We start from the raw sequence: 130000 nt of genomic DNA on the forward strand, positions 1-130000 counted from the left end.
TAAGGAGAACCTCACATAGCTATCTACGTAAAGCCCGAGGAACTTAGCCGAAAAGAGAAGTATCTTTTAGACACAAAACAGGCCAATGCAGTGAACAGAAGTAATACAACTGTTACTTAGAGAAAAATTGTTGTTAGACAATAGATCGCGCGATACCGCCACCAACTATTATTGTCACATTTTTATGATAGATTTTTGCCGACAGTACCGTCAAATGGTTGCGCTCGTAGTTTTAATGACGCCGGAGCACATGGCCTCTGGCGTAGAACCGTAACAAACAGCCGTATTTGAACACAAATATGTTTGTATAGTTAGTCCGTGATAAGTAGATAACAGTTTTAATGTAATTCAAAAAGCATTTTTTTCATTTAGACAGCAGGGGGCAGTTGTGTTTATTCAGTAGATGGAGCTTAAAGAATGTTTGTTTTTTAAACATCCCTTTGATTTCTGTTGTTTTTTTATTCTTATTTTTATTTTAAACAACATAAAAAACACAAGATACACTTACCATTAGTGCATCAACCCCAAAAAACCTCCCTCCCTCATCCACACTCATTTACACAAAAAGAGTCTGTCTCTTTCTGTTATTAAAAACTTCTGGTTCCTGCAATATAGAATAATATAGTCTGCAAGGGATACAGTCCTTAAAGCACACATCATTGTGTGTGCTGCTGGTCCATTAACATTTTCATTATTAATTACTATTTTTTATCTAATTGTTTTTATAATGTTTTACTTTCTTTTTTTATTCAACAATAAGTATTTATTTATTTTTATTTATTTATCCTATCTTATTTTATTTAAAAAATAAAATAAAGGACCTTATCTTCACCAGACCGGGTTGTCAATGTAATCAGATTGTTCAAAAGGGTTCTTAAAACCAGGTCCAGTTCAGATTATGTCCAGATCTCTGTTGTGTGTTTAAGATAAGGCCATAGAGCAGTGATTCTCAAAGGGCCTTCAATGGAAATGGTTACAATTTGACTACTGTAGTGCCGTAGTCCACGCCAAAATAAACCATTAAGACAGAACTGTATTACTCTGTAATTTCTATCATTCATAGAAATTTTTCTATGTTCAAGCGGTCCACAAATATGAAATATACTTGTTAGATAAAACCTCTGCCTTGTTTTTATTGAATACGTAGGCCAACTACGCTACTGTATTTTAATGTTGGCCATTAGAGTGGTTCTTAGAAAACACAAGTGTTTTTTGAGGTGGTACTTGGTGAAAAAAGTTTGAGAACCACTGTCTTGGAGGAAATACGCTATTTTGAGGACTGAATAGTAACCTGTCATTCACATGTGACCACGCCCCCTTAATTAACGCCCAGCCGAGAAAATATTTAGAAAAAAATATAGTTTTAACTTCAGTGCTTTTGAGCGGAGCAGCATGGCTCTCGTCTCCCTGGTGAGCATCCATGAAAGGTTGCCGTGGCAATAGTTTCCAAGGTGATTGATAGGTTACTTGCATAACAGCTCAGCCAATGACAATGAGCTTCATTTGCATATGTGAGTTCTCGTCATATTTGTATCTTTGAAGAGGCTCAGTTTGTGTACACTTTTAAAAAGTTGACAGTCGTAAAGCATCCTATTGATTTTATTTCATTTTTTTGTGCCTGGCAGCCATGGACCCGTCCATCACGCTCTGGCAGTTTTTGCTCCACCTGCTGGACGACCAGCGCCAGCGTCACCTGATCTCGTGGACGGGCGAGGACGGCGAGTTCAAGCTGCTGGACGCGGAGGAAGTGGCCCGCCTGTGGGGGCTCCGCAAGAACAAACACAACATGAACTACGACAAACTCAGCCGCGCGCTACGCTACTACTACGACAAGGTACTGCCATGGCGACGACTGTTCCCAGGAGGGCGGAGTGCTATGAGCTTTCCACTTCCTCTTGCGTTTTTTTCAGAACATCATCAAAAAGGTGAGCGGACAAAAGTTTGTGTACAAGTTCGTCAGCCAGCCCGACCCATCCCTGCCTGACGGGACGCGCACCCCAGAAGAAGGCCAGAGGAGGGACAACGTAGATGCCAATGGCCAATCGAAAGGGGGCGGGGCATTGAGCTGTCAGTCAAAGGGCATAGCACAGGTACGCAAACTCGCCAATGTCGTTGCAGCGACCGGAGCGTGGCTGATGCGTTGATTTGTGTATTGGTGGTCAGAAGTCGTCGCCCGGCGGCTCCTACAAAAGTTCCCGTAACGACTACATGAAGTCCGGCCTCTACTCCACTTTCACCATCCAATCGCTGCAGGCCCCGCCCAACCCTCGACCGGTCAAAGCGGAGCTGATGCTCGACCCCGCCCCAAGAGAGGTGAGGGAAATGGCCGCAGGAAATGTCAGCACGCCCGTCCTCATGGTCCCCCCCCCCCCCCCCCCCCCCCCCCCTGTTCCCTGCAGGTTTCCTCACCGCCAGTAGGCGCCGCCATCGATCCTTCTCGCCACGTGATCGTCACTCATGCTTCGCCATGTTCCACACCTGTTGTCAACCAACCCCAGCCGGCCAACACCCCCGGCCAATCACAGGTCAGTACTTGCTGTTAGCACGTAGGCAAGCACGCTACTTTGTGTCTCCGCCCCCTGCTGACGACTTGTCCTGTTTGTCCCAGAACCCGTCCGGCCCCCCGCTGGGTGACCCTCCCCACATTTACCTCACCAGCGTCAGCGACCCCTCCTCCCTCACGCCGCTCATCCCCATAGGTTCCGTCGGGGGCGCCGTGAGTCCTGTACCGCCACAGCCAGACGGCGGCGGCATGGCTAGCGTTGCCAGTTTCCCTCCCCATCCCAACCCCACCCCTCACCCAACTCACTCCCCGCCCGTCTTCGTTATCATCAACCCCCCTCCCTCGCAGCAGGCCGCTGTGGCGTCCGCACCCCCCTCTGTCACCCCGCCTCCAACACGACCGCCCCTGCCCCCCATCGTCATCAAGGAGGAGACCCTGCCGTTGGAGGAGGACCTCCTGGAGATAGTGACCCTGGAGGAGAAGCAGGTGGAGGAGGTAAGACCACGCCTCCTCTCACACGCCGTCATCTAACGTCGTGTGAGTGATCGGCGCCTGTCTTTGCTCCGCCCCTTCCTCAGGTTCCTCAGCTCATTGGTGGCACGGGTGGAACACAGCCTCAGCTCACCATCATAGAAGCCACGCCTCCTCCCAGCATCGACGCTGAGGTCAGAGATCAGCATTCGGGAGACGAGGAAAAGGACACGCCAACAGGTAACGTGCTGAAGATAGAAGATGAAATATCACACTTTCTGTCTGCTAAATGTTATTTTCCTACCAATATCACTATTCAGTACTTTACTACATGTACTATTACTCCTACTTACTATTACTCTTACTTTATTACATGTACTATTACTCCTACTTGCTATTACTCTTACTTTACTACATGTACTTTTACTCCTACTTACTATTACTCTAACTTTACTACATGTACTATTACTCCTACTTACGATTACTCTTACTTTGCTACAAGTACTATTACTCCTACTTACGATTACTCTTACTTTGCTACAAGTACTATTACTCCTACTTACTGTTACTTTTACTTTAGTACATGTACTATTACTCCTACTTACTATTACTCTTACTTTACTACATGTACTATTACTCCTACTTACTATTACTCTTACTTTACTACATGTACTATTACTCCTACTTACTATCACTCTTACTTTACTACATGTACTATTACTTCTACTTGCTATTACTCTTACTTTACTACATGTACTATTACTCCTACTTACTATTACTCTCACTTTACTACAAGTACTATTACTCCTACTTACTATCACTCTTACTTTACTACATGTACTATTACTTCTACTTGCTATTACTCTTACTTTACTACATTTACTATTACTGTTACTAATCATACTATTACTATTAATTACTACACATACTATTGCTGTTACTTTACTACACTTACTATTACATTACTACTTGTACTATTAATGTTACTTTACTAAATGTACTACTACTGTTACTTTACTACTATTACTATTACATATACTATTACAGTTACTTTACTACATTTACTGGTATGTTACTACACATACTGTTACTTTACTACACTTACTATTACTCTTACTTTACTACACTTACTATTATTTACTACACATACAATTACTGTTACTTTACTAAATGTACTATTACTTTACTACAGTTACTGTTATGTTACTACACACACTGTTACTTTACTACACTTATTATTACGCTTACTTTACTACACTTACTATTATTTATTACACGTGCAATTACTGTTACTTTACTAAATGTACTACTACTGTTACTTTACTACACTTACTATTACATTACTACATGTACTATTACTGTTACTTTACTACATTTACTGGTATGTTACTACACATACTGTTACTTTACTGCACTTACTATTACTCTTACTTTACTGCACTTATATTATTTACTACACGTACAATTACAGTTACTTTACTAAATGTACTTTTACTGTTACTTTACTTCATTTACTGTTACTTTACTACACATATTACTGTTACTTTGCTAAATGTACTATTACTGTTACTTTACTACATTTACTGTTGTTACTACACATACATTTACTTTACTACACTTATTATTACTCTTACTTTACTGCACTTACTATTACTGTTACTTTACTACATTTATTGTTATGTTACTACACATACTGTTACTTTACTACACTTACTATTACTCTTACTTTACTGCACTTACTATTACTGTTACATTACTTGACTTAATATTATTTACTACATGTACAATTACTGTTACTTCACTACACTTACTATTATTGTTACTTTACTACACTTACTATTATTGTTACTTTACTACACTTAATATCACTGTTACTTTACTACACTTACTATTACTTATACTTTACTACTTGTACTATTACTATTACATTACTACATATACTATTACTGTTACTTTGCTAAATGTACTATTACTTTTACTTTACTACGCTTACTATTATTGTTACTTTACTACACTTAATATCACTGTTACTTTACTACACTTACTATTACTTATACTTTACTACGTGTACCATTACCGTATTTTCCGCACTATAAGGCGCACCGGATTATTAGCCGCACCTTCTATGAATTACATATTTCATAATTTTGTCCACCAATAAGCCGCCCCGGACTAAAAGCCGCGCCTACGCTGCGCTAAAGTGAATGTCAAAAAAACGCTGCGCTAAAGTGAATGTCAAAAAAACAGTCAGATAGTTCAGTCAAACTTTAATAATATATTGAAAACCAGCGTTCTAACAACTCTGTCCCAAAATGTACGCAAATGTGCAATCACAAACATAGTAAAATTCAAAATGGTGTAGAACAATAGCAACATAATGTTGCTCGAACGTTAATGTCACAACACACAAAATAAACATAGCGCTCACCTTCTGAAGTTATTCTTCATTCGTAAATCCTTCGAATTCTTCGTCTTCGGTGTCCGAATTGAAAAGTTGGGCGAATACGGGATCCAAAATGGCCGGTTCCGTCTCGTCGAAGTCACCGGAGTCAGTGTCGCTGTTGTTGTGCAGCAGTTCTGTGAATCCTGCCTTCCGGAAAGGTCGGACCACAGTTGTGACCGAAACTATCTGCCCAGGCATTTACGATCCACTGGCAGATGTTGGCGTATGTCGACCGGCGCTATCTGCCCGTCTTAGTGAAGGTGTGTTCGCCTTCGGAGCTGCGTGAAAAAAGCCACCCGGCCTCTTCGCGTAAACTTCCCTTAACCACTCGCTCATCTTTTCTTCATCCATCCATCCCTTCGAGTTAGCTTTTATGATGACGCCGGCTGGAAAGGTCTCTTTTGGATGGGTGGAAGTTAGCATGGCAAGCTAGAACCACAGTGAAGGATGACTTCTCATTCCCTGTGGAGCGAATATTCACCGTACGTGCTCCCGTTCCACAGTGCGGTTCAGTTGCTGTGAAATACGGTAGTAATCCGTGTGCGGATGGAGAGATTGCGTCTTTTTATGAACCGGATCGTTTTGTAGGAGCCATTTTGTGGTCTTTACAGATGTAAACAGGAAATGAAACGTACGGTGATATCCGCGCGTTTTTTCTTCTTCTTCCGGGGGCGGGTGAAGCGCTTCCTGTTCTATGGGGGCGGGTGAAGCGCTTCCTGTTCTATGGGGGCGGGTGAAGCGCTTCCTGTTCTATGGGGGCGGGTGCTTTCATTGGCGGTTGCTTGCGTAGAAGAAGAAGCGCTTCCTGTTCTACCGGGAAAAAAGATGGCGGCTGTTTACCGAAGTTGCGAGACCGAAACTTTATGAAAATGAATCGTAATAAAGCGCACCGGGTTATTAGGCGCACTGTCAGCTTTTGAGAAAAATTGTGGTTTTTAGGTGCGCCTTATAGTGCGGAAAATACGGGTACTATTACATTACTACATATACTATTACTGTTACTTTGCTAAATGTACTATTACTGTTACTTTACTACACTTACTATTATTGTTACTTTACTACACTTAATATCACTGTTACTTTACTACACTTACTATTACTTATACTTTACTACATGTACTATTACATTACTACATATACTATTACCTTGCTAAATGTACTATTACTGTTAATTTACTACACTTACTATTACTGTTACTTTACTATACTTACTGTTACTTTACTACTCTTACTATTATTTGTTATTTTACTACACTTACTATTACTTTACTATACTTATAATTACTGTTACTTTACTACACTTACTATTACTTATACTTTACTATGTGTACTATTACTATTACATTACTACATATACAATTACTGTTACTTTACTACACTTACTACTATTGTTGCTTTACTACATTTACTAGTACTATTACATTACTACATGTACTATTACTGTTACTTTACTACATTTACTGGTATGTTACTATAAATACTGTTACTTTACTGCACTTACTATTACTCTTACTTTACTACACTTCATATTATTTACTACATGTACAATTACTGTTACTTTAGTAAATGTACTATCACTGTTACTTTACTTCATTTACTGTTACTTTACTACACATATTACTGTTACTTTGCTAAATGTACTGTTACTTTACTACATTTACTGTTATGTTACAACACATACTGTTACTTTACTACACTTACTATTACTCTTACTTTACTGCACTTACTATTACTCTTACTTTACTAGATTTAATATTATGTATTACACGTACAATTACTGTTACTTTACTACACTTACTATTATTGTTACTTTACTACACTTAATATCACTATTACTTTACTACACTTACTATTACTTATACTTTACTACGTGTACTATTACTATTACATTACTAAATATACTATTACTGTTACTTTGCTAAATGTACTATTACTGTTACTTTACTACACTTACTATTATTGTTTCTTTACTACACTTAATATCACTGTTACTTTACTACACTTACTATTACTTTTACTTTACTACGTGTACTATTACTATTACATTACTACATATAATATTACTGTTACTTTGCTAAATGTACTATTACTGTTACATTACTACACTTACTATTACTGTTACTTTACTATACTTACTGTTACTGTTACTTTACTACACTTACTATTATTTGTTATTTTACTACACTTACTATTACTGTTACTTTTTTATACTTACTGTTACTGTTACTTTACTACACTTACTATTATTTGTTATTTTACTACACTTACTATTACTGTTACCTTTTTATACTTACTGTTACTGTTACTTTACTACACGTACTATTATTTATTTTACTACACTTACTATTACTGTTAGTTCACTACATGTACTGTTACTGTTATTTACTACATGTACTAATACTGTTACTTTACTACACTTACTATTACTCTTACTTCACTACAATTACTATTACGGTTAGTTTCGACATACTATTGCTATCAGGTTACTACACTAACGTTACTATAATTACGACACTTACTATTACTGTTATCTTACAACACTTAATATTACTGTTATTTTACTACACTTACTATAACTATTACATTACTATATGTACTACTACTTTACTACTCTTAGTACGTGTGGTAACGTAATAGTATTATTTACTACACCTACTATTACTCTTACTTTACTACACCTACTATTACTCTTACTTTACTACACATACTATTACTATTACATTACTACACATAGTATTACTGTTACATTACTATACATACTATTACTGTTTCGATTGTTAAATTACTGCACATACTATTACTGTTACGTTACTACACGTACTATTACTGTTCCACATGTTAAATTACTACACAAACTATTACTGTCCCGTTACTGCACTCACTCTTACTATTACTGTTTTGTTACTACACATACTCTTACTATTACTGTTATGTTACTACACGCATGCTTACTGTTTTGACTGTTACATTACGACATGTACTCTTACTGATACTGCACAAACTTTCTGTTACATTAAATACTATTTTATTGTTATTTTACACATACTCCTATTCCTACTGTAACATCACTACTGCACATACTCTTGTTGTTAGGACTGTTACATAATTACTACATATACTGTTACTGCACATAATATTACTGTATGTGTAGTTGACATACTCTTACTCTTATGACTATTATGTTACTAGAAATACTCTTATTACCACTGTTACGTTACCACACAAACTCTTACTCTTAGTGTTACATCACTACTACGCATACTCTTACTGTTACGGCTGTTACAATACTACATAAACTCTTAATGTTTGTTACTACACATTATTACTGTTACGTTACTACACATACGCTTATTACTGTTATATTATGACACATACTCTTATGACTGTTACGTTACTACAAATAGTCTTACTCTTACTGTTGTATCACTACATGTACTCTTACTGTAACTGTTAATTACTAGACATACTATAACTTTTTCTTTATTACACCTACTCTTATTACTAGTGTCCCGCTATTACACATAGTACTGCTCTTACTGTTACGTCACTACATTATTTATTACTGTTACATTACTACACATACTTTTACTGTTACTGTTATAATACTACACATACTATAACTGTTCGTTTACTACACCTACTGTTACAGTACGTTACGACACATACGTTACTATTCTTGTTGCATTACTACACTGCATTACGAAACATACTTGTTTCTATAACTGTTACGTTATTAACCTACTCCTATTATTATTAATAAATGCATTGCTACCTTTACTACTCTTACCATTACATCATTACACATACTGTTACATTGCAATATGTATCTACCCTGTTATTATCACTGCTTTGTTACTTTGTGTACTGTGTTACTGTGTTACTATTACTATTACGTTACTATGTGTACTGTGTTACTATTACTATTACGTTACTATGTGTATGGTGTTACTATTACTATTATGTTACTATGTGTACTGTGTTACTATTACTATTATGTTACTATGTGTGCTGTGTTACTATTATGTTACTATGTGTACTGTTACTGATACTATTATGTTACTATGTGTGCTGTGTTACTATTACTATTATGTTACTATGTGTACTGTGTTACTATTGCTATTTTGTTAATGTGTACTGTGTTATGTTACTATGTGTACTGTGTTACTATTACTGTTATGTTACTATGTGTACTGTTACTATTACTATTATGTTACTGTATGTGTACTGTGTTACTATTACTGTTATGTTACTATGTGTACTGTTACTATTACTATTATGTTATTGTATGTGTACTGTGTTACTATTACTGTTATGTTACTATGTGTACTTTTACTATTACTATTATGTTACTGGATGTGTACTGTGTTGTTTCTATTATGTGACTGTGTACTGTGTTAGTTATTATTTTGTTACTATGTGTACTGTTACAATTATGTTACTATGTGTTTACTGTGTTACTATTACTATTATGTTACTATGTGTACTGTTACTATTACTATTATGTTACTATGTGTATACTGTGTTACTATTACTATTATGTTACTATGTGTATACTGTGTTACTATTACTATTATGTTACTATGTGTACTGTGTTACTATTACTATTATGTTACTATGTGTACTGTTACTATTACTATTATGTTCATGTATGTGTCTGTGTTATGTTACTATTATGTGACTGTTACTGTTATTATTTTGTTACTATGTGTATACTGTGTTACTATTACTATTATGTTAATATGTGTACTGTGTTACTATTACTATTATGTTACTTAACTGTGTTATGTTACTAAAAAGGTGGTGTGTGTGTGTATTTGCCTTGTAGACCCATCCGTGTCTGCGGTGACGTCATCGACGCCACTGGTGGCGGCGAGGTCGGCTTCAGACGTGGTTCCTCCCAAACCGAAGAAGCCCCGAGGCTTGGCGCTGCCGTCCTCCCCCTCCCTACCCCCCGGCCTCTCCCTAGACAAGGTGCAGTCCTCAACGAGCACGACACGCGAATGTACAGCCTCTGGCCGGCAACATCACTTCCTGTTCATTTGTCTTTGTCTGCAGTTCAACGCCGCCGTCAACAGTCTGCTGGCGCCCGGCTCGGCCGCCAACACGCTGACGCCCGGCGTCATCACCTCGCACGCCCTGGTAAGCGCTCGATAGCGACGCGCCCGCCTGACTCCTCCTTACGCTGACTTTGTTTGTCCCCAGACGCCCGTCCTGTTGACCCCCAGCCCGCTTCCGTCCACCATCCACTTCTGGAGCACGCTCAGTCCCATCGCTCCCCGCTCGCCCGCCAAGCTCTCCTTCCAGGTGACTGCCATGTTTTTCCTCCCAAGTCCGCCATGTTCTAAATGACAACCTGTCTCCTCCAGTTCCCCACGAACGGCAGTAACCAGATGCACATCCCGACGCTGAGCGTGGACGGACTGTCCACCCCCGTGGTGCTGTCCCCCGGTCCCCAGAAACCCTGAACCTTCCTGGCCTCTTGTTTGCTCTCCACGCCAGGGTCCCAAGATGGCGGCCTCACAGTCATGGCTAGCTTGGAGGACCTCAAGGACGACACTCCGCCTCCTGCTCATTAATATTCATGAGGAAGAAGGGAAGTCAGACGTTTATTTATTTCCACTTCCTGATTTTGGAGGATGGTTTTCTTCTAATGTTAATGAGCGCCATGTTTTCCTGGAAGGTGAGTGCACCTTTCAAAACTTTTTGACTTCTTTCATTTCACATTCCTTGGAACTTAACGAGGACATTCCTCGCTTCATTCTGTTCGAGGAGGTTCGCGTCCGTCGCGCCTTCTTCGTCCTTGAATAAATGACGTGTACGTGCAGATGGGACACGCCTACTGGACCTCAGCGCAAAGACGCGCAGAAAAAAGAAAACCCTGCTGTTGACAGTGTCCCTGAATGCATCGCGACCTGGACATGGCAGCAACACAGTCAGTGTGTTGTTATTTTCATGCTCTGTGGTTTCCATAGCAACCTGACATTGACTGTTGTGTTTCTATGCTTGTGCACATGACACACATCTTTGGACACAGTTTTTGTGTCTTTTTGTTCATTTTGAAGGGGGCTAATTATCGATCCCCTCTACCCCTCCCCCGACAAATGATGATTGGCTGCCAAAGATGTTCCGTTAGAGGGAAGTGCCACTCCGAAAATCTCGGCGAGCGACACGTCGCCCCGTGACCGCAGCACCTAAGCCATCGTATTCGACTGTTTCTATTTTTCTAGCAGAGAGCCACTGCTTTATTTTGTCTAAGTAAAAGAACAAGCGAAAGAGAAAAAAAAGCCTTAAAGACGCTCTTAAAAGTCGTCTTTCCCAGTGGGCGTGGCCTACACAAAGCCATTTGTCGTTGGAACGCTTTCCTCTCACCAGCAGAACAGGAAGAATGTTTTTATATGGAGGATAAAGTCCAGTCAGCCTCTCCAGGGACCGCTGCCACCCGAGAGACCACGTTTCCTGTCAGATTTTCACAATAAGAGCTTTTTGTGTACAAAGTTGAGTATTGTGTATCAAGTTGTGTCAAGTCAGAGTCTCTTTGGCCCCGCCCTTCTTTACCTGCCATTGGCTGAGGAGTTTATTGATGTAAAGGGGCGGGGCCTGACTTTATTTTTCTTATTGGTATTTACTGGAAACATAAAGAAAACAATATTTTTTATTGATGTTTTTTACCTCTGGTGTTTGTTAATGTTAGGGTTGTCCAAATTGTTTCCACTGAGGGCCGCACACTAAAAAATGAACGCATGCAAGGGCCATTTTGTTATTTTTCATTTCCAAAACAAAAACAACATAGATTTGTTTTAACCTTTAGGGCTCACCTCAAGTTTGGATATCAGTCATAAAAATCACTTTAATCTCTCCATCAACTTCAGATCGAGCTATCAATATAAAGTTAGTACATTTTTCAATGTTTTATGCCCTTTTTGTTCAAGAAAATCCTGTTTTTCATGGCAAAAACACAAAATATGTAATATTTCCCCCCAAAAAATATTTGATGTGAAGTACTTGGAGCCTTAAATCGATAAATATGTCATAACAACATTGATTTGGATACCTGACTATTTTTTGAGAAATGACAGTTTAGAAAAAAAAATCCCGCTAAAATTTTTACGAATCCAAAAGGGTCCCACTCATAAAAAATTTCAAATAAGTCATACATTATTTATTTGTTTTTACTTTAAACCCTTAAATATCTAGATCAACTTGAGATAAATCCCAATTTTTTTTTTGTTATTATTATTATTCTGGTTTGATTTCTTTTTGTCATGGAACACACAAATACAAAATGTTTTATATTTTCCTACTCAAAAATGACAAAGTGGAGTATTTGACATGAATCAATTGAAACCTTTAATAGGTCAATAATTTATAACAATATTGATTTTGATGCATTATTATATTTTAAGCAATGAGTTTAAAAAACAAATCCAATAATATCCTCAGGGATCCACAAGGGTCCCACTCATAAAATTCCAACCCTTAAATCTCTAGATCAACTTTAGATTTATCTGTCGAAGTTTGTTTTTTTTAAATGTTTTTTGTGTGTTTATTCCCTTTTTGTCATAGGAAACATAGTTTTTTGTGGCAAACACAAAATGTGCAATTTGAAATAATTGGAGCCTTAAATTGATAAATAATTCATAACAACATTGATTTTGATTCCTAATTTTTTTATTTTAGAAATGACAGATCAGGAAAAAAAAATACCACTAAAATTCTCAAGGACCCAAAAGGGTCCCACTCATAAAAATAAGTTATATTTTTTGTTTTGTTATAATATCTTATGTTATAGAACACTTTGTTTTTGTATGGCAAACATGCAAAATATGTAATATTTTCCCCCCAAAAAATTTCAAAGTGGAATATTTGACGTGAAGTGATTGGAGACTTTAATTGGTCAATAATGCATATGAACATTTGATTTTGATGCATTATTATTAGTAAATCAAATAACATTCTCAGGGATCCAAAAGGGTCCCACTCATAAAAGTCATAAACAAATGTTTTACTTTCAACCCTTAAATCTCTAAATAAACTTCAGATATATTCGGTGACTTAAAAGTTTTTTTTTGTGGGGGGGGGGGGGGGGGGGGGGGGGGGGTGTTATGTTTTAATGTTGTTGTTTTTTTGCTCGTCTTTTTCCCTTTTTTGTCATAGAAAACATGTTTTTTTCCAAAATGTGCAATATTTTCCACAAAAAATATTTCACAGTAGAATATTTGATTTGAAGTACTTGAAGCCTTAAATATGTCAATAATTCATAACAACATTGATAATATTTCATAATTAGAATTTTTATTTATTTATTTTTAGAAATTACAGTTTAGAAAAAACAATCCCACTATTATTCTCAGGGAGCCAAAAGGGTCCCACCCATAAAAGTCATAAAAACAATTGTTTTACTTTCAACCTTTAAATCTCTAAATAAACTTCAGATATATCCGTTGATTTTTTTATTTTTATTTTTTTTTTATATTTTAATGTTTTTTTTGCTTGTTTTTTCCCCCTTTTTTGGTCATGGTTGTTTTTTCCCCCACAACGTGCAATATTTTCCCCCAAAAATATTTCAAAGTGGAATATTTGATTTGAAGTAAATGGAGCCTTAAATATGTCAATAATTCATAATAGAGTCAACATTGCAACATATTCTTGTTACATTTCACCTTCTTTTATTTCACTTTTTGATGTTTTTATTTTTTGTATTAGTATTTTTAAATTGTACCACGGGTTGTACAAAAATGGCCCCCGGGCCGCACTTTGGACTCCCCTGATCGACAGTCTCCTTTACTATGACACACGCCCACTCGGGGTGGGTAAGGAGTAATAAAAGTGTCAATTGGAGCTGATGTCACTCTTCATCAAGTCAACATTCTTATGTTCACAGGTCCAAGCGTCGCCATGACAACCGAGTGAAGGTCACTGCGGTCGCCATGGCAACCAAATGTCACAAGGAATGATGCTGACATGGCTGTGTGTGGCGGGGGGCGTGGCCAATGCACGTGCATGCTCCTTATGGAGAAATGACATCACTGTGGCATGTCCAACAATGACATCATACCTGGTGGTGACGTCATCACTTGTGTTTTCAAGGTGGTCTGGTAATCATAATTGCCGGTTATGACGTCATCCCTCAGCAGTAAATGATCTCAGTGAAAGTCACGTGGTTCCTGTGCCTCAATATCATGCTGGTAAAAAAAAAAGATTGGACACTTGCCCCAGCAGGAGAATCTGGAGCATGACGTAATGCAGCCAAGCTCTCATTGGTCCGCTGCTCGGTGGCACGTGACGCTCCGGGGACCTGACGGAGGACTATGGGGGAGCACGGGTGCCCGGGTTAAGAACGGCACGAGTCGGAGCGCCTCCATTTGGACACCTGAACCGAGCCTCGCCGGTGGACTCTGGTGCGGGTCTCTGATTGTCGCTGGCGGGTCCGGTGCAGGCGCGAGCGCGGACGCAAGGTGAGGCGCGCGCAACACAACAACTCTTAAGTGTTTGGATTTCTGCCGACGGCGCGGGAAGAAAAAAAACCCCAAACATTCCGCAATGTTCTACTGGCATCTCGTGACATCGTTCGCTGACATTCATGAATATTCATGAGGACGACTTCATTATTTATTGACGACATTAAGTTAGCTTAGTGCTCGTGATGCGTTCGCGGACAGACTGGGTTGTTACCATGTTTTAAGGCGATTGTTTTCCTCTCCTAGAGAAAAAGTTGTTTACGTAATAACTCTGCGGCACTGTAGGTTTGGAGGTTTCCACGGTAACCAAAGTCCGACTGCTACGGCTCCGGGAAAGCGAAAGTATAAAGTCACGTTAACTCCATTAAAGCGACTAATCGGGTGTTGCCGCTCCCCCACCCCAATGATGACGTCACCTCCGTTTACAGTGCATCATGGGACGTGGCCTCTTTGTGCTCGGTGCCTTCCTGCTGACGTCATCGCTGCCACCAGGTCCGACATGACGTCACCAAGTGCAGGTGAGGTGGGGAATGCTGGCGTGTTCATGAGAGCGTGTGTGTGCGTGTGCGTGTGCGTGTGGCAGCAGGGGGCGCCGTGGAGTGTCCCGTGCAGTGCGTGTGCGAGACGCGACCGTGGTACACGCCTCAGTCCGTCTTTCAGCAGGCGGTGACCGTGGACTGTAACGAACTCCACTTCAACGACATTCCTGGGAACATCTCCTCCGACACGCAGGTAGGCACACGCGCGTGCGCGCACGCAATCACGCCTGCAGCCTGACGTGAACGTGTGCGTGTCAGGTGTTGCTGCTGCAGAGCAACAACATCTCGTCCGTCTCAAGGGAACTTGAACGCTTCACCAACCTGACGGAGCTGGACCTGTCCGAGAACCAGCTGACCCAGGTATCGTGCGCGCGCGCACGCACGCACGCACGTGGAGATCTGGAGGTGAAGGTGTATGTGTGTCAGGTGCGTGGCGTGGGGGCGTGGTCTCTGGTGACGCTGTACCTGGAGGAGAACCGCATCGAGGAGCTGGATGACGAGAGCCTGAAGAACTTGAGCAGACTGGAGGAACTCTACCTGAACCACAACCGAATCTCCTCCATCACGCCGGGCGCCTTTGTGGGCGTGGCCAACCTGCTGAGGTGCTCCTCCTCTCCGCAGCGGGCGTGGTCTCTCTTCCGCCCTCTGACGCCTCCCGTCTTCTCCCCCAAGGCTCCACCTCAACGCCAACCGGCTGGTGGCCGTGGACAGCCGCTGGTTCCAGTCTCTGCCCTCCCTGGAGATCCTGATGCTCGGGGACAACCCCATCCTGGGTCTGGAGGACAACAACTTCCTGCCCTTGTCCCGCCTCCATAGTCTGGTTCTGGCTGGGATGGGACTCACCTCCGTGCCCACCGCCGCCTTTGTGGGCTTGGACTACTTGGAGAGTCTGTCCCTGTGTGACAACCGCCTCAGGTGAGACTAAAACCTGGAACAGGAGTCCTTCCTGGTCCGCTTATTGATTGTCCACCTGTCCTCTGCTAGGTCTGTCCCCCAAGACGCTCTAAACCTGCTCCCCAACCTCAAGTTCTTGGACCTCAACCGGAACCCGATGGAAAGATTACAGCGAGGAGACTTTAAGGGCCTTCAGCATCTTGAGGAGCTCAGGTGACACATGGGCCCTTAAACAAGTCAATGTCCTACTGTCTCTAGTGCACCTGAACGCACCACAAACACTTCAATGTCCTACTCATTTCACAGACTGTGAAGTAACCATTGAGCTACTAAGTTGTTAGCTAACAATACTTCATAATGTACTTCAATGTCCTACTTTGTTGGGTGCACCTGAATGCACCACAGACGCTTCAATGTCCTACTCATTTCACAGACTGTGATGTAACCATTGAGCTACTAAGTTGTTAGCTACCAATACTTCATAATGTACTTCAATGTCCTACTTTGTTGGGTCCACCTGAATGCACCACAGACACTCCAATGTCTTACTCATTTCACAGTCTGTGAAATAACCATTGAGCTACTAAGTTGTTAGCTAGCAATACTTCATAATGTACTTCAATGTCCAACTTTGTTGGGTGCACCTGAACGCACCACATACACTTCAATGTCCTACTCATTTCACAGTCTGTGAAGTAACTATTGAGCTACTAAGTTGTTAGCTAGCAATACTTCATAATGTACTTCAATGTCCTACTTTGTTGGGTGCACCTGAACGCACCACATACACTTCAATGTCCTACTTATTTCACAGTCTGTGAAGTAACTATTGAGCTACTAAGTTGTTAGCTAGCAATACTTCATAATGTACTTCAATGTCCTACTTTGTTGGGTGTACCTGAATGCACCACAGACACTCCAATGTCTTACTCATTTCACAGTCTGTGAAATAACCATTGAGCTACTAAGTTGTTAGCTAGCAATACTTCATAATGTACTTCAATGTCCAACTTTGTTGGGTGCACCTGAATGCACCACAGACACTTCAATGTCCAACTCATTTCACAGTCTGTGAAGTAACCATTGAGCTACTAAGTTGTTCGCTCGCAATACTTCATAATGTACTTCAATGTCCAACTTTGTTGGGTGCATGTTCATGCACCACAGACACTTCAATGTCCTACTCATTTCACAGTCTGTAAAGTAACCATTGAGCTACTTAGTTGTTAGCTAGCAGTACTTCTTAATGTACATCAATGTCCTACTTTGTTGAGTGCACCTGAATTCACCACAGACGCTTCAATGTCCTACTCATTTCACAGTCTGTAAAGTAACCATTGAGCTACTTAGTTGTTAGCTAGCAGTACTTCTTAATGTACATCAATGTCCTACTTTGTTGAGTGCACCTGAATTCACCACAGACGCTTCAATGTCCTACTCATTTCACAGACTGTGATGGAACCATTGAGCTACTAAGTTGTTAGCTAGCAATACTTCATAATGTACTTCAATGTCCTACTTTGTTGGGTGCACCTGAATGCACCACAGACACTCCAATGTCTTACTCATTTCACAGTCTGTGAAATAACCATTGAGCTACTAAGTTGTTAGCTAGCAATACTTCATAATGTACTTCAATGTCCTACTTTGTTGGGTGCACCTGAGCGCACCACAGACACTTCAATGTCCTACTCATTTCACAGACTGTGAAGTAACCATTGAGCTACTAAGTTGCTAGCTAGTAATGCTTCATAATGTACTTTAACGTCCGACTTTGTTGAGTGCACCTGAACACACCACAGACGGTTCAATGTCCTACTCATTTCACAGACTGTGAAGTAACCATTGAGCTACTAAGTTGCTAGCTACCTATACTTCATATTGTACTTCAATTTACTACTGTCTCTAATGCACCTGAATGCACCAGAGACACTTCAATGTCCTACTCATTTCACGGACTGTGAAGTAACCATTGAGCTACTAAGTTGCTAGCTAGCAATACTTCATATTCATACTATTATGTTGGATCCACTTTGGACTGGACTTTCACAATATTATGTCAGACCCACTCGACATCCATTGCATTCGGTCTCCCCTAGAGGGGGGGGGGGTTACCCACATATGCGGTGCGGTCCTCTCCAAGGTTTCTCATAGTCATTCACATCGACGTCCCACTGGGGTGAGTTTTTCCTTGCCCTTATGTGGGCTTTGTACCGAGGATGTCCTTGTGGCTTGTGCAGCCCTTTAAGACACTTGTGATTTAGGGCTATATAAATAAACATTGATTGATTGATTGATTTATATTGTATTTCAATGTTCTACTGTGTTGAGTGCACCCGAACGCACCACATAACTTTTTTCAGTGGCCTATTTATTTCACAGACTGTGAAGCAACCATTGACCTACCAAGTTGCTAGCTCCCAATATTTCATAATGTAATTCAATGTCCTACTGTCTTCAGTGCACTTGAAGGCACAACAGATACTTCAATGTCCTCCTCATTTCACAGACTGTGAAGGAAACTTTGAGCTACCAAGTTGCTAGCATAGAGATTAATTTGTGTCTCTATTACGAAAGCTTTTTTGACACCGAAATTATTCAACTGAATTTGTTATTTGTCTGAATTTTGTGAATTGAATTTTTTTTACATCAAATTATGCTGACAATTTAATTAGAGTTTTAAAAAATTCAGTGTAAAAAAAGTTCAATGTGAAAAAATTCAGTGTATAAAAATTAATTGTATAAAAATTCAGTGTTTTTAAATTGAGTGTATAAAAATTGCAGTGGAAAATCTTCAGTGTTTTAAATTTCAGTGTTTAAAAATTCAGTGCAAAGAAATCAGTGTGAAAAAAGTCAGTGCAAAAATTCAGTGATTAAAAATTCAGTGTAAAACAAAATTCAGTGTAAAACAATTCAGGGTATACAAATTCAGTGAAAAAAATCTGGGTGAAAAAATTCAGTGATTAAAAAATCAGTGTTTAGAAATTCAGTGTAAAAGAAAATTTGGTGTATAAAAAATTCAGTGTACAAAAATTCAGTGTAAAACAATTCAGGGTATAAAAATTCAGTGTAAAAAAAATCAGTGCTGAAAAATTCGCTGCTTAAAAAAGCAGGACTGACTTCCGGCAAAATAAGACTGAAGCAATCGATTATGTCTCAGAAGCAGCCAATGAGGTGTCAAGTTTGAGGTCAGTTAACTGGTCTCCCTGGGCATAATACAACATAATGAACATTCCAATGGTTGGAATCTGCACTTTTGAGTGACATACGAAGCTTTGCTTCATGCAGACCGGCACGAACAGAGTGGGCGGGGCTTGTTTAAGGAGCAGCGAGTGTTTGAAGGAGGCAGAATTCTGCAGCAAAGTTCTGCAAAACAGTGATATTCTATCCAATTTGTTGATGTTTTTTACCCTTTGTCTTTATATTTCACAGTGGGTGTTGCATCTTTGTTGCTTTGTCAAACAAAATTGTCTTTCTGAGATTTTATTGAAAAGAAAAGCAAGTATGGAAGAAATGCGTGCTGAGGAAGGAGCGCTTGGCTCTTTTTACACAGACTACAAAGTTGGAGGAAGTAGGTTGAGTTTGGAGAGCACATGACACAACAACAGGGAAGTAAGTACCAACCGTTAAGACAATGGTGCACTGTTAACTGGAATGAAGATGTCGAGCAACGAGAAGGGAGAGGAGATACTTTCACAGACATACAAAGGTACATAATGTAGATGTTTCCCTTCAAACTTGACACCTCATTGGCTGCTTCTGAGACAGGATAGATTGCTTCAGTCTCAATTTACCAGAAGTGAGTCTTGCTTTTTGAAGCACTGAATTTTTTTACACTGAATTTTTATGTATTGATTTTTTTTACACTGAATTTTGAACCACTGAATTTTTTACATGGAATTTGTAACCACTGATTTTTTTACACTGAACATTTATTTACACACTGAATTTTTATACACTACATTTTTTTTCACTTAATTTTCATACAGTGCATTTTAAAACACTGACTTTTTTAACACCAAGTTTTTATACACTGGTTTTTTTACACTGAATTTGTAACCACTGAATTGTTTTACACTGAACATTTACACACGAAATTTTTATACAGTAAATTTTTTTACACTGAATTTTAAAACACTGACTTTTTAAACACCAAATTTTTAACCACTGATTTTTTTTACACTGAACTTTTAAACACTGAACTTTTAAACACAAACTTTTTTTACACTGAATTTTAAAACACAGACTTTTTAAACACCAAATTTTTAACCACTGATTTTTTTACACTGACTTTTTAAACACTGAATTTTTAACCACTGAATTTTTTCCATGGAAATTTTAAACACTGAATATTTTTACACTGAACATTTACACACATAATTTTTATACACTAAATTTTTAAACTTAATTTCCATACACTGAATTTTAAAACACAGTCTATCAATAAGGTACTATCTATCTATCTATCTATCTATCTATCTATCTGTGTTGGCCCTGTGATGAGGTGGCGACTTGTCCAGGGTGTACCCCGCCTACCGCCCGAATGCAGCTGAGATAGCCTCCAGCGACCCCCCGCGATCCCGAAAGGGACGAGCGGTAAAAAATGGATAAACACTGAATTTATAACCACTTAATTCTTATACACCAATTTTTTTATACATTGAATTTTTAACCACTTAATTTTTTACAATGAACTTTTAAACACAGAAACATTTTTTTACACTGAAATTTTTTACATTGAAATTTTAACCACTGTATTTTTATACACTATTTTTTTTTTTTTACGTATAATTTTTAACCACTGAATTTTTTTCTACTCTAAAATTGTAAACACTGAATATTTATACACTATTTTTTTTTTACACTGAATATTTTGACACTTAATTTTTATACACTGAATTTTAAAACACAACATTACTAAACACATAATTGTCAGCTTTATTTGTTGTAAAAAAAAGTTCTGTTAAGAAAATTAAAACGCAAATACATTTTTCTTCCGCTTATCCGAGATCAGGTCACGGGGGCAGCAGACTAAGCAGACAAAAAAATTCAGTGTCAAAAAAACCGCTTTGGTAATAAAAGCACAAATGTACCTCCATAGCTCTCACTAATTGTGTGTGTGTGTCAGTGTGAACAACATGGACGCTCTTGTGCTGGTGGAAGCTGAGACTTTCCAGAACCTTCCTGGCCTTGTCAAGGTGGACCTGAGCAACAACGCCATCTTGTCTCACCTGCACGCTCGCGCCTTCAGGTGAGTTGGTGGCGACCATTTGACACATCAAACCCGACACTGATCCACATGCTTCCCCCCCTCAGGGGCGTGTCTTCCCTGCGCACGCTCCTCCTCCACAACAGCAGGCTCCGCCTCCTGTCAGGTGACCTGCTGGAGACCCTCCCCTCCCTGGAGGAGCTGTCCTTGTACTCGGACCCGCTGCGGTGCGACTGCCTCTCCGGGTGGGCTCGTCACCTGGGTAACGAGTCGCACGTCAGACTGCTGGAGTCCTCCTCCACGCGCTGCTCGTCCCCGCCCAGCCTGATTGGACGAGAGCTGCGGGAGGTGGCGGCGGTGGCAGGAGGGGGCGGGGCCGACGCCTGCCTGCCGCTCATCGACGTCGATTCGTTCGTGTCGGAGCTAAACGCCAGCACGGGGGAGACCATGACGCTGAAATGTAGCGCTGACGCTGACCCCGCCCCTCAGTTTTATTGGGTGACGCCCACTGGAGACAAGGTGGGCGGGGCCACGCATGTGTCACACAAATGTGAACACAAACAAAGTAACGCTTTTCTCCCTTGCCCAGGTGAGCCCGGAGGCCTCACCAATCACATCCGAGGAGGGGCGGACCCCAGACAGGAAGTACCAGGTGACACATCTGGGCACGCTGGTGATGCAACATGTGGCGCCGTCAGACGCAGGTGAGCACCAAGAGGCGGGCGGCGTCCTGCGCTTGTCGCCATAAATGGGCTAACTAGCTTGTGACGCTCGCGCAGGCGCGTACACCTGTGTGGCGTGGAACGTGGCGGGGGCGGACACAAAGAGCGTGACCGTGTCGGTGGACGCTCCCGGTTCGCCGCGGCTCCCCGGTAGGGGGCGAGGCGAGGCAAGGGGCTCCTGCGCTCTGCTGGTTACGGCCAAGGTAGCGTTAGCGTGTGCTAGCGTGTGTTAGCCGTTTAGCTCATGTGCTGACATCACGTGCAGGCAGTGAACGTGCACTCGATGGTGCTGGCGTGGACCTTCGATCCTTGGGGAGGCGGAGCTTCCACCCCGCAGGACACGCCTCTTCCTTTGCCACGCTGGAGCAGCGCCGCCGTGCACATCAACAACGCTCACATCAGCTACACCGCCAAGGTGACCTTTAGCATTAGCATTAGCATTCTGCAGGACAAAAAGTCAAACGTGGTTTTGTCCGGCAGGTTCCCGTCGACGTGCAGGAGTACAACCTGACTCACCTACTTCCTGCCAGCGACTACCACGTCTGCCTCACCGTCGTCGCCGCCCCCTCCTCCCTTGGCCACACCTCCTGCCTCAACGTCACCACCAAGGGGGCGGGCTTCACTGTGGCGCCAGTGCCGTCCCGGCGCAGCGGCGTGGCGCTGGCGGCCGCCACGGGCTCCGTATTCGCCGTGTCCATCATGGCGCTGCTGGTCTTCTACATGGGGCGCCGCCGCATGTCGTTCGCCCCCTCGCTGAAGAAGTACATGCAGCACGCCGCCGCCGCCATCCCGCTGCACGAGTACCCGCCCCTCATCACGCTGTGGGAGGGCGAGAGCGACAAAGACAAAGAGGGCAGGGCGCCGACAGGAAGCCACATTGACACCACCAAGACGTACACGTGGTGAAAACCTTGTCACGTTGTTGTTAGCATTATCTCAGACCTGGAGGGGGGGCTATTGCATGTTTGCACTCCTTTTTTGGACTTTTGTAGGTCAAACACGGTCGAGCACCGAGTTGTACACGTGATGACGAGGATGAAGAAGAAGAGCGTGAACGTCAACAAAGCTGCAAAGGTTGGCATCACGTGATTAAGCAGCGCCTCTTGTGGTCACCCGGGGCAACAGCAGTCGTCTTTTTGTACAAAGTTTATATATTTGTATTTAAGTTGCACATTTATGAAGATGATTGCTAGAAGACACAATAAATATGAACACTGAACACATGAATATATTCGTCTATCACAGGGGTCGGCAACCCGCGGCTCCGGAGCCGCATGCGGCTCTTTGATCACTCTGATGCGGCTCAGCTGCATACTTGTCGACCCCCCCCAGAAGAGTTGGGGCTGCATGGGATTCTGGGTATTTGTTCTGTTGTGTTTATGTTGTGTTACGGTGCGGATGTTCTCCCGAAATGTGTTTGTCATTCTTGTTTGGTGTGGATTCACAGTGTGGCGCATTATTAATAAGAGTGTTAAAGTTTTTTTTATACCGCCACCGTCAGTGTAACCTGTGTGGTTTTTGACCAAGTATGCCTTGGTGTCACTTATGTGAGCAAGCAGAAGCCCCATACAACATTTGACTGGCGCGGCACGCTGGTTGTAGTGGGTGCTAAATGCTGTGCCATCACGTCACGTTAGAGAGAACAGTTGACCTGACGTGAGAACAGTTGACCTGAAATTCGCAGTCTGCCGGAAAAATCGGGGGGGGTTGACAAGTATGACGCTTTTAAGCAACATTCATATAAAACCACCCGCTTTGTGCTATGTATAAACTAAGGGTCTCAGACACGCGGCCCACACCTCAATATGAAAATGTAATGTTAGTGTGGCCCGCGTGTCTGAAACCCTTAGTTTATACATAGCACAAAGCAAAAAAAATATTTTGTATGCAGTGTTATTTCATTTAAAATTTCAAAAGATTTTTGTGGCTCCCATTGTTTTCTTTAATTTTTGAAACTGGTCAAAATGGCTCTTTGACTGGTAAAGGTTGCCGACCCCTGGTCTATCAGATCAAAAGTAAACCCATTGGAACAAAACCACTGCAGAACAGTGACACCCAGTGGGCATACGCTGTAATGACTTCCGGGCACCCGAAAGTGTTTCTGTCATAAAAATATTACAAATAAGTATTTTTTTTCCAACGCTTAAATCTTTAGATCAACTTAAAAAATCTATCTGTGAATATAAAGTTAATTTTTTCTCTGTTTTATGCTCTTTTTGTCAAAGAAAACATATAAGTGTTAAAAATAGGTCATTTTATTTGATTTGCTTTCAATGCTTAAATCTATAGATCAACTCACATCTATCTGTTGTTATACATACAAAAATATGCCCTTTTTGTCAAAGAAAACCCTTTTTTTTAAATAAATGACAAAAGACACAAAACATGCAATATTCCCCCCCCCCCAAAAAAAAATATTTTAAAGTGGAATATTTGAAGTAATTGGAAAATACGTCATAACATAAGTGTTAAAACAAATCATAACAACTTTGTTTTTTATTCTTTATTTTTATTTTTATGCAATGACAGTTAAAAAAAAATCCACAAAAATTCTTAGGAATCCAAAAGGGTCCCACTCATAAAAGTGTTAAAAATAAATCATTTTATTTTTTTTACTTTCAACGCTTAAATCTCTAGATCAACTTAAAATCTGTCTGTCGATATGAAGTAAAAATGTTTCTATGTTGTATGCTCTTTTTTCGTCAAAGAAAAAATAAGTGTCAAAAATAGGTCATTTTGTTTAATTTACTTTAAACGCTTAAATCTTTAGATCAACTCACATCTATCTGTGGATATAAAATAAAAAATATCTATCTGTGTTGGCCCTGTGATGAAGTGGCGACTTGTCCAGGGTGTACCCTGCCTTATGCCCAAATGCAGCAAGATAGGCTCCAGCACCCCCCGCGACCCCGAAAGGGAAAAGCGGTAGATGGATGGATGTTTATACCCTTTTTGTCAAACAAAACCCAGTTTTTTTAATGACAAAAGACACAAAATATGCAATATTATCCCCCCCTCCCCAAAATATTGTAAAGTGGAATGTTTGAAATAATTGGAGCCCAAAATAGGTCAATAATTCATAACAACATTGTTTTTATTCACTATATTTCTTTATTATTATTTTTTCCTCATCATTTTTATGACAGTCAAAAAAATGCACTAAAATTCGTAAGAATCCAAAAGTGTCCCATGTTAAAAATAGGTCATTTTATTTAATTTGCTTTCAACATCTCTGGATCAACTTCACAACTATCTGTGGATATAAAACAAAACCCTTTTTTTTAAATGACAAAAGACACAAAATATGCAATATTTCCCCCCAAAAATAGTTTTAAGTGGAATATTTGATGTAAACTAACTGGAGCCTAAAATAGGTCAATAATTCAATGATTTTGATTGATTTATTATTTTTTAAGCAATGACAGTTAAAAAAAATCTCACCAACATTATTGGGTATCCAAAAGGGTCCCACTTTTAAAAGTGTTAAAAAATGTATTTAAAAAAAAAAAACTTTCAACGCATAAATCTGTACCTCAACTTCAGATGTATTTGTCCATTATAATTTTATTTTTTTTAATGTTTTTTTGCTTGTTTTTATGCCCTTTTTGTTGTAAAAAATATTTATATTTTTATAGTAGACACACAAGATATGCAATATTTTCACCTTAAATATATTACAAAGTGAGACAGGCTCCAGCGACCCCAAAAGGGACAAGCGGTAGAAAATGGATGGATGGATGGATGGAATATTTGATGTGAAGTAATTGGAGCCTCCTATAAATAGGTCAATAATTCATAACAACATTGATTTTGAATCATTATAATTTTTTGAGCAATGACAGTTTTAAAGAAAAAACAGCCTTTGTGTTATTAGAGTCAACATTGCAACTTTTTCACGTCACATTTCACCGGTTTTCTCTTTCATTCCACTTTTTTTTTGCAACAGCATTTTTAGAATGTATAGCTGTCGGCCGCAAATGGCCCCCGGGCCACACTTTGGACACCACCGGTTTATGCCAAGACATTAATAACAACTTAAAAAACTGAAGCGCTGGATAGCAAAGGTCAGAGGTCAGTTGAGCATTTTCTTCTAGAACACAGAAGTCCTTTAAAGGGAGTTTCAAATCAGAACCATCACGTGATCATAGTCCATGTTTTTAATAACTAATATTACTTTTGTAAGTGATATCTGCATGAAATGTTTGCATTTTTTATTTATATTTTTTTGCTATTTTATTTATTTAAAAAAAAAGTTTGAAAATGTTTTTTTTATTAATTAATGTTTTTTTTAAATTGAAATGTTTTTTTGCATCCGTGTGGAAGAAACTACAGAAAAAAGTTTCTCTGTAGGCGCGGTGGCAACAAAAGCGACGCCGTGACGTCACCACGCCGGTCTGACCCGGAAGTGACGTCAGCAGGCCGTCAGACTGTGTTGATGTTTTGTGCTCAAGCTCTCGACCGGGAAGACGAGACGGTTTTTTTCTTTTTTTCTTCTTGTTTGTGGCTTCGGCGTCCAAAAACGTCGACGAGGATCTTCGTCCCGTCCGCTGCTTCTTCCTCCACGACGTTAGCTCCATGTTTAGCGGCTAGCGGCCCGACAGCAGGCCCGAAGCAGCGAATCTTTTGATCCAAAAAGGCAGGACTCGTCGCCCTCTGGCCCCCCTCCCTCCCTCCCTCCCCGCACCACCATGACGATCCTGCCCAAAAAGAAGCCCAGCTCGGGGGTCGGGGGAGCGGATCACGCCGATGACAGCGACCGGCGGAGCGGAGCGGACTCTCACCAGCACCCGCACCCGCACGCGGGGAGGACCGGAGCTCGGCCGCGGGCTTCGCCTCCGCCGTGGTCCTACCAGCCCGCGCCGCCCTCGGCTAGGGACGAGCGGCGGAGCATCGAGGCGAGCTCGCGGCCGCAGCAGGCCTCTCCGCCGCCTGGCGGCTCCGTGGCCTCCGTGGCACCGGGCGACGTCCGGGACGGTGGCGGCATGGTAGCAACATCTCGCGGGGACCTGGTGGTGCAGGCGGGCGTCGTGGGCTGCGGAGGGAGCATCGGCGGCTGCTGCTCCGGGCCCGGGCTAAGCAAGAGGCGGCGGCAGGCGGGCACCTGCTCCGGTGCCGTGGTGGCAGCGCTGGCCGGAGGGGGCCAGCCCGGCGTGAGCGTCCCCGGCGGGGTGGGATCCAGCAAGGAGCAGGACGAGGGAGCCGGAAACAACAGCGAGGACGAGTACGAGAACGCCGCCCGCTTGCAGGCCGTGGACCCGGCCACCGCCGAGCAGGTGAGGCTGGGGGTGAGAGGGCACTTAATTCTTCATGTGGGTCACGCCAGTCACGTGGTTGTCATTTACAAGCTTGTTTGATGATGTTTTCTAAAAAAAAAAAAACTAATTACCGTATGTATCATGCAGGAAATCACAATGCTATCATAACAATAATAATCTGTAACAGGGTCAAACTGTGGCCATCATAAAACAACTTGAAGTTAACTGCAGACTAAGTAACATTTAAATCAGATTATTAATAATAACGTAACGAAGGTGAGCGCTTCTAACTATCTATAACAAGCATAATTAAGAGTGCAATACATTTTAAAGGTGCAATATACACATCACATCTTTCATATCATCAACAGTATTACCGGTTTTCTACATTTTTTTCTCTTCATAACATGGTCACTACTGCCTGGTTTCTCTTGTTATATTCCTATTTTTATTCTAATTGTTACTTTTTATTTTTTATTCTTATTGTTATATTTTATTTACATTTATACCTCCATTATTTACTTTTTAAATTATTTTTAATTTTATTTCAAATCTGTGCACAGTTGCTGGAATTTTAATTTTCCTGAGGGAACTCTCCTGAAGATAAAAAAAAAAAGAACTAATTATGCATTTTGTCACTTAAACCAGTGGTTTTCAACCACTGTGCCGCGGCACACGAGTGTGCCGTGGGAGATGATCTAATTTCAGCTATTTGGGTTAAAAATATTTTTTGCAAACCAGTAATTATCCATCCATCCATCCATCCATCCATCCATTTTCTACCGCTTATCCCGATAATCTGCTAATTATGTGTAGTTGTTGAGTGTCGGTGCTGTCTAGAGCTCGGCAGAGTAACCGTGTAATACTCTTCCATATCAGTAGGTGGCAGCCGGTAGCTAATTGCTTTGTAGATGTCGGGAACAGCAGGAGGCAGTGTGCAGGTAAAAAGGTGTCTAATGCTTAAACCAAAAATAAACAAAAGGTGAGTGCCCCTAAGAAAAGGCATTGAAGCTTAGGGAAGGCTATGCAGAACGAATCTAAAACTGAACTGGCTACAAAGTAAACAAAAACAGAATGCTGGACGACAGCAAAGACTTACTGTGGAGCAAAGACGGCGTCCACAAAGTACATTCAAACATGACATGACAATCAACAATGTCACCACAAAGAAGGATAAAAACAACTGAAATATTCTTGATTGCTAAAACAAAGTAGATGCGGGAAATATTGCTCAAAGGAAGACATGAAACTGCTACAGGAAAATACCAAAAAAAGAGAAAAAGCCACCAAAATAGGAGTGCAAGACAAGAACTAAAACATTACACACAGGAAAACACCAAAAAACTCCAAATAAGTCACGGTGTGATGTGACAGGTGGTGACAGTACACCTACTTTGAGACAAGAGCTACAGTGATGCATGCTTGGTTATGGTTTAAATTCATATCCAACAACTGCGACAACAACTTTTTACTGTCAACTGAGTTTCGTTTTTTAATTATTTCTGCTGATGGCGTGCCTCCGGATTTTTTCAACGCAAAAAATGTGCCTTGGCTCAAAAAAGGTTGAAAAACAATTACTTAAACCACAACGTTTTGTTTTAAATAGATATACAGTAAACCCATGTTTATCTCCATTATTAGTTCTAGGCTTGACCGTGGAAAATGAATTTCAACATAGTAGGATTTATTAGACTTAGACAAACATAGACTTAGACAAACTTTACTGATCCACAAGGGAAATTGTTCCACACAGTAGCTCAGTTACAAAGGATGGAAAGTGTAAGGATGGAAAGGATAATGCAGGTATAGAGTAGACAAAAAATTTACCGTAGTAGCAATATAAAATAAAACATATATGTAATATTTACATAATATACATACAGTATATGATATATACTGATGTATTATATTATGTTGTCTTTTTATATAATTTATCCAATATATAACCATTACCATGTACAATATTACAGTATATGTAACAGCTGCAGCATAAAATGGAGAGTAGATCTAGCAGAAACTATACATTATAATCTAAGAGAGGTAGCTAACATAGAAGGTCAGGTAATAGACAGATATCGTCTATTGCTGTATGGCGAGTGATTATACAGCTGGATGGAGTGCGGAATGAAGGAGTTCTTGAATCGAACACTGTGGGAACGAAGCTGAAGGAGCCTGTTGGAGTATGAGCGCCACTGTCCCTCAATTGTCTGGTGGAGTGAGTGGGCAGGATTGTCCATGATGGCGAGCAGTTTGTCCAGTGTCCTCCTGTTCTTCACTGACACAAACGCCTCAAACTGCGTGCCAATAGTTTGGCCGGCTTTCCGGATCAGTTTGTCAATCCGGTTTAAGTCCCTTTTGCTGGTGCTGCTCCCCCAACAAACCACTGCAAAGTACAGGGCACTGGCCACAACAGACTGATAAAGATCTCCAACACACATTAAAGGACCTAAGCTTCCTCAGGAAAAAGAGTCCGCTAATGCCCTTCTTGTATACAGCTTTGCTGTTGTCTTTCCAGTCCAGTCTGCTGTTCAAGTGGACTCCCAGGTACTTGTACTGCCCCACTAGTGCCACCTCCCGGCCCTGGATCTTGATGGGCTCCACAGGGGTCATTATATTCTTGAAGTCGATGACCAGCTCTTTGGTTTTGTCCACAAATATTATTTCTAAATCAAATATTTGTATAGCTAGGATAATTATAAAAAAAACTGTTTACCACCTTCTAAATACTTTTGAAACATAATTAGAGCCCTGTAGACATGAAATAACACCCACAGTGTCACCTTTACACTTTTTTATTCCAATATAATAATGTTGCGGGCAGCGCGGTGGCGCTCGTGCCTCACAGCGAGAAGGTCCCGGGTTCGATTTGTGTCTTTCTGTGTGGAGTTTGCATGTTTTCTCCGGGTAAGACCGACTCCAAAGGCTGATTGGCGACACTAAAAATGTGTGTTGGCCCTGCGATGAGGTGGCGACTTGTCCAGGGTGCACCCCGCCTTCCGCCCGAGTGCAGTTGGGATAGGCTCCAGCTTAGCTCCAAACCCCGAGAGGGACAAGCGGTAGAGGATGGATAGTAATGTTGCATGAGGAAAAACGCAAATTGATTGGTTTGGTTTCATCTAGTGGCCAGTAATACTCGAGTATTGATATTTTCAGTACATTTAGACATTTTATACGCTTGTAAATGTTTGATTTAGGCAAAAAATCTATAAGATAGGCTTTAAAAATACGAAAAAAGGAATCAACTGTCTGTTATTAGCATATTTTATTTTTTACAAAATAAAAACATTGCAAAATGGCTGCCACTAGCGTTGACTTTTCAGTGTGCGTATGTTTCCTTGGTGGAAAACATGTGGACACCCCTGATCTAGAGACTAAAAATAACCACTCTTTGTTTTCACGTAGACCGAGGGCTGGGCGATACGACTGAAATCTGTATCTTTGTTTTATACGGTCGATATCGATAGTTATTGATATTTTTTATGACAAAATAAGGAGCAGGAGAAAGTTATCTTAGATAAAAACGTTTTTATTTAAAATGTGACCTTTCTCTGATTAGAATCCCATCAGCTATCAAGGCAGAAAGGAAACGTCAACACAAGCATGGAAAATGTAAAAAAAAATATTTGAAATAAGCTCTTAAAATGAATCTGCGTGGATCTACTCTCTATTTTATGCTGCAGCTGTTACATATACTGTAATATTGTACATGGTAGTTGTATATTGTATTTATTATATAAAAATATAATATAATATATCAGTATATATCATATACTGTATATATAATATGTAAATATTACTTATATGTTATATTTTATATTGCTACTACGGTGCATTTTTAGTCGACTTTATACCTGAATTATAATTTCCATTCTTACACTTTCCATCCTTTGTAACTGAGCTACTGTGTGGAACAATTTCCCTTGTGGATCATTAAAGTTTGTCTAAGTCTAAGACAAGTCTAAGTCTAAGGAATATGTAAGAAATGCTTAATAAACCCGAGAAGAATCATTCTCTGCAGGTTTAGTGGCAGGAAGTTACAGCTGTGCTCTAAAGGGTGAGCGCAGCTCAGGTAGTGTGATCTTTGGTCTGACTACGCTCCATTTGGAAAAAAGTAAATATAAAAACTACCATACTGTGGAGGTGACGTCCTGTTTTATCCACACCCAGGCAATAGTTGATAATGTAACCGGATCGGCTGTTAGTGCGTCACTCCCGCTGATCAGTGATCACTTCCTGCGTTGCTAGGCTACCAGAGAGTGAGTGCCTTTGTTCATGCAACCAACCTTGCTTTGCAACTTCCAGGTTTCTATCGACAAAGAAAAAAACATATTCGGTGACAATCTACAATGTAAATAGTCATGAAAATTTAAAAAACGCATTGAATGAGAAGGTGTGTCCAAACTTTTGGCTTGTACTGTATATATATATATATATATATATATATATATATATATATATATATATATATATATATATATTAAGGGTGTGGGAAAAAATCGATTTGAATTCAAATCGCGATTCTCACGTTGTGCAATTCAGAATAAATTTTCATTTTTAAAAAATCGATTTTTTTTATTTTTATTATTTAAAAAAGTTATTATTTTTATTTTTATTTTTTTTAAATCAATCAACCCAACAAAACAATACACAGCAATACCATAACAATGCAATTCAATTCCAAAACCAAACCCGACTCAGCAACACTCAGAACTGCAATAAACAGAGCAATTGAGAGGAGACACAAACACGACACAGAACAAACCAAAAGTAGTGAAACAAAAATGAATATCATCAACAACAGTATCAATATTAGTTACAATTTCAACATAGCAGTGATTAAAAATCCCTCATTGACATTATCATTAGACATTTATTAATTAAAAAAAAAAAAAAAGAACAATAGTGTCACAGTGGCTTATATTTGCATCGCATCTCATAAGCTTGACAACACACTGTGTCCAATATTTTCACAAAGATAAAATAAGTCATATTTTTGGTTCATTTAATAGTTAAAACAAATTTACATTATTGCAATCAGTTGATAAAACATTGTCCTTTACAATTATAAAAGCTTTTTACAAAAATCTACTACTCTGTTTGCATGTCAGCAGACTGGGGTAGATCCTGCTGACATCCTATGTATTGAATGAATAGAGAATCCTTTTGAATCTTGGCAAAAATCTTAGCCACACGATTATCAAATGTAATAGGAAAATTAATTCATACTGACCAAACTGGCTTCATGGAAGTTCGACAATCTTCAGACAATACAAGGAAATTGTTTGTTATTTACTATGCCAGAAGTCTCCCTTATCCCACAGCAGTATATACTGTTGATGCGGAGAAGGCATTCGACCGCATAAACTGGTCATTTATGTTTTGCACATTACATAAATTTGGATTTGGAGATCATTTTATACAATGGATTAAGATGCTTTATACAAGACCCATGGCATCAGTCAAAACCAATAATCATATTTCAGAACCTTTTTTGTTAAAAAGAGGAGTAAAACAGGGATGTCCTGCATCTGGATTATTATTTAATTTGGTTATTGAACCCTTAGCTGCAAAAATAAGAAGTGAAAATAATATTCATGGTATAAAAATTGTCTCTCAGTATAATAAGCTATCGATGTATTGTGACAACATAATTCTCTACCTGTCACATGTTAACTTCTCTCTTCACTATATCAATAATGTCATCACTGAATATGGCTGTTTATCAGGGTATAAAGTCAATTGGGACAAATGTGAAATATTACCACTTAATAAACACTGCAAGAAATCACAAGTTCAGAACTCCAAAATTAAATGGAAAGAGGCAGAAATCATGTATCTAGGACTACACATTACACCAAACCTTTATACAAGCAGAGATCTAAATCTTAAACATTTAAAAAATAAGATAGAATCCAAAATGGAACGCTGGTCACGCCTTCAAATATCACTTTGGGGTCGAGTGAACATAGTAAAAATGAGTATACTGCCAGCAGTTAATTATATACTGAAAATGATGCCTGTCCTAATTAATAAAAGATGGTTTAAGAAAATACATACAATGATATCACATTTTATATGGTGTGGAAAGAAGGCCAGTTGTTCATACTTAAGGTTATCTTGTACACAAGATAAAGGAGGACTACAATTTACATTATTATATCTCCTTCGGTTGTGAACAAGCAAGCCACTTATTTCATTCTTCTGCAGTTAAGGACTGGATAAACATAGAAAAAAATATGTTAATGAATTTGGACATTGATGTGGGGAGTTTATATTATATTAAAAAAATACCTAATGAATTGAGGCAGAGCCCAATAGAAGCCACCTTTAACATTCTAAAACTGTGCCAGAAAATACTAGGAATCAAGTCAATGACATCTGTAAATCAACAGCTTTGGTACAATCCTAATATCATAATTAATAAAAATGTGGTTAAATGGACAACATGTAAAGACAGAGGTATTACTAAACCTCATCTTTTAAACTGTTCAATGATTTAGTTGATCAATATAATGTACCCAGAAATCATTTTTTAAAATTTTATCTCTTTAAAACACGCTGTAAATAAATGCATATCCTCTGAAAGTATGTCCTTAAATAGCCATGAACTGGAAGACGCACTTTTTAATCAAGATACATTTAAGAAATTAATTAAACTATTCTATGGAATAATAAATGAACACCACACTAGAAATGCAAATGATGCATGTGTTCGGAAATGGGTGATGGACATTTTAGATGAAAGAGACATATCATGGAATGATATTTGGCAAAATGCCAATAAGCCCTTTAGAAGAATTAATGATAAGCTGACTCAATTTAAGATATTGAATAGATTGTATTTTTCATCTTCTCAGCTGTTTAAAATTGGTGTAGTAGATAGCAAGTTATGTATGAAGTGTCGGGCAGCCGAGGCAACTCTTGTTCATTTATTGTGGGAATGTCAGAGAATAAAAGAGTTATGGTTGAAAACAACAAAAGAAGCAATCTCAGTCCTTAATATAAATATCCCAATGACACTGCAAACTTGTATTCTTGGGGATCTCCATCAATTTAGTAACGTGTTATCAAATAGTAAAAATAAATTTCTTTCAATATGCATAATAACCAAAAGGGTAATATTAAAAAAATGTATAGATGTTGATAGTCCAACTCATACTGACTGGTACACACAAGCTATGGAGATGATATCAGTAGAAAAAACTGCATTTAGTTTAGATAATAATGAGTCATATATTGGAGTATGGGATCCATTATTTAAATTTGTTTTAACTATTAAATGAACCTAAAATATGACTTATTATATCATTGCGGAAATATTGGACACAATGTGTTGTCAAGTTTATGAGATGCAATGCAAGTGTAAGCCACTGTGACACTATTGTTCTTTTTTTCTTAATTTTTTTTGTATTAATGTTTCTAATGATAATATCAATGAGGGATTTTTAATCACTGCTATGTTGAAATTGTTACTAATATTGATACTGTTGTTGATAATATTAATTTTTGTCTCACTACTTTTAGATTGTTCCGTGTCATGTTTGTGTCTCCTCAATTGCTCTCAATTGCTCTGTTTATTGCTATTCTGAATGTTGCTGGGTCGGGTTTGGTTTTGAAATTGTATTGCATTATTATGGTATTGTTGTGTATTGTTTTCATTAAAAAAAAAAAAAAAAAAAAATAATAATAATAATAAAAAAATCGTTTTTGAATCGAGAATCGTGTTGAATTGAAAAATAAAATCGATTTTGAATCGAATCGCGACCCCAAGAATCGAATCGTGACCCGAAGAATCGATTTATATAAATATATATATATATAGCTGAGATAGGCTCCAGCGCCCCCCGCGACCCCAAAGGGAATAAGCGGTAGAAAATGGATGGATGGATATATATATATATATATATATATATATATATATATATATATATATATATATATACTCCTCTCTGAGCTGCCACCTTAACGTGGTAGAGGAGTTTGCGTGTCCCAATGATCCTAGGAGCTATGTTGTCCGGGGGCTTCCATGCCCCCTGGTAGGGTCTCCCAAGACAAACAGGTCCTAGGTCAGGGATCAGACAAAGAGCAGCTCGAAGACTTCTATGGAAATGCAAGAACCGAGACTCAGATTTCCCTCGCCCGGACGCGGGTCACCGGGGCCCCCCTCCGGAGCCAGGCCCGGAGTTGGGGCACGATGGCGAGCGCCTGGTGGCCGGGCCTGTCCCCATGGGGCCCGGCCGGGCACAGCCCGAAGAGGCAACGTGGGTCCCCCCTCCAATGGGCTCACCACCCATAGCAGGGGCCATAGAGGTCGGGTGCAATGTGAGCTGGGCGGTAGCCGAAGGCAGGGCACTTGGCGGTCCGATCCTCGGCTACAGAAGCTAGCTCTTGGGACGTGGAACGTCACCTCGCTGGGGGGGAAGGAGCCTGAGCTAGTGCGCGAGGTAGAGAAGTTCCGGTTGGATATAGTCGGACTCACCTCGACGCACAGCAAGGGCTCTGGAACCAGTTCTCTCGAGAGGGGCTGGACTCTCTTCCACTCTGGCGTTGCCAGCAGTGAGAGGCGACGGGCTGGGGTGGCAATTCTTGTTGCCCCCCGGCTCAGAGCCTGCATGTTGGAGTTCAACCCGGTGGACGAGAGGGTAGCTTCCCTCCGCCTTCGGGTGGGGGGACGGGTCCTGACTGTTGTTTGCGCTTACGCGCCAAACAGCAGCTCAGAGTACCCACCCTTTTTGGATTCACTCGAGGGAGTACTTGAGAGTGCTCCCCCGGGTGATTCCCTCGTTCTACTGGGGGACTTCAACGCTCATATTGGCAACGACAGTGAAACCTGGAGAGGCGTGATTGGGAAGAATGGCCGCCCGGATCTGAACCCAAGTGGTGTTTTGTTATTGGACTTTTGTGCCCGTCACGGATTGTCCATAACGAACACCATGTTCAAGCATAAGGGTGTCCATATGTGCACTTGGCACCAGGACACCCTAGGCCGCAGTTCTATGATCGACTTTGTAGTTGTGTCATCGGATTTGCGGCCTCATGTTTTGGACACTCGGGTGAAGAGAGGGGCGGAGCTTTCTACCGATCACCACCTGGTGGTGAGTTGGCTGCGATGGTGGGGGAGGATGCCGGACAGACCTGGCAGGCCCAAACGCATTGTGAGGGTTTGCTGGGAACGTCTGGCAGAGTCTCCTGTCAGAGAGAGTTTCAATTCCCACCTCCGGAAGAACTTTGAACATGTCACGAGGGAGGTGCTGGACATTGAGTCCGAGTGGACCATGTTCCGCACCTCTATTGTCGAGGCGGCTGATTGGAGCTGTGGCCGCAAGGTAGTTGGTGCCTGTCGTGGCGGTAATCCTAGAACCCGTTGGTGGACACCGGCGGTGAGGGATGCCGTCAAGCTGAAGAAGGAGTCCTATCGGGTTCTTTTGGCTCATGGGACTCCTGAGGCAGCGGACAGGTACCGACAGGCCAAGCGGTGTGCGGCTTCAGCGGTCGCGGAGGCAAAAACTCGGACATGGGAGGAGTTCGGGGAAGCCATGGAAAACGACTTCCGGACGGCTTCGAAGCGATTCTGGACCACCATCCACCGCCTCAGGAAGGGGAAGCAGTGCACTACCAACACCGTGTATGGTGCGGATGGTGTTCTGCTGACCTCGACTGCGGAAGTTGTGGATCGGTGGAGGGAATACTTCGAAGACCTCCTCAATCCCACCAACACGTCTTCCTATGAGGAAGCAGTGCCTGAGGAATCTGTGGTGGGCTCTCCTATTTCTGGGGCTGAGGTTGCTGAGGTAGTTAAAAAGCTCCTCGGTGGCAAGGCCCCGGGGGTGGATGAGATCCGCCCGGAGTTCCTTAAGGCTCTGGATGCTGTAGGGCTGTCTTGGTTGACAAGACTCTGCAGCATCGCGTGGACATCGGGGGCAGTGCCTCTGGATTGGCAGACCGGGGTGGTGGTTCCTCTCTTTAAAAAGGGGAACCGGAGGGTGTGTTCTAACTATCGTGGGATCACACTCCTCAGCCTTCCCGGTAAGGTCTATTCAGGTGTACTGGAGAAGAGGCTACGCCGGATAGTCGAACCTCGGATTCAGGAGGAACAGTGTGGTTTTCGTCCTGGTCGTGGAACTGTGGACCAGCTCTATACTCTCGGCAGGGTCCTTGAGGGTGCATGGGAGTTTGCCCAACCAGTCTACATGTGCTTTGTGGACTTGGAGAAGGCATTCGACCGTGTCCCTCGGGAAGTCCTGTGGGGAGTGCTCAGAGAGTATGGGGTTTCGGACTGTCTGATTGTGGCGGTCCGCTCCCTGTATGATCAGTGTCAGAGCTTGGTTCGCATTGCCGGCAGTAAGTCGGACACGTTTCCGGTGAGGGTTGGACTCCGCCAAGGCTGCCCTTTGTCACCGATTCTGTTCATAACTTTTATGGACAGAATTTCTAGGCGCAGTCAAGGCGTTGAGGGGATCCGGTTTGGTGGCTGCAGGATTAGGTCTCTGCTTTTTGCAGATGATTTGGTCCTGATGGCTTCATCTGGCCAGGATCTTCAGCTCTCACTGGATCGGTTCGCAGCTGAGTGTGAAGCGACTGGGATGAGAATCAGCACCTCCAAGTCCGAGTCCATGGTTCTCGCCCGGAAAAGGGTGGAGTGCCATCTCCGGGTTGGGGAGGAGATCTTGCCCCAAGTGGAGGAGTTCAAGTACCTCGGAGTCTTGTTCACGAGTGAGGGAAGAGTGGATCGTGAGATCGACAGGCGGATCGGTGCGGCGTCTTCAGTAATGCGGACGCTGTATCGATCCGTTGTGGTGAAGAAGGAGCTGAGCCGGAAGGCAAAGCTCTCAATTTACCGGTCGATCTACGTTCCCATCCTCACCTATGGTCATGAGCTTTGGGTTATGACCGAAAGGACAAGATCACGGGTACAAGCGGCCGAAATGAGTTTCCTCCGCCGGGTGGCGTGGCTCTCCCTTAGAGATAGGGTGAGAAGCTCTGTCATCCGGGGGGAGCTCAAAGTAAAGCCGCTGCTCCTCCGCATCGAGAGGAGCCAGATGAGGTGGTTCGGGCATCTGGTCAGGATGCCACCCGAGCGCCTCCCTAAGGAGGTGTTTAGGGCATGTCCGACCGGTAGGAGGCCACGAGGAAGACCCAGGACACGTTGGGAAGACTATGTCTCCCGGCTGGCCTGGGAACGCCTCGGGATCCCCCGGGAGGAGCTGGACGAAGTGGCTGGGGAGAGGGAAGTCTGGGCTTCCCTGCTTAGGCTGCTGCCCCCGCGACCCGACCTCGGATAAGCGGAAGAAGATGGATGGATGGATTGATATATATATATATATATATATATATATATATATATATATATATATATATATATGGAACATTTTATGAAACACATTTTTTATTGATATGGATTACGTGTCTGTCACACTTTTTATTGTTATAGTTTTATTGCCCAGTCCGACGTTGACCATTAAGTACGATGTAAAAATGGGCATGATTGAACTCGTTTAACTGGTGTGAGTTTGTGTATCCGTGCTCAGGCATGGTGCCCATCCCTGGCCCAAAACCGACGCGTCGTGTAACTGATGCGAGTTGTTGATGACCAACCACCACCGTGCATCACTGAAAGAAACAAAACGTGTGATGAAAGTGATGGAAACGTTACGCAACACAAAGACACATTCTAGAACCGAACAAGCCGGGATCTAAACAAAGCACAAGTAATATTGAGTCAGCATTTCTGCAATAAACTAATGCTTGTTCTAGCATTTGATTGTTTGATTTTAAATATCATCACTAATTGTCAAATATAGTGTGTTATTTTACACCTCCTGCCCGAATGCAGCTGAGATAGGCTCCAGCACCCCCGCGACCCCAAAAGGGACAAGCGGTAGAAAATGGATGGATGGATAACTCTGGTAATGTCATGTTTTTTCTTCAACTAAATCAACCTTTGACAAATGTGATATTTTGCACCGTGTTTTCCGGACCACAGAGCGCACTGGGGCTAGAAGCCACACTCACAAAATTTTAGAAGGAAACATTTGTTTTCCGTATATTAGCCGCACCGGACTATAAGCCGCAGATATATACGATGTGAAATTAGTTATTTACACATAAATATTTTGTAAATGTTTTGTTTACATACCATTCCATTCCAAACGGTGTCTGTAACACGGCAGTAAAACGGCTGATCAAACAAAACAGAAGTCATCGTCATGGACCCACTAGCTGCGCAAGCTAGCTCTCCAATCAGCTAAACAGACTCAATAATTCCACGGTGAAGTTTTGGTGAATATACTGAGGAATTAGTGAAATTGAAACAATACAAAAAGAATGCCATTGTAAGTTAATAATACTAACACAGACACTCGTAAACCTGTTAGCATATTATCTAATGCTAACGACACTAGCTTCATTAAAATTACGGTGGCACGTACAAATATGCATGAAAACACTCCTACAGACATCACACATGGGACCGTTTAGTAAGTAAGAATTGTTCTAGTTATATTGTAAAACTTACAAACGTTGCTTGGAATGATTAGTGCAGAATCCTTTCGAGCAAAAATGTTATGGACAGTTTCACTTCCGGTTTAAGGCATTCAAATGGCTATACATCTCAGTAACTCCATGGTTTTACAGCAGTTTATCATGAATTATTTATCGTTACAACCCTACTGAAGACAAAAGGATAAAATCATTGTGGACATTATTGATCATAAATCTGTTTTTACCTGACTGATTTCATGCTAGTCCTGCATTTCCCGCTCAAATACTCCTGAGAGCTCAATCAGTTTTATACACATTTTTATTTTTGCCTTTAGTCCAACCACCTCATGTGTTGTTTTGTAGTTCCTTTCCCCTGTAAAGCCTTGTTGTTTTGGCAGCTTTGCTAACAACGCTTCAGACGTCTGCGCTTGTTCCTCGTCAGTCAGGTTTTTTAATTTCCCTGCGTGTGTGACTAGAACTGTTCTCCCTAAACACAGCTTGTCTCTTAATATGGAGTGAAACTAGTGGGCGCTACAGTACTTTTTTGTTTATTTTAAGGTAAAACTGCATAAAAACTATATACTATACATGGCCTGTAATAATGTTTCATGTAGCAGATGCTTTTTAGCAACCTCAAATAGTGTACACGTCATCATTTTCCTAAAAAAAAGCTTTTGGTTCGATACTTTGTCATTTCTCATCTGTCAACCCTCCTCAGTGTAGTTGCTTTGTGTCATTGTTGGATTGTTCTGTAGCAAGACTCTTATCAACGTATTTTCCAAACTATAGAGCGCACCGGTAAAGTTAAAGTAAAGTTAAAGTTAAAGTACCAATGATTGTCACACACACACTAGGTGTGGCGAAATTATTCTCTGCATTTAACCCATCACCCTTGATCACCCCCTGGGAGGTGAGGGGAGCAGTGGGCAGCAGCGGTGGCCGCGCCTGGGAATCATTTTTGGTGATTTAACCCCCAATTCCAACCCTTATATAATATCCGTATATAAGCCACACCCACTAAATTTTAGAGGAAGAAAACTATTTGCCATATAAATTAGCCGCACTGGACTATAAGTCGCAGATATATACGTTGTGAAATGAGTTATTTACACAGAAAGGTTTTATAAATGTTTATTTACATACTTTAATTGTTTCCAAACGGTGTCTGTAACACGGCAATAAAACTGCTGATCAAACAAAACAGAAGTCATTGTCATGGATCCGCTAGCTCTCCAATCAGCTACACAGACTCAATAACTCCACGGTGACGTTTTGGTGAATTTACGAAACTGAAACAATACAAAAAGAATGCCATTGTAAGTTAATAATACTAACACAGACACTCATAAACGTGTTAGCATATTTGTTAATGCTAACGGCGCTAACTTCACTACATTATGATAGCACGTACAAATATGCATGAAAACACTCCTACAGACATCACACTTGGGACACTTTAGTAAGTCAGAATAGTTTTAGTTATATTGTAAAACTTACAAACGTTGCTTGGCGTGGCGAATGAAGAATCCTTTCGAACAGTAACGCTATGGACGAATACTTCCGGTTCAAGGAACAAAACAGGAAGTACATTTTCATTCGGCAGCACCTGCAGTGAGCGAACTTGTCCAAAAGATCCTTTTGGCATCTTTAATATACAACATTTATCAAAGTATTTGTTTGTAATAGGTTTGCACACCCCTGTATTATACAGTCAGAAATTATAGGAGGTGGTTGCCATGGAAACATCCTGAATTGGATCGCTTGTACACAACTTGTACACGAACACATTGAATTGATGGGTGCCTGTGTGTGCGCTTGTCAACACATTGATTTGATGTGTGTGTGTGTGTGTGTGTGTGTGTGTGTGTGTGTGTGTGTGTGTGTGTGTGTGTGTGTGTGTGTGTGTGTGTGTGTGTGTGCGTGCGTGCGTGCGTGCGTGCGTGCGTGCGTGTGTGTGTGCGTACGCGCAGCAGGAGCACTGGTTTGAAAAAGCTTTGCAAGACAAGAAAGGTTTTGTCATCAAGAAGATGAAGGAGGACGGTGCGTGTCTCTTCAGAGCTGTGGGTGAGTCAAGCGCTTCTTCTTATGACCACTAGGTGTCCCTCTGTGGAACCTTCACTGTGTGTGTGTGTGTGTGTGTGTGTGTGTGTGTCAGCTGACCAGGTGTATGGAGATCAGGACATGCACGAGGTGGTGAGGAAACACTGCATGGACTACCTGGTGAGTGACATCATCACCTTGGGAAAAGGGCCCCTGTCAGCAGGGGGCGCCACTGGTCGCAACAGGGAAATAAAATACAGTGGCGAAGCTCTGACCTGCGCACATGTCTGCCAGTAGTGGGCGCTAGCGAGCTTCATGTAGCTGTTTGTCATCCAACAATATTAAAGGCCTACTGAAATGCGATGTTCTTGTTTAACGGGGATAGCAGGTCAATTCTATGTGTCATACTTGATCATTTTGCAATATTGCCATATTTTTGCTGAAAGGATTTAGTAGAGAACATCGACGATAAAGTTCGCAACTTTTGGTCGCTGATAAAAAAGCCTTGCCTGTACCGGAAGTAGCAGACGAGTAGCGTGACGTCACAGGTTGTGGAGCTCCTCACATCCGCACATTGTTTACAATCATGGCCACTAGCAGCGAGAGCGATTCGGACCGAGAAAGCGACGATTTCACCATTAATTTGAGCGACGATGAAAGATTTGTGGATAAGGAAAGTGAGAGTGAAGGACTAGAGGGCAGTGGGAGCGATTCAGATAGGGAAGATGCTGTGAGAGGCGGGTGGGACCTGATATTCAGCTGGGAATGACTAAAACAGTAAATAAACACAAGACATATATATACTCTATTAGCCACAACACAACCAGGCTTATATTTAATATGCCACAAATTAATCCTGCATAACAAACACCTCACCCCTCCCGTCCATATAACCCGCCAATACAACTCAAACACCTGCACAACACACTCAATCCCACAGCCCAAAGTACCGTTCACCTCCCCAAAGTTCATACAGCACATATATTTCCCCAAAGACCCCAAAGTTACGTACGTGACATGCACATAGCGGCACGCACGTACGGGCAAGCGATCAAATGTTTGGAAGCGTACTCACGGTACCGTGTCTGCGTATCCAACTCAAAGTCCTCCTGTTAAGAGTCTCTGTTGTCCCAGTTCTCCACAGGCCAATGGTAAAGATTGACTGTCATCTTTCGGGAATGTACACAATGAAACACCGACCGTGTTTGTGTTGCTGAAGTCGGCCGCAATACACCCCCTCCCACCTACAGCTTTCTTCTTTGCTGTCTCCATTGTTCATTGAACAAATTGCAAAAGATTCACCAACACAGATGTCCAGGATACTGTGGAATTTTGCGATGAAAACAGACGACTTAATAGCTGGCCACCATGATGTCTCAAAATGTCCTCTACAATCCGCAACGTCACGCGCAGGCGTCATCATACCGAGACGTTTTCAGCAGGATATGTCGCGCGAAATTTAAAATTGCACTTTAGTAAACTAACCCCGCCGTATTGGCAAGTGTTGCAATGTTAAAATTTCATCATTGATGTATAAACTATCAGACTGCGTGGTCGGTAGTAGTGGGTTTCAGTAGGCCTTTAATAGAAGTACTGTAACATTTGTAATAAGTGGACTTTTTTCCCGGCAGATGAAGAACGCCGATTATTTCTCCAACTACGTGACGGAGGACTTCACTACGTACATCAACAGGAAGAGGAAAAACAATTGCCATGGCAACCACATTGAGATGCAGGCCATGGCGGAGATGTACAACAGGCCAGTGGAGGTGTATCAGTACAGCACAGGTGTGACTTCTTCTTCTTCTTCAAGCCTGACAATCTGCCGGCGCCTCCTCCTCCGCGCTAAACCCCGCCTCTCCACCCCACAGAGCCAATCAACACCTTCCACGGCATCCACCAGAACAACGACGAGCCCATCCGAGTGAGCTACCACCGCAACATCCACTACAACTCCGTGGTCAACCCCAACAAGGCCACCATCGGCGTGGGCCTCGGCCTGCCCGCCTTCAAGCCAGGGGTACGCGACTGTACACACACACACACACACACACACACACACCAAATGTGTTAATGAAAACTACAACTATGATGCACGTTACAATCTAACAGCTGGTGTGTAATAAGCACAGCCCTTACAGTATTAACACTGTTTAGGGCGCAACAAAAGACTAGTATTAGCAGAAACAGAACTGGCTAGCAGATACACCATAAACTATACACTACTGCCACCTAACGTCTTGGACTTGCAACTGTAATTCCAACTTAATCTTATACAAATGAGACTCAGAAATGTAATAATTAGATAAGATACAACAACTGGACAGCAATTATCATAATCAGCTCATTTTGCTATAAAAAAATATTTTTTATCATAAACAACTTATATTTATTAACACACACAAAAGTATGGAAAATTGGTACCGTTGAGTACCAGAATTAATACCCAGGTACCAATAATTGGTACCGTATTGGTTCAAATAGGAACCGCTGATGGTATCCTAAACTCGCTGGTGGTTGTCTTGTTATACTTTTTGTTTGAAAAATGCAACTTTAAGCAGGTTGCAAACAGCTCCTTTATGTTGAAGTGGAGTGGTAATTGTTTATTTGGCGACATCGACTGATCACAATAATTCACAAAGCTAAGCTCATGACGGAGTAAGTTGAATGATGCGGACACGTTTGTTACTGGATACTTTCTAACACACTTCTGCCTTGGAGACTTTGTATGTGTAAGTAATATGCAAATATACTGATTTGATACTTGTTTATGTTGACAATGTCATGTTTTAGACTGCAGTATTATTATTACGTATGTCTGGCTTATGTGCTATTGTGTGCTTAGCTGTTGCGTAGCTGCTAGCTCCTAGCATGTTAACCTTTTGTATATGACTTAACTAAAATAGAAGGAAAAATTGGATTTACTGGTCTTTGAAGGGAGCTGAATTTTGAGGAGCCGTTCCTTTCAAAGAGCCGTTCGAAAGTCTGGCTCAATTTTATAGTTAGTTGTTTTTAGGAAACAATCGATCGTATCGCTTATAAGATAAGATGTTAGAACGAGTTAATTTACACTAATTATACTTTATTGCTTGTATTCCGACACGTAACTTCTTCCTGGAAGTGGAAACAAGCGGTGGTCAATCAAGCTAAGGTTGCAGTTGTGCAGCAAGGAGCGTGCGAGCTATCTGAGTACACAAGGGGCCTCGATCTTCCTGCAAAAATAATCTAACTATGCAATAGGGTTGCACAGTATACTGGTATTAGTATAGTACCGCGATACTAATGAATCATATTCTGTACTATACCGCCTCTGAAGAATAAGTGATTATTACATTTTAACAGAAGTGTAGATAGAACATGTTGAAAGATAAAGTAAACAGATATTAACAGTAAACGAACAAGTAGATTAATAATTCATTTTCTACCACTTGTCCTTAATAATGTTGACAAAATAATAGAATGATAAATGACACAATATGTTACTGCATATGTCAGCAGACTAATTAGGAGCCTTTGTTTGTTTACATACTACTAAAAGACAAGTTGTCTTGTATGTTCACTATTTTATTTAAAGACAAACTTCCAATAATAAACATACGTTTAATGTACCATAAGATATTTTGTTAAAATAAAGGCCAATAATGCAATTTTTTGTGGTCCCCTTTATTTAGAAAAGTACCGAAAAGTATCGATATGATTATGGTACCGGTACCAAAATATTGGTATCTGGACAATATTACTATGCAATGGAACAAATCTCTATGCTTTATCAAAATAAGAGTGGTTGAGGGATATCAAGGATTATATATCAAGGATTATACGTCTGTGGAAATTACTGTTAGCGTTGTCGCCCTCTACTGGTCAAATTTAGTGTTACGTGTCTTGTGGAGGGTGCTCCAGGAGTACGGGGTCCAGGATCCGTTGCTACGCGCCATTCGGTCCCTGTACAAGTGGAGCAGGAGTCTGGTTCGCATTGCCGGTAGTAAGTCAGACATGGACTCCGCCATGTCACCGGTCCTGTTCATTATCTTTATGGACAGAATTTCTTGGCGCAGTCAGGGTGTGGAGGCTTTCCAGTTTGGTGGCCAGAGGATCGCATCCCTGCTTTTTGCAGATGATCCTGTTGTCTTCATCGGGCTGGGACCTTCAGCGTTCACTGGGGCGGTTTGCAGCTGTGTGAAGCTGCTGGGATGAGGATCAGCACCTCCAAATCTGAGGCCATGGTTCTCAGTCCGAAAAGGGTGAACTGCACCGCTTGGGTCGGGAGTGAAGTTCTGCCTCAAGTGGAGGAGTGCAAGTATCTCGGGGTCTTGTTCACGAGTGAGGGAATAATGGAACGCGAGATTGACAGACGGATTGGTGTGGCGTCTGCAGTGATGCGGTCACTGCACAGGTCTGTTGTGGTGAAGAAGGAGCTGAGCCAGAAGGCGAAGCTCTCGATTTACAGGTCGGTCTACGTTCCTACCCTCACCTATGGTCATGAACTTTGGGTAATGACCGAAAGGACAAGGTCGCGAATACAAACGGCAGAAATGAGCTTCCTCCACGGGATGTCTGGGATTACCCTCAGGCCCCTTCTACACTAAGCCGGCTATGGTTATCCAGGGTAAATCCCACCAAACCTTATCCGTGTCCACATACACACAATGGTCGTTTAAGACCCCCTCCTCCCTCCGTCAGCCGGCGCAACGCGACCTAATACGCATGCGCGGAAAATGCGCACGTCATAGTCACCTCCAGTGTTGCTTTGTGTGTAAGTTCTTAAATTTAACTTATCTGAACAATATCCAGTGTTGTGGTATTTCAATTAACTGGAATCCAATGTGTTGTGGGGCCGTATTGTAGTGAATCACACCTGACACATCATAAATTAATCAAATCTTTATTGGACTCGTAAAAGTACACTATGTGACAAAGAACATTTTACAACAATCAATCTAGGGATTTAGATATCTGGTCAGGACACTCCTCACTCTTTTGCCTTCACCTTCATTGTCCATTCGTTGTTGGTGACTTTATATACTCCGGACCTGGACGTTGAGTCCGTGACATACATGGCGGACAAAAACTGATACAGTCTGCTTTGCCAGTCCAAATGCATTCGCCGTTTTCTGTAGTCTTCACTCGAGGGCCAGGTAATACAAAGCCCACGCTACCTTTTTTATCACATCCACGGGAGCCCGCATTCTCGTTGACTCTCCTTCCACAAATGGACAAAGTTTTTCGCTAAGTAGAATCACAGCTGATCTGGACAATCGAAAGTTCTCTTGCTGTCTGAGAAGTGTTGTATCCCAAATAGCTGCAATCGCTTTCTCTAAAGGTATTCATGTTTGATTTCCACAAGCATCTGTATGGACGGAAGGAGTAACACGGGCATGTCTGGATGACTCGCCTTCATATTTCCAGTGGTTAGCTCCGAATTACGAAACCGCTTTATTGTGAAGCTGGCTGTGGCGCGTTCTTTCTGACGTCACTTCCTGTGTGGGGCACGGTCTTTCTGGTGTCACTTCCTCTCCGAACTCAGTTTGTAAACAATCAATGAGTCCATACAAAGCTAAGAGCCGGAGATTCAAGAAATACACGGCGCACTTACCCATGTAAAAATTTGTCCGAGGAGGGGGGACCTTAAACGATAATTTAGTGTGGCTGAAACGGGGCTTAGGCTAAATAATTATTCGTTTAAGGGGTTATCCGGCGTGTAAACATAGCCTCAGAGATAGGGTGAGGAGCTCGGTCATCCGGGAGAAGCTCGGAGTCGAACCGCTGCGCCTTCACGTCGAGAGGAGCCAGCTGAGCTCGGACATCTACTACGGATGCCTCCCTGGTGAGGTGTTTCGGGCATGTCCAGCCAGGAGGAGACCTTGGGGCAGACCTAGGACACGTTGGAGGGACTACGTCTCACAGCTGGCCTGGGAACACCTCTGTATCCCCCCTGTAGAACTCGAGGAGGTGGCCGGGGACAGGGAAGTCTGGGCATCTCTGCTTAGACTGCTGCCCCCGCGACCCGGACTCGGATATGCAGCGGAAAAATGGATGGATGGATGAATTAATAAACGAGGTTTGATTGTTGCTCTCAGACAAAAAAACAACACAACCACTAATACAAAAGACATCACAAAGTCAGCAATTTCAATACAAAGCAAATTAAATATATTTATACACAAACAAAAAATTGTGATGAAGCCTAAATGCCGGGATTTCTACCACTGTTGCTGCTTGTCTGGATCAATGTGTCCGTCGCTTAAAATTTCCGCCAGAAAACAATGACTCGGTCACTTGCTTGGTGTAAAACATTTATACTTTGTTGTCCAGTCGTTTACCCCGCCTTCCGCCCGATTGTAGTTGAGATAGGCTCCAGCGACCCCAAAAGGGAATAAGCGGTAGAAAATGGATGGATGGATGGATGTCCAGTCGTTGTTAAAAGTCAGATTTTTGCTATTTATTTGGATTTTTTTTCCAGGGTTGAATGAGTAGCCTTCTTCTACTCACCCCACTGCTGCTTCACTGTGACACACATGCCTCACTGTTGCCCCCCGCGGGGTGGCGGGAGCACTCCACACATGATCAACCCAAGTTTAAAAAAAAAGTTAAAGTACCAATGATTGTCACACACACACTAGGTGTGGTGAAATTAAATGGTTTCATCATGCCTATTTGGGCGATGTTCAGCGGGCCAAATGAAAAGCATTGGCGGGCCGGATGTGGCGTTAAATAGGCCTGGTTTAGGAAGTACGAATTGTTTTAGATATATTGTAAAACTTAAAAATGTTGCTTGGAGTGATAAACGAAGAATCCTTTCGAGCAAAAACGCTATGGATGCCTATTTCCGGTTTACGACATCAAACAGAAAGTACATTTCCAACCCGCAATACCTGCAGTGAGGAAACTTGTCCAAAAGATGGCGCCATAGCCCAAACAATAACACACTATATCACTCCTCTGCTTGGGTTTAATGTAAACCATTGAACACAAAACATTATGGGCATTAGCGGAAGAAAATCCATAATTTAGCCGCTCCATTTTATAAGCCGGAGGGCTCAAAATCTAGGAATAAAGTAGCTTTTTATAGTCCAGAATTTACAGTACTCATTCTCCTAAACTGATGTACTATAACATCGTGTGGTTTGTTCTGTACATATGTAGCAACGTGTTAATTTGGACACATTTCTTTAATCACACATGAAGTTAGAAGGGGATACATAATATTTCAACATATTTACGTGCGCCCAGAAAATGTGTCCCCAGTTGTAAGTACAACACAATTTACAGATGATCAAAAACATTTATATGGGTATAAATGTCACAGGTTACATTACTAACAACACCTTTGACAACAAAGGCATGAACGTAACAATCGACATTTTGTATGTTATCACCAATGTTCCCTCTAATTGTTCATGTGTATGAGCAAACACAAAAACTCCCTGAGCATTCAGTGGAGCACATGTGAGCAACATCACATGTGGCAATACCAGCAGCACACCTGTCTCAAACCAATCTTTTATAATAACACTCAAATGAGAGGAGTCATTTTCATGAGATTGTTTTGTAATATTAAAGTTAAAGTTAAAAGTTAATGTACCAATGATTGTCACACACACTAGGTGTGTTAGTGATTTGGCCCACTTGTAATGAAAATAAAAGAAATCTTGTTTTTCATAAGCTACGGATTACTATTGTACAATATGTCTGTGTGGGGGTCCTGCTTTGGAAATCATCTGTACCCCTTTCAGAGATCACATTTAGTTCCCCTTAAACATCCTCATGTTGCACAATGAAATGTAAGCATAGGATGAAGTGTGCATTCCTCTAACTTTCTCTAGTAACAGCATTCCATGATTGATATCAATAAATTAACATTGATAATAAATGACAGTAGAATAAGCACACGTATGACTGAGGAGTCATAGTGTAACTTTGTGTGGTGTTTGAGTTGTCCGACTTTTTGTGTGGCCATAAACGCACCAGTGGCTTAGTGGTATGCGTGTTGGTGACAGATGACAAGTTGGTTTTGGCCTGGTTTGTACGGCAGAAAATTACTAGTTTTTCGAGATATAAGTTTTTTACTCATGTTTTTGGTGTGGTTATGGCCGAATATAAACAGTTTTGCTCAATAAAGTGAGCGATATAATTCCTGTCCTCGAAGCATCTCGATAGACGTTCCAATAATTGGACAGTGTTCAATTGAACGGTGTTGACGAACACCGTTAGGGCCGCTTGTTGTCACTGTCACTCAGAGTTGCATTGCAAAATTACACAGAATAAATGGGTTTATTTTGTTTAGAATTCAGATGGGATTTGATTTGGTGCGCGGCATATATTTGTTGTGCGCTTGAGCAGTGCGCAATTGTGCAGGCGCGCACCTTAGAGGGAACGTTGGTTATCACTGATAAGCAGCGTATACAGGTATCCAAAATGTTGCCTTTAGCTTAAGGCACATAACTCCGCCCCCTCTGATAGCTCTCTGGCAGGGGATACAAAGATTGCTACTGTGACATCTAGTGGACAAATTTAAAACAGCAGTTTCTTTCACTCAAAAATTTCAGCTCGTTTTTATATTTAGCAAACTCATCTCGCGGACCGGATACGACCCGTTCACAGGCCTGACCCCTGCTTTAGACTAATGAACCCCAAAAGTAAATCACAAAAATAAATACAACAATAAAACAATTATAATTTTAAAATATATATTAGTTTTTTTTATGTACAAATAGATATGTTTTCTAATATGAAACAAAAAGTTGTTACGTTTCCTTTACCTTTGACTCAATTTTCTAGTCCAGTTTCCAGTCCAATGACACGCACGTTCAGAGTGGGCAATTGCCGTCGCTAAATTTACATGTTCATAAGAAACAACTCCGAAACGATTGGCTACTACTGGGAATCAGATCTCATCGTTCACTTAAAAGAGTCGTTCAAAGGACTCCCGAACGTCACATCTCGAGTTGACTTGTAGCATGAAGCTAGTTGGTGCTTAGTGCTTGTAAATAAAGACGGGCTTTTTTCCATTAAAGCCTCACGTACGCTGCTTTGGAGAGAATATTGTTCATTATGAACCAAAAAAAAAAAAGATTTGAAAATGGAAGAAAACATTTTTTTGGGCCAAAATAGTTGCACATTTTTTTGGTTAGAAATCCATTTTTGGTTGCAATTCTTTAAATTATCCCACTTGGATGATGGTGTGACCATATATGGGCGTGGCTGCTGACTACTTCCGCCCTAAACACATTTGAAAGGAAAATACCAAAGACTAGGCCATTGTTGACCAATAAAAAAGGCTTTTGGCGTACTATTCTGTCCACAAGACTGAAATTGAGTCAGAGGTTAATTTGTGTCTTTATTATGAAAGATTTTTTGGACACTGAATTTTGTGAACTGATTTTTTTTCTACATTAAATTATGCTGACAATTTCATTGAATACAAATGTGTGAAGTAAATGTGTGTGTTTAAAAATTCAGTGTTTTAAACCTCAGTGTGTGAAAATCCAGTGTATATTAAAAATTCTGTATATAATTCAGTGGCCTTGTGGTTAGAGCAGGGGTGGGCAATTAATTTTTACCGGGGGCCGCATGAGCAACCCGAGCACTGCTGGAGGGCCACATCGACAATATTTTAATTACATTTTGCTCAATATTATTTTTGATATACCGTAAGATTAATAATAATAATAATTAATAATAATAATAATATTTTCATTTAACCTAATTTAACTTTATACCAAAAGCAGATTGCTTTTGATGGTTTTACTTTTAACACTGTCTTACACAACACTTTCTGATGTATAACACAATGCAAAAATGTCAATCTCTGCACAGGGTTAATTTAAAGTTTATCCTGCATCCTCTTTAAAAGTCCAACATTTTTCCCTGTCAGATTTGGACAACCATCTGTTGTCACACCTGCCAGCTTGTCCCATTTCAGTCCTAACATGTCCAAACACGCATTTACCTATGTGAACAAGTCATTACCTGTGGTTGTCCCTTTTAATTAACTGCATGGCTGCCAGCTCTTCCGTGATTTGAAAGTCTGCAGTTATCCCACGTAAGAAGATGAGCAGCTGAGCGGTGTCACGTACATCACAGCTCTCATCCAAAGCCAGCGAAAAACAGTCAAAGTTGGCCGTTCTGTTCTTCAGCTGAAGCTCCAAATTACAGGTGTTGTGCCGGATAATGCACCCCCCGGTGTAGAATGCACCCCCTGACGGGAGTGTTATATCAACTAAAGCCCACACTTAAAGTTTCCACGTGCAAGATTGAATCTATTTAAAAAAAGTTATTTAATAAGAAGCCAAAAGTGCAAAAAGAACAATGTTCGTGTTGGAGGAGTTGTGAATGAATGAAATATGAAATCCGTGCTGCAGTCTGCAGGTGTACCTAATGTTGTGGCCCAGCAGCGACTGCAGCACAGATTTTTTTAAATATTTTTATTGCGAATCCCATGTTCTAGTTTGGTTGCACAAAAGACAGATTTCTCTTCAGACGCTGCCATCTATTGGATGGACTTGTAATGACAAGTCGTTATGATGAAGGTGAGACAATCGAGCCAAATGTTGAATTACAAATTCATGACGGCGCCAAATCCTTCTGTGGCGGTCCAAAAGGTATTTGTGGCGGCCCTCAACAAATAAATAAGAGAATGGAAAGCCTGCTAATGTAGCGCATGCTAACGGGTTCATATTCTGAATATTAGTCCAAGTTATTCCAACTGTTTCCATTGTGGCTGAGTGTCACAGTCAGGAGATTGAGGGTTTGAATCCCCGTAGGAACATAAATTGCCATAGGTGTGAATGTAGGTGTCATGTGACCCGAAAAGGGACAACGTATTTGTACTTCAAATAATGCTTCTCTGCCCCCCCCACCCCAGTACGCGGAGCAGACTCTGATGAAGTCGGCCATCAAAACGTCGGAGGAGTCGTGGATCGAGCAGCAGATGTTGGAGGACAAGAAGCGAGCCAGCGACTGGGAGGCCACGTGCGAAGCCATCGAGGAGCAGGTGGCCAGGGAGTCGTACCTGCAGTGGCTGCGCGACCAGGAGAAGCAGGCCCGACAGGTCAGCCCCCGCCTTCGCCACCGCCGGCCCTTTTATGTTTTTCATCTCCTCTCTGCTCCCGCCGCAGCCCAGAAAAGCCAGCGCCACCTGCAGCTCGGCCACGGCGGCGGCCTCTAGCGGCCTTGACGATTGGAGCGCTCGGTCGCCACGGCAACGGGATGCCGACCCCACCCACCCGGACCTGACGAGCGCCACGTCGACCGCCATCAAGCCCCCGTCCCCGGCGGGCGCCGCCCTCATCCTCAGCAAACCGCCCTCGCCGTGTGCGCCAGGTAATGCTTGCCACGGACACACCTACCTGAACCACTTCCGTTTGGCGGGCACCTCAATAGTGTGTGCTTGTGTGTGTGTGTAGGTCCCAGTAATCCAAGTCGGCATCATTTAGAGTACAGAGCCATCATGCAGGAGATGTCACCTACAGCGTTTGGTAAGACTAAGGTCTAAGGCAGGGGTGTCCAAACTACGGCCCGCGGGACGTCACAAGTTTAAATAAGTCCCTCGCTGTATTTCAAATTTAATTGTAAATACCTGACAGGCGAACTGCTGCAAATTTGCCGCCATCTTGCAGACAATGTGAGTAAATGAAGTGAACGACCATGAATTGTACATTGAAGTGTATACAGCACATTAGATACTTATATTACCCAATCCAAGCAACCTTTCCTACTCATTGCACAAAAAATTTAAATGCAACAGACACAAAAAGTCAACACACGTGGTCACAACCTGCTCACTGAACTTTGTGGATATTATTCAAAAGAAATACACACACACACACACACACACACACTCATACATATATATATATATATATATATATATATATATATATATATATATATATACAAACCCCGTTTCCATGTGAGTTGGGAAATTGTGTTAGATGTAAATATAAACGGAATACAATGATTTGCAAATCCTTTTCAACCCATATTCAATTGAATGCACTACAAAGACAAGATATTTGATGTTCAAACTCATAAACTTTTTTGTTTTTTTGCAAATAATAATTAACTTAGAATTTCATGGCTGCAGCACTGTGTTACATGGCCTTTCCTTTTAACAACAATCCGTAAACGTTTGGGAACTGAGGAGACACATTTTTTAAGCTTCTCAGGTGGAATTCTTTCCCATTCTTGCTTGATGCACAGCTTAAGTTGTTCAACAGTCCGGGGGTCTCCGGTGTGGTATTTTAGGCTTCATAATGCACCACACATTTTCAATGGGAGACAGGTCTGGACTACAGGCAGGCCAGTCTAGTACCCGCACTCTTTTACTATGAAGCCATGTTGATGTAACACGTGGCTTGGCATTGTCTTGCTGAAATAAGCAGGGGCGTCCATGGTAACGTTGCTTGGATGGCAACATATGTTGCTCCAAAAGCTGTATGTACCTTTCAGCATTAATGGCGCCTTCACAGATGTGTAAGTTACCCATGTCTTGGGCACTAATACACCCCCATACCATCACAGATGCTGGCTTTTCAACTTTGCGCCTATAACAATCCGGATGGTTCTTTTCCTCTTTGGTCCGGAGGACACGACGTCCACAGTTTCCAAAAACAATTTGAAATGTGGACTCGTCAGACCACAGAACACTTTTTCACTTTGTATCAGTCCATCTTAGATGAGCTCAGGCCCAGCGAAGCCGACGGCGTTTCTGGGTGTTGTTGATAAACGGTTTTCGCTTTGCATAGAAGAGTTTTAACTTGCACTTACAGATGTAGCGACCAACTGTAGTTACTGACAGTGGGTTTCTGAAGTGTTCCTGAGCCCATGTGTTGATATCTTTTACACACTGATGTCGCTTGTTGATGCAGTACAGCCTGAGGGATGGAAGGTCACGGGCTTAGCTGCTTACGTGCAGTGATTTCTCCAGATTCTCTGAACCCTTTGATGATATTACGGACCGTCGATGGTGAAATCCCTAAATTCCTTGCAATAGCTGCTTGAGAAAGGTTTTTCTTAAACTGTTCAACAATTTGCTCACGCATTTGTTGACAAAGTGGTGACCCTCGCCCCATCCTTGTTTGTGAATGACTGAGCATTTCATGGAGTCTACTTTTATACCCAATCATGGCACCCACCTGTGCCCAATTAGCCTGTTCACTTGTGGGATGTTCCAAATAAGTGTTTGATGAACATTCCTCAACTTTATCAGTATTTATTGCCAACTTTCCCAGCTTCTTTGTCACGTGTTGCTGGCATCAAATTCTAAAGTTAATGATTATTTGCAAAAAAAAAAAATGCTTATGAGTTCGAACATCAAATATGTTGTCTTTGTGGCATATTCAACTGAATATGGGTTGAAAATGATTTGCAAATCATTGTATTCCATTTTTATTTACATCTAACACAATTTCCCAACTCATATGGAAACGGGATTTGTATATATATATATATATATATATATATATATATATATATACATATATACACAGACACACACACACACACACATATATATATATATATATATATATATATAATATATATATGTGTGTGTGTGTGTGTCTCTGTATATATGTATATATATATATATATATATATATATTTATATACATATGTGTGTATTTATGTATATATACATATATCCTATATATATATATACTGTACATATATGTGTGTATACATATATATGTATGATTGTGTATAAATATAAATATATATATGTATACATATATATATATATGTATATATATATATATGTATATATATATATATGTATATATATATGTATACATATATATATATGTATATATATGTATACATATATATATGTGTATGTATATATATATATATATATATATATATATATATATATATATATATATATATATATATATGTATATATATATATACCGTATGTATACATATATGTGTATAAATATATATATATATATATATATAAAGATGTGTAAAAATATATATATAGATATGTATATATATATATAGATATATAGATATATATATATATATATATATATATATATATATATATATATATCTATATATATATATATATATATATATATATATATATATATGGGCTGGGCGATATGGTCTTTTTTAAATATCGCAATATTTTAAGGCCATATCGCGATACACGATATATATCTCGATATTTTGCCTTAGCCTTGAATGAATACTTGATACATATAATCACAGCAGTATGATGATTCTATGTGTCTACATTAAAACATTCTTCTTCATACTGCATTAATATATGCTACTTTTAAACTTTCATGCAGAGATGGAAATCACAACTAAAAAAAATCACTATTTTTTTCATACGGTGTTGATCTGGAAATGTTGCCTCAGCATTTTGATGGTGTGGACGTGTGGCACCGAACGGAGATATTGACGTGCAGAGTAAGCCCTCTTCTTTGTCTAGCGGGTGACTTTTCAAATGATGCTATATATTAGCAGTGTAGCCGAGTGTCCTGGGTTCGCCTATACAGTGTACTTATCTAATAAAATAATAAACGGGAGACATTAGAACAGGTTCGGTAGCCACCGCTTCTTTAATGTCAACATCACACACCTCCTTCCACAACCACAGACACCCTACGTCACAGCCCTACGGCAACAACTCTGGAGGGACAAAACTCCTCCTCCTTACCTAACACACTCCGGTAACTTGGGACACCCTGAACTGTTTGTTACAGCCGTACTGCTACTTTTTATAGCAACGCTTTTGCCCCACACTTGACAAATTATGGTTGTCTGTTCCACATATTCCCACTAAAAGCCAAACCACCGCCAGACGATGGACCCCCTGCTGTTTTTTTGGGGAATTAATTATTCCTTCATTTGTTGCCAGATTCGCACCTTCTTTCTCTTGTATTAGCGCTCGCACCACTCCGCTAGCATCACAGCTAACGTTAGCCATGCTGCTTCCTCTCTGCTCGGGGAGGGCGTATACGTTTGTGACGTGTGTAAGAAGGTGCGGTTGTCTGTCTGTGAGAAGGAAAGAGTGAGTAGAGCCTGTAGTGTAATGCCCGCAGCTAAAAGCAACTGCGTGAGAACGTATGCTCGATATCACGATACAGTCATTTTCTATATCAAACCCGCGATATATCGCGTATATCGATATATCGCCCAGCCCTAATATATATATATATATATATATATATATATGTATACACACATACATACAGGACTGTCTCAGAAAATTAGAATATTGTGATAAAGTTATTTTATTTTCTGTAATGCAATAAAAAAAATAAAAAAAAGTCATACATTCTGGATTCATTACACATCAACTGAAATATTGCAAGCCTTTTATTATTTTAATATTGCTGATTATGTACTGAGTGCATTAATTGACATTTTCAAATGTTTGATTTTGTTTTGCTGTTATAAATATATATATTTTTTTACTTGGTCTGAGGAAATATTCACATTTTTTGAGATAGGATTTTTGAGTTTTCTTAAGCTGTATGCCATAATCAGCCATATTAAAATAATGAAAGGTTTGCAATATTTCAGTTGATGTGTAATGAATCCAGAATGTATGACATTTTTGTTTTTTGAAATTGCATTACAGAAAATAAAGAACTTTTCTAATTTTCTGAGACAGTCCTGTATATATAGTTACTTTACATGCAGTCGGCTTTTGGACAAATATTTTTAGCCCAATGCGGCCCGCAGGTCAAAAAGTTTGGACACCCCTGGTTTAAGGTCTTCTGTGACCGCTGTGGGCGTGTCATCTAAACTCTGTGTGTGTGTGTCTCTGTGTGTGTGTGTGTGTCTCTCTGTATGTGCGCGCGCTGAAGGTTTGACCGACTGGGAGGACGACGAGATCCTGGCGTCGGTCCTGGCCGTGTCCCAGCAGGAATATTTGGACAGCATCAAACATCAGGGTGGTGCCGTGCAGCATCGAGAGCGTGAAGCGTCACCTGACAGCAGCTGATGGACACAACACACGCACGCGTGACCTATGACCCCGACCCCACTCGTCACCTCCGACCCCTCAGAAGACCGCCAGGGATACATTCGACCCGAAAGAAAGAAACGCAGTCTCTCCCTCCTCGTCCCTCCATTCCTTCTCTCCGTCGCCATCATGGATCCTCCCAGCTTGTCTTGGTTTTACGAGCCACCCGCCAACCCCACGCTAGCCGACCGCGCCATTTACGATTGCCGATCACTTTGTCGAAGGAACCGCTCCGTCGGCGAATACGCGTCACACGTTGCGTCCGTGATGGGTGTGGTCACATGACCTCGCCTTCAATCATATTTATTTATTCTGGTTTGCACATGTGCAGTGAAAGCGCTATATTCACACACGTTTCCGCGGCCTTAGCCGCTAGCAGTTAGCCGGGACAAAGGGAACTTCATACCAGGTTAAAATGTTCGCGCGAAACGATCGAACGCCTTCGTAAAAATGTGGAAATACTTTTTACCGAGTTAGCGTAAGCACTCCGCTTATGGGCTTGTTGAGGTCACATCCTGGCGGCCTTCAGTGCTAATCGCTATCGACCACGCAGCACAATGGCGTGTGAGTGAGGCTAACCCAAAAGAAAAGACAGCGGCGAGTCCGACGCCACATGCTATGTTAGCATGTTGTCAACGCTAACGCCTGAAGTCTTACTGTCGTACAATTGAGAAGTACTTCCTGTCTTCAGCCAGTGTGTTTACGTTCCATCGTCCGCTTTGAGACTTTTTTTTTTTTTTTTTAATATATAACATCTAGCTCTTCCTCTTCTTACCGCCTTCATCATCATCATCATCATCGCCACAGACTTCTTAGCAGCATGTTTGATCACGACCAATATCGCCATGGAGACAAAAGCGACAAACAAAAAAAACGAAGAAAAAAAACGTAGAGAATTGTCATACTTATCCTCTTGATGATTGATTATTGTTGTTATTATTATTAATAATATAAGTTTGTTTTATTTCATCGCTTGGGATGAAAATATTTTTTTTCTTGGAATAAAAAGAGGAAAATGTTTCGGACAAGACGTGCCGAGTGGTCTTTAAAAAGTGACGACGTCGAACTTGTTTTGTGACGAAGCGCTCGGAGTTGAGGTCCGCACACTGAAAAATTAAAGCATGCGGGGGCCATTTTCATATATATTTTTTATCTTTAGGGCTCCCCTAAAATCCCGAAAAGGTCCCATTAGTCAGATATATATTTTTTTATTCAATGCTTGAATCTCCAGATCAGCGATGCCCAAAATGGGCAATTTGGCTCGTCGTGTCATTTTGTTTGGCCGGGGTGGCTACCAAGTTGAATACATATCACTGTTACCATGTTTCCATTTACAGTAAGGCACTGTGAAAACAGTAATTGTAGATTTTACGGTAAAAATAACAGTGCGACAGTTTTTCAATTTATAGTGATGCACTGTATTGCATAGATTATACAGATTTTTTTTTTTTTATAGCAGCTCACTCACCAAGATTTTTACGTAAAAACAGTGGTACAGTTTTTCATGATTTGTGTACTTTTTTGATAATATGAGCACATAATTTACTTATATGACCCAATCCAGACAACCTATCCTAGTCATGGGGCAGGAAAAAAAAAGTCAACACACAAAAACAAACCGCTCACTGAAATTTCTGGATGTTATAAGAAAAAACTGTCCCATCACCATAACTAATTAAATCCATTCCTAGGCATGAAAATGCAAAATCCTCCACACATGTCCATGTTTAACTTTTAGCTGATTAAATACAAAACTTTAAAGAGGTCGTCAAAGAAGTAAAACAATTTGGAGTTGATCTTTTAATTATTCATAATAACCAATCAATTATATTAGTATAGTATGTAAACACACACACATATATACATATATATATATATATATATATATATATATATATATATTACACACACACACACACACACACACATACATACACTGTAAATATTGGTTTCATTTTGAAAGCAAGTTACCCGTCAAATTGTGCACTGAGTTACGGCCCAGGCCTGGTGGGAGTCTCGTATGAGGGGTTGAGATCTTGGCCACAGTTTCTCTCTCTCCCTTGTGTGTGTTTGCAGGTTCCGCACCTGCAGCTGGTTGGGCCTCATCAGCAAGAATGGATATCAGCTGGGACCTCAATCCTGTTTTCTTGCACTATTAAACCGTCGTACTCTTTTTTTGTTTTGTTTGTTTTGTTATATGAAATATTATTTTGTGCACGTTTACTTTCAAGCTTGTATCCCCCTTTGTCATAAAAACTCCATAAATGATTTTTACGGTAAAACAACAAACAACAACTGGTAGCTCAGTCGCCAACATTTTATCGTAAATAAAAACAACTGTGGTATCGTTTTTTTAAACTTAAAAATTAAAATCCCCAGTAAACAAAAACAGATCAAAACGGAAGTTTAGTTTCATCTTCTGACACCGGAAAATGTTATTTTTCAAAGTAAAAGTGGGTATACTACGTTACCCGTGTGCCTGATTTTGGAGCCCTGCATAAATTATTTAAGACGTGGCACGGGGACGGACGTCTACAGAAACCCCTACGCACATATCACACGTAAGTGAAGTGAAGGCAAAAAAAGATTTGATCGAGCTTTTTACAATAATATAGTGCAGTATTTTGCTCACAGGCCCTACTTTAACTTAATAAGGGAGCTATTAATATGCTATGTTGCATGTGACGTCACATCCGTTTATCTTAATTCACACGATGGTCAAGCAGCTTGAGCGTAGTGTAACATTTGATTTGGTATGTTATTCTTATTTATGTATGAAAAGTAATTTGTGTTAGGCACGAGTTATGTGTACATATTAACGGGTCACATTCCTATTATTTTCAGGTAACACATTTGGTGTATTGTGATTTATTTGATTTTATACGGTCCCGTAATTTGGTCCTTACCTGTTGTTTCCGTGTGCCCGAATAGGGAACGGACAAGGGAGGAGCCAGAGAGAGCGTGCTGTGTCGTCAAGCGTTTCTTGACGCTGTGGTACTTCTAGCAAGGAAGAGAACAAAACTACCCTCTAAACAACTCGACTGTGACCCGCCTTTAACCCACGGCCGTCGAAGTGGGTGAGAGACCAAATAATAGGGTGACAGTAGCATTAAAACAAGTGAATGTAGAGTTTGGACAGAAAATGTCGTATTGCTGTACTGTTATTGGGTATTCCAGTCGTTCAAATAGAGCAATAGGAAAGCGCTTTCATAGGCCCCGTTTACACTAAGTCGCTTAACCCCTTAAATTAATAATTATTTAGCCTAAGCCCCCGTTTAAACCAGCTTTTAAGGTGCCCCCCTTTTCGGACAAATTTTTACACAAGTAAGTCAGCCGTGTATTTCTTGAATCTCCGGCACTTAGCTTTGTATGGACTCATTGATCCTTTACAAACTGAGTTCGGAGAGAAAGTGACGCCAGAAAGACCACGCCCACACAAGAGGTGACATCAGAAAGAATGCGCCACAGCCATCTTCACAGTAAAGCGGTTTCGTAACTCTGAGCTAACCACTGGAAATATGAAGGCGAGTCATCCAGACATGCCGTGTTTCTCCTACATGTACATGGAAATCACACATGAATACCAAAAGAGAAAGCGATTGCAGCTATTTGAGATACAACACTTCTCAGACGGCAAGAGAGCTTTCCAATGTGTTTCTATTTGGCAAAAAACTGTCCATTTGTCGAAGGAGAGACAACGAGAATGCGAGCTCCGCTGGATGTGATAAAAAAGGTAGCGTGTGCTTTGTAGTACCTGGCCGTCAAGGGAACACGGCGAATGCATTTGGACTGGCAAAGCAGACGGTATCAGTTATTGTCCGCCATGTATGTCGCCGACTCGACGTCTAGGTCCAGAGTGTATAAAGTCACCAAAAAGGAATGGACAATGAAGGTGAAGGCAAAAGAGTGAGGAGTGTCCTGACCAGATATCTAGATCCCTAGTTTGATTGATGTAAAATGTACTTTATCACATAACCTTAGGCCCCATATACACTAAGCCGGATAAGGTTATCCAGGGTAAATCCCACCTAACCTTATCCTTGTCCACATACACACAATGGTCGTTTAAGACCCCCTCCGTCTGCCGGCGCAATGCGACCTAATACGCATGCGCGATAAATGTGCACGTCATAGTCACCTCCAGTGTTGCTTTGTGTGCAAGTTCTTAAATTTAACTTATCTGAACAATATCCAGGGTTGTGGTATTTCAATTAACTGGAATCCAGTGTGCTGTGGGGCCCTATTGTAGGGAATCACACCTGACACATCATAAATTAATCACATCTTTATTAGACACGTAAACAATGTGATAAAAAGAACATTTTACATCAATCAAACTAGGGATCTAGATATCTGGTCAGGACACTCACTCTTTTGCCTTCACCTTCATTATCCATTCGTTTTTGGTGACTTTATATACTCAGGACCTGGACGTTGAGTCGGCGACATACATGGTGGACAAAAACTGATACAGTCTGCTTTGCCAGTCCAAATGCATTCAATGTTTTCCGTATAGCTTAACCTCGACGGCCAGGTAATACAAAGCATACGCTACCTTTTTTATCACATCCACGGGAGCTCGCATTCTCGTTGTCTCTCCTTCGACAAATGGACAAGGTTTTTTGCTAAGTAGAATCACAGCTGACCTGGACAATCGAAAGTTCTCTTGCCGTCTGAGCAGTGTTGTATCCCAAATAGCTGCAATCGCTTTTTCTTAAGGTATTCATGTGTGATTTCCACAAGCGTCTGTACAGACGGAAGGAGAAACACGGGCATGTCTGGATGACTCGCCTTCATATTTCCAGTGGTTAGCTCTGAGTTACGAAACCGCTCTATTATGAAGCTGGCTGTGGTGTGTTCTTTCTGATGTCACTTCCTGTGTGGGGCACGGTCTTTCTGGCGTCACGTCCTCTCCGAACTCAGTTTGTAAACGATCAATGTGTCCATACAAAGCTAAGAGCCGGAGATTCAAGAAATACACGGCGCACTTACCCGTGTAAAAATTTGTCCGAGAAGGGGAACCTTAAACGATAGTTTAGTGTGGCTAAAACGGGGCTTAGGCTAAATAATTAGTTGTTTAAAGGGTTATCCGGCTTAGTGTAGACATAGCCTAGAGTCCCTAAATTAGTGATTCATAAAGGTAATAAAGTCAGGGGAATAACGAAAGTGCGTCGAAGGAAATGGCTCTTAAAAATGTCACTTTCATCTTGTGGAATACAATCGGACCATGCTCGTGTCTGTAGCGATCACTTTGTAAAAATGATTGTTCAAACATTTGTTCAATAAACTTTCTGTGATGCAGTCGAGCTTATTCTATATTACTAGTGTTTGAGAGCAGAAATAAACGTTAAGAAAGGACAATAGATCGCATTAGTTTGTGTTCTTTTGTGGTTGCTATGCCTAAATATAACTACAAAGACCTGCTTGTGCAAATAAACTAACGTCATGTTAAGTCATAGTTAAGTCATAGTTAAGTTAAAGTACCACTGATAGTCACACACACACTAGGTGTGGTAAAATTACTCTCTGCGTTTGACCCATTTCGTTCACCCCCTGGAGCAGTGAGCAGCAGCGGTGGCCGCGCTCGGGGATCATATTGGTGATTTAACCCCCAATTCCAACCCTTGATGCTGAGTGCCAAGCAGGGAGGTAATGGGTCCCATTTTTATAGTAATTAATATTGAGATTGTTAGTCCATTCCACTGTGTTTTTGTTGTCGATTTTCATAACAGAAACTAAAAGCTTAGTGCTTTATTCATCATTTCTTTTTATTCCTTTCATGTAAATGCTTATATATACAAGCCACGTACAGTTCATCACACTTTCATTGTTTTTTTTTGTTTCTTACACATTTCTATGATCAGAAAGGAGCAGATCGAAGAATAATATTTGACACGGATGACCACATTATAGCGTCTTTGGTGATATTTGTTAGCCTCAAGAAAATATCCTTAATCGTAGATGAATACATCTCTCGTAGGCTCAACTAGCAAACATTGCTGAACAACACGGACATATATAGCTAAATAATGAGACAAAATATGAACTTCACAGCATAAGAACAACTGCAGACATGGACTGTAGATGACAAGACTAATATTTGTAGCAGGAAAACAACTGCAAACAAACGTATCCTTTTTCTCATTATCATAGCAGCACGGCACTCGTCGTGTCAATCAAATACGTCACTTAGCGATGCACGAAGAAGTCCAAATTGATCTCTCACCGATTAATGCATGAATTGTAGACCCCTCAGATGTAAAGACATGATGTGCCTCTTTTTTTCTCTAAATAGGGACGGCGTGGCGCAGTGGGAGAGTGGCTGTGCGCGACCCGAGGGTCCCTGGTTCAATCCCCACCTAGTACCAACCTCGTCATGTCCGTTGTGTCCTGAGCAAGACACTTCACCCTTGCTCCTGATGGGTGCTGGTTAGCGCCTTGCATGGCAGCTCCCTCCATCAGTGTGTGAATGTGTGTGTGAATGGGTAAATGTGGAAGTAGTGTCAAAGCGCTTTGAGTACCTTGAAGGTAGAAAAGCGCTATACAAGTACAACCCATTTATCATTTATTTATTTAAATATCGAAAGTGTCAAACGAAGTGAAGTTGTGGCGAGGATAAAATGGTTTAAATCATTAAAAGTTTTTTCTTAAGAGTGTATTAATTCACTCCATCCCATTTTAAGTATTTGTTTTTTTCATGATCGCTTATATATTTGCCTCTAAACCTTTCAAAATGTGCCCAAATCTGCATTGATGCTGGTAAATAAACAGCAGCCTAATGGGACCCTAGACCAGTGTTTTTCAACCACTGTGCCGCGGCACACTAGTGTGCCATGAGATATTGTCTGGCGTGCCGTGGGAAATGATGCAACTTCACCTAATTGGTCCAAAAAATATTATTTGCAAATCAACAATTATAATCTGCAAATAATGTGCCGTTGTCTAGTGCCTGTGCTGTATAGAGCTCATGGAACCATGTAATACTCCATATCAGTAGGTGGCAGCAGGTAATTGCTTTGTAGAAGTCGGAAGGAGTCTATGATTGTTTGTCGTGATCCCAATATGCAGAGCACAGCGGGAGACGGTGTGCAGATAAAAAGGTATGTAACACTCAAGTCAAAAATGAACAAAACGGAAAGGAAAAGGCAATGAAGCATAGGGATGGCTATGCAAAACGAAAGGATGTATTTTTTATTTATTTTTGTCATGAAAAAATACAATCATGTGTGCTTCCGGACTGTATCCCTGCAGACTGTATTGATCTATATTGATATATAATGTACCAGAAATATTAACAGAAAGAAACAACCCTTTTGTATGAATGAGTGTAAATGAGTATAAATGGGCGAGGGAGGTTTTTTGGATTGGTGCACTAATTGTCAGTGTATCTTGTGTTTTTTATGTTCATTTAATAAAAAAAAAAAAAAAAAAGGTTTTTATTTTTTTTTTTTTTTATTTTCTCGTGCGGCCCGGTACCAATCGATCCACGGACCGGTACCGGGGCGCGGCCCGGTGGTTGGGGACCACTGCCCTAGACCATCGCCTGAAACCCCTCTTGGTCAGGTGATTGCAACCCACATATACTTCCGGTTTCGCTGTCGGAATATGGAAAAAAACATTATTTTCGTCTGTTTTTTCTATTTCTGACATGTGCGTAGATACTTTTGCAGATGTCAGTTTTTGTTGTGTCATGTCCAAAATAATTTATATGTCGGGCTCCAAAGACATTTTAGCCAATCACACAGCTACCGTAAAATGCCCGCTTTTACTTTGAAAAATAAAATATTCCGGTGTCAAAATATGAAAAAAACATCCGTTTTGATCTGTTTTGCCGTTTCTATTTACCAGGGTTTAAAATGTTAGTTATATGAAATATAAAACGAAAATCATATTATTCTTGCTCTTTGACACCAAAACAGTTAATTTTTTTTTTTTTAATTCAAATAAACCAAGCGTCTTTCGTTTTTCAATATGCTTTGACGAAAAGACAATCCAATGACCAGTGTTGGGACTAATGCGTTACAAAGTAACGCGTTACTGTAACGCCGTTAGTTTCGGCGGTAACTAGTAATCTAACGCGTTATTTTTTATATTCAGTAACTCAGTTACCGTTACTACGTGATGCGTTACTGCGTTATTTTGCGTTATTTTTTATGTAGTATCGGCTAGAAACTGGGGATCTGAGTGCGTTTTATGGCAGCGAAGCAGAGACGTGCTTCTGATTCTTCCTCTGCGCTCTCTGTGTGTGTGCGTGGGTGTGGGGAGGGGAGGGGTGTGCGCAATACGACATAAACCGTTGGCCAACAAAAAAGTAACCACAGAACACTATGACTATACGGTATAGTGTTCTGTGGTTACTTTTTGGTTGGCCAAGCGGACGTGACGACAGGCTGTCCTCACTCAGATCCGCACGGACCGGGAGGGGGCGTGACTTAAGTCCGGCTGGAAATCGAGATCAATTTGGAGAATGGTTGTCCCAGGGGAGAGGCACTGAAATTCGGGAGGGTTGGCAAGTATGAGATATTCTCACTTCTTTTCTTTTGTCGAGCACAAAGAAAAGAACATTTTAGTTCAATGTAAGTTGTGTTTTGGATCTACTGCCCAAAACAACAATTCAAATCTGCCTGGTTAGGCTCTGTGTATGTCACGTGTGCCTTCCTTACGTGAAGCCAGCTTTACAGCTATGTTGTTGATTGATTGATTGATTGAAACTTTTATTAGTAGATTGCGTACAATTGACCACTAAATGGTAACACCCAAATAAGTTTTTTAACTTGTTTAAGTCGGGGTCCACTTAAATTGATTCATGATACAGATATATACTATCAAATATATACTAACATCATAATACAGTCATCACACATGATAATCATCAGGGTATATACATTGAATTATTTACATTATTTACAATCCGGGGTGTGGGATATGGAGGGGGGGGGTGTTAGGTTTGGTTGGTATCAACACTTAAGTCATCAACAATTGCATCATCAGAGAAATGGACATTGAAACAGTGTAGGACTGACTTGGTAGGATATGTACAGCAAGTAGTGGACATAGAGAGAGAGATCAGAAAGTAAAAGAAAACATGTCTACATTTGATTATTTACAATCCGAAGAGGTATTATGTGGAAGGGAGGGTGTTAGTTTAGGGTTGTAGTTGCCTGGAGGTGTTCTTTTAGTGCGGTTTTGAAGGAGGATAGAGATGCCCTTTATTTTACACCTGTTGGGAGTGGATTCCATATTGATGTGGCATAGAAAGAGAATGAGTTAAGACCTTTGTTAGTTCGGAATCTGGGTTTAACGTGGTTAGTGTTAGTGTTAGTGTTATTATGCTGTTTGTTACTTATGTATGTTATGTTGCAGCTATTTAAAATAGTTTTGTCAATTTGTTCTGGCCTGAAATAAATTGGCCCTTTGAAACATATCTTTGTCTTTGTGTGTTGTATGTAGACCACATTGCTTAGCAGAGTTCAGTGATGCAAATGTATGTCAAGTTGATCAACAGATTGTATTATTCTCCAGTGCAATAACAGTACTGAAATGAAGGCTAAAAGGGCATTAATGGGAGCTTTAAAAAAAAAAAAGTAGAAGAAGTAACTAAATAGTTACTTTTCACAGTAACGCATTACTTTTTGGTGTAAGTAACTGAGTTAGTAACTGAGTTACTTTTGAAATAAAGTAACTAGTAACTGTAACTAGTTACTGGTTTTCAGTAACTAATCCAACACTGCCAATGACCAAAACATACTGATGAAAGGTGTTCCGTGTTTTTTCCCCAGGGAGTAGGCAATCTTAATTCAAGATGAAAGGCTCCCCGGTTCGGATTCGGATTTAGGGATCTTTGAAGGGAGCCGGATCTCGAGGAGCCCTTCCTATCAAAGGGCTGTTCAAAAGAATGGCACTTTATCATCGGTCATTTTTTAACTGTTTTGTTTTTTGTTTTTCTATCAAGGAAGCAGTCACGAGCATCAGTTATATTTAATTTACGCAAATATTAAACTGTTGGTGGGAATTATTCTGAAATATTGGATATATATACTTTATATATATTTTAACAGTTTTCATTTTATATATTCCATAAGGCGGTGCCATATTTCCATGCTTTGACAGTGACATTGGTCCGTGTACCTTCCATTCATTCTATTTCCAATTCTGAAACACAAATCAAAAACCAAAATTAGGGCCGTTTTTCGATTTTTATTACATATGGCAGATTTTAAAACAAACAAAAAAGGGTTGATTTTCATTAAAATAATGCCATAAAATTGGATTTTGTGCTGTTTTCCTTTTATGGATTTTTATTTTCCAAATAAACACAAAAATCGAATATATGTTAATCCAAAATGCAAAAATGCGTGGTTATCTGTGTGATGACAAATTGAACCGGAAGCAGTATTTTAGCTTTTCTTTTGCGCTTAGCATGTTTTTAGCAGGAGTCCTATTGTCGTTTTAAAAACGTGCCATTAAATAGTTGTCCAACTTCCGTTTCAGAAATGAAAATAGAAAAAATGTCCCAAAATTATTTTTTGATTTGCATTTAAGAATTGGAAATGGAATGAACGGAAGATACACGGACCGACATCACAAGTCTCAATTTTCCCTTGCCTAAATTGTTTTTCTATTTCATCAAAATAGAAAAAGAGATACACAGTGTAAAACAACAAGTCATTAATAAATATTAAGAATGTATAAGTAAAACCACAATAACAATTAGAACATAAAAATTGGACTACAATGTTGTACGACCATAGCTGATGTGTGTACACCTGAACTACTCCAGATTTTAAAATAATGAACCTGAAAAAATAATAAAAATATGAATAAATACAATTAATAAAATCACCTAAAATTTTTTTGTATTTTAACGAAATAGGGAAAAAATATACTGTGTAAAAAAATAAGTAATTAATAGATATTAAGAACGTACATGTAAAACCACAATAACAATTAGAACATACAAATGTGACTACAAAATTGTACGACCATAGCTGATGTGTGTATGCCTGAACTACTCCAGATTTGAGAATAATAAACCTGAAAAAATTATAAAAATAAAAATAAATACAATTAATAAAATCACCTAAAAAATGTTTGTATTTTAACAAAATAGGAAAAAAATACACAATGTAAAAAAATAAGTCATTAATAAATATTAATAACGTATAAGTAAAACCACAATAACAATTACAACATAAAAATGTGACTACAAAATTGTACGACCATAGCTGATGTGTGTACGCCTGAACTACTCTAAATTTTAGAATGATGAACCCGAAAAAATAATAAAAATACAAATAATAAAATCACCTAAAAAATGTTGTATTTTAACAAAATTGGGGAAAAAAATACACTATGTAAAAAATAAGTAATTAATAAATATTAAGAACGTATAAGTCAAACCACAATAACAATTAGAAAATAAAAATTTGACTCCAAAATTGTACGACCGTAGCTGATGTGTGTACGCCTGAACTACTCTAAATTTTAGAATAATGAACCCGAAAAAATAATAAAAATACAAATAAATACAAATAATAAAATCACTTAAAAATGTTTGTATTTTAACAAAATAGGGGAAAAAAATACACTATGTAAAAAATAAGTAATTAATAAATATTAAGAACATACAGTATAAGTAAAACCACAATAACATACACTATGTAAAAAATAAGTAATTAATAAATATTAAGAACATAGAGTATAAGTAAAACCACAATAACAATTAGAACATAAAAATTTGACCACAAAATTGTAAGACCATAGCTGATGTGTGTTGAGTGATTGATTGATTGAGACTTTTATTAGTAGGTTGCACAGTGAAGTACATATTCCGTACAATTGACCACTAAATGGTAACACCCCAATAAGTTTTTCAACTTGTTTAAGTCGGGGTCCATTGATTCATGATACAGATACATACTATCATATATACTATCATCATAATACAGTCATCACACAAGATAATCATCAGGGTGTATACATTGAATTATTTACATTATTTACAATTCGGGGCGGGGGGGGGGGGGGGGGTAGGGGGGGGGGTAGGTTTGGTTGTTATCATCAGTCATCAACAATTGAGAACAGAGAAATGGATATTGAAACAGTGTAGGACTGACTTGGTAGGATTTGTACAGCAAGTAGTGGACATAGAGAGAGAGAGAGAGGGATCAGAAGGCATAACAAAAATATCTGCAATTGATTGTTTACATTTGATTATTAACAACAATCCGGGGAAGGTGTTAGTTTAGGGTTAAAGTTGCCTGGAGGTGTACTTTTTTTTACTTTTTTGTGTAAGCCAGAACTACTCTAAATTTTAGAATAATGAACCCGAAAAAAAAAAAAAAAATACAAATAATAAAATCACCTAAAAATGTGTATTTTAACAAAATAGGGGAAAAAATACACTATGTAAAAAAATAAGTAATTAATAAATATCAAGAACATATAAGTAAAACCACAATAACAATTAGAACATAAACATGTGACTACAAAATTGTACAACCATAGCTGATGTGTGTACGCCTGAACTACTCCAGATTTTAGAATAATGAACCGGAAAAAATAATAAAAATAAATAAATACAATTAATAAATACGTTTTAAAACATATACATTTTTCTGTTTTTATACATGTATATTATTTTTTATAATAAAAACAAACGCAAAATTTACATGTACATAAAAAAACGGGTCCCAAACGAGTCGCTCACACCTGGGAATCGGTTCTCATTGTTTACTTACTGAGCCGTTCAAAAGACTCGATTCGTTCGCGAAAGTCACAGCTCTAACCCAGGAGCCGGCCCAATTGAGCACCGCAGCAGAGAGAGAGAGAGAGAGAGGGTCGTCTGCCTGCGGAACATCGCCGCTGCCGGTCGGACTTTCCTCCTACCGCGGCCTGTCTAAGACACGTCCGCCTTGGATACAACACTTGCCAGTTTTAGCCCGAAGTCAGACGCGGGGGTGTCGGCCTTTCGCTTGGCCTCGCGCCGCTTGCTAGCAAGAAGTTAGCATGGCGGAGAACCACAAGCAAGTGGCCGAGGACAAGACCACCAGGCCGGGCAACGGTGAAGGTAAGAAGCCGAGTCTGGAACTCTTGTTAGCATCTCTTTACGTAATAGTTTAAACCTACTGTGTATGTTTCCTACTGACTGCTCAGCGTTAGCAATGTTTGTTACAACTTTAATTTTGGAGATCGCCAAGTGGACGCAAGCAGCTGATGCTAATGCTAGTTAGGTGAGCAGGTGCTGACGTGGAGCTCCCCTCTGGCCAGGTAGTGTTTGCCCAGCTCCACTCTGATGAATGCCTGCTTGTGTCTAGTTGCGGCCACGCCTCCCGAGGGGCAAATGAACATGCTGCTAAGATATGCCGTGCTGTGTGTCAGTCAACCACAGGTGGAAGTACATCAGCCTGGCCCTGCTGGTGGTCCAGAACTCCGTGCTCATACTCAGCATTCGTTATGTGCGCACGATACCGGGCGAGCGCTTCTTTGCCACGTCGGCTGTGGTCATGGCGGAGGTCCTCAAGGTGCTGGCGTGTCTCCTCATCATCCTGCTGCAGGGGAGGCGTAAGTAGCAACCATGAATTGATTAACGTGGACCCCGACTTAAACAAGTTGAAAAACGTATTCGGGTGTTACCATTTAGTGGTCAATTGTACGGAATGGGTACTGTACTGTGCAATCTACTAATAAAAGTATCAATCATTAAATCAATCCTCGCCGTGAGGCGTCGTACTGCCAGCAAAGATCCTCGTAACACACTTTACAATGATTGCTGTATTTTTCGGAACATAGGGCGCAGTGAAGGGGTCGTATTATATTTTTTTCCTACATTTAAAACACTTCCTTGTGGTCTACATCAGTGGTCCCCGACCTTTTTTGCACCACGGACCGTTTTAATGTAGGCATTATTTCCAGGGACCAGCTTTCCACTTGTGCCAGATAAATACAGCAAAAATAGGTGCATGAAAAATACAACTCACTATAACGCTGAATTAGTGGGAGCCCTGGGCTTGTTTCTTTGCAATGAGATCCCCAGCAGGTTACCATCAACCTGCTGGGCAATGCAAATGGAAATCAGCCGTTTGCTACAATCTGTCACATTTATGTATCATGTCACAAAAGTTATAACAAATATAACACATGGCAACTTCCTTTGAGGAGTTTTATTGTACATCTATAAACAATCTTATTTGTGTGTCTAGTGCAGACCTGGGCAAATTAAGGCCCGGAGGCCGCTTGCGGCCCGTTAAGCTTTTCAATCTGGCCCGCCGGACATTCCCCAAAATGTTTTTAGGTTTTTAAAATGGAAACTGTAGCTGCCATTATGAGGTGCAGTGATGTTTTCAAATGACCTTAAGTCTTGAACTATACAAAGTATTTCAATGGTTGGAATCTGTGCTTCTGCATGATTTGCTAGTTACTATGGTAATCTGATTAGTTACTATGGTAATCTAATTAGTTACTATGGTAATCTAAGTCACAGCAGCTCAGACGAGGCGCCAAGCAGTGTGGGTGGGGAGCGTTTCCACAGTGTCAGCCTGAAATGCGGGTGTCAGGGACAGACGCGGAAGGAGATTTTTACAACCAAGTTCTAATGCTTAGTGATCTATCACATATATCAGATTTTAGTTTTTTTTTTTTACCCTTCGCATTCATATTTCGCTGTTTGTTGCATTTTTGTTGTGTTTTGCTTGATTGTAAAATATGTCGATAAAGAGGGGGTGTGACATTCATATGTTGTCAATATTCAGTGTTTTTTTGTTCATTGTTAATATTGTAAATACCACATTCTTTATTTTCATGTACATTCTGGGTGTCTCATTCAGTACAATTGTTTTAAATTACATTTCGTTTTTTTCAGGCGGTCTGTCATAACGTTTTTTTAGCATTCAATCAGACATTATTGTGAGGTTTTGTATTAGTGTTCCTAAAAATCAGATATACCGGCCCCTAGACACATTTTTTTTCTCTATATTTGGCTCCCGAGTCTAAATAATTGCCCAGTCCTGGCCTAGTGGGACAGACGAAAGTTAAAGGGGAACATTATCACAATTTCAGAAGGGTTAAAATCATTAAAAATCAGTTCCCAGTGGCTTATTTTATTTTTCGAAGTTTGTTTCAAAACTTTACCTATCACGCAATATCCCTAAAAAAAAGCTTCAAAGTGCCTGATTTTAACCATCGTTATATACACCCGTCCATTTTCCTGTGACGTCACACAGTGATGCCAATACAAACAAACATGGCGGATAGAACAGCAAGGTATAGCGACATTAGCTCGGATTCAGACTCGGATTTCAGCGGCTAAAGCGATTCAACAGATTACGCATGTATTGAAACGGATGGTTGTAGTGTGGAGGCAGGTAGCGAAAACGAAATTGAAGAAGAAACTGAAGCTATTGAGCCATATCGGTTTGAACCGTATGCAGACGAAAACGACACGACAGCCTGCGACACGGGAGAAAGCGAGGACGAATTCGGCGATCGCCTTCTAACCAACGATTGGTATGTTTGTGTTTGGCATTAAAGGAAACTAACAACTATGAACTAGGTTTACAGCATATGAAATACATTTGGCAACAACATGCACTTTGAGAGTGCAGACAGCCCATTTCAGGCGCGCTAAGAGCATATATTTTTCCACGATTTCAGCACTCAGGTTAACCATACCTAAATAGACACAAAATACTGCATTACACAAGACTACCCGAATGTACTCGAGTGATTGAAAAAAATTAATGTTTTTAAGCTAAATTATTGGTAAACACAGTTTATGTATAATAATTTACGTAAAACCGCGAGTAGTGAATAAAGTTTTCATCAATTAATATATTCTGTAGACATACCCTCATCCGCTCTCTTTTCCTGAAAGCTGATCTGTCCAGTTTTGGAGTTGATGTCAGCATCTGCTTTGAGTATCGCAGGATATCCACACATTCTTGCCATCTCTGTGTCGTAGCATAGCTTTCGTCGGTAAAGTGTGCGGAACAAACGACTGACCATTTCGTCGGCTTTCCCCACAGCCTCGTATTTTGAACAAATTTCGTCCAATTTCTTGCCACTTTCGCATCTTTGGGCCACTGGTGCAACTTGAATCCGTCCCTGTTCGTGTTGTTACACCCTCCGACAACACACCGACGAAAGTGAGAAAATGGCGGATTGCTTCTTTTTTCTGCAACATCAAGGTATATATTGACGCTTACATAGGTCTGGTGATAATGTTCCCCTTTAAGTCGGAGAAAATGCAGTCGTTAATAAATTATTTCATGTTTCTCTGCGGCCCGGTAGCCAATGTGTCACGGACCAGTCCCTGGACCGATGGTTGGGGACCACTGGTCTACATGACATGTAACGGTGGTTCTTTGGTCAAAATGTTGCATAGATTGTTTTACAGACCATCTTCAAGTTGCTTTCTGATAGTCTCTTCAGGATGCGCCGTTTTGCGGGCGGTCTTCTTTTTGGTGGCTCCTCTTCGACAGGATCTTCTCCCCGTCATCTTTCTGTTACGGGTATTTTTTAGCGCTTCCATAGCGAGGCTACTGACGGATATAAGCTAGAACTGTACGTTACTTTGTATTACAAATGGCCCCACAACAAGAGGATAGAGAAAAAGGAACTTATTAACCACAGCGTGGGCTACAATGGAGGACTCGCGCAAATTTTTGGGGATTACGCAGATCCCAAATACACATCAGCAGGTACCAATAGGTAAGAAAAGTTGGTTTTGCATAATATTGCGAAACAAAACACCAGACATGTTTCCTAATAGGTGCCCTTTTGGGGTCCTTGTACACACACCATAATAATACCAGTATGTTGAAGCACAGCACGTCGGACTATGCTAGCCGTGAGGCTCCGACAATTTAACGTAGCTTACCCAAGATGTACGAAAACATTTTGACAGATTTTCAAGCACCGAGTGTAATGTTCTATATTCTTAATGAAACATCAAGGTTTTACTGTTGCTTGCTTACGGTGCTTGCTAGCGTCATTCATCTCTGGTGTGTGACTGCCATCTACTGGCCACTTTTATCATTACACCATGTACCAAATAGTTTCAAGGTAGGTAAGCACAATTAGATATGATACGTACATTAGGCTCAACAGGTTATAAGGGGCATGGTTGATTTTTGAGAAAATTTAAGTATTTTAAGTCTGAAAAATACAACAGTTTAAATACATAACGTGTGTGTGTTTCCCATCAGTCAACGTGAAGAAGATGGCGGCGCTCCTGGTGGACGCCATCTTTTTCCAGTACAGGGACATGTTGAAGTTGGCAGTTCCGTCCCTCATCTACACGCTACAGAACAACCTGCAGTACGTCGCCATCTCCAACCTGCCCGCCGCCACCTTCCAGGTCAGAGGTCGCAGTGTTGCGTCACGTTATACGCGTGTTGTTGTGCAGCGACATTGATGCTGTTGTGAACGTAACCTGCTTATGTGTAACCAGGTAGTACATGTGTGTAACTAATAGGGCTGCGCAAAAATAGATACATGTCCGAATAGCCTTTTTTTTTTTTCCACAGTAATCAATTTAAAAAAATATGTTTTTAGGCCATCTCCATGCAACCAGAAGGTGCATTTCTAACTGGTTACCTGTTTTGAAAAAGTTTCAATATAATTATTATACCAAATATTAATATATTGCGACAATCTGTTTGAATTGAGATTTGATTCTGAATCAATTCGTCACCCTCTGAATTGGATTGTTGTATGCCCATTGATTCACATCCCTAATAAATACTGCTAACTGATGATGAGGGTGGTGATGATGATGGTGAGGGTTAATGTGAGGATGGTGAGGGTGCTGAGGGTTACGGTGAGGCTGAGGGCAATGAGATGAAGAGGGTTATTGTGAGGATGGTGATGAGGGTTATTGTTAGGATGATTGATTAAGATGACGGAGGATGGTGATGACGACAATAGTGATTGATGAGGAGGGTTATTGGGACGATGGTGAGGGTTATTGAGACGATGGTAAGGGTATTCAGGAGGATGGTGATGAGGGTTATCGGGAGGATGGTGATGAGGGTTATCGGGAGGATGGTGATGAGGGTGATCGGGAGGATGGTGATGAGGGTGATCGGGAGGATGGTGATGAGGGTGATCGGGAGGATGGTGATGAGGGTTATAGTGAAGATGAGGGCGATAAGATGATTACAGTTATTGTGAGGATGCAGGCATGTGATTTTTCTGTCTATAGTCGGAAATCCGTCTTTTTTTATCTCTGTGAAAATCAAAAAAATAATTTTCCGTTTTGTCTTCGTTTTTTTCGACCTGCAATGTGTGCTAAAATCTTGATCCGTCTCTTTGCCATACCTGCCAACAACTACGATTTTCCCGTAATCCGTACGGTTTTCCCGTTATAAGTACGGTTTTTGATAATCCAGTGGTAGAAACTACGGTTTTCCATTAAAAATTGTTAACTTAAAAATCTAAGTTCGAAGCGAAGCAAGTCTACGGGCAAGGGACAACATATACGGGAAAGATCAATGATGATTGGTTTGTTTACGTATAAGAACATACATGATTGGTTGGTTTACTATGATAAGTCACAATTGGTTAAAAGTAGGGCAAAACATTAGGGACAGGCCAATCAAAGGCAAGATAGGGCGGGTCATCGAACCAGGAAGGGAAATCACGACAGATATCCCAAATGACAACGAGACATTCCTAGAAGTGAAGAGGGAATATTCAAGCGGGTGATTCATATATTATATAAACTAATGGAAGATGGCAGAGGGATTCTCTTCCTTAGATTTTTCTTTTAGCGATGTAGACGACGTCCAGGTAACCCACAATGTGTCTACTTGGCCACATTTGGATAAATGTATGCGTCTGGATAAAACAATGGCCAACATTTGAGTTGTTTACCATGTAAGCCCAAATCAAAACCGCTCTCGACATGGAAGAAGCGGAATACACATTTAAGAACGCACATGATTGTGGCAGACATGTGATGACTTTTGCTACTGTATGGCCCGTCTTAATGCTACATTTCATTTACATTGGTGTGCAGAAACCAAAAACAAAATTCAAGCTGCTCAGAAATTTGCCAGGAAGGCCAGCGACCCCATAAGGGACAAGCGGTAGAAAATGGATGGATGGATGGGCCAAAGTAATGTGTAAATAACTAGATGAACCATCTGTGACTGTGAAGTGAACACTAGTAAGGTTGTAAATACTGTATAGAGTAAGCTAACCCACGTGGTTCCTGTGGCTGTGAACACAAGTTATAAATACTGTATAGAGTAGGCTAACCCAATAACATAGTGACTGTAACAGACATAGTGATTCATTTGGATGAATGGGCTATGTATTTATGTCAACTCTGTTGATCATTTTTCAATTCTTTAAACACTAAAACATCTCTAAATGGTGCTTTTTTGCTAATTTTTGCATGTTCAATTGCTGAAAAAACAGGAGCTTCAGAGGGGTACTTGTACTTCAAATCACATGCCTGGGATGATGATGGTGAGTAGGCATTGCCGATAATGGCTTTTTGCCGATATTCCGATATTGTCCAACTCTTTAATTACTGATACCGATATCAACCGATATATACAGTCGTGGAATTAACACATTATTATGCCTAATTTGGACAACCAGGTATGGTGAAGATAAGGTACTTTTAAAAAAAAATAATAAAATAAAATAAGATAAATAAATTAAAAACATTTTCTTGAAAAAAAAGAGAAAGTAAAACAATATAAAAACAGTTACATAGAAACTAGTAATTGATGAAAATAAGTCAAATTAACTGTTAAAAGGTTAGTACTATTAGTGAACCAGCAGCACGCACAATCATGTGTGCTTACGGACTGTATCCCTTGCAGACTATATTGATATATAATGTACGAACCAGAATATTAATAACAGAAAGAAACAACCCTTTTGTGTGAATGAGTGTGAATGGGGGAGGGAGTTGTTTTGGGTTGGTAAACTAATTGTAAGTGTATCTTGTGTTTTTTATGTTGATTTAATAAAAAACAAAAAAACAAAACAAAAAACAGATACCGATAATAAAAAAAACGATACCGATAATTTCCGATATTACATTTTAACGCATTTATCGGACGATAATATCGGCAGGCCGATATTATCGGACATCTCTAATGGTGAGGTTGAGGATGATGATGGTGAGGTTGAGGATGATGATGGTGAGGATGATGAGGCTGATGGTGGTGGTGAGGTTGACGATGATGATGACGATGTGAGGTTGAGGATGATGATGATGAGGATGTGAGGTTGAGGATGATGATGGTGAGGATGATCAATCAATCAATCACAGTTTATTTATATAGCCCTAAATCACGTGTCTTAAAGGGCTACACAAGCCACAACGACATCCTCGGCTCAGATCCCACATCAGGGCAAGAAAAAACTCAAGCCAATGGGCTACAATGAGAAACCTTGGAGGGGACCGCAGATGTGGGGACCCCCGCCCCTCCTGGGCGACTGGTGCAAAGAACGTCGAGTGGATCTAGTAAAAAATGTGAGAGTCCAGTCCATAGTGGGGCCAGCAGCAGATCGTCTTGAATGGAGACAGGTCAGCAGCGCAGAAACATCCCCAACTGATGCACAGATAAGTGGTCCAACCCGGGTGCCGACTTTGAACAGCTAGCGCTCCATCTGTGGTCACCTAATCTGTGCCCCCCTCTCCACGAAGGAGCAGAAAAGAGACGGCAGATCAACTGGTCTAAAATGGAGGTCTATTTAAAGGCTAGAGCAGTGGTTCTTAACCTGGGTTCGATCGAACCCTCGGGGTTCGGTGAGTCGGCCTCAGGGGTTCGGCGGTGGTCAAGACACACCCGACTCATCGTGTAAATAAAAACTTCTCCCTATCGGCGTATTACAGATACGGCAACAGCAGAAGTCTGTGTTGGTTTTGTTGTTTGAACATGGTGATGTTCATGCACGGTTCATTTTGTGCACCAGTAAAAAAAACATGGTAACACTTTATTTAGTATGGGGAACATATTCACCATTAATTAGTTTCTTATTAACATGCAAATTAGTAACATATTGGCTCTTAACTAGTCATTATTAAGTACTTAAGTACTTATTAATGCCTTTTTCGGCATGGCCTTATTATAACCCTAACCCTCTAACCCTGGCCCTAACCCTCTAACCCTAACCCTAACCAAATAACTCTAAATTAAGTTTTTGTTACTTAGAATATGTTCCCCATACTAAAGTGTTACCAAAAACATAACTTTGTCTTGAATTTGAAAAAAAAAAACATTTTATTTTTCACTAAAGCAGGGTTCGGTGAATGCGCATATGAAACTGGTGGGGTTCGGTACCTCCAACAAGGTTAATAACCACTGGGCTAGAGTATACAAATGAGTTTTAAGATGGGACTTAAATGCTTCTACTGAGGTAGCATCTCTAACTGTTACCGGGAGGGCATTCCAGAATACTGGAGCCCGAATAGAAAACGCTCTACAGGCCGCAGACTTTTTTTGGGCTCTGGGAATCACTAAGTCGGAGTTCTTTGAATGCAGATTTCTTGCCGGCACATATGGTACAATACAATAAGCAAGATAGGCTGTAGCTAGACCGTGTAGTATTTTATACGTAAGTAGTAAAACCTTAAAGTCACATCTTAAGTGCACAGGAAGCCAGTGCAGGTGAGCCAGTATAGGCGTAATATGATCAAACTTTCTCGTTCTTGTCAAAAGTCTAGCAGCCGCATTTTGTACCAACTGTAATCTTTTAATGCTAGACATAGGGAGACCAGAAAATAATACGTTACAGTAATCGAGACGAGATGTAACAAACGCATGAATAACGATCTCAGCGTCGCTAGTGGACAAAATGGAAAGGATTTTAGCGATATTACAGAGATGAAAGAAGGCCGTTTTAGTAACACTCTTAATGTGTGACTCAAACGAGAGAGTTGGGTCGAAGATAATACCCAGATTCTTTACTGAGTCGCCTGGTGTAATTGTTTGGTTGTCAAATGTTAAGGTGGTATTGTTAAATAGGTGTCGGTGTCTAGCAGGACCGATAATCAGCATTTCCATTTTCTTAGCGTTAAATTGCAAAAAGTTAGCGGACATCCATTGTTTAATTTCATTAAAGGGGAACATTATCACAATTTCAGAAGGGTTAAAACCATTACAAATCAGTTCCCAGTGGCTTATTTTATTTTTCCAAGTTTTTTTCAAAATGTTACCCATCACGCAATATCCCTAAAAAAAGCTTCAAAGTGCCTGATTTTAACCATCGTTATATACACCCGTCCATTTTCCTGTGACGTCACACAGTGATGCCAATACAAACAAACAGCAAGGTATAGCGACATTAGCTCGGATTCAGACTCGGATTTCAGCGGCTTAACACTGTCTGATAAGATAATTACTAACAACTATGAACTAGGTTTACAGCGTATGAAATACATTTGGCAACAACATGCACTTTGAGAGTGCAGACAGCCCATTTCAGGCGCGCTAAGAACATATATTTTTCCACGATTCCAGCACTCTGGTTAACCATACCTAAACAGATACAAAATACTGCATTACACAAGACTACCCGAATGTACTCGAATGATTGAAAAAAATAAATGTTTTTAAGCTAAATTATTGGTAAACACAGTTTATGTAAAATAATTTACGTAAAACCGCGAGTAATGAATAAAGTTTTCATCAATTAATATATTCTGTAGACATACCCTCATCCGCTCTCTTTTCCTGAAAGCTGATCTGTCCAGTTTTGGAGTTGATAACAGCAGGCCAGGGAAGCTAGGGTCGATATTCTTCTCTTGATCATCTTCGGTGGCATAAGGGACGGTGTGAGCCAAGACATCCAGGGGGTTTAGCTCGCTCGTCTGCGGGAACAAACTGCCGCCATTGCTTGCCGTGCTACCGAGGTCCGTTGTCCCTGAATAGCTCACACACTCCGGCAGATTCAATGGGGGTCTGGCGGCAAATTTCTTTGACTTTATCATTGGGAATGCATCTGCTTTGAGTGTTGCAGGATATCCACACATTCTTGCCATCTCTGTCGTAGCATAGCTTTTGTCGGTAAAGTGTGCGGAACAATCGACTGACCATTTCGTCGGCTTTCCCCACACCCTCGTATTTTGAACACATTTTGTCCAATTTCTTGCCACTTTCGCATCTTTGGGCCACTGGTGCAACTTGAATCCGTCCCTGTTCGTGTTGTTACACCCGCCGACAACACACCGACGAAAGTGAGAAAATAGCGGATTGCTTCACGATGTGACGTCACGTTGTGACGACATCGCTCTGAGAGCGAATAATAGAAAGGCGTTTAATTTGCCAAAATTCACCCATTTAGAGTTCGGAAATCGGTTAAAAAAATATATGGTCTTTTTTCTGCAACATCAAGGTATATATTGACGCTTACATAGGTCTGGTGATAATGTTCCCCTTTAAGACATGCTTCCAGGTGACTACAATCCGGCGTGTTGGTCAGCTTTAGGGGCATGTAGAGTTGGGTGTCATCAGCATAACAGTGAAAGCTAACACCGTATTTGCGTATGATGTCAAACCTAGCGGCAGCATGTAGATGCTGAAGAGTGCAGGGCCAAGAACCGAACCCTGTGGAACTCCGCACATTACTTTAACATACTCCGAGGTCACATTGTTATGGGAGACGCACTGCATCCTGTCAGTAAGATCGGAGTTTAACCAAGACAAGGCTAAGTCTAACATACCAATACGTGTTTTGATACGCTCTAATAAAATATTATGATCGAATGTATCAAAAGCAGTGCTAAAATCAAGAAGCAGCAACATGGATGACGCATCAGCATCCATCGTTAGCAATAGATCATTAGTCATTTTTGTGAGGGCAGTCTCCGTAGAGTGATTTGCCCTGAAACCGGACTGAAAGGGTTCACAGAGATTGTTAGACGCTAAGTGTTCAATTAGCTGCTGTGCAACAATTTTTTTCGAGGATTTTCTAAATAAAGAGAAGGCGTTTACCATGAGGTCAGGATTGAGGTTAAGTATTTTGAGCAGAGGATGAATAACTGCTTTTTTGAATGCTAGGGGAACAGTGCCAGAGGAAAGTGATACGTTTATAATATTTAGCACTGATGGACCTAATATTACAAACAGTTCCTTGATAAGTTTCCCAGGGAGTGGGTCAAGTAAACATGTTTGTTTTGTCCCATTTACCGTATTTTCCGCACCATAAGCCGCCCTGGGTTATAAGCCGCGCCTTCAATGAACGGCATATTTCAAAACTTTGTCCACCTATAAGCCGCCCCGTGTTATAAGCCGCATCTAACTGCGCTAAAGGAATGTCAAAAAAACAGTCAGATAGGTCAGTCAAACTTTAATAATATATTAAAAACCAGCGTGATGTGGGCGCGCATGGAGTCGTATATCAACATGGACGGAGCTGCGTGAAAAAAGCCACCCGGCCTCTTCGCGTAAACTTCCCTTAACCACTCGCTCATCTTTTCTTCATCCATCCATCCCTTCGAGTTAGCTTTTATGATGACGCCGGCTGGAAAGGTCTCTTTTGGCAAGGTCTTCCTTTTGAATATCACCATGGGTGGAAGTTTCTGGCCATTGGCATGGCAAGCTAGAACCACAGTGAAGGATGACTTCTCATTCCCTGTGGTGCGAATATTCACCGTACGTGCTCCCGTTGTATCCACAGTGCGGTTCACAGGAATATCAAAAGTCAGTGGAACCTCGTCCATGTTGATAATGTTCTCTGGCCGGATCTTTTTTTCAGCTATCTTGTTTTTACAATATGCACGGAAAGTAGCCAGCTTTTCTTGAAAGTCTTTAGGCAGTTGCTGTGAAATAGTAGTCCGTGTGCGGATGGAGAGATTGCGTCTTTTCATGAACCGGAAACCTGTCGCTTAGTAGGAGCCATTTTGTGGTCTTTACAGATGTAAACACACAAAGGAAATGAAACGTAATATCCGCGCGCTTCCTCTTCTTCTTCTACGCGGGCGGGTGGTTGCTTACAGTAGAAGAAGAAGCGCTTCCTGTTCTATGGGGGCGGGTGCTTACCTTGGCGGTTGCTTGCGTAGAAGAAGAAGCACTTCCTCTTCTACGGGGAAAAAAGATGGCGGCTGTTTACCGTAGTTGCGAGACCGAAACTTTATGAAAATGAATCTTAATATTAATCCATATATAAAGCGCACCGGGTTATAAGCCGCACTGTCAGCTTTTGAGTAAATTTGTGGTTTTTAGGTGCGGCTAATAGTGCGGAAAATACGGTACACACCGCAGGAGTTCCTGTTATTTCATCAAAAAGAGAGAGACTATTTTGGAGAGCAATATCCGTCGTGTATACATTCTTATCTGTGTTAATAGAATCCAGTTGTAGCTGGGATTCGTTGTCTTTAATCTCCTTTTAATTAGTTAAATTTTCTTATTAAAGAAATTCATAGTCATCTGCTGAGTGGGTGGAGCTACTGGGGGGAGTTCCTTGTTGGGTTAGCGACGCTACTGTACTGAACAAATATTTAGGATCGTTTTTGTTGAGGCGGATGAGATTAGAGTAGTAATTAGCTTTAGCCAAGGGAAAGCATGCGTTTATAAGTTATTAAACTATCACTCAATGCTTGGTGGAAAACCTCAAGTTTAGTCGCGTGCCATTTGTGTTCCAGCTTTTTACATGATAGTTTAAGAGCTCTGGTTTCTTCTGTAAACCATGGGGTACGCCTTTTAGGGGCCTTTTTAGCTTTAGTGGTGGTATACTATCAATAGTGTCACGCAGGGCGTTGTTAAAGTTGTTAGTGAGGTCATCGATGGAGCCCACATAATTTGGGAATGGCGCCATTAACGAAAGCAGTAAGCCAGCAAGAGTCATCGTTGTGACAGCATTAATGTTGCGGCTGCTAAAGCAGTGATTATTATTAGCTTGTTGACAATGAATCAGAACTTTGAATTTTATAAGGTAATGATTGGACATTACTTTAGATTAGATTAGATTAGATTAGATTTATTGGTCCCCTTGGGGAAATTCATTGTCACTGCCGTACATTTAAACACTAGACATTACACATCACACAAAAAAATAAAAATAACAAAAAGACATCATACATGACTAACACACATTTACAGGCTTGTCAGACAGGTCGGCCGGGCCTGCTGTTAAGGGCGGCTATAGCTGCAGGGATCAGGCTTTTCCTGAGGCGGGCCCTCCGGAATTTGATTGTTCTGTACCTGCGCCCTGATGGTAGTGGGATGATGTATTGGTGTAGTGGGTGAGTGATATCCTGGACTATTGTTTTTGCCAGTCGGGTGATGGACCTGTGGTTTGTGTCTGAAATGTTGGGTGTGGGTAGGCCGATGATTTTAGCTGCTATGTTTGTAATGCGTGTGAGTTTGGTCCGGTTGGTTACAGAAAGCATGGTGAAAAAACATGTGGAACAGTACAGAAGGATGGGTTGAACAATGCTTTGGTAAAGTAATAACAGGAGATGAGGTGCAACGTATAGTCCTTTAAGTTTCCGGATGGCTGACAGTCTTTGTTGACTTCTTTTTTGAATGTCCGTGGTGTGTTGATCAAAGGTGAGTTTATTGTCCAAGGTTATGCCCAGGTATTTAAAAGTGTCAACTGTTTGAACTGTTTGTGTGTTTATGATGATGGGGTTCTGAGGTGAGGGGGGGTTGAACCATATTTCTTTTGTTTTATTGACATTGATTTCCAGATAACTGGCTGTGCATGACTCTGTGAAATGTTTGACTGTGTTATGATAGTCCAGGATGGATTGACTGTTGGAGAGGAGTGCGAGAATGGCTGTATCATCTGAGTATTTTAAGTATGTTGTGGTGGGTGAGATGCTACGGCAGTCATTGGTGTAGAGTGTGTACAGGAAAGGGCTCAACACACATCCCTGTGGGACCCTGGTGTTGATGGTAAGCATCGGGGATGTGTTTGAGCCCACCCTTACTGCTTGCAATCGGTCGGTGAGGAAGTTGTGGGTGAGGTGGATCAGCTGAGGGGGGATGTTGAGCCGGTGTAGTTTCCGGATCAGTAGATGCTTCTGTAGGGAGTTGAAGGCGGAGCTGAAGTCCACAAAGAGGATCCTGGAAAAGTTGCCTGGTGTACGGGAGTATCATAACTTTGGAGGTGGTGACACCCCGGACAAGCACTTGATCTATCGTATTACCGTTGCGATGCGTGGGTTCATTTATTATTTGTGTAAGACCACAGCTATCAATTATAGTCTGGAGAGCCACGCACGGAGGGTCTGATGGGGTATTCATATGGATATTAAAGTCCCCCATTATAATTATATCGTCAGCGTGCGTCACTAGATCAGCTACAAACTCTTGAGAATTCACTGATAAAGTCCAAACAGAGCCCAGGGGGGTGGTAGATAACAGCTAGGTAGAAAGGCAGCGGTGCTACAGACCTCATAGTAAGCACCTCAAATGATTTATATTTATTATTTAGGTTAGGGGTAAGGTTAAGATTTTCATTATATATTAGTGCGCCCCCCTCCCTCCTTCAAGGGGACGGGCAATATGCACATTTGTATAGTTAGGAGGAGATGCCTCGTTAAGCGGGAAAAATTTGTCTGGTTTGAGCCAGTGTTCGCTGAGACCAATGACGTTAAGATTGTTGTCTCTGATGACCTCATTAACTAATAACGTTTTGGGAGACAATGATCTTATGTTTAAAAAGCCCATATTATAGGTAGTGGGCTGTTTGGAGGAATTTTTGTTAATGTTATCCATAGTAGTGATATTAATAACGTTACGTTTATTTTGCGTAGTGCGCTTTAAATATTTTCGACCATATCTAGGAATTGATAGGACGGGAATCTTCAGATTGTTTGCTTGGTGATGCGATAAACTGAACGCGTCATAATTTGCCACCTCAGTAGAATGCATGTCCACCTCGGGCACAGTCACTGCAGAAAAAACATTATGCGAGTTGTGTATTCTAGGAGAAATGCTATGTATGCAGGGATTTTCCAGCCTAGCGCTGGCTAGTTCTAGCTTAGCTGACTCCTCACTCGGACTAACAGACACTGTAATTGCCTGTGACCGGGCTTGCTCTAGTGTAGTTAGTCAAGTGTGACTCAAACAATAATCTATGTTCCTAGTCAGGATGATGGCGCCTTCCTGGTTAGGGTGATGGCCGTTCCTCATCAGCAAGCCCGGTTTAACCCAGAAAGAGGGCCAATTATCAATAAACGTTAGTCCCTGTTGTCTACAAAAACTAGCCAGCCACTTGTTAATGGAGACTAATGTGTTATATCTCTCATCATTGCCTCACGCAGGCAGGGGGCCAGAGACAAGTACTCGATGCCTGGACACCTTTCTAGTGAGATTACAAGTCCTAACTATGTTCTTCTTTGTAATCTCTGACTGTCTCATTCTAGTATCATTGGAGCCAACGTGTTCAACTATATTTGCATAGCTAGTGGTGCCATTTCCCCCAAGGATCAATAAAGTACTTTCTATTCTATTAGCCTGTCGTACGTGTTTACTAGGCCTGTTGCGAGTTATCTCCCTAAGATTAGCTTCAATGTCAGGTGCTCTGGCCCCGGGAATACACTTAATTGTGGCTGGTTTGCTAAACTGCATGTTTCGGGTGATGGAGTCCCCTATGACGAAGGTGTGGTGCCCGGTAGACTGGGGTGTAGAACTAGCTAAAGGGCTAAATCTATTATGCATCTCAACCGGTTCACCGTTGCTTATAGGCCGCTTAGGGCTGCTATAAACTGAGCTAGTTAGCTCGCTACAGCTAACGCTAGTAGATGTGTCCACAACATCTAAAGTTACGAGATTACTCTGCTCTACCTGCCGGACACGGCCTTCTAGCAGAGCCAACCTATCCATGAGAACAGTGCACGAAGAGCAGGGAGCCATTCTCACGTTGTTTCTTTCACCGAGTCGAGTTCTTGCTGTCTTCAGGGAAGTGGTTGCACCGTGTGGGAGCAGATGCCTTCAGGCCGACGCCACCTTCTCTGCGCTAAGCTTCGTTAGCTTAGCAGCTAGCTAGCTGCAAAAAAACAGAAAATATAGATTAAAAGGAGCAGCAGTGTGTGGCTTGTATACTTCTTTATTATGGTGATGGTGGTAAGGATGATGATGGTGAGAATGAGGATGATGATGGTGAGTATGATGGTGGTGATGATTGTGAGGATGATGAGGGTGGTAATGGTGAGGTTGAGGATAACAGTGATGATGAAAATGAGGATGATGTAGGGCTGGGCGATATATCGAATATACTCGATATATTGCGGGGTTTGTCTCTGTGCGATATAGAAAATGACTATATCGTGATATTAGAGTATATGTTCTCACGCAGTTGTTTTTAGCTGCGGGGCATTATACTGCAGGCTCTTCACTCTTTCTTGTCTCTCCTTCTCACAGAGACCTAAAACAAGCGCACCTTCTTACATACGTCACATACTGTCGCGCGTGCAACGTCATACGCTCTCGCGGAGCAGAGAGGTAGCGGCATGGTAACATTAGCTGTGATGCTAGCGGAGTGATAGAAGGAGAGAAAGAAGGGGCGAATCTGGTAACAAATGAAGGAAGAATTAATTCCCAAGAAAAACAGCACGGGGTCCATTGTCTGGCGGTGGTTTGGCTTCAAGCGTGAAGATGTCGAACAAGTATGCAGCAAAAGCGTTGTTACAAAAAGTAGCACCTACTGCTAATTTGTAGCATCATTTGAAAAGTCACCCGCTAGAGAATGAAGAGTGCTTGAAACTCCGCATGTCAACACCTCCGTTCGGTGCCACACCAACAAAATGCCGAAGCAACCAATTCCAGATCAACACCGTATGACAAAAATAGTCAACAACAGAAGGAGATAACGTCTGCAGTAACCTACCACATAGCGAAGGACATACACTATTTGATTTCCTATTATGCAGCTCTTTTTTATTTGACAGTTATTGAAATACTGTATCTTGTGTGACATCATGCACAAAAGTGCACTTTATTTGTTTTAAACTATTGTAGTGGCGTTCTGTACAAAAAGTCCACTTTAATTTAGTGTTGTTTTGATATGTCATCTTAGTGACATCATGCACAAAAGTGCACAAATAGCTTGTTTTAAAATGTCTCTGACAATCTTGCACTTTCTGTTTGGAAATGACATGAATGTTTGTGCCACTGCTTAATAACTCTTTAATAAATACAGTTTTGTTAAATTGACTTAGTTGTGATTTCCCTCTCTGCATGAAAGTTTAAAAGTAGCATATATTAATGCAGTGTGAACAAGAATGTTTTAATGTAGACACATAGAATCATCATACTGCTGTGATTATATGTAACGAAGTGTTCATTCAAGGCTAAGGCAAAATATTGATATATATCGTGTATCGTGACAAGATATTAATAAAAGGCCATATCGCCCAGCCCTAGGATGATGGTGGTGAGGATGATGATGATGTTGAGGATGATGATGGTGAGGTTGAGGATGGTGAGGATTATAGTGGTGAGTTTGAGGATGATGGTGAGGATGAGGATGATGGTGGTGATGAGGATGGTGAGATTGAGGATAATGATGGTGATGAAGATGGTGGTAAGGATGAGGTTGAAGAGTGAGGATGATGATTGTGAGGATGACGATGGTGATGAGGATGTTGAGGGTGAGGATGATGATGGTGGTGAGAATGATGGTGAGGTTGAGGATGCTAATAGTGAGGAGGATGATGATGAGGATGGTGATGATGGTGATGATGGTGAGGTTGAGGAGGGTGAAGATGATGATGATGATGATGATAATGAGGATGATGGTGATGAGGATGACGGTGGTGATGAGGATGGTGAGGTTGAGGATGATGTTGGTGAGGTTCAGGAGGATGATGGTGGTGATGAGGATGTGAGGTTGAGGATGAGCATGATTGTGGTGATTATGGTGAGGATGATGGTGAGGCTGATGACGATGTGAGGTTGATGATGGTGACGATGATGATGATGATGAGGTTGAGGAGGATGATGATGATGATGGTGGTGAGGATGATGATGGTGGTGAGGATGAGAATGATAGTGGTGATGAGAATGAGGATGGTGAGGTTGATGATGGTGGTGATGAGGATGGTGAGGTTGATGATGGTGGAGATGAGGATGATGAGGATGGTGGTGATGAGGGTGGTGGTGGTGAGGATGATGATGGTGGGAATGAGGATGATGATAATGAGGTTAAGGAGGGTGAGGATGATGGTGATGAGGATGCTGAGGATGATGATGGTGGTGAGGATGAGGATGATGATGGTGGTGAGGATGATGATTATGATGGTGGTGATGAGAATGAGGATGGTGAGGTTGATGATGGTGGAGATGAGGATGGTGAGGATGATGATGGTGAAGATGATGATGGTGGGAATGAGGATGAGGATGATGATAATGAGGATGATGATGGTGGTGATGATGGTGATGATGATGATGATGATGATGATGTTTTCTCAGGTGACGTACCAGTTGAAGATCCTGACTACGGCGCTGTTCAGCGTGTTGATGCTGAGGAAAAGTCTGACCAGAGTCCAGTGGTTGGCTCTGCTGCTGCTCTTTGTGGGCGTCGCCATTGTGCAGGTAGGCCACACCTTCACCTTGGTACAGGCTGCCCGGTCTTGCCCGAGCACCTTGGCATCATTACATCTCCACTGACCGGCCGGCAGGTGCAGCAGGACGGCAACAAGGAGGCGGCGCACGCCGACCAGAACTACACCATCGGCCTGATCGCCGTGGTCATCAGCTGTCTGTCGTCGGGGTTCGCCGGCGTCTACTTCGAGAGGATCCTGAAGGGAAGCGCCCCGTCCGTCTGGGTCCGTAACGTACAGCTGGGCATCTTCGGCATGTCGCTGGGCATGCTGGGACTGTGGTGGAACGACGGCGCAGCCGTGAGCCGGCGCGGCTTCCTGTCGGGCTACACTCCGATGGTGTGGGGCGTCATCTTCAACCAGGCGTTCGGCGGCCTCCTGGTTGCCGTGGTGGTCAAGTACGCCGACAACATCCTCAAAGGCTTCGCCACGTCCCTCTCCATCATCATCTCCACCGTCCTGTCCGTCTACCTCTTCGCCTTCAACGTGGACCTAATGTTCACCGCCGGGGGGGGGCTGGTCATCAGCGCCGTCTATATGTACAGTCTGCCCAAAGCTTCGCCACGCCCCAGCCTGTCTTCCGCCGCCATGCAGGAGTGCGCCGATATAGAGGCCTTTCCGACAAAGTCAGTGCTGGTCAAGTGACCCTTGGCCACTCCCCCCCTCTTTTGCTCTCTCTCCCTTTCTCACTCGCTCACTTCCTGCCTGCTTTCAAGAGGTCAAAGGTTATAAGATATTTTCACAGCATGCCTCCTGACTTGACCTTTGCCCCTTTTACCTGACTGACTCCTCCCCTTCCTGTGTTGGCCCCTCCTCTCAGCTAACATACTAACTGGTTTAAGCACACTAAAAGGGGGGGGGGGGGGGGGCAGATGTCCCAAAGCTCCTCCCACCGCCTCGCTGCCTTACACTTGTATCGATCACTGATTGATTGACCAATCACATGCTGACAAGAATGAATATTAACCGTATGCGTGCGCGGTCCCGCTGGGGACGCCAACAAATTGTTGGGATGGATGCCTTGTCGTCTGTGAAGAAGCCATACGATCGCGTCTCGCAGTCACATGACCTTTGCCCGTTTAGGTTTACTTGGACGCCGTGACGACCGCCAGCCTCATTGACGCCATTTTGAACAGCTCGGACTTCGTCTGTACCTTTTTTTTAAATTGCGTTTCTTTCCTGCCCCGTCTCGCTTGGAATGGCTCCTGTGGTCCTGCTGATCTCAGACACCCATGTGACCTCTTCCTCCCAAAGTGTCCAATCAGGAGACATGTAAAAAAAAAAAAGAATAATTTTATTATGATTGTGGGTGAAGACCACCTGGTGTCTGAATGCATCATAAGTAATATAATAATTATTTATCATAATTGTGTGGTGTATGTACATAAGTGATTTATAATAGTGACGCACATCCACATTTATACTTGATTATCTGCTCTACTGGGAAGCTGCAGCACCCCCTGCTGGTCATGGAAATCCTGCAGACAGTCGGACGGGATTTGGGAATGTCTTTTTTGTTTTGTTTTGTGGAAGCTGTGGTGGGAATTTGCACTTCATTTGTAAAGAAGAAATTTGTATTTTTATATCTATAAAACTGGAAGTGGATTCAAAGTTGACCCTTATTGTGTTTTTAAGGCGGGGAGAGGGCGGAGCTTGAGACCTGCCATCAAATACTTAACATTTTTGGTCATTTAACGGTTGACTTTTATATTCGCTGTTTAAGTAATGCACTAACAACAAATGTCGATGACGTCACGTGACTGTAACCTTCCTCTTCCTCTCCATCGTACAGGTGGGCCAGGAAGCAGAAAGGATCTTGAGAGGAAGAGCGCTCTCTGACGCCCCCTGCTGGTGCAGCACACTAACAAGTGACGGCTCAATAATGGATAGGGCACACGACCTGTCACTCAAAGGAGCTAATGTCCCACGTTTTTATGTCAAACTTTGAATGCAAAACTCAGGTTTTTTTTGTTTTGTTTTAATAGCCACGAGTTATGTTGGGACAAAATACACTACTGGGCAAATAAAGCTCGTTCCAATCAACGAAGAAGAGTAAAAACAGGTGTTAATGTCTTTTTTGGCCCTCAATCTGTTTTGGCCCTCAAATGCCGCCGTAGTCACTACGACGCGGACTTCCGGGATTAGCCGTTTGAGCTCGCTACACACGTTTAGTCAACAAACACACTTTAACATTTGTTTCAGAATGTCGAAATCAAATAAAAAAAACATTAGTAATGTACCTAGTGATACCCCTGTCGTTCAAACTTCATTGAAAGGAGCTCTATGGGTCTCAAACGCGAGCTCGTCCGTGACGACTGCAACGATTGCAGTGCATTCTGGGACTTGTAGAATGATCGTCGCCGTAGCATTTAGCCAACAGACACATAATGTACTGACATATGGTCAAACATCCATCCATCCATCCATTTCCTACCGCTTATTCCCTTCGGGGTCGCTGGAGCCTATCTCAGCTACAATCGGGCGGAAGGCGGGGCACACCCTGGACAAGTCACCAACTAATCGCAGTGCCAACACAGATAGACAACATTCACACTCACATTCACACACTAGGGTCAATTTAGTGTTGCCAATCAACCTATTTGGAGGTGGGAGGAAGTCGGAGCACCCGGAGGGAACCCACGCAGTCACAGGGAGGACATGCAAACTCCACACAGAAAGATCCCGAGGCCGGTATTGAATTCACGACTACTCAGGACCTTCGTATTATGAGGCAGACGCACTAACCCCTCTGGCACCGTGCTGCCCATGGTCAAACATAATACCAGGAATAAACTTAGTAATAGAACTGTGCTTTAAACTTGATCGATAGGAGCGCCATGGTCCACGCGAGCCTGTCCGTGACGACACAGCAGCTATCGCAGTGCATTCTGGGATTTGTATCAGTGTTGCCTGCAAGAACCCTAACTGGACACGTTAGATACAAAAAATGTTTTTGTAATCACACTTTATCTGCTTGTCGGGGCTATAAGTAAGTTAATGTATATAAATGTTGCAAACAGCTTTTAGTGTTTAAAAATGTATATCATTGCTAGTATCGCCATTGTTCTCTTCAGAGCTCTCACTCTGATGCTTTTTGATGCAGCTAGTGACGTCATGGTCACCAAAAACATCTTGCCTGGTCACGTGTTACAAAAGTCACATGACCGACAGCCCCAGAAAGGGGAAGTAACAACATACTTCCTTTAAATGAACTTCAGATAGCAACAGACATGGAGGACAGGATGGCGGTCGTCTTTGTTTGACTTTTTTGCGTAGAAGAGAAGGCAAAGAAAGAGGAAAAAGAAGGTGAAGGAAGGGAAGAGAAGGACCTAGGAGGAAACGAGCCAAAGCTACATTAGCATTAGCATTGGAAACCTGTCAGCAACATGAATGAAACGTACGCTGTGGTCAACAAGCCCAGGCGTCCCCGCCCACCGCAGGATGACCACGCCCACTCCGGTGTAGCCCCGCCCAGACTGTCAGGAAACAGGTACGTCGAAGGCTACAGGGGAGCTGAGCGGATCGCTCACCACGCTGTCTGATGTGTTTTAGCGTCGTCCATCACTACGACAACGACCAACCCCAGCTCTACAGCGCCATCCATGATGCTGGACCAGCGTTAGCGGCATCAGGTAACCAAAACATAAAGTGCAATTTAAAGTGCCAATGATTGTCACACACACACTAGGTGTGGCGACATCTCATTATAACTAAACATCAACGCTGACTTTTAACCCTGGGAACACCTAGACACGCACCCGTCTTCCATGAACAATGATTACGAAGTCTTCTCGGCCTCAGCGACACATGTGACCGACGCGTGTGCACGCGACGGCCTCGGTCAGTACCTTTAATTATTATTTTGTATTATTTTATTACTACGGCGTGGCGCAGTTGGGAGAGTGGCCGTGCCAGCAACCTGAGGGTTCCTGGTTCAATCCCCACCTTCTACCAACCTCGTCATGTCTGTTGTGTCCTTGAGCAAGACACTTCACCCTTGCTCCTGATGGGTCGCGGTTAGCGCCTCGCATGGCAGCTCCCGCCATCAGTGTGTGAATGTGTGAATGTGGAAATAGTGTCAAAGCGCTTTGAGTACCTTGAAGGTAGAAAAGCGCTATACAAGTATAACCCATTTACCATTTACCATTGAATTATTAATATATTTGTATTTTTCATTTGAATTATTGATTACCCAGCAGGCACAAGACATTAAAACAACGTTGAGAACTTGTTGAATTAGATAGATAGATAGTACTTTATTGATTCCTTCAGGAGAGTTCCCTCAGGAAAATTAAAAAAAATTAGGTCCTGACGTTGAGCAACTGAGAGATAACGTGCTTTTTGACAACGTTTAATCAATGTTTGGTGTCTCGGCTTTCAAACAAATATAAGCCTAAAGGACGCCTCGGGACGGAATTCTCAACGCACTGCCGTTTTACTTACTTGTTGTCGTTTTGCTTGAAGATGGCCAGGTTGTAGTGGGTGAGTGTTTGAATGAGCAACTAATGAAATATGTGTGTATGCTTTGTCAAAGTAAACGAACAAACAAACTCAAAGCAGATGCAAACTGTTGGCTCAAACCCAAATCAATAAAACAAAACCAAAAGAGCATCACTTAAACGCTTTGAACTTTCTTTTCATTTCAAAACTAAGGTTCAATACTGAGCGAGAACGAGCCAAAGAGATGAAAGACCTTGATTTGGACAAGGCATGCCTACCTTTGGCTAGAGCTCTTGGAGTTGAATGGAGCATAGAAGATTACCTTTTCAGGTTCCAAGTAACCTTAAAATCCCAGACATTATTTATTTATTTATTTATAAGAGCAATCCTTTCTATGGTAGCCTCGTTACATACATACTTGCCAACCCTCCCGGATTTTCCGGGAGACTCCCGAAATTCAGCGCCTCTCCCGAAAACCTCCCGGGACAAATTTTCTCCCGAAATTCAGGTGGAGCTGGAGGCCACGCCTCCTCCAGCTCCATGCGGACCTGAGTGACGTGTCGACAGCGGCCAGCCTGTTCTCACGTCCGCTTTCCCACAATATAAACAGCGTGCCTGCCCAATCACGTTATAACTGTAGAATGATCGAGGGCGAGTTTTTGGTTTTCTTATATGGGTTTATTGTTAGGCAGTTTTATTAACGTCCTCCCAGCGCGGTAACAACACACAACAACAGCAGTCACGTTTTCGTTTACCGTAAAGCAGTTCGTCTGCCGTAAACAGCAATGTTGTGACACTCTTAAACAGGACAATACTGCCATCTACTGTACATGCATATGTGACAATAACATCTACGGCTTTTAGAGAGTGCAGTGCACAACTGCTTTACTATATATATATATATATATATATATATATATATATATATATATATATATATATATATATATATATATATATATATATATATATATCCATCCATTTTCTACCGCTTATTCCCTTTTGGGGTTGCGGGGGGCGCTGGAGCCTATCTCAGCTACAATCGGGCGGAAGGCGGCGTACACCCTGGACAAGTCGCCACCTCATCGCAGGGCCAACACAGATAGACAGACAATATTCACACTCACATCCACACACTAGGGCCAATTTAGTGTTGCCAATCAACTTATCCCCAGGTGCATGTATATATATATATATATATATATATATATATATATATATATATATATATATATATATATATATATATATATAGCTAGAATTAGCTGAAAGTCAAGTATTTCATATATATATATGAAATACTTGAGTATTTCGTGTATATCATACTTGCCAACCTTGAGACATCCGATTTCGGGAGGTGGGGGGTGGGGGCGGGGGGCGTGGGGCGTTGTTGGGGGCGTGGTTAATATATATATATGTATATATATATAGCTAGAATTCACTGAAAGTCAAGTATTTCTTATATATATATATATATATATATATATATATATATATATATATATATATATATATATATATAAGAAATACTTGACTTTCAGTGAATTCTAGCTATATATATATATATATATATATATATATATATATATATATATATATATATATATATATATAAAAATAAATAAATAAAATAAATACTTGAATTTCAGTGTTCATTTATTTACACATATACACACACACATAACACTCATCTACTCATTGTTGAGTTAAGGGTTGAATTGTCCATCCTTGTTCTATTCTCTGTCACTATTTCAGAACACACACATTATACACATATACATTATAAATGATAATGATAAATGATAAATGGGTTGTACTTGTATAGCGCTTTTCTACCTTCAAGGTACTCAAAGCGCTTTGACACTACTTCCACATTTACCCATTCACACACACATTCACACACTGATGGAGGGAGCTGCCATGCAAGGCGCTAACCAGCACCCATCAGGAGCAAGGGTGAAGTGTCTTGCTCAGGACACAACGGACATGACGAGGTTGGTACTAGGTGGGGATTGAACCAGGGACCCTTGGGTTGCGCACGGCCACTCTGCCACTGCGCCACGCCGTCCCTTATAAAATCAATAAGAAAACGGGAGCTCTATTTGGGAGTCTGAATTAGGATCAGAACTTCCTATATAAACATTGCGTACTCACGTCGCCATTTTGTATTGATTACTGCAGCTGTGCACTGGATTCATTCACAAATACAAACTACAACTCACAAACACTTTAGAGTTAGGCTCCACCTTCAGAATGTGTACTTAAACTTATAAAGATCACATGGATATTATTCAGTGAGTTGATTCACCAAAACTAACCTGTTATACAGGAGGAAAAAGCACACAGGACGTTTCAATTGTTCACAGACTGGTCGCTTTCATCAGAATGACAAGACACTTCCGGTCTGCAGGTGATAGCATTCAATTGGGAAGAAACGTCCTACTGCCCCCTACTGACCAATGTGAATACTGATAAATGTGTAATGACAGCTCCAAAAACGAATTCGCATGGAGCTGGAGGGGGCGTGGCCTCCAGCTCCGCCTAAATTTCAGGAGATTTTCGGGAGAAAATTTGTCCCGGGAGGTTTTCGGGAGAGGCGCTGAATTTCAGGAGTCTCCCGGAAAATCCGGGAGGGTTGGCAAGTATGGTGTATATATATATATATATATATATATATATATATATATATATATGAAATACTTGACTTGGTGAATTCTAGCTGTAAATGTACTCCTCCCCTCTTAACCACGCCCCCAACCACTCGCCCGCCCCAACCACGCCCCCCTCCCCCCTCCCCACCCCCACCTCCCGAAATCGGAGGTCTCAAGGTTGGCAAGTATGGTTACATGATCCCATAGGATTTCTTGCTCCGTTTACTTTTACAGCAAAGTACATTTTACAAAAGCTGTGTAAACTGGCCGGTGGGTGGGATTATGAAATTCCAAGTGAGTACCAACTGAAACGGCAGCAATGGCTCATTGGACTGCAGCAAATGGAGAGCTACATCAAACTAAAGAACTTTGGAGCAATTGCATCTGCTCAGCTTCACAACTTCTGCAATGCCATTGAGGCAGGTTATGGCGTCGTAACCTACTTGCGACTCGCCAATATCCAAGATGCAATACACACAGCATTTCTCTTTGGGAAAGCCAGGGTAGCGTCCCTGAAAAAGGTGACTGTTCCTAGACTGGAATTGACTGTTGCGATGTTAGCAGTCAAAATTGAGAGGGTGTTAAAGACTGAATTACAAATCCCACTTGTAAAGTCGGTGTTCTGGACGGACAGTACCTCCGTTTTAAAATACATCCGGATTGAAACAAAGGGGTTCCATACATTCGTTGCTAAACTACTCAGTGGCCTAGTGGTTAGAGTGTCCACCCTGAGATCGGTATCGAGTCATACCAAAGACTATAAAAATGGGACCCATTACAACGCCCAGGTGTTGTCTGCATTTGTACAAGCAAACTGGGTGTTGGCCTGACTGCCCGGCACCAAGACTGGACCCACAAAGAGTGGGGGTCTACAGGAAAGATATTTAAGCACAGTTTTCCGAGAGGACATCAGAAGAGATTCGGCCAACTTCTTCTCCGGGATACCTGCAGGTCCTATCTGAGGCTTGCTGAAACAAATAAAGCTTTTTGTTCGACGATTCCTCTTGGCGTCTTCTTGGCTCATTACCCATCACACAACCATCAAATATACAACAATACCAACCCTGACTGAAGAGGGATCGTAAGGAGTGTAAAGCTTCAAACCCGCACCAGCGAAATCGAAAGACCGATCTCCAAAATTATTCTTCTCGTTCCGGCTTACATACCGTCACATTTTGATTTGGTTCTGTTTGTTAGTTGGCTCCTATTTTGGTTTTGATATTGTTAGTGCGCACCTCACATAACAATAGGGGCCAGTGTTGTTGGAGCCATCTAAAGAGAAACTACAAATAACACATTTTTGTTGGTTTTGAGCAGTGACGCAATCAATGCAGGCTGTCGCCTTGATAATCAATCTGACACAGTTGCGCGAGCTGCACACAAGAGATCATAGGCGCCGATCTCGTGGGTGCTTCGGGGCCCGAGGACCCACAGACAATGCCAAGCACACACGTGGGATTGATGGCAAATTCTTTCTCACCACCAAGCAAAAACCACGCAAGCTCGAGCCCCTTCTACACTAAACCGGCTAAGGTTATCCAGAGTAAACCCCACCTAGCTTTATCCTTGTCCACACACACACAATGGTCGTTTAAGACCCCCTCCCCCTTCTGTCAGTCGGCGCAATGCGACCTAGTACGCATGCGCAGAAAATGCGCATGTCATAGTCACCTCCATTGTTGCTTTGTGTGCAAGTTCTTAAATTTAACTTATCTGAACAATATCCAGTGTTGTTGTATTTCAATTAACTGGAACCCAGTGTGCTGTGGTTCACACCTGAGACATCATAAATGAATCCGATCTTTATTAGACACGTAAACAATGTGATAAAGAACATTTTACATCAATCAAACTAGGGATCTAGATCTCTGGTCAGGACACTCCTCGCTCTTTTGCCTTCACCTTCATTGTCCATTTGTTTTTGGTGACTTTATATACTCAGGACCTAGACGTTGATCCTGCGACATACATGGCGGACAATAACTAATACAGTCTGCTTTGTCAGTCCAAATGCATTCTCCGTTTTCCGTAGTGTTTCTCGACGGCCAGGTAATACAAAGCACACGCTACCTTTTTTATCACATCCACGGGAGCCCGCATTCTCGTTGACTCTCCTTCGACAAATGGACAACGTTTTTCGGTAAGTAGAATCACAGCTGACCTGGACATTGGAAAGTTCTCTTGCTGTCTGAGAAGTGTTGTATCCCAAATAGCTGCAATCGCTTTCTCTTAAGGTATTCATGTTTGATTTCCACAAGCATCTGTACAGACTGAAGGAGAAACACGGGCGTGTCTGGATGACTCGCCTCCATATTTCCAGTGGTTAGCTCCGAGTTACGAAACCGCTTTATTGTGAAGCTGGCTGTGGCGCGCTCTTTCTGATGTTACTTCCTGTGTGGGGCGCAGTCTTTCTGGCATCACTTCATCTCCGAACTCAGTTTGTAAACGATCAATGAGTCTATACAAAGCAAAGAGCCGGAGAGTCAAGAAATACATGGCGCTCTTACCCGTGTAAAAAAATTGTCCAAGGAGGGGAACCTTAAACGCTGGTTTAGTGTGGCTGGTGGGGCTTAGGCTAAATAATTATTCGTTTAAGGGGTTATCCGGCTTAGTGTAGACATAGCCTCAGAAAAGTAGCGTCAGATTTACCGCCCGTCCGAGCACCCACTGGCAGAAATGTAGATCGGCGCCTATGCAAGAGATAGCAGAAATAGTTTTCAACCGCTCGGTACTGCTCAGTATTGAACCTTATTTTTGAAATGAAAAGAAAGTGCAAAGCGTTTTAGTGACGCTGTTTTGTTTTTGTTTTATTGATTTGGGTTTGAGCCAACAGTTTGATGCATGCATCAGCTTTGAGTTTGTTTGTTTACTTTGACATAGCATACACTTGCAACACATATTTCATTAGTTGCTCCTACAAACACTCACCCACTACAACAATGCCATCTTCAAGCAAAGCGACAACAAGTAAGTGATACCGCAGCACGTTGAGAATTCCATCCCGAGGCGTCCTTTCGGCTTGTATTTGTTTGAAAGCTGAGACAACAGACATGTACTTATAATCGATGTCTTGTGCCTGCTGGGTAATTATTACCTTTACTCAAATTACCAGGCAATACAATAACATTCAGTAAGGTAAGCTAGCTGCTAGCTCACTATTAGCTAGCACATTGGTCGGCTACATTTACAGTCAAAGATGCACATTTATGACGTTATAACAGGTTAGCTAAAACATAAAACACATCTACAACTTACCGCAACATGTTTCTTCTAATGGAAAGTAGAATTCTGACAAGTACAATTTATTCACAAAGGTACCAAAGTATTAAATGTAACAGAGTAAATGTAGCGTATTAATACCCGCCTTTGTGCATTAGCATGCTAATGTCAGCATTTAGACTTTATTTGTCTTGTGTTTTAGAGTTTAATCATCGTGTTCAGAAGCCAAGAGGACCCAGAGCGCCACCTGCCGGCTGGACCTGCCTGGAAGGATGATACATTTATTAATGGTACCACCAAACCCAACTTTACAAACACATTAAAAAAAATAGTTTTTTTTCAAACTTCAAAAGTGTTTGCCTTGAGTTATTTCACAGCACAATAACATTTGACAAAATGTGGTGTGATTTGTTCTCTTTTAAAAATAAATGTTTTAAAGTATAACAGTATTACCTCCTTGGCATAGAGCAGGGGTGTCCAAACTACGGACCGCGGACCAATTGCGGACCGCCGCTGTCTTCAATTTGGTCCGTGAGACAGCACGAGTTGAACAAACAGTTTGACAGGGAATGGTGTAACCATGTCATACATACATATCTAGTGGTCTGATTGCTGCCATTTGGTGGCCAACACAATTAACTCTGCCAGTATTTGTACTCTCAAATCATTGAAATATAGCATTTACTTGTATTACCTAATCCAAAAAACTTTCCCTTGTCACGGTGCAGAAAAAAAAAATCAACCAGCACAAAAATGCAACAAACATGGTCACACATAACACAACCTGCTCATTGAACTTTGTGGACATTATAAGAAACTTCCAATCATCATTAAAAAAATCAAAAGTATACCCGTTTAAATCCAATCCAATCCACTTTATTTATATAGCACATTTAAAAAAACAATAGACAAAGTGCTGCACAGAAGTTAAGATATACATACTAGAAGAGTCATTAATATAAAACATTTAACTATAAAAATAATAAATACATAAAATACATCAAAGAAAATGTAGTAGACTAAAATCACACAACTCTCATGCTGGTTTGAAAGCCAAAGAGTAAAAATATGTTTTAAGACGTGATTTTAAACTCATTAAAGAGGGAGCCATCCGAATAGCAAGAGGGACATCATTCCAAAGTTTTGGAGCCACAGCAGAAAATGCATGATCACCTCTGGATTTTAAACGGGTTTTTGGGACTACAAGAAGAAATTGATCAGCTGACCTCAGAGACCTTGTGGGGGTGTACATTTTTAAAAGGTTATATATTGTGGCGCTAATCCGTTAAGAGATTTAAAAACAAACAACAATATTTTAAAATTAATTCTAAAATGAACTGGGAGCCAGCATTTTGGACTACCGTATTTTCCGCACTATTAGCCGCACCTAAAAACCACAAATTTACTCAAAAGCTGACAGTGCGGCTTATAACCCGGTGCGCTTTATATACAGATTAATATTAAGATTCATTTTCATAAAGTTTCGGTCTCGCAACTACGGTAAACAGCCGCCATCTTTTTTCCCCGTAGAAGAGGAAGTGCTTCTTCTTCTACGCAAGCAACCGCCAAGGTAAGCACCCGCCCCCATAGAAGAGGAAGCGCTTCTTCTTCTACTGTAAGCAACCACCCGCCCGCGTAGAAGAAGAAGAGGAAGCGCGCGGATATTACGTTTCATTTCCTTTGTGTGTTTACATCTGTAAAGACCACAAAATGGCTCCTACTAAGCGACAGGTTTCCGGTTCATGAAAAGACGCAATCTCTCCATCCGCACACGGACTACTATTTCACAGCAACTGCCTAAAGACTTTCAAGAAAAGCTGGCTACTTTCCGTGCATATTGTAAAAACAAGATAGCTGAAAAAAAGATCCGGCCAGAGAACATTATCAACATGGACGAGGTTCCACTGACTTTTGATATTCCTGTGAACCGCACTGTGGATACAACGGGAGCACGTACGGTGAATATTCGCACCACAGGGAATGAGAAGTCATCCTTCACTGTGGTTCTAGCTTGCCATGCTAATGGCCAGAAACTTCCACCCATGGTGATATTCAAAAGGAAGACCTTGCCAAAAGAGACCTTTCCAGCCGGCGTCATCATAAAAGCTAACTCGAAGGGATGGATGGATGAAGAAAAGATGAGCGAGTGGTTAAGGTAAGTTTACGCGAAGAGGCCGGGTGGCTTTTTTCACGCAGCTCCGTCCATGTTGATATACGACTGCATGCGCGCCCACATCACGCTGGTTTTTAATATATTATTAAAGTTTGACTGACCTATCTGACTGTTTTTTTGACATTCCTTTAGCGCAGTTAGATGCGGCTTATAACACGGGGCGGCTTATAGGTGGACAAAGTTTTGAAATATGCCGTTCATTGAAGGCGCGGCTTATAACCCAGGGCGGCTTATGGTGCGGAAAATACGGTAACTGCAATCGAGCGACGTAGAGGGATTTGCAGTAATCCAAACGTGATGAATTAAAGGCTTGTATTACCCATCCATCCATCCATCCATCCATCCATCTTCAACCGCTTATCCGGAATCGGGTCGCGGGGACAAAAGCTCCAGCAGAGACCCCCAGACTTCCCTCTCCAGAGCAACATTAGCAACTTCCTCCTGGGGGATCTCGAAGCGTTCCCAGGCCAGAGAGGAGATGTAATTCCCCCATCTGGTCCTTGGCCTGCCCTGGGGTCTCCTCCCAGTGGGACGTGCAACGAGAATCTCCCTAGGGAGTCGCTCGTGAGGTATCCGCACGAGATGCCCGAACCACCTAAGCTGGCTCCTTTCCAAGCGAAGGAGCAGGCTCTACTCCGAGTCTCTCTCGGGTGACTGAACTTCTCACCCTATCTCTAAGGGAGATGCCAGCCACCCTTCTGAGCAAACTCATTTCTGCCGCTTGTATCCGCTATCTTATTCTTTCGGTCATGACCCACACTTCATGACCATAGGTGAGAGTAGTGGCTCAGCTCTCGTTTCGTCACAACAGTCCGGCAGACAGACTGCAATACTGCCCCGGCTGCTCTTATTCTCCGGCTGATTTCCTTCTCCATCTTTCCCTCACTGGTAAACAAGACCCTGAGATACTTAAACTCCTCCACCTGGGACAGAGTCTCGTTCTCTACCTGGACCGTACAAACCATCGGTTTCCTGCTGAGAACCATGGCCTCAGATTTGGAGGTGCGGATCCTCATTCCAGAACACTCGGCTGCGAACCGATCCAGTAAGAACTGAAGGTCACGAATCGATGGTGCCATCAGACCACATCATCTGCAAACAGCAGTGACGCAACCTTTAGCCCCCTGAGACGTATACCCTCTCCGCCATGGTCACGACTCTGCCTCGAAATCCTGTCCATGAAAATCACAAACAGGATAGGTGACAGAGCGCAGCCCTGGCGGAGACAAACCCCCACTGGAAATGGATCCGACCTACATCCAAGCACCCGGACGCAACTCTTGCTTTGGTTGTACAGAGATTGGATGGCCCTCAGCAGGGTCCCCCTCACCCCGTACTCCCTCAGCACCTCCCACAGGATCTCCCGGGAGACCCGGTCGTACGCTTTCTCCAAATCCACAAAGCACATGTAGACTGGATAGGCATACTCCCAGGCATTCTCAAGGATTCCCGCAAGAGTAAAGAGCTGGTCAGTTGTTCCACAACCAGGACGGAATCCACATTGCTCCTCTTGAATCTGAGGTTCAACTATCGGTCGGACGCTCCTTTCCAGTACCTTGGCGTAAACTTTCCCAGGGAGGCTGAGTAGTGTGATACCCCTGTAATTAGCACACACCCTCTGGTCCACCGTTTTGAATAGGGGAACCACTACCCCAGTCTGCCAGTCCCTCGGCACTGTCCCAGACTCCCACACAATGTTGAAAAGGCTTATCAACCAAGACAGCCCCTCAACACCCAGAGCCTTCAGCATTTCTGGACAAATCTCGTCAACCCCCCGAGCTTTGCCACCGTGGAGTTGTCTAACTACCTCAGTGACTTTACTCCGAGAGATCGACATCAATCCCCCATCATCCTCAGGCTTCGCTCCTGTCAGGAAGGGTGTGTCTGATATAGTTGGGTTCAGGAGTTCCTCAAAGTGCTCTTTCCAACGCCCTACGACTTCCTCACTTGAAGTCAGCAGAGTCCCATCCTTGCTGTACACAGCTTGGATGGTTCCCTGCTTCCTCGTCCTGAGGTGCCGTATGGTCTTCCAGAACAGCTTTGGTACCGCCCGATTGTCCTTCTCCATGGATTCCCCGAACTGCTCCCACACCCTCTGCTTAGCCTCGTCCACAGGCACAGCCGCTGCCCTTCGGGCCTGTCGGTACCTTGCAACTACCTCCGGAGTCCCTTGGGATAACATACCCCAGCTGCAGCTTTAGCAATAGAGGCTTTGAACATTGCCCATTCCTGTTCAATGTCCCCAACCTCCACAGGGATGGCAGAGAAGTCCCGCCGGAGGTGGGAGTTGAAGTCCTTTCGGACAGAGGACTCCTCCAAACGTTCCCAGTTCACCCGCACTACACGCTTGGGTTTGTCAGGTCTGTCCAGAGGTTTCTCCCACTATCTTACCCAACTCACCACCAGATGGTGATCAGTTGACAGTTCAGCCTCTCTCTTCACCCGAGTGTCCAAAACATACGGCCTCAGATCAGATGGATACGATTACAAAATCGATCATTGATCTTTGGCCTTGGGTGCTCTGGTACCAGATACACCTATGAGCATTCTTATGCTTGAACATGGTGTTTGTTATCGCAAGTCCATGACTAGCACAGAAATCCAATAACAATACACCACTCAGGGAAGGACGTGACCACAAGTGTCATACGTGTCGGCCGACTCGCGTGAACCCCGCGGTGCAACAGGGGGCGCGGCTTTAATTCAAAATGTATGTTGGATGTATCAGTGAATGCACTGGTTGAATTTTGATGACATCTAGGAGGGGAGGATGTAACTAACGTCTTAATGAAATTATTTTTATTTCACCGATGATTAATTTTTGTTCCAAATATGTAAATGTATCTATATGTACCATTTTATGGGAAGTATTTTTTTAAATGTCTGTGGTATTTGTATCGTGTGAACTTGACACTGCTATGATGTCACTTCCTGTTGTCGTTGTGCGCGCTTTTTAAGTCACTTCCGGACTGTGGAAGAGGTAGGCTGCTTGCTTGTTTGCGCCGCTGTTTAATGTGAAAATATACATTGAAATGTGTATAAATAACACGTTTTGTGCACTTTATGTTGTACACAGCAGTTTAGTACAGCCCGTGAAGGTTATGTTTATCGATATAACTGTTATTATGGAGACTGTAAGTTTATCTTCTCCTTAAATGTGTGTGTGATAAACTTTTCTCAAGTTGGAGTCTATATGCTCAGAAAATAAACGCCCCCTGGTGGTCGACAATAGCATTGCAGCAGTTTCCCTTTTATTTATTTTAATTTTATTTTATCCCAAGCGACAAAAGACACAACGCAGAGTTTATTTCCAGTCAGTGTCAGCACAGACCGGTGACACTTACATAAACCAAGACATAAAATAATATATAATTTACATTGCTATTGTCCTTGACGTTACAGTACTTCACACTGAACCTCGTAAACATTGCATTGTGTTTGCGACAGCACCCTCTGGTGGGCGAAATACCGTCAAACAGTAAATTGTATACTCGGTAAAACATGGCAAAAAGTACATTTACATCACAAATTGTATCACCAAACTTGTTTCCAGGCGTTAAGATACCGTGAATAGTTTCGACATACACTTTGGAAGTGACTTGAACTCTGATTCAACTGAGGAGCTCACTTGACTTTTTGCTGGACCTTGTAGGTTCCCCGCCGCTGAAATATCGATACCGCCTATAGCAGATCTTTATGCTCTAATGTTGATTTTCAAATTAAAATACAAATACTTTTGATACATATCATCAACAGGGAAACAAAGTGACTAAATCATTGGGATCTTGCTTATGACAGTTTTTTTTTTTTTCTTTTTTTAAAACTTAAATCGTCAATAGCTTATTTGGTTATGTGTAGTAGTTGATGTGGGACATTACTCTTAAATAGTCAATTAATTTTTTGTTTATTTATCAAGGACTACTTATGTATATATACAGTATATATGTAAATGTATGTGTGTATATATATATATATATATATATTTATGTGTTTGTGTGTATATATATGTATGTGTGTGTGTGTATATATATATATATATATATATATATATATATATATATATATATATATATATATATATATATATATATATATCAATCAATCAATCAATCAATGTTTATTTATATAGCCCTAAATCACAAGTGTCTCAAAGGGCTGCACAAGCCACAACGACATCCTCGGTACAGCCCACATAAGGGCAAGGAAAAACTCACCCCAGTGGGACGTTGATGTGAATGACTATGAGAAACCTTGGAGAGGACCGCATATGTGGGTAACCCCCCCCCCCCTCTAGGGAGACCGAATGCAATGGATGTCGAGTGGGTCTAACATAATATTGTGAGAGTCCAGTCCATAGTGGATCCAGCATAACAGTAAGAGTCCAGTCCACAGTGGGGTCAGCAGGAAACCATCCCGAGCGGAGACGGGTCAGCAGCGCAGAGATGTTCCCAACCGATATACAGGCGAGCGGTCCACCCCGGGTCCCGACCCCGGACAGCCAGCACCCCACCCATGGCCACCGGATCTGTGTGTCTCCCCTTCCACAAGGGATAGGGGGGAGCAGAGGAGAAAAGAAAAGAAACGGCAGATCAACTGGTCTAAAAAAAGGGGGGCTATTCAAAGGCTAGAGTATACAAATGAGTTTTGAGATGGGACTTAAATGTTTCTACTGAGGTAGCATCTCTAACTGTTACCGGGAGGGCATTCCATAGTGCTGGAGCCCGAATAGAAAACGCTCTACAGCCCGCAGACTTTTTTTGGGCTCTGGGAATCACTAATAAGCCGGAGTTCTTTGAACGCAGATTTATATATATATATATATATATATATATATATATATATATATATATATATATATATATATATATATATATATATATATATATATATGTATGTATATATATATATATATATATATATATATATATATATATATATATATATATATGTATGTATATATATATATATATATATATATATATATATATATATATATATATATATATATATATATATATGTGTAAAGAAGGGATAGTAGTTCCTTAAGAGTTGGGACACGATGGACAGATTCCGGCCAGAGAATCCTTTAATCATCTTTATTGCTGGAAGGGTTAGGGTTAGGGTTAGGGTTAGGGTTAGGGTTAGGGTTAGGGTAGGGTTAGGGTTAGGGTTAGGGTTAGGGTTAGGTGTTGGGGGTTAGGGTTGGGGTTAGGGTTAGGCACTGTCCATCAACAATCCGCCCAGTGACCCCCCACCAGACGCACACCCCCCAGGGACCCCGAACGAACACCGCCGAACGTGGCGTCAGACACATTATTCAATCAAATTTCATCATGCGACGCGCGTTTCGGTCTGCATGACCTCATCAGGCATGAAATTTTGAGAAATTGGCCTCATTACCTCTCTCTGAGCAAGATGTCCCCTCATCTGCTGGAGGAAAAATGAGCCATAATTGCAAAACGAGGTTTTATAGAAGAGCCTGCAGGGGGCATGGCTTGTGCTCCCAACTGCAATCAGTCGCTCCTCCCGAGTGCCTGCAGGTGGCGTCTGCACACAACTGCAATACTTAGTCACTCCACAGACAAAAGAGAACTATCTGGTTACATAATCACTCCAGAAGGTAAGTATAATTCATCCAGACCAGCTGGGTGGAGCACTCTAATATCACAGCACTGCACACAAGTAAATATCACCACACACAATTAAAGAAGTATTAAATCACTTCAAGAAAAAAATCCAGATAAGTTCTCCATGTCTGTGACCTCTGACCCCTATTTTTTCTTAATTGGGTCTGCCAATCGGCCAACACCACACTCAAACGATGCCAAACAGAGCCCCCAGGGGGCCGTACGAAGGGCAGGGCGCCACCCAACGGACAGACCGGGGTTAGGGTTAGGGTTAGGGTTAGGGTTAGGGTTAGGGTTAGGGTAAGGGTTAGGGTTAGGGTTAGGGTTAGGGTTAGGGGTTAGGGGTTAGGGGTTAGGGTTAGGGTTAGGGTTAGGGTTAGGGTTAGGGGTTAGGGGTTAGGGTTAGGGTTAGGGTTAGGGTTAGGGTTAGGGGTTAGGGTTAGGGTTAGGGTTAGGGTTAGGGTTAGGTGTTGGGGGTAGGGTTAGGGTTAGGGTTAGGGTTAGGGGGAGGGGCTAGGCACTGTCCATCAACGGTCTGCCCAGTGACACCCCACCAGACGCACACCCCCCAGGGACCCCAAATGAACACCATCGAACGCGGTGTCAGACACATCAACCACTGATACAATTTTCAACATGCGACGCGTTTCGGCCTTCTTTGGCCTCTTCAGGCATGTATTGTCTGAGCTTCAACATTTTTTTACTCTCAACAGCATGATGTCCCCTCATCAGCTGGAGGCCAAATGGAGCAATTGGCAGGAGGAGGTTTTATTTGAGTGCTGCAGGGGGCGGGGCAATTGCTCACACCTGCAGTCATCAGTCACTCCACTGATCACCAAGGGAAATATCTGGTGCTACACAAATCATTCCAAAAAATATCAAAATAAATATTCATGGGTAATCACTGCACACAAAACAAATAATCACAGCAAACCAGCCGCAGGTAAAAGATCACGGCAAACAAATACAGGTAAGTATATCACTGCAAACAAATCCAGGTAAGTATTTCATAAATAACATCCAGATAAATCCCCGGTGTCTGTGACCTCTGACCCCTATTTTAGGATGTGTCTGAAAAAATCAGAGCCCACACCGCATCAGACGATGCCAAATAGAGCCCCCGGGGGGCCGTACGAAGGGCAAGGCGCCACCCAACGGACAGATCGGAGGCACGGGCTAGTTAGGTGTTGGGGGTAGGGTTAGGGTTAGGGTTAGGGTTAGGGGGAGGGGCTAGGCACTGTCCATCAACGGTCTGCCCAGTGACACCCCACCAGACGCACACCCCCCAGGGACCCCAAATGAACACCATCGAACGCGGTGTCAGACACATCAACCACTGATACAATTTTCAACATGCGACGCGTTTCGGCCTTCTTTGGCCTCTTCAGGCATGTATTGTCTGAGCTTCAACATTTTTTTACTCTCAACAGCATGATGTCCCCTCATCAGCTGGAGGCCAAATGGAGCAATTGGCAGGAGGAGGTTTTATTTGAGTGCTGCAGGGGGCGGGGCAATTGCTCACACCTGCAGTCATCAGTCACTCCACTGATCACCAAGGGAAATATCTGGTGCTACACAAATCATTCCAAAAAATATCAAAATAAATATTCATGGGTAATCACTGCACACAAAACAAATAATCACAGCAAACCAGCCGCAGGTAAAAGATCACGGCAAACAAATACAGGTAAGTATATCACTGCAAACAAATCCAGGTAAGTATTTCATAAATAACATCCAGATAAATCCCCGGTGTCTGTGACCTCTGACCCCTATTTTAGGATGTGTCTGAAAAAATCAGAGCCCACACCGCATCAGACGATGCCAAATAGAGCCCCCGGGGGGCCGTACGAAGGGCAAGGCGCCACCCAACGGACAGATCGGAGGCACGGGCTAGTTAGGTGTTGGGGGTAGGGTTAGGGTTAGGGTTAGGGTTAGGGGGAGGGGCTAGGCACTGTCCATCAACGGTCTGCCCAGTGACACCCCACCAGACGCACACCCACCAGGAACCCCAAATGAACACCATCGAACGCGGTGTCAGACACATCAACCACTGATACAATTTTCAACATGCGACGCGTTTCGGCCTTCTTTGGCCTCTTCAGGCATGTATTGTCTGAGCTTCAACATTTTTTTACTCTCAACAGCATGATGTCCCCTCATCAGCTGGAGGCCAAATGGAGCAATTGGCAGGAGGAGGTTTTATTTGAGTGCTGCAGGGGGCGGGGCAATTGCTCACACCTGCAGTCATCAGTCACTCCACTGATCACCAAGGGAAATATCTGGTGCTACACAAATCATTCCAAAAAATATCAAAATAAATATTCATGGGTAATCACTGCACACAAAACAAATAATCACAGCAAACCAGCCGCAGGTAAAAGATCACGGCAAACAAATACAGGTAAGTATATCACTGCAAACAAATCCAGGTAAGTATTTCATAAATAACATCCAGATAAATCCCCGGTGTCTGTGACCTCTGACCCCTATTTTAGGATGTGTCTGAAAAAATCAGAGCCCACACCGCATCAGACGATGCCAAATAGAGCCCCCGGGGGGCCGTACGAAGGGCAAGGCGCCACCCAACGGACAGATCGGAGGCACGGGCTAGTTAGGTGTTGGGGGTAGGGTTAGGGTTAGGGTTAGGGTTAGGGGGAGGGGCTAGGCACTGTCCATCAACGGTCTGCCCAGTGACACCCCACCAGACGCACACCCCCCAGGGACCCCAAATGAACACCATCGAACGCGGTGTCAGACACATCAACCACTGATACAATTTTCAACATGCGACGCGTTTCGGCCTTCTTTGGCCTCTTCAGGCATGTATTGTCTGAGCTTCAACATTTTTTTACTCTCAACAGCATGATGTCCCCTCATCAGCTGGAGGCCAAATGGAGCAATTGGCAGGAGGAGGTTTTATTTGAGTGCTGCAGGGGGCGGGGCAATTGCTCACACCTGCAGTCATCAGTCACTCCACTGATCACCAAGGGAAATATCTGGTGCTACACAAATCATTCCAAAAAATATCAAAATAAATATTCATGGGTAATCACTGCACACAAAACAAATAATCACAGCAAACCAGCCGCAGGTAAAAGATCACGGCAAACAAATACAGGTAAGTATATCACTGCAAACAAATCCAGGTAAGTATTTCATAAATAACATCCAGATAAATCCCCGGTGTCTGTGACCTCTGACCCCTATTTTAGGATGTGTCTGAAAAAATCAGAGCCCACACCGCATCAGACGATGCCAAATAGAGCCCCCGGGGGGCCGTACGAAGGGCAAGGCGCCACCCAACGGACAGATCGGAGGCACGGGCTAGTTAGGTGTTGGGGGTAGGGTTAGGGTTAGGGTTAGGGTTAGGGGGAGGGGCTAGGCACTGTCCATCAACGGTCTGCCCAGTGACACCCCACCAGACGCACACCCCCCAGGGACCCCAAATGAACACCATCGAACGCGGTGTCAGACACATCAACCACTGATACAATTTTCAACATGCGACGCGTTTCGGCCTTCTTTGGCCTCTTCAGGCATGTATTGTCTGAGCTTCAACATTTTTTTACTCTCAACAGCATGATGTCCCCTCATCAGCTGGAGGCCAAATGGAGCAATTGGCAGGAGGAGGTTTTATTTGAGTGCTGCAGGGGGCGGGGCAATTGCTCACACCTGCAGTCATCAGTCACTCCACTGATCACCAAGGGAAATATCTGGTGCTACACAAATCATTCCAAAAAATATCAAAATAAATATTCATGGGTAATCACTGCACACAAAACAAATAATCACAGCAAACCAGCCGCAGGTAAAAGATCACGGCAAACAAATACAGGTAAGTATATCACTGCAAACAAATCCAGGTAAGTATTTCATAAATAACATCCAGATAAATCCCCGGTGTCTGTGACCTCTGACCCCTATTTTAGGATGTGTCTGAAAAAATCAGAGCCCACACCGCATCAGACGATGCCAAATAGAGCCCCCGGGGGGCCGTACGAAGGGCAAGGCGCCACCCAACGGACAGATCGGAGGCACGGGCTAGTTAGGTGTTGGGGGTAGGGTTAGGGTTAGGGTTAGGGTTAGGGGGAGGGGCTAGGCACTGTCCATCAACGGTCTGCCCAGTGACACCCCACCAGACGCACACCCCCCAGGGACCCCAAATGAACACCATCGAACGCGGTGTCAGACACATCAACCACTGATACAATTTTCAACATGCGACGCGTTTCGGCCTTCTTTGGCCTCTTCAGGCATGTATTGTCTGAGCTTCAACATTTTTTTACTCTCAACAGCATGATGTCCCCTCATCAGCTGGAGGCCAAATGGAGCAATTGGCAGGAGGAGGTTTTATTTGAGTGCTGCAGGGGGCGGGGCAATTGCTCACACCTGCAGTCATCAGTCACTCCACTGATCACCAAGGGAAATATCTGGTGCTACACAAATCATTCCAAAAAATATCAAAATAAATATTCATGGGTAATCACTGCACACAAAACAAATAATCACAGCAAACCAGCCGCAGGTAAAAGATCACGGCAAACAAATACAGGTAAGTATATCACTGCAAACAAATCCAGGTAAGTATTTCATAAATAACATCCAGATAAATCCCCGGTGTCTGTGACCTCTGACCCCTATTTTAGGATGTGTCTGAAAAAATCAGAGCCCACACCGCATCAGACGATGCCAAATAGAGCCCCCGGGGGGCCGTACGAAGGGCAAGGCGCCACCCAACGGACAGATCGGAGGCACGGGCTAGTTAGGTGTTGGGGGTAGGGTTAGGGTTAGGGTTAGGGTTAGGGGGAGGGGCTAGGCACTGTCCATCAACGGTCTGCCCAGTGACACCCCACCAGACGCACACCCCCCAGGGACCCCAAATGAACACCATCGAACGCGGTGTCAGACACATCAACCACTGATACAATTTTCAACATGCGACGCGTTTCGGCCTTCTTTGGCCTCTTCAGGCATGTATTGTCTGAGCTTCAACATTTTTTTACTCTCAACAGCATGATGTCCCCTCATCAGCTGGAGGCCAAATGGAGCAATTGGCAGGAGGAGGTTTTATTTGAGTGCTGCAGGGGGCGGGGCAATTGCTCACACCTGCAGTCATCAGTCACTCCACTGATCACCAAGGGAAATATCTGGTGCTACACAAATCATTCCAAAAAATATCAAAATAAATATTCATGGGTAATCACTGCACACAAAACAAATAATCACAGCAAACCAGCCGCAGGTAAAAGATCACGGCAAACAAATACAGGTAAGTATATCACTGCAAACAAATCCAGGTAAGTATTTCATAAATAACATCCAGATAAATCCCCGGTGTCTGTGACCTCTGACCCCTATTTTAGGATGTGTCTGAAAAAATCAGAGCCCACACCGCATCAGACGATGCCAAATAGAGCCCCCGGGGGGCCGTACGAAGGGCAAGGCGCCACCCAACGGACAGATCGGAGGCACGGGCTAGTTAGGTGTTGGGGGTAGGGTTAGGGTTAGGGTTAGGGTTAGGGTTAGGGTTAGGGTTAGGGTTAGGGTTAGGGTTAGGGGGTTAGGGTTAGGGGGTTAGGGTTAGGGTTAGGGTTAGGGTTAGGGTTAGGGTTAGGGTTAGGGGTTAGGGTTAGGGTTAGGGTTAGGGTTAGGGTTAGGTTTGGGGGTAGGTTTTAGGTAAGGAGAAGGGAATGGTTAGGGTTAGGGAAGAGGGGGGGGTGGGGGATATGGGAAAAATAAAAAAGGGAAAAAACGGGAATGTGCACTGTCCGTCACAATCCAACGGGCTCACACTCATACCTCATTTAGGCCCCCTGGATGTCTGGTGCCCAATTTGGAGATCCAAAGGAGCTCCGCCCGGTGGCGTTGGGCGAGGCTCCATTTGGGATCCGTCTCTACGACAGTCGCCCGGACGGAAGACCACCCGTGTCGGAGAAAATGCTGCACCAGGTGAGTGTTGGTATTTTTCTGCCTAACGATGTTGTACTTGTGTTGGGCGAATCTCCTAGCTAAGGTATTGCCCGTCTCGCCCACGTACATATCGCCACATCGTTGGCACCGAATCACGTACACACAGTTTCGGGTGTGTCGGCCGCCACGGCACAACGGCTGGAAAACCTTGCGGTTGTGGGGGTTCACCAACCATGGTGAGTGGCGGACAAGGGTGTCCCTCCTAGTGGAGGGCGGGTCTCTCAATGAGCTGACCCTGGCCCTGACCAACAGATCATTCAAGTTGGGGTTCTTGCGGTAGGCCGGCACCACGTAGCGCCCCGGCAGCCTCCCGCTACTCTCCACAAAGGTCCGGAAGTGGTCTTTGACCTTCCTGGCGACCCGCACGGCCGAGGGAGAGTAGGTGGTGATGAGGGGGATCATGTCGGTCCCAGGGGGAGGCCCCTTCGGGTCCAAGAAGACCCTCAACTGCCGTCGGAGGAAGGACCTGGAATAGCCCCTCCCCCTCAGGGCAGAAAAGAGGGTCCTCGAGGCCGTCAGGAAGTCCTCCCTTCTGGTGCAGACACGATGAAACCTCAACAATTGGGATTAGGGTTAGGGTTAGGGTTAGGGTTAGGGTTAGGGTTAGGGTTAGGGTTGGGGTTGGGGTTGGGGTTGGGGTTGGGGTTGGGGTTAGGGTTAGGGTTAGGGTTAGGTGTTGGGGGTTATGGTTAGGGTTAGGGTTAGGGTTAGGGGGAGGGGCTAGGCACTGTCCATCAACGGTCTGCCCAGTGACACCCCACCAGACGCACACCCCCCAGGGACCCCAAACGAACACCATCGAACGCGGTGTCAGACACATCAACCACTGATACAATTTTCAACATGCGACGCGTTTCGGCCTTCTTTGGCCTCTTCAGGCATGTATTGTCTGAGCTTCAACATTTTTTTTACTCTCAACAGCATGATGTCCCCTCATCAGCTGGAGGCCAAATGGAGCAATTGGCAGGAGGAGGTTTTATTTGAGTGCTGCAGGGGGCGGGGCAATTGCTCACACCTGCAGTCATCAGTTCACTCCACTGATCACCAAGGGAAATATCTGGTGTTACACAAATCATTCCAAAAAATATCAAAATAAATATTCATGGGTAATCACTGCACACAAAACAAATAATCACAGCAAACCAGCCGCAGGTAAAAGGTCACGGCAAACAAATACAGGTAAGTATATCACTGCAAACAAATCCAGGTAAGTATTTCATAAATAACATCCAGATAAATCCCCGGTGTCTGTGACCTCTGACCCCTATTTTAGGATGTGTCTGAAAAAATCAGAGCCCACACCGCATCAGACGATGCCAAATAGAGCCCCCGGGGGGCCGTACGAAGGGCAAGGCGCCACCCAACGGACAGATCGGAGGCACGGGCTAGTTAGGTGTTGGGGGTTATGGTTAGGGTTAGGGTTAGGGTTAGGGGGAGGGGCTAGGCACTGTCCATCAACGGTCTGCCCAGTGACACCCCACCAGACGCACACCCCCCAGGGACCCCAAATGAACACCATCGAACGCGGTGTCAGACACATCAACCACTGGGTTAGGGTTAGGGTTAGGGTTAGGGTTAGGGTTAGGGTTAGGGTTAGGGTTAGGGTTAGGGTTAGGGTTAGGGTTAGGTGTTGGGGGTTAAGGTTAGGGTTAGGGTTGGGGGTAGGGTTAGGGTTAGGCACTGTCCATCAACAATCCGCCCAGTGACCCCCCACCAGACGCACACCCCCCAGGGACCCCGAACGAACACCGCCGAACGTGGCGTCAGACACATTATTCAATCAAATTTCATCATGCGACGCGCGTTTCGGTCTGCATGACCTCATCAGGCATGAAATTTTGAGAAATTGGCCTCATTACCTCTCTCTGAGCAAGATGTCCCCTCATCTGCTGGAGGAAAAATGAGCCAGAATTGCAAAACGAGGTTTTATAGAAGAGCCTGCAGGGGGCGTGGCTTGTGCTCCCAACTGCAATCAGTCGCTCCTCCCGAGTGCCTGCAGGTGGCGTCTGCACACAACTGCAATACTTAGTCACTCCACAGACAAAAGAGAACTATCTGGTTACATAATCACTCCAGAAGGTAAGTATAATTCATCCAGACCAGCTGGGTGGAGCACTCTAATATCACAGCACTGCACACAAGTAAATATCAAGTCAATATCACCACACACAATTAAAGAAGTATTAAATCATTAAATCACTTCAAGAAAAAAATCCAGATAAGTTCTCCATGTCTGTGACCTCTGACCCCTATTTTTTCTTAATTGGGTCTGCCAATCGGCCAACACCACACTCAAACGATGCCAAACAGAGCCACCAGGGGGCCGTACGAAGGGCAGGGTTAGGGTTAGGGTTAGGGTTAGGGTTAGGGTTAGGGTTAGGGTTAGGGTTAGGGTTAGGGTTAGGGTTAGGGTTAGGGTTAGAGGGTTAGGGTTAGAGGGTTAGGGTTAGGGTTAGGGTTAGGGTTAGGGTTAGGGTTAGGGTTAGGGTTAGGGTTAGGGGTTAGGGTTAGGGTTAGGGTTAGGGTTAGGGTTAGGGTTAGGGTTAGGTGTTGGGGGTTAAGGTTAGGGTTAGGGTTAGGGTTAGGGGTTAGGGTTAGGGTTAGGGTTAGGGTTAGGGTTAGGGTTAGGGTTAGGGTTAGGGTTAGGGTTAGGGTTAGGTTTGGGGTTAGGGTTAGGGTTAGGGTTAGGGTTAGGGTTAGGGTTAGGATTGGGGTTAGGGTTAGGGTTAGGATTGGGGTTAGGGTTAGGGTTAGGATTGGGGTTAGGGTTAGGGTTAGGGAAGAGGGGGGGTGGGGGGATATAAGGAAAATAAAGAGGGGAAGTACAGAGGGAATGTGCGCTGTCCTTCGACAATCCAACCGGCTAACACTCACATCTCGTTTAGGCCCCCCGGATATCTGGTGCCCAACTTTACGATCCAGAGGAGCTCCGCCCTGTGACGTTGGGCGAGGCTCCATCTGGGGTTCATCTCGAGGACAGTCACCCGGACGGAAGACCAACCGTGTCGGACAAAGTGCTGGACCAGGTGAGTGTCGGTATTTTTGTGTCTAACGATGTTGTACTTGTGTTGGGCGAATCTCCTAGCTATGGTATTGCCCGTCTCGCCCACGTACATCTCGCCACATCGTTGACACCGAATCACATATACACAATTCTGGGTGTGTCGGCCGCCACGGCACAACGGCTGGAAAACCTTGCGGTTGTGGGGGTTCACCAACCATTGCGCGCGGCGGACAAGGGTGTCCCTCCGAGTGGAGGGCGGGTCTCTCAATGAGCTGACCCTGGCCCTGACCAACAGATCACTCAAGTTAGAATTCTTCCGGTAGGCCGGCACCACATAATGCTCCGGCAGCCTCCCACTACTCTCCAAAAAGGTCCGGAAGTTGTTTTTGACCTTTCTAACGACCCGTACGGCCGCGGGAGAGTAGGTGGTGATCAAGGGGATCACGTCTGTCCCAGGGGGAGGCCCCTTCGGGTCCAGGAAGACCCTCAACTGCCGTCTGAGGAAGGACCTGGAGTAGCCCCTCCTCTTCAGGGCAGAGAAGAGGGCCTTCGAGGCCACCAGGAAGTCCTCCCGCCTGGTGCAGATACGATGAAACCTAAGTAATTGGGATTTCACCAGCCCCGCAAAGGTGTGCTTGGGGTGGAAGCTGCTTTTGTAAAGGAGCGCATGGGTGTCGGTCCCCTTGAAGAACACCTTAATGTCCAAATGTTGCGTTTTATCAAAATTCGGACCCTTGAATGTCGTGGTATCCAAAAAGTCGACGGATGTGATGCTCGTGGTCGACTTGATGGTAATGTTTTTATTGTGAGTGTTCAGCGCGTTCAAAAATATGCCGAACTCCTCACCGGAATGAGTCCAGACGCCCCATATGTCATCAAGGTACCGGAAGTAGTGGAGAGGACGTTTTGGGCAAGAGGCCAAGGCCGAGGTCTCCCACTCTGCCATAAAAATGTTGGCATAAGCCGGCGCAAATTTCTTGCCCATAGCAGTGCCCTTAATCTGGAGGTAGAAACGACCATCGAACTCAAAATCGTTTCTCCTCAAATTAATTTCAAGGAGCTGCAAGAGCTCCTTTTCAGGCCTGCTGACGTCACGGTACCTGTGGAAGACATTTTTGACAGCCTGGACACCCTCACTGATGTCAATGTTTGTATACAGGCTGTCAATGTCAATGGTAAATAAGATGGCATCTGGGGGAATGTGCACATTCTTGATTTTATCAATGAAATCATAAGTATCCCTGAGGTAGCTGTCGTGTCGAACGGAGAGGGGCGTTAAAAAATGGTCGATGTACTCTGCCGTTCTGTACGTCTCGCTGCCGCAGTCAGACACAATGGGTCGGCCCGGAGGGATCTCGTGGGGCTTACTCCATTTGTCTGGCTCCTTGTGAATTTTGGGGAGCATATAAAACCTGCGGGAGCGAGGGTCCGGTTCCCCCAGGAGATACCTTTTTTGTTTCAAATTGATAAATTTTTTAAGTAGAAGATTGTCGAGAATCTTTTCTACCATGGGGATGGTTTGGGGATAAATTGGTTCCGGCAGGGGTTTATAATAGGTCATATCACCCAACTGTCGAGAACCCTCCCATATATATTGCGATCTGTCAAAAATGACAACAGCGCTCCCCTTGTCAGCTGGTTTGATCACAATGTGTTTGTTTCTTTTCAGACTATAAAGGGCCTCCACTTCTTCGCGTGTCAAATTGGGGGTGACCGCAGGTGCGCAGCCCGAGCCGGACAATGTGAGCCCATCGGCCTGGACCATCGCCTGGAATTCCGGAGGCAAAAGTCCAGGTGAGGGCTCCCAGCCGGAGCGGGCTGTGAATGGTGTGGGTCTGAGAGTCTCTTGTTTCTCATAATACAGGGCCAGTTTGACACGTCTATGGTAGCGCTGGAGGTCAAATTGAAGTTGATGATGCCAGTCACTACTGAGATTGGTAGAAGGAATAAAGTTGAGGCCCTTGTTGAGGAGGGAGATTTGTGAAGGGGTCGGCGTGAAATTATGGGCCAAATTTATCACGTTCTTATTGCCCCCCCGAGTGTTCGGGATTATGGGGATTCCCAGTTTAAATAAGTAAGCCAGTGCACGAGCATTAGCTCGGCTGTGTCCCGAGTCCAATGGATCAGGTCAGGTTGGGTATCAAATGCCTGGCTGTTGAGGGCCGGGATGTGATCATAATGGTTCCTGATGTAACTATTCAGACTCCCGAGGTTGGTTTTCTGCTCCGCGGGCAGAGAGGCTGAATAATTAATCAGGGGGATTAGCACCCGGGCACGTGGGAAGGTGTTCCTGGCTGCCCTGAGTGCCCCTTGGAGCTGCTTAATAGTAGTCTCCTTAACCTTCTGTTCACGGTTGTTGATCCCAAAGGCTAGTACCAACACATCCACCTGGTCCAGCACCATGTCTCTCGCGGCTGTGGCCCTAGCTAGGATGGCCTCCGCGTGGCGGAAGGTGGCCCCCGGGTAACTGTCTATTTGTAGGTCGTTCACCTCGAAGGTTGGTATGCGACTCAGATTGGAGTCGCCGATCATCAAGAGCCTCTCGCTGACCGACAACTTCCAATCTGACAATTTTCTATTTGAATTGTCGTGTCTAGTGGGCTTACGGGGAGGGCCATAAGGGCATTCCTCCTCTGAATCGGTACCCTCTGAATCCGACAGGTGTTGTGGAGTGCCTGGGACAAAAGAAGTGCCTGGGACAGAAGGCCACTTACCCGTCGCCTCCCCCGGCGCCCCAGGGAGATGAGGGACCCGATCGGGAGGCGAGCAGAGAGGGGAAGGGGGAGGAGGAATAACATGGAGCCCCCCACGGTCCTGTCCCCGCTGAGGTGAGTCCGGGTATTCCACGAGCGGGGCCCCGGGAGATGTGGGCTCCCGTGGCGAATGTTCACTCTGTGATGTGGTCCCCTCTTCCGTCTCATGGCTGAGTTGGGACCCGTCGGAGGACGTGGAAGAGTTGTGTGGGGACATCATCGGCGAATGCTCCAAGCGATCCTGCTCCTCGTCCCGAAGATCCAGGAGCGGAGCCACGGAGACTGCGGACCCCTGTGGTGAGTCACTGTCGTCCTCGGTCTGGGTGGGGGTATCCTTCTGTGTTATGTCCGCTCTGTGTACCACGACGGTGGGATCCTGTCTTGCAGGTGATCCGGGCGGAAGTGCCCTGCGGCGTGTGGGAGGAGACTGGGTCGGAGGAGTCTCCCGTGTGGTGTCGTCCACAGGGCGGCGTTTCTCCCTCTGCTCCCTAGGTGGTTCCCTGGCTGCAGGAGCCGGCGGACGGCGGGGGAGGAAGATCGGGGCCATCCGCAATGGAGGGACCGCTGCTCGATCCACCTCCGGAGACCAGTCTGAGCGGGGGGCGTCGGTGCTGGTGGCCACCGATGCACGGGTGACGGTCTGCACTGGAGGGCTCCCTGCCCGTACCACGCCAGGAGTCCTATCTGCGCCGACAGGATCTGTGGCGGTGGCCACCGATACCAGGGCGGCGGGCCGGGGTGGCGAGGAGCGGACCGGGTGTGGCACCTCAGTGTTGACAGGGAGGTCGTCAAAAGCCCTGACAATCCGAGTCTCGGCCTGCCGGAGAGTGTCTCCCATCAGTCTGCGTCCCAGATGCTTCCTGGTCCATGTGGAGGCCAGCTGGAAAGCGGGTCTCCAGTCCTCACCAATAAATTTGGTTAATTTGTCCATTTCCTGGTGTAAAGTTTTTTCATAGTGTTCTCTTAAAATGACGACCGTTGTGTGTGCCCAATTTTGGGCATTTTCTTTGATGAATGCTTCCGTCTCAGGGCTGGTCACCGCCGGTCTAATCATGGTGGAAAGCGTCTGTTCCATTTTTAATATTGCCTGTGGAAAAGTGTCTTTTGTGACATTATTCCAATGGTGTGTGATTTTAATGATATTATAACAACACTTGGCTTTTAAATTCCCCTCTATGTCTGTTGTGAAGTTATTGGGGGGTACATTCCTCCTAAAAGCGTCCTGACGCTGATTGCGTGTCTGCTTGGGACGGGCATGATTGCGGGGACGCCTTTGTGGGTAATGTTCAGGCATTAAATGTTCAGGCACAAAATGTGTTTGAGGACGGGGAGCCCTGCGGGGACGCCTTTGTGGGTATTCAGGCATAAAATGTTCAGGCCTAAATTGTGTTTGAGGACGTGGAGGAGTGCGGGGACGCCTTTGTGGATAATGTTCAGGCCTATAATGTGTTTGAGGACGGGGAGGATTGCGGGGACGCCTTTGGGGATACTGTTCGGGCATAAAATGTGTCTGAGGATAATATCTCTGATGCACAATGTCCCTGCTGTGTTGAGTGGAGCGTGCATTGCTCCATAGGTTCCGCTGGGGGGCGCTGTGGTGCTCCTCCTGGTGTGCGCCCTCCCAATGGCGGCGTGTCCGCGAGTAGGGGCGAGGCTGTCGTTCAAAGTGGGAACGCTGGTCTCCCCGCGCCACCTCAGCATATGTTCTCTGGGGCTGCTGGTGGAAACGTTGAGGATAATGATCATCGCGGTCGTCGTAATGGTCATCATCCCTGGTGAGCCTCTCTAGTTGCGCAGCTCGACGCTGCCGTCTGCGCTTCCGCCCGGACCTCACCGGAAGCCAACCCTCGTCCTCGTCATAATAGTCCGACATCTTGTACAAATGTTTTATTCGTTGGTGTGGATGGTTGTGCAAGGGTTTTAGCGAAACTGAGGTAAGTTCGCTTTTGTAAAAAATGTTTTTATTAGTCCGTTCTTTTAGTAAAAAAGAATAAAAAGGACGAACCGGATGCTCGTGGGCGGGACTTCCGCCGAGTTCGAAGGGAGCACTTCCGGTCTGGGCTTTAAATTGTATTAGGTAAGAATATTGTCTTTTTGTGGCAAAAATATGCAATATCTTACACTAATAAGCCAACGGGATGGACTAGAAATACAAATGTAAATTGTATTTGAAAAAATAGACGGTTTATTTACCGAACAAACAGTGAGTTGTCAGAACGGCGCCTCACGTGGTGCTCAGTCCAGCTGGGCACAGCAGGTAAACAAATAGTCCAAGAATAGAACGATGTGTTGAAGAAAATAATAAAGTTGAGAAAAGGTATATTTACATAAAACGAGTCAAATTGCTGCAACGTTTCGGTTGAAAACCTTCATCAGGCATGACTCGTGAGGAAGGGTAGCTAAGCACAAGTAGTCTCTTGTGTGCCACCAATCTATTGGTCCAACAAAGATAATTGCGGGAAACAAGTGCCAATAACAACAAACATTAAAATTAGGGGGGTGGGGTCCCCGTCATGCACAACATTGGCCTTCAAAATAGAACTTTTTTTGCCAAAATAAAAGGTGCAAAACGATAACAAACACAGTGACCCTCTGAATTCCCAGGCTGCTAAGGCACAAAAATATGATTTATGTAGATATAAGCGCTAATGAAATTAGATGAGTGAATTATGCAAATAATGCTGAAAACACCCTGAATTGTGATCTAGGGCTTCAGAAACGAACAAGGAGGGAGCAGAGGATGTCCCTGTTGTCTCCCATATATAGGTTTGGATGTGTGTATGTGTGTCTTACACCATCCCCAGGTAAATATTGTGGATATGTTGTGTTGAAATTATTTTCAGATGAGTATTGTTGATGTGTTGTGTTGGAATTGTTTTCAGGTAAGTATTGTTGACGTGTTGTGTTGAAATTGTTTTCAGGTAAGTATTGTTGATGTGTTATGTTGATATTCTTTTCAGGTAAATATTGTTGACGTTTGTATTGAAATTGTTCCTGTGTCCACAGGTGTCAGGTTCAGGAGGCACCGAAGGGGAGAGCGAGAGCCGGCTAGGATTGGAGGCACTGGCTGGTTAGGTTTGGGGTTAGGGTTAGGGTTAGGGTTAGGGTTAGGGTTAGGGTTAGGATTGGGGTTAGGGTTAGGGTTAGGATTGGGGTTAGGGTTAGGGTTAGGATTGGGGTTAGGGTTAGGGTTAGGGTTAGGGAAGAGGGGGGGTGGGGGGATATAAGGAAAATAAAGAGGGGAAGTACAGAGGGAATGTGCGCTGTCCTTCGACAATCCAACCGGCTAACACTCACATCTCGTTTAGGCCCCCCGGATATCTGGTGCCCAACTTTACGATCCAGAGGAGCTCCGCCCTGTGACGTTGGGCGAGGCTCCATCTGGGGTTCATCTCGAGGACAGTCACCCGGACGGAAGACCAACCGTGTCGGACAAAGTGCTGGACCAGGTGAGTGTCGGTATTTTTGTGTCTAACGATGTTGTACTTGTGTTGGGCGAATCTCCTAGCTATGGTATTGCCCGTCTCGCCCACGTACATCTCGCCACATCGTTGACACCGAATCACATATACACAATTCTGGGTGTGTCGGCCGCCACGGCACAACGGCTGGAAAACCTTGCGGTTGTGGGGGTTCACCAACCATTGCGCGCGGCGGACAAGGGTGTCCCTCCGAGTGGAGGGCGGGTCTCTCAATGAGCTGACCCTGGCCCTGACCAACAGATCACTCAAGTTAGAATTCTTCCGGTAGGCCGGCACCACATAATGCTCCGGCAGCCTCCCACTACTCTCCAAAAAGGTCCGGAAGTTGTTTTTGACCTTTCTAACGACCCGTACGGCCGCGGGAGAGTAGGTGGTGATCAAGGGGATCACGTCTGTCCCAGGGGGAGGCCCCTTCGGGTCCAGGAAGACCCTCAACTGCCGTCTGAGGAAGGACCTGGAGTAGCCCCTCCTCTTCAGGGCAGAGAAGAGGGCCTTCGAGGCCACCAGGAAGTCCTCCCGCCTGGTGCAGATACGATGAAACCTAAGTAATTGGGATTTCACCAGCCCCGCAAAGGTGTGCTTGGGGTGGAAGCTGCTTTTGTAAAGGAGCGCATGGGTGTCGGTCCCCTTGAAGAACACCTTAATGTCCAAATGTTGCGTTTTATCAAAATTCGGACCCTTGAATGTCGTGGTATCCAAAAAGTCGACGGATGTGATGCTCGTGGTCGACTTGATGGTAATGTTTTTATTGTGAGTGTTCAGCGCGTTCAAAAATATGCCGAACTCCTCACCGGAATGAGTCCAGACGCCCCATATGTCATCAAGGTACCGGAAGTAGTGGAGAGGACGTTTTGGGCAAGAGGCCAAGGCCGAGGTCTCCCACTCTGCCATAAAAATGTTGGCATAAGCCGGCGCAAATTTCTTGCCCATAGCAGTGCCCTTAATCTGGAGGTAGAAACGACCATCGAACTCAAAATCGTTTCTCCTCAAATTAATTTCAAGGAGCTGCAAGAGCTCCTTTTCAGGCCTGCTGACGTCACGGTACCTGTGGAAGACATTTTTGACAGCCTGGACACCCTCACTGATGTCAATGTTTGTATACAGGCTGTCAATGTCAATGGTAAATAAGATGGCATCTGGGGGAATGTGCACATTCTTGATTTTATCAATGAAATCATAAGTATCCCTGAGGTAGCTGTCGTGTCGAACGGAGAGGGGCGTTAAAAAATGGTCGATGTACTCTGCCGTTCTGTACGTCTCGCTGCCGCAGTCAGACACAATGGGTCGGCCCGGAGGGATCTCGTGGGGCTTACTCCATTTGTCTGGCTCCTTGTGAATTTTGGGGAGCATATAAAACCTGCGGGAGCGAGGGTCCGGTTCCCCCAGGAGATACCTTTTTTGTTTCAAATTGATAAATTTTTTAAGTAGAAGATTGTCGAGAATCTTTTCTACCATGGGGATGGTTTGGGGATAAATTGGTTCCGGCAGGGGTTTATAATAGGTCATATCACCCAACTGTCGAGAACCCTCCCATATATATTGCGATCTGTCAAAAATGACAACAGCGCTCCCCTTGTCAGCTGGTTTGATCACAATGTGTTTGTTTCTTTTCAGACTATAAAGGGCCTCCACTTCTTCGCGTGTCAAATTGGGGGTGACCGCAGGTGCGCAGCCCGAGCCGGACAATGTGAGCCCATCGGCCTGGACCATCGCCTGGAATTCCGGAGGCAAAAGTCCAGGTGAGGGCTCCCAGCCGGAGCGGGCTGTGAATGGTGTGGGTCTGAGAGTCTCTTGTTTCTCATAATACAGGGCCAGTTTGACACGTCTATGGTAGCGCTGGAGGTCAAATTGAAGTTGATGATGCCAGTCACTACTGAGATTGGTAGAAGGAATAAAGTTGAGGCCCTTGTTGAGGAGGGAGATTTGTGAAGGGGTCGGCGTGAAATTATGGGCCAAATTTATCACGTTCTTATTGCCCCCCCGAGTGTTCGGGATTATGGGGATTCCCAGTTTAAATAAGTAAGCCAGTGCACGAGCATTAGCTCGGCTGTGTCCCGAGTCCAATGGATCAGGTCAGGTTGGGTATCAAATGCCTGGCTGTTGAGGGCCGGGATGTGATCATAATGGTTCCTGATGTAACTATTCAGACTCCCGAGGTTGGTTTTCTGCTCCGCGGGCAGAGAGGCTGAATAATTAATCAGGGGGATTAGCACCCGGGCACGTGGGAAGGTGTTCCTGGCTGCCCTGAGTGCCCCTTGGAGCTGCTTAATAGTAGTCTCCTTAACCTTCTGTTCACGGTTGTTGATCCCAAAGGCTAGTACCAACACATCCACCTGGTCCAGCACCATGTCTCTCGCGGCTGTGGCCCTAGCTAGGATGGCCTCCGCGTGGCGGAAGGTGGCCCCCGGGTAACTGTCTATTTGTAGGTCGTTCACCTCGAAGGTTGGTATGCGACTCAGATTGGAGTCGCCGATCATCAAGAGCCTCTCGCTGACCGACAACTTCCAATCTGACAATTTTCTATTTGAATTGTCGTGTCTAGTGGGCTTACGGGGAGGGCCATAAGGGCATTCCTCCTCTGAATCGGTACCCTCTGAATCCGACAGGTGTTGTGGAGTGCCTGGGACAAAAGAAGTGCCTGGGACAGAAGGCCACTTACCCGTCGCCTCCCCCGGCGCCCCAGGGAGATGAGGGACCCGATCGGGAGGCGAGCAGAGAGGGGAAGGGGGAGGAGGAATAACATGGAGCCCCCCACGGTCCTGTCCCCGCTGAGGTGAGTCCGGGTATTCCACGAGCGGGGCCCCGGGAGATGTGGGCTCCCGTGGCGAATGTTCACTCTGTGATGTGGTCCCCTCTTCCGTCTCATGGCTGAGTTGGGACCCGTCGGAGGACGTGGAAGAGTTGTGTGGGGACATCATCGGCGAATGCTCCAAGCGATCCTGCTCCTCGTCCCGAAGATCCAGGAGCGGAGCCACGGAGACTGCGGACCCCTGTGGTGAGTCACTGTCGTCCTCGGTCTGGGTGGGGGTATCCTTCTGTGTTATGTCCGCTCTGTGTACCACGACGGTGGGATCCTGTCTTGCAGGTGATCCGGGCGGAAGTGCCCTGCGGCGTGTGGGAGGAGACTGGGTCGGAGGAGTCTCCCGTGTGGTGTCGTCCACAGGGCGGCGTTTCTCCCTCTGCTCCCTAGGTGGTTCCCTGGCTGCAGGAGCCGGCGGACGGCGGGGGAGGAAGATCGGGGCCATCCGCAATGGAGGGACCGCTGCTCGATCCACCTCCGGAGACCAGTCTGAGCGGGGGGCGTCGGTGCTGGTGGCCACCGATGCACGGGTGACGGTCTGCACTGGAGGGCTCCCTGCCCGTACCACGCCAGGAGTCCTATCTGCGCCGACAGGATCTGTGGCGGTGGCCACCGATACCAGGGCGGCGGGCCGGGGTGGCGAGGAGCGGACCGGGTGTGGCACCTCAGTGTTGACAGGGAGGTCGTCAAAAGCCCTGACAATCCGAGTCTCGGCCTGCCGGAGAGTGTCTCCCATCAGTCTGCGTCCCAGATGCTTCCTGGTCCATGTGGAGGCCAGCTGGAAAGCGGGTCTCCAGTCCTCACCAATAAATTTGGTTAATTTGTCCATTTCCTGGTGTAAAGTTTTTTCATAGTGTTCTCTTAAAATGACGACCGTTGTGTGTGCCCAATTTTGGGCATTTTCTTTGATGAATGCTTCCGTCTCAGGGCTGGTCACCGCCGGTCTAATCATGGTGGAAAGCGTCTGTTCCATTTTTAATATTGCCTGTGGAAAAGTGTCTTTTGTGACATTATTCCAATGGTGTGTGATTTTAATGATATTATAACAACACTTGGCTTTTAAATTCCCCTCTATGTCTGTTGTGAAGTTATTGGGGGGTACATTCCTCCTAAAAGCGTCCTGACGCTGATTGCGTGTCTGCTTGGGACGGGCATGATTGCGGGGACGCCTTTGTGGGTAATGTTCAGGCATTAAATGTTCAGGCACAAAATGTGTTTGAGGACGGGGAGCCCTGCGGGGACGCCTTTGTGGGTATTCAGGCATAAAATGTTCAGGCCTAAATTGTGTTTGAGGACGTGGAGGAGTGCGGGGACGCCTTTGTGGATAATGTTCAGGCCTATAATGTGTTTGAGGACGGGGAGGATTGCGGGGACGCCTTTGGGGATACTGTTCGGGCATAAAATGTGTCTGAGGATAATATCTCTGATGCACAATGTCCCTGCTGTGTTGAGTGGAGCGTGCATTGCTCCATAGGTTCCGCTGGGGGGCGCTGTGGTGCTCCTCCTGGTGTGCGCCCTCCCAATGGCGGCGTGTCCGCGAGTAGGGGCGAGGCTGTCGTTCAAAGTGGGAACGCTGGTCTCCCCGCGCCACCTCAGCATATGTTCTCTGGGGCTGCTGGTGGAAACGTTGAGGATAATGATCATCGCGGTCGTCGTAATGGTCATCATCCCTGGTGAGCCTCTCTAGTTGCGCAGCTCGACGCTGCCGTCTGCGCTTCCGCCCGGACCTCACCGGAAGCCAACCCTCGTCCTCGTCATAATAGTCCGACATCTTGTACAAATGTTTTATTCGTTGGTGTGGATGGTTGTGCAAGGGTTTTAGCGAAACTGAGGTAAGTTCGCTTTTGTAAAAAATGTTTTTATTAGTCCGTTCTTTTAGTAAAAAAGAATAAAAAGGACGAACCGGATGCTCGTGGGCGGGACTTCCGCCGAGTTCGAAGGGAGCACTTCCGGTCTGGGCTTTAAATTGTATTAGGTAAGAATATTGTCTTTTTGTGGCAAAAATATGCAATATCTTACACTAATAAGCCAACGGGATGGACTAGAAATACAAATGTAAATTGTATTTGAAAAAATAGACGGTTTATTTACCGAACAAACAGTGAGTTGTCAGAACGGCGCCTCACGTGGTGCTCAGTCCAGCTGGGCACAGCAGGTAAACAAATAGTCCAAAAATAGAACGATGTGTTGAAGAAAATAATAAAGTTGAGAAAAGGTATATTTACATAAAACGAGTCAAATTGCTGCAACGTTTCGGTTGAAAACCTTCATCAGGCATGACTCGTGAGGAAGGGTAGCTAAGCACAAGTAGTCTCTTGTGTGCCACCAATCTATTGGTCCAACAAAGATAATTGCGGGAAACAAGTGCCAATAACAACAAACATTAAAATTAGGGGGGTGGGGTCCCCGTCATGCACAACATTGGCCTTCAAAATAGAACTTTTTTTGCCAAAATAAAAGGTGCAAAACGATAACAAACACAGTGACCCTCTGAATTCCCAGGCTGCTAAGGCACAAAAATATGATTTATGTAGATATAAGCGCTAATGAAATTAGATGAGTGAATTATGCAAATAATGCTGAAAACACCCTGAATTGTGATCTAGGGCTTCAGAAACGAACAAGGAGGGAGCAGAGGATGTCCCTGTTGTCTCCCATATATAGGTTTGGATGTGTGTATGTGTGTCTTACACCATCCCCAGGTAAATATTGTGGATATGTTGTGTTGAAATTATTTTCAGATGAGTATTGTTGATGTGTTGTGTTGGAATTGTTTTCAGGTAAGTATTGTTGACGTGTTGTGTTGAAATTGTTTTCAGGTAAGTATTGTTGATGTGTTATGTTGATATTCTTTTCAGGTAAATATTGTTGACGTTTGTATTGAAATTGTTCCTGTGTCCACAGGTGTCAGGTTCAGGAGGCACCGAAGGGGAGAGCGAGAGCCGGCTAGGATTGGAGGCACTGGCTGGTTAGGTTTGGGGTTAGGGTTAGGGTTAGGGTTAGGGTTAGGGTTAGGGTTAGGATTGGGGTTAGGGTTAGGGTTAGGATTGGGGTTAGGGTTAGGGTTAGGATTGGGGTTAGGGTTAGGGTTAGGGTTAGGGAAGAGGGGGGGTGGGGGGATATAAGGAAAATAAAGAGGGGAAGTACAGAGGGAATGTGCGCTGTCCTTCGACAATCCAACCGGCTAACACTCACATCTCGTTTAGGCCCCCCGGATATCTGGTGCCCAACTTTACGATCCAGAGGAGCTCCGCCCTGTGACGTTGGGCGAGGCTCCATCTGGGGTTCATCTCGAGGACAGTCACCCGGACGGAAGACCAACCGTGTCGGACAAAGTGCTGGACCAGGTGAGTGTCGGTATTTTTGTGTCTAACGATGTTGTACTTGTGTTGGGCGAATCTCCTAGCTATGGTATTGCCCGTCTCGCCCACGTACATCTCGCCACATCGTTGACACCGAATCACATATACACAATTCTGGGTGTGTCGGCCGCCACGGCACAACGGCTGGAAAACCTTGCGGTTGTGGGGGTTCACCAACCATTGCGCGCGGCGGACAAGGGTGTCCCTCCGAGTGGAGGGCGGGTCTCTCAATGAGCTGACCCTGGCCCTGACCAACAGATCACTCAAGTTAGAATTCTTCCGGTAGGCCGGCACCACATAATGCTCCGGCAGCCTCCCACTACTCTCCAAAAAGGTCCGGAAGTTGTTTTTGACCTTTCTAACGACCCGTACGGCCGCGGGAGAGTAGGTGGTGATCAAGGGGATCACGTCTGTCCCAGGGGGAGGCCCCTTCGGGTCCAGGAAGACCCTCAACTGCCGTCTGAGGAAGGACCTGGAGTAGCCCCTCCTCTTCAGGGCAGAGAAGAGGGCCTTCGAGGCCACCAGGAAGTCCTCCCGCCTGGTGCAGATACGATGAAACCTAAGTAATTGGGATTTCACCAGCCCCGCAAAGGTGTGCTTGGGGTGGAAGCTGCTTTTGTAAAGGAGCGCATGGGTGTCGGTCCCCTTGAAGAACACCTTAATGTCCAAATGTTGCGTTTTATCAAAATTCGGACCCTTGAATGTCGTGGTATCCAAAAAGTCGACGGATGTGATGCTCGTGGTCGACTTGATGGTAATGTTTTTATTGTGAGTGTTCAGCGCGTTCAAAAATATGCCGAACTCCTCACCGGAATGAGTCCAGACGCCCCATATGTCATCAAGGTACCGGAAGTAGTGGAGAGGACGTTTTGGGCAAGAGGCCAAGGCCGAGGTCTCCCACTCTGCCATAAAAATGTTGGCATAAGCCGGCGCAAATTTCTTGCCCATAGCAGTGCCCTTAATCTGGAGGTAGAAACGACCATCGAACTCAAAATCGTTTCTCC

The 130000-nt window shown here is 43.2% G+C and overlaps 5 protein-coding genes and 1 long non-coding RNA gene across 11 annotated transcripts in view; all 6 read left to right on the forward strand.

Moving 5' to 3' along the window:
* elk1 (ETS transcription factor ELK1) overlaps positions 1-12159 on the forward strand; it is a 21448-nt gene extending 9289 nt beyond the window's left edge. The window contains exons 2-11 of one of the 2 annotated variants that reach the window (XM_061985484.2): positions 1626-1834; positions 1911-2090; positions 2164-2313; positions 2400-2525; positions 2609-2998; positions 3082-3214; positions 10243-10388; positions 10473-10556; positions 10620-10721; positions 10784-12159. In XM_061985484.2, the coding sequence (XP_061841468.1) occupies positions 1626-1834; positions 1911-2090; positions 2164-2313; positions 2400-2525; positions 2609-2998; positions 3082-3214; positions 10243-10388; positions 10473-10556; positions 10620-10721; positions 10784-10882 (1619 nt within the window). In that variant the 3' untranslated portion in view covers positions 10883-12159. The remainder of the gene's footprint in view (positions 1-1625; positions 1835-1910; positions 2091-2163; positions 2314-2399; positions 2526-2608; positions 2999-3081; positions 3215-10242; positions 10389-10472; positions 10557-10619; positions 10722-10783) is intronic. The other variant, XM_061985485.2, reaches the window with a different exon arrangement.
* A 2369-nt stretch (positions 12160-14528) lies between these two features.
* On the forward strand, positions 14529-23977 carry LOC133622645 (leucine-rich repeat neuronal protein 3). 3 transcript variants are annotated; one of them, XM_061985478.2, is made up of 13 exons: positions 14531-14872; positions 15304-15367; positions 15459-15607; positions 15673-15774; positions 15841-16016; positions 16087-16329; positions 16399-16521; positions 21437-21559; positions 21625-22036; positions 22107-22221; positions 22297-22442; positions 22505-22654; positions 22720-23975. In XM_061985478.2, exons 2-13 carry the CDS (start codon positions 15310-15312, stop codon positions 23143-23145), a joined length of 2223 nt encoding a protein of 740 aa, XP_061841462.2. In that variant the 5' UTR covers positions 14531-14872; positions 15304-15309; the 3' UTR covers positions 23146-23975. The 3 variants fall into 3 exon arrangements, with proteins under 3 accessions (XP_072772025.1, XP_072772024.1, XP_061841462.2); XM_072915924.1 differs by having other exon boundaries at positions 14529-14872; positions 15462-15607; positions 15673-16016; positions 22720-23977; XM_072915923.1 differs by having other exon boundaries at positions 14529-14872; positions 15673-16016; positions 22720-23976.
* Positions 23978-26644: 2667 nt separating this feature from the next.
* otud5a (OTU deubiquitinase 5a) lies at positions 26645-59029 on the forward strand. 2 transcript variants are annotated; one of them, XM_061985482.2, is made up of 9 exons: positions 26645-27512; positions 41945-42038; positions 42130-42194; positions 43646-43802; positions 43886-44034; positions 52879-53064; positions 53132-53336; positions 53420-53491; positions 57842-59029. In XM_061985482.2, exons 1-9 carry the CDS (start codon positions 26928-26930, stop codon positions 57976-57978), a joined length of 1650 nt encoding a protein of 549 aa, XP_061841466.1. In that variant the 5' UTR covers positions 26645-26927; the 3' UTR covers positions 57979-59029. The 2 variants fall into 2 exon arrangements, with proteins under 2 accessions (XP_061841466.1, XP_072772026.1); XM_072915925.1 differs by lacking the exon at positions 26645-27512 and adding an exon at positions 39341-39400.
* Positions 59030-70054: 11025 nt separating this feature from the next.
* On the forward strand, positions 70055-91677 carry slc35a2 (solute carrier family 35 member 2). Of its 2 annotated transcripts, XM_061985467.2 has the most exons (7): positions 70055-71068; positions 71380-71562; positions 75204-75355; positions 77422-77472; positions 89382-89504; positions 89591-90138; positions 91305-91677. In XM_061985467.2, the coding sequence occupies exons 1-7, from the start codon at positions 71008-71010 to the stop codon at positions 91330-91332; spliced, it is 1146 nt and encodes a 381-aa protein (XP_061841451.2). In that variant the 5' UTR covers positions 70055-71007; the 3' UTR covers positions 91333-91677. The 2 variants fall into 2 exon arrangements, with proteins under 2 accessions (XP_061841451.2, XP_061841452.2); XM_061985468.2 differs by lacking the exon at positions 77422-77472 and having other exon boundaries at positions 70059-71068; positions 91305-91671.
* A 30975-nt stretch (positions 91678-122652) lies between these two features.
* LOC133622626 (uncharacterized) lies at positions 122653-127321 on the forward strand. Its single transcript, XM_061985455.2, has 8 exons — positions 122653-122801; positions 124449-124573; positions 125441-125607; positions 125708-125829; positions 125920-126471; positions 126723-126811; positions 126928-127023; positions 127109-127321. Exons 3-8 carry the CDS (start codon positions 125522-125524, stop codon positions 127319-127321), a joined length of 1158 nt encoding a protein of 385 aa, XP_061841439.2. The 5' UTR covers positions 122653-122801; positions 124449-124573; positions 125441-125521.
* A 1269-nt stretch (positions 127322-128590) lies between these two features.
* LOC140679775 (uncharacterized) overlaps positions 128591-130000 on the forward strand; it is a 4960-nt gene continuing 3550 nt past the window's right edge. The window contains exon 1 of the long non-coding RNA XR_012051120.1: positions 128591-128607. This is a non-coding gene — a long non-coding RNA (uncharacterized lncRNA). The remainder of the gene's footprint in view (positions 128608-130000) is intronic.

This window comes from Nerophis lumbriciformis, linkage group LG23 (assembly GCF_033978685.3).
Source record: "Nerophis lumbriciformis linkage group LG23, RoL_Nlum_v2.1, whole genome shotgun sequence".
Lineage (NCBI taxonomy): Eukaryota > Metazoa > Chordata > Actinopteri > Syngnathiformes > Syngnathidae > Nerophis > Nerophis lumbriciformis.

What these genes read in the sequence shown, in the direction of transcription:
- slc35a2 (XM_061985467.2), top strand. Translation starts at nt 71,008, where the DNA reads ATGGCGGAGAACCACAAGCAAGTGGCCGAGGACAAGACCACCAGGCCG. An exon ending in TGGGCGTCGCCATTGTGCAG is followed by an intron (nt 89,505 to 89,590) that starts GTAGGCCACACC and finishes ACCGGCCGGCAG; the next exon opens with GTGCAGCAGGACGGCAACAA. An exon ending in ATAGAGGCCTTTCCGACAAA is followed by an intron (nt 90,139 to 91,304) that starts GTCAGTGCTGGT and finishes TCCATCGTACAG; the next exon opens with GTGGGCCAGGAAGCAGAAAG.
- LOC133622645 (XM_072915923.1), top strand. Translation starts at nt 15,310, where the DNA reads ATGGGACGTGGCCTCTTTGTGCTCGGTGCCTTCCTGCTGACGTCATCG. An exon ending in CTGCACGCTCGCGCCTTCAG is followed by an intron (nt 21,560 to 21,624) that starts GTGAGTTGGTGG and finishes TCCCCCCCTCAG; the next exon opens with GGGCGTGTCTTCCCTGCGCA. An exon ending in TGTGGCGCCGTCAGACGCAG is followed by an intron (nt 22,222 to 22,296) that starts GTGAGCACCAAG and finishes ACGCTCGCGCAG; the next exon opens with GCGCGTACACCTGTGTGGCG.
- LOC133622626 (XM_061985455.2), top strand. Translation starts at nt 125,522, where the DNA reads ATGAGGGACCCGATCGGGAGGCGAGCAGAGAGGGGAAGGGGGAGGAGG. An exon ending in TTGCGGGGACGCCTTTGTGG is followed by an intron (nt 126,812 to 126,927) that starts GTAATGTTCAGG and finishes ATTGTGTTTGAG; the next exon opens with GACGTGGAGGAGTGCGGGGA. An exon ending in GGGACGCCTTTGGGGATACT is followed by an intron (nt 127,024 to 127,108) that starts GTTCGGGCATAA and finishes ATTGCTCCATAG; the next exon opens with GTTCCGCTGGGGGGCGCTGT.
- otud5a (XM_061985482.2), top strand. Translation starts at nt 26,928, where the DNA reads ATGACGATCCTGCCCAAAAAGAAGCCCAGCTCGGGGGTCGGGGGAGCG. An exon ending in AACACTGCATGGACTACCTG is followed by an intron (nt 42,195 to 43,645) that starts GTGAGTGACATC and finishes TTTTCCCGGCAG; the next exon opens with ATGAAGAACGCCGATTATTT. An exon ending in GATGTCACCTACAGCGTTTG is followed by an intron (nt 53,492 to 57,841) that starts GTAAGACTAAGG and finishes CGCGCGCTGAAG; the next exon opens with GTTTGACCGACTGGGAGGAC.